At 43.8% G+C, this 144,179-nt stretch overlaps 1 protein-coding gene across 1 annotated transcript; it reads left to right on the top strand.

Moving 5' to 3' along the window:
* Positions 1-53,186: 53,186 nt before the first annotated feature.
* LOC123402128 lies at positions 53,187-55,940 on the top strand. Its single transcript, XM_045096009.1, has 7 exons — positions 53,187-53,544; positions 53,696-54,281; positions 54,422-54,550; positions 54,640-54,711; positions 54,816-54,881; positions 55,388-55,426; positions 55,529-55,940. Exons 1-7 carry the CDS (start codon positions 53,237-53,239, stop codon positions 55,709-55,711), a joined length of 1,383 nt encoding a protein of 460 aa, XP_044951944.1. The 5' UTR covers positions 53,187-53,236; the 3' UTR covers positions 55,712-55,940.
* The last annotated feature ends 88,239 nt before the right edge of the window (positions 55,941-144,179 follow it).

The following is a 144,179-nucleotide window of genomic DNA, read 5'->3' as shown; positions in this document are numbered from 1 at the left end:
CATATGTTGTTATTAGTTATCAAAACCACCTTAGGGAGCAATTTTGCTTTCACATTGTTGGTTAGTTTGGTTGCTGCCTCCACAACTCGACAACTTCTGAATCCTATATATACCTAAGCGATTTATCCTCACTATCATATTTATCTTAACATGCAACCTGTCCACATCATCATGTAGGTCCATCGTGTAAAAACTCTCTTCCACTAACTATTCATGCACATGCTCCCATTAGCTCTTCATGCGCATGCAACCGATCACAAATAACCATTAACTTTTTTTCCTATACCCTCTGAAGTAAGTACGCCATTCTAGGTTTCTTTTGCTATCTGTTTATGTCTTAACGTCATACGAACCACTCCAAATGTTCTACGCGAGCTCCCATCCAACCATTTGATTATACTTCACATGTTGTTAATGTGATGTATTTCGAAATCCCAAACACCCATATTTTCTCATTTCCATTCTCTTGTGCTTCATGTCCATTTTTTTCTTCAAAAAGTCATAGAATTGTGCTAGATGTCTTCATTCCCTTGAAACCCGATCTTCCAAGCAACCTTTTTAATGACGGAACTAAGCTTCACCTAATGATGAAGCATCCATTCTCGGGCACAAGACACCAAAAATAAAAAGAATTATAGCTACCTGGGTATATTACACTGAATTGGTGTAGTGCACTACACACACTTGATCCGGTGAGAAGCATGATTTACTCAAAAGTGGGCCTCATGAATTGCAAGCAACTTTTTTATATAGAAAATCAATTTATGAGATAACTCACATTTTATTTTTCTATGCGACAATCTTTTTAACGAATGCACATCCACATTTCCTATCATTTCTATAGGTTTAGCGAAGGGTAGCGGTGTCTCCACTATCTCTACTCAACGTTGTTATCGTCACATATCGCCTCGCCCATATATTGTCAAGTTAATAAATTAACAAAACAAATATCATACTCATTTTTGGATTTTCACAAAAATTAGATGTTTACTCTAAACAATATTTCTTTAAAAAATTATCATCAAATTATACTATGTTTGATAAGTTTTCTCATTTTCTAAAACATCAAATTATTTGTTAACAGTTCCTTCAGCAATGCGCGGGGTATCATCTAGTTAATTACAAAATTGAGAAATCTGTAAGAAAGTGTTTACATGAAATATATTTAAATACTTAATGCTTTACACGGCATGGGAAGGCCAGCGTGCTAGTTTTCTTGTTGGAAATGGGCATACTGCAAACGAGTGCATATTTTTTGCTCGTGGGCTCCTTGGAGAGCATAGAAAAATAGAAAAAATATATTTTAGAAAATCAAGTTCTTTTCTATGAAAACTTATACATGGTCACTAAATTTTGTATTTTTTAATCAAATAATATGGTTATTTATAAGTTGAACAAAAAGAAACAAATTTCCAACGAAATACAAGCCCATTGAGATATAGATATATTTGTTTTTGTGTAGCCATGTATAAAAATATATTGTTGTGAAATTTCATAAATCCGTAGTATGCATGCACATTTTTCTGCATTTTAAGCTGCCTGAATTTGAATTCTCAAAAAATGAAATAAAAAATAAATAAAATGATTATGTGCATCATATGAATATGATGTAGCGGCCGGGGTTTAGTGTTCCTTTTTATTTCAACCGTACATATAGCCATACATACAGAATTTCAGATTCCAAGTTATTCCAACCTACTACCTCTCAGGCAAGAGATGCCTTATCCTCAGCTAATTAAAGCAGACAACATGTTATGCTGTTTGCATGTTCCTCCCTTTTCAGCTGGCCCGCTGTTGATTTTGAATTTGTTTTCAGATTGCAGGCCCCAGCCTTTCCTCCGATTCATCACACACCTTAGGTGATTGGAAGAGTCAGTAAGCAATGGATTGCAGCCCTGAAAGGCTAAAACCTCGCCTCAGCCCACTACCGACGCCACCACCGTCACCCACCAACCCTACGACGAGCTCTTTCCAATCCAAGGCTCCAATGCTCGCCGAGCAAGAGAGAACAGGGAAAGAAGCAAGACAAGGTGGTGCAGTGAAGTAGGGAACTAACAAGAGAAGAACGGTATGCCAGCGAGCCACACTGACCCACTCGAGTGAAAACAAGACTAGAGATGTAGCAAAGTGACTGCTGCTTACCGTTGTCTGAGAATATTCCTCTTCGACCGGAGCTGTTTGTACAGTATAAAGTGAACAAAAGGCCAGCTGAGATTGGCATTCGTCGAACTCTAGAGTGACGTGATAATGACGTCTCCAAGTTGAGCGTCGCTCCTTTTACCTAACTTGCATGGTACGTGTAGATCTCGCCGCTCACAAAGGCGTGTCTTGTATTCTTTCTCATGAGTCGTTGTGGAGAGCACATGAAATGGCTTCGGTCCTTAATTAGCAGAAACATAGAGCGAAGGGTTACTTAGCAAAAATAATAATTCATGAATACGCTAGATGCATATCATTTTATTGATAGGTGAGGAGAAAAATACAAGGTTGTTAGTCATGGCGCATGGAATTGCCATGACCGTGATCGAGCAGAGGAAGAGTGGATGCTCAGCCCCGAGATACATATGGGGAGCACCTTCAACAACAGACCTAAAATATGGCTTTCTAAATCCATTTTAGATAGAGGAGAGAGAAGTTTTTGGAAACCAATATTATTTCCTCTTTTAAAACATACATAAAATCTGATACAATATTTTTAGAATGACATCACACATAAAGATCCCCCACGATACCGTGTGATGGGTGGCGGTGTTGGCCGTGAATCTGGCGTCTCAGTCAGTTCCGTTGCAGCGTGTCTTCGATCGGCCGGCGACACATGATGTGACCTGTGTCAGGGCGGCTAGAGGCTCTCTACCAGCATTTTGGCAGCGTCGTATGTCTACACGGCAAGGCTTCGTCATGATCCAGTCAGCAACGAGATCGGATTGCAGCGGCTTCCAGTGAAAATGGTGCTAACTGTTGGGGAACGTTGCATGGGAAACAAAAAAATTTCTACGCACAGAAAGACCTATCATGGTGATGATTATCTACGAGAGGGAGATCGGATCCACATACCCTTGTAGATCTCTAAGAGGGAAGCGTTAAGAAACACGGTTGATGTAGTGGAACGTCTTCGCGATCCAAATCGCCGAAGTCCCACGACCCGTCCCGATCTAGCGCCGAAAGGGCGGTACCTCCGCGTTCATCACACGTACAACTCGATGACGATCTCCGCCTTCTTGATCCAGCAAGAGAGACGAAGAGGTAGCTGAATTCTCCGGCAGCACGACGGCTTGGCGGTGATGATGGTGGAGCTACTCCGGCAGGGCTTCGCCGTGCCGTACGATCTAGCTACGAGGTGTCAAAAGTAGTGGAGGGAGAGAGGGCTGCACAAAGGCTTGAGTTGCAAAAACCCTAAAATCCTCCACTATATATAGGAGGAACCAAGGGGTTGTTGGCTTGCCTCGTACGCCAAGGAGGAGCTTCGGCCGAGGCAAGGAGGGAGGAATCCTCCTCCAATTCGGTTTGATGGAGGACTCATTCCTATCTTATCCACCTCCTTTTTTTTATTATTTCTTTGGCCGAAATAGCCTTATTAGGCTGGCCTCACCAGCCCACTAAGGGCTGGTGCGCCACCCATGGGCCTATTTGGTTCTCTCCCGGGCGGGTGGCCCCTCCCGGTAAAATGCCGGAACCCATTTGTCACCCCGGTACTTTACGAGTAATGCCCGAAATCTTTTCAAAAGCCAAATGCAACAATCCTATATATCAATCTTCGTTTCCGTACCATTCCGGAGACACTCGTGAGGTCCGGGATCTCATCCGGGACTCCGAACAACATTCGGTTACCAACAACAATAATTCAACTATACCGAAAACGTTACCGAACCTGAAGTGTGCAGACCCTGCGGGTTTGAGAACTATGTAGACATGACCGAGACACTCTCCATTCAATATCCAATAGCGGGACCTGGACGTCCATATTGGATCCTACATATTGTAGGAAGATCTTATCGGTTGAACCTCTATGTCAAGGATTCACAAAATCACATGTATCATTCCCTTTGTCCTTCGGTATGTTACTTGCCCAAGATTTGATCGTCGGTATCGCCATACCTATTTCAATCTCGTTACCGACAAGTCTCTTTACTCGTTTCGTAATACAAGATCCCGTGGCTAACTCTTTAGTCACATTGCTTGCAAGGCTTGTTTGTGATGTCGTATTACCGAGTGGGCCGTGAGATACCTCTCCATCACGCGCAGTGACAAATCCCAGCCTTGGTCCATGCTAACTCAACAGACACCTTCGGAGATGCCTGTAGAGTACCTTTATAGTCACCCAGTAACGTTGCGACGTTTGATACACGGAAGGCATTCCTCTGGTGTTATTGAGGTACATGATCTCATGGTCATAGGAATTTATACTTGACATGCAGAAAACAATAGCAACAAAATGACACGATCATATGCTACGTTTATAATTTGGGTCTTATCCATCACGTCATTCTCATAATCATGTGATCCAGTCTTCAAGCGACAACACTTGTCTATGGCTAGGAAACCTTAACCATCCTTGACCAACAAGCTAGTCAACTAGAGGCTCACTAGGGACATTGTTTTGTCTATATATCCACACATGCATTTATGTTTCCATTCAATACAATTATAGCATGGATAATAAGAGATTATCTTGAAACAGGAAATATAATAATAACTATTTTATTATTGCCTCTAGGGCATATTTCCAACACTAACATTGGTCATGGCGGATGATGATGGCATCTCCGACATCGGTTCCTTGTTGAGACATCGTCGTTGCATGCTGTGTTTCCACTATCGGGTTGTTCCAAGGGAAACCTCTAGATCTAAGTCTTCCGGATCGGACAATGACAACATCTTTGGTGTTCTGCTCCCCTCCTGGGTGCATTGTTTGGGAGCAGCTGCTGGCTGGAGGGGTAAAGAGGTGGAGCATTGTTGCATCTTCAGCATTGAAGACTACGGGTCTCGGCGGTATGGCACAGTGGGGGTCTCAGTGTTGGACATGTGTTGATGGCATGCAGGAGTTTAGCGTGTCTGGGGTCATGGTGGCATTGACGAGATTATGGTATGGCAGGGTCAATGCATTGATCACTCATGAAAATGAGACGACAAGAGATGGTGGCGAAGGAGTATAGAGTGTGCGCATGTGGTGCATGTTGTGGGTTTGCTAGACTAGTCTGTGCTCCTTACTATACGGTGCATGACTTGGTGTGGCCACCGGATTACTTGGTCTCTGTTGCCACGAGGCCGGGGCACATTAGAAAGCTTGTAAGGATGGGGACACTGTTCTCCAGGAAGGTGGCTTTCGATTGATTCATGTATTTTTAAGTCTTTATTAAGTAATATAATAAATATGGATGTGTGGATTGCTCGTTGTAAAGCTAGGGTGTTATCCTCTTTTTGAACAAAATCTAACATAAAGATCGGATGCTGGAGAGGCCCGAACCAGGTGGGACAACAACGAAATTGATGGGCGATGACTGGAGTGTGAGGCGCGATGGCGGTGCTCGAGCGTTGCGAATGGATGCACGAAGCTCGAGGAACGATGATGTTGGGTAGTTGGGAGGCACATCAAATGACAAGGTGGCCGAATCCATGCACATGATTGCGATAGAGCTTGATGATATGAAGTGACACCAAGCTAGAGTAATGACAACAAGGAGATTGGGACAGGTGGCAAGGGCGGGGCAGAGCAGTGACCGACGTTCGGAATCAGCCGGCGTGACAACATTTGAACTCCACTGAGTTGTGGTCGGGGTTGGCACCATGTTTTTGGATTTTTGGTAGTCCTTCACACTCTGAAATAACAAGATAACTGAGGAAGAGCCGAACGCAGAGACTTACTTGTGGGGAGCTGTTTGGCTCCTATGGGCTTGACGTGGCCCTCCCCATGCAGGTGACCACATAGTGATGACCCACAAGTATGGGGGATCAATCGTAGTCCTTTCGATAAGTAAGAGTGTTGAACCCAACAAGGACCAGAAGGAAACGAAGATTAGTTTTAACCAAGGTATTCTCTGCAAGTGATGTAAGTAACACTGATAGATAGTTTTGTAGCAACATAATTTGTAATAGGTAACAAGTAACAATAGTACCAAATCTGTAGCAAGGTAGCCCAATCTTTTTTGTAGAAAAGGACATGCCTGAAAGTACTCTTATATTAAGCAAGCGCTACCAAGGACACATGGGAATTTCTGTCTAGTCATATTCATCATGCTGAGTTGATTCACGTTCGCTACTTTGATAATATGATATGTGGGTGGATCGGTGCTAAGGTGCTATTCTTACTTGAACAAACAACCAACTTATGATTACCCTCTCTCACAAGCGTCCACAACTATGAAATAAGAATTAAGATAAATCTAACCATAGCATTAAATGCGTGGATCCAAATCAGCCCCTCATGAAGCAACACATAAACTGGAGTTTAAACTTCTGTTACTCTCGCAACCCATCATCTACCTATTAATCCACAATGACTTCCCTTAGGCCCATAACATGGTGAAGTGTCATGTAGTCGATGTTCACATGACACCACTAAGAGAAGTAACAACATACATATCATGAAAATATCAAACGTATACCAACTTTACATGATTACTTATAACAAGACTTCTCTGATGTCCTGAGGACCAATAGTAACTACTCACATCTCATCAACATATATGATTAGATGTGTAATAATATTAATTAAGGATCTAAACATAATATCTCCCACGAAGCAATCCAACAAGCATCAACTACAAGATGTAATCAACACAACTAGTAACGAACAGGTACCAATCTGAAATTTTGAGACAATCATTGAATACAAGAGATGAACTAGGGTTGGAGATGAGATGGTGCTGGTGAACATGTTGATGAAGATTGGACCTCCCACGAAGGAGGAAGCGTTGGTGCTAACAATGGCTTCGATTTCCCCTTCCGAAGGGGAATTCCCCCGGCAGAATCTCTGTACCGGAGAGCACAAGGGCATATGCCCAAGTTTCCGCCTTGAGACAGCGGTCCTTCATCTCGAAAGGTTGCTTATGATTTTTTCTAGGTCAAGACACACCATATAGCAGAAGAGGGGTGTCATTGGGCCTACACAGGTGCCCACAAGCCATTAGTGTACGCCCACGGGGGGTGGGGGTGGGGGAGGGGGGGGGGTGGTGCGCGTGTCCTGTTGGCTTGTGGCCAGCAGTTGCCCCCCTCTTGTATATTTTTGGCCTAATATTTGTTAAATATCCCAGAAAATTCTCCGTGAAGTTTCAGGTCATTTGGAGTTTGTTGATTTATCTGGCCTTTTCTCAGTTTTCCGGTCCAGAATTCTAGTTTCCAGATATTTCCCTCCTTGTTATGTACCTTGCATATTCAGAGAGAAAGGGCAGAAGAATTATACGATAATAGGAAATAATGGACATGGATAACACAAATATCTATAATGAATCATGATACAAAATGGACGTATCACGTACCTAGGTGATCCGCCTCATCTCGAATTCAATGGTTTAAGGTATCATACACCGGGGTTGGATCATCAAATGGAGCCCAACAGAAGGCCTACCATGATGCCCATGAGGCCCAATGACAGAAGGGAGCCCTAATGACAGTGTCTTGGACTAGGGGATACTCACCATCTCGTCTTCCGACCAGTGGGTCTGACTGAGGACCCCATGGCAGTTCACTAATGGGCCACTTCGGGTAGCCCATGACATATACGGGGAAGATTAAACAAGACTTGATGATCAAGACAATGAATCCTCTCCATCGACGTAGCCAACTAGTACTATTGTTATCCTAGGCCTCCGATGCATTATATAAGCCGAGGCCAAGCTAGTAGATAGAGGATTATATAAATCAACACAACATTACTCATCTCAAGGTAGATCAACTCTGTACTTGATACTTCATCATCAATATAAACAGAGCAGGACATAGGGTTTTACCTCCATCAAGAGGACCAGAAACTGGGTAAACATCGTCTCCCATGTTTCTGTTACCATACATCCGAGATCTACAGCTCAGTACCCCCTACTCCAAGATCTGTCGGTTTTCACACCAACACTAGCGCTTTCATTGAGAGTTTCACTGTGATATTGACGGAAGGATTGATGGCTTGTTTGCAGATTGGCAACAATTTTTTTCTGGACAATGAATTCATGTTCTTCGTCGTGTCTCCTCGAGCGTCACTTTGCCGATTGCTTCGGTAGAGTTGTGCAGAATTGAATCTACAACAACCCTGTAAAATTTCATCGTGTTCCGATGAAGGAATCTTCCGCAATCTTCGATATAGACGAGCTTTGTCAACTATGGATGGGATTCTAGATGAGTTTAGGGCGAGGGGTCCTGTGTCCATCTCGGACATCATTTGGAAAATTCCAAAATTCTACTGTTCATCTGCTCCCGAATTCCTATATCGATCACCGCTCCAAATTTGAGCTTGATCCGACCGTCCAAACTACGGAAACGTCCAATGAGCAGAGCATATTTTGGATCTATTTTTTGAGCCAAAATGAATCTGGCCTTAGTTCATGTTTTCATGAATGGTTTGTCGGATGTCCTTTTTGGAGACAATGTTCTTATCACCTCAGTGAGCCGACCAAGAGTTTGGCATCGCAAGGGCCAAATAATCATCAAGAGATCCTCGTTTCCCCATGGGTTGCACGGGTCGAGCGCATTGTTGCTTCATCTATCCAGCATTGACTGCTCACAAATTCTTACCTGCATCGGCATCACTGTGTCGTTGCTTCTTCAAGACGACGTCCATCAGCCGATCTTCTTCGACACGTCGGGTGTCATAGGTGCTCTAGTGTCACCTTATCACCTGCTTCGTCACTTTGGCTAGACCGCGGGCCTCACCATCTCTTCATCAACCTGCTACGGGGACTTCAACGTCACCAACCGACCAACTTCGTCACCTCTGTTGGACCAGGGCTTCGCCTCTCCACATCGACCGTGTTGTGTTGCCAATTCATCAAACCAAGCTCCACACTCGGTGACCTCTGAACCAGCTTGGGGGATGGGACCTCGGCCCGCCTCAGGCTCGGCACACATCATCAACCCAGAGCACATTAACCAGCTAAGTTGGTTTTATGCTAAACCCTTTTCAATTTTTAATTTATTTGTGGTTCAACCAAGCATTATATTTTTGTTAAGAAAAAAAGTTGTTTGTTAAAAACATAGCTTGTTAAAAAATTGTTTGTTAAAAACACTTCCTTTTCCCATGCTATCTGGGACTCTTAAATTTATATGAGACGTTTTATAATATACGTTTTTTCTTCTTGGTCGTTGCAAAGTATTTTTCTACCACTCCTACCTCGACCCGAGTGTGTGTGGTTAATAGCCTAGTTTCTCTCTAAAGACACTTGAATTTAGTTCGCTAAACTGGCCTGAGAAGCATTCCCCCTTTGGGATAGGAGGTTGAAGCCGAAGGCTGACCCGCTTGGAGCCTTGAGACCAATTTTTGGATTGGCACCAAGAAACTTGACTTAGTTCAGACGTAAAGTTTTTGCTAAAAGTTTTTCGGTTTTGGAGAGCCTATGACACATTTAACCTATTTTTATATTTTTATTTCAGGAGGCGGGGCATCCTCTGGTTCGAGGTGTTCTGCGTGGTTGTTCTGCTTGAAAAATCTTTTCCGACCCGCAGTTGGACATCTTTCCTGCAGATCTACACTTCGGCATTGTCAAAACATACACAAGAGTTGAACAAGTTCTTGAGGAGATCTTCCCAACCTAAGTATCGGGGATACTGGCTATACATCTCGGTTGAACAATAGATGTTCCCCTAATCAAACTCGTATCATCTCCTTCAGAAGTTTTCTAAACCGATATAATCTATAACACCTTGGATGCAACCTAGCGTTGGAGCTCGGATGCAAGAAGACACCGCCACAAGTGGAACACTTCAAACCCGGGGTGTGGCATAAAACAAGAAGGCATTAGTAAAATCCAAGAAATAAAAGGGGCTCCTCAGATGCCGTACGTATGAACTCTTTGGATACACCTCGTCTATCCTCACGATCAGTGATGGGAAGATTTTTTGAACCAATTTTCAAGACCGACGAGCAAAGATGAAGAACTGTTCGGAAGACCGGTTCATGGGGCCGGGAATAGGGGGTACTCACCACGTCGTCTCCCGACTAGTGGGTCGGGCCGAGGACCCCCATGGTGGTTCACTAATGGGCCACTTCTGGCAGCCCATGCCATATACGAGGAAGGTTCCAAAAAACTTGGTTAGAACACAACTCACGATGTCGAGGTAGATCAACTCTGTACTCGATAATTCATCATCAATATAAAAAGAGTAAGACATAGGTTTTGCCCCCATCAGGAGGACCTGAACCTGGGTAAACATCATCTTCCATGTTCCTGTTACTATCCTTCCGAGATCCATAGCTCGGACCCCCCTACCCCAAGGTTTGCTGATTTTCACACCAACACCTAAGAAGAAGATAGCCACTTGATAACCATCTTGCCTCCCACGCAAAGGGCGGCAACATAGATCACATTCTTGCTCCTATAAAACCATAGCTTCCACTATGTATATAAGGGAGGTTACACGCGTCTCATCCCCATCTATTCTCCGATATACAAACTCTCGGTAGCAATCTCATACAACATTGTAACCCCTCGCATGAAGTATCCCTCCACCATTAATAACAAGCAAGCATGATGTAGTGTATTACTCTTCTGAGGCCAGCACCTTGGTAAAATCCCCATGTGACTTTTGATCCAAGACTTCTCCATATGCTTGCTTAGTATGGACTTAGTAGTTATATCGATCTTGGACAATGAGAGTAGCGACTACAAGCTAATCTCTGATAAACCACATGTTTAGTTTTTAATGGTAGTATTTCACCCAAATTTATTTATAAGACAAAAGTGGATCCAACGAATATATATAAGCCTTAGTAGTTGAGTTGTCAATTCAATCACACCTGGAAATCACTTATTTGCAGCAATTTATTAGTAGGAAAGTAATATGATAGTAGTGATAGAAATAGCAATGGTAACAATACAGTAACATACTGGTGCAATGACATCCTATATAAACGGGTTTTAACCATTTTCCGCGACACATTTTTAAATAGTCGCCTTGCGTGTGTGGGTGATAGAGGGTCCATCCCGCATGACATGGAAAAATTATTGGCAATGGTGACTAGTGAACACAAATGTTTGGAAAAACTAAACGTATGGGATGTCCGCATTCATCACAAATCAGAGTTATTCGTCAACCGTTTGAGATATGTCATATTTCCCATACAACCCATCTTTGCTACTCGTGTGAGATCACATTACTATCGCACGTGCTATTCTATGGTGCACCATTTATGATGTGAGTCACATCAAAAGTAGGTTTTAATTATAAAGTGTATATGATAAGGAGACTATCACACACATTTTGTTCTACCGCGTTGATTCCTTTATACCAAGATTTGCAAACACTCAAACTATCATACGCGTGTCGGATGCATAGGACGTCAGAAACAGTTAAACATTATAAAACATGTATGATAAGTTGAATATCACAATCATTTAGGTCAATTTAACTGTTTTTGATATTGTCTAACGTCACAACAGTTTTCAGACGGCAATTGTTCACATTGTCGCACACAATTTATCTCTCGAAAACATGGGGAACCATGAGGTACATCACATACGTTCTGCTTTAAAAATCGTGTGTGGTTATGACCTACAAAGCATATTTTTCGGCCAATTTGATCGCTGCAATTTAAAATTCTACATAATTTGAATTTGAAAGTAGGCTATAAAATTTTTCATATCCATCTTATATAGGCATAGGTTCAATAACGAATGCATTATTCCATTCACATGTACATATGTTCAAGAATTACATCTAGAAATAATAATTACACGAGGATGAAATAAAGAATTATGAACCACAGTTGCATACTTGAATTAAATACAGTAAAGAAAGAGACGAAAGACATTCTCGTAGATGTACAAGGTGAAGCAGAATGCCCATATTGTGTCCTCCTCCATGTAGAATGCACTCACGAATCTAGGACACACCCTTGTGATGGAAGACCGTCGATCCTTCTCTCTTTTGATGAGGATGTGTTGGTAGCCATCACGGCATGGTAGATATAGTTTAACCTTTGCACGTCCACCAATCATGTAGTTTGAGAGGTTATCTTGAGTAAACTTCTTTGGGAACCACTACAAACAAAAAGATTCAAACATTGTAAATTTGTAAGATAACAACTCATTATGGATAGGAAAAAAGAAGGCTATAGAGTTCTTAGTTACCATCCTGCAGTTCACTATTTTCTTGGATAAGGTGTAAAAAAGTAGTTTCATTGCGATATTTTGTTCCATTTTTTAGCAATATTTATTATTTTCCTCACTTGATGCTGGTTCATGAATATCACATTGCCCTATACGCAAAAAAGGGTCGACGCACGAATCTTTACCAGTGGCATATGTACCACCAAGCAACAAGTTAGTATTATAATGACGTAGTATAGTATAGTATTCCTTGTCCCATTATAATGACGTAGTATAGTATAGAATTGCACAATGACGTAGTATAGTATTCCTTGTCCCAGTATATAAGATCTCATTACATCCAAAATACTCATACATTTGATGTATTGACATCTTATACTATGGGATGGATGGAGTATATATAGGCCTTGTGATGAAACTAACCTTGAGGGAAAACAACAAACCATTCCCATTATTGTCCTAGGTATTTACATAGAAAGGCATCTTAAGTACGACAGGCTAAACATCAACCAAATATATGCATGGTAAACAACACGATCACAAAATGATAGCTTCAATGTGTAGGTTCAAGCACACTAGCTGAGCAAATAAGAAGTGGAGAGGTGTGTTAATCGCAATCGGCTTAACATTTAACAACAACAAAATATAGTCATTCACACTAGTATTGTGCATGTTAAACACACTAGTTATTGTTACATAAAAATGGAAAGGCATATGCCCAATACAATAGACTTAACACCAACCAAACATAGTCATTCATAGTGGTATCTGCCGGTGCACTAAAGACCGGTGTCCCTAGTGCCCCAGACTTGTGCACGGGTGCAAAGAGCCCCTGATGTCAGGGCGTGGAGGAATCCACACAAGATGCACCCCCAAGATTACCAAGGCCCCGGCAAGCCTAACTTGCCAGGAAGATATCCAAGGCCACTCCCGTTTAGTGGGTGTGATGAACTCACTAGGCACAAGAGCTCGGCGAGCCTCCCTCGCCGGGAAGACAACCGAAGCCCCCGACAAGCTTCCTTGCCGGGACGAAGACCCAAGGCCCCGGCAAGCACCCTTGCCAGGATGACGTGGCTAGGCACTAGAGGGCGAGCACCCTCGCCACAGTGCCACCGCCCCCGAGTTCCAGCGCATTCCGCATGCGCCAGCGGGGCCTCCAGGTGTCGAAACACCCGGACACATGTCTTCACCAACACTTGGGTGACAAGGACAAGCCGTGCATTTTATACACGTGACAGCGGTAGATGGATAAACACCGCTCTAGATTCACTGTAACATTTCATGAACCTACCATCGAGCACTGTAGGTGACCCCTATGCCTATAAAAGGAGGCCCTTAGCTCTTTCACAAGGGGTTAGACTATTTGGAGATTGGCAAAGAAGACGGTTATCATCACTGTAACGAACAACAAAAATGTTTAATACGATCAGGCAAGCAAGACGTAGGATTTTACGTGTAAGCGCCCCGAACCTGGGTAAAAAGGCTTGTCGGGTGTTGATTGTTAGATCTTCTCTTGACGTTGTCTTTCCCCGCCCTACGATCACAAGGGTATCACGTTGATCCCCATAGGTGTCGACCTAGCATCACCGACATCTTCGGCGCGCCAGGTAGGGGGCGTGAGAGAGACGCGTGAATTAGAGCAAACTCAACACCGGCTCCATTGAAGTTTGGGCGCTATTTCGTGTTCCCCCGGAAACGGGGTACCGCGGTGGGCGCCCTATTCTGCTACGGCTTCCCAAGGCCTGCGCGAGTGCGTTGCTACACGCGCGCGCGGGGCAGGGAGGCGGATGCTCCAAGAACAGCGTCATCAGGCCGATGCGTCGCTTGGGGGCCAACGGGTAGCTGTCGAGGGTGCGCCTGGGTGCTTCACACAGGCCCCGGTGCATTCTCCGGCGGACGCACCTCCGCGGAGTGATGCATAGTCGTTGAGGATGTGCCACATGGTCCTGAAGCCTCAGCGCGCACTCCAGTGCGAGTGTTGCGCCCCCGAGAGCGTCACATCATCGGCCAAAGACTCGCTCGGGGGCTCCGCAAGCACAACCTAGCAAGAGAGAAGCAAAGGGGTTACACCCTGGCTGGCTCTTTCTCCAAGCGATGGTCACGGACCGTTGGCAAGAAGTCCTTGCCGGAGAAAAGACCGCCAGGAGCGGTGATCTCCTGCTTGCCGAGGGCTCCGACGCCCCGACAAAAGATTCAAGTGCATCGCAAGCAGGGCGCGGACAGATAAGTTTTTAAGTTTGAGATTCAGATATGAAGTAGATAGGTCCTTTTCTTTTTCCCTTCAAAAGTTTCCAATCTTTGTGTGAGGAGTTTGCGCGTACTGGGACCTTCCCAAAGTTCGGTGCACCTTGTCTTTGTTTCAAACTCGTTCAAACGACCTGAATGGCCAAAGAGCGCCTTCAAACAGTTGCGAACCTGATGAACAGAGCAAGCGGCTAGGTAGCACCCGATTTCGTCTCAAGATGCCCTTGGCGATTTCCATGGTTGCACCGAACGGGGCAAGAAGCCTTGCCGGTAGTCGTCGGCAAGCTCCCAGATTATGCAAAAACGAATCATACAAAGAACGGAATCGAAAAAGGGAAAAACAGTCTTTTTCATTCATATGAATACGATACATTTTGGCTTCACTTATGAAGCGTGGTTATCCTAACCTAAAGACCATATCTTTTGACGAGGACCGACCTGCACGAAGAAGTGAAGCTCAAGAAGACAAAAAGGCGGGCTATCCCCCAGCGCAACCTAGGCTGGTCCCTCTTGGACCAGCATTGCACAATCGAGAACTGTGCCGAGGGACAGTGCAGCAGAAGAAGGTGAAGGGGCCGGGTCCAATGCTCGCGCTGCCTCAAAGAAAAGGTGTCGATGCAGGGCCCTGCAGAGAGGGGGAGAGGTGTGAGCAGGCGCCGACGGTGAGGCCACCGGTCAGTCGGAGTTCGGGGGATCGTACTCCTACTTGACTCCCCGGGCTCCCGACCTGCTAAGAGCGCCATCGCTGCCGCCATCGCCCTCGTCACCACCGCTCGAAGCAGAGCTCCCAATGCCGCTCGAACGACCTTCGCAGTAGTCAAGAAGCACACGTGGGCCCCCCTAAAGAAGCTAGCCCCGGGGAGGACGGAGGCATTGGAGTTGCGCTCCGCCTCCCCCGACATCGACCTCCACGGTGACCTCGGCCCCTCGCCCTTCCTCCACCACGGGCGTTCGGGTCGTCTTCCGCCGCGGCACCCCAGAAGCCACAGCATGATACAAACAGGATCCCCTCGCCGCCATCACGGCCGACGGTGGCCGACCCCGTCCCCTAACCATGGTTAGGGGCAAGTGCCGCCAGAAGACAGAAGAAGATTCTGAAGGCCAAGATCAAGGACTTGGTGGATCCAGGAGGAGTTGGGTGAGCAAAACCCCTCGCAAACCCTCCAAATTTATAGGACGGGGCGCAGAGGCTAGCCTCCCTTACTCCAGAAGCCACCACCCTCTACGACCAATCACTCGAGCTCATGGGCAAACAAAGAACCGCCCTCATGCGCCAATGCATGCACGGGCAGACCCAGCCACTACTGCGCCTTTCAAGGCATCGCCTGCCACCTGTGCATCCACGACTACGCATGCCACGGGCGTGGCAGAGGCGTTTTAGGAGACGGAGAGGCCACTCCGCGCACGACCTCCCATTCGCGCATCCGATGCGCGCCGTGGGGAAACGCAACCGCCAGAAGATCTAGCCACGAAGGCCCGTGCACCTCTTTGGGCCTGGCCCAACAACGCTCCTTTTTATTGTCTTGTTGATATCTTAACCTTCCTTTTTATTGTCTTGTTGATTCTAGCAACTTAGAACATATATAAGTTATTGGGATTTAGTATAAACAGGCAGGGTGGGACTATTATAGAATCTAAAATTATAGCACATGCAGAGGGAACATTATAACAACAAAACAACACCAAATAAAAAAAGTAATGTTGCGAATTTATGATATCTATATCTTTTATTTTGGTTGTGTGTAATATAATTTTCAGTATTGGCACATACAATATATGATAGTATAACAAAGATCCATGTGATATATGATTTCCAAATAAAGATTATTTCCACATAATACTTATGATTATTTTTCTTCATAGAAACACTTACTAATGTAGACCCCAAAAAATGACATTAATGCACATATATTACTTAACATATGCATGTTTTAAGTACTCTTTTATAAGTACTTTAAAAGTGTACATAAATATATTGACCATTTATTAAAGATTAATATACATACCAATAGTACAGTTTTATAAGATATCGCATATATATATACATATATATAAACTACAAAATGTGTAATTAGTGAACATTTATCACTAAAAATATCAGTTGTCTTTATAATTTTCATGTACATCTTGTCTTTTTTCAAGAAAAAGGACGAGGCTAGCACGGTTGCACATCTGTTTAATGCAAGTAGTTGAACTAGTTGATTTAATAAAAATAATTTATTAAATTTTACTATATATAGAAGTAGTTTATTTTTAGTAAGAACTACTTTATTTTATTTATTTATAGTAAGTGCTTAGTAGTTGAACTAGTTGATTTAATAAAACTACTTTATTTTACTATATATAGAAGTAGTTTCTTTTTAGCAAGAAAATTAATAGAACTAGTTTATTTTTTTAGTTCATTTTACGGTGCCTAGCCCGCATCCTCGTCGTCGACTCGGCGGAGGACACCTTCTTGATCAGAGGGGCTATGTCCGAGACTGGGCTCCGCCCGGCTGGTATTGGGAGGTGCTACCTTTCGGGGGGCGTAGATTGGTGAGGAGCCAGCCCGTTGTTGAGCCGATCCTTGTTTGGTGGCGGTCGCGTGGGTCAGTGACGGTGCTGAGGCTTCCGGACACCGCGGAGGTGATACGTCACCGTGTCAGCGAGGAGGACTAGCACATCCGTCGCTACATGGTTGCGTTGGAGGGCAGGTTCGACAATACCTCACAGGTTCTTCAGGGATCTCACTGGAGCTATGATCCTATGATGGTTCCTTCTCTTTGGGTGTCCACCGCCCGCGACGATACCCGTCGGGCGCTACGGTTCTAGCAGTATTAGTGATGCTATATGTATGATAGTATTCGAGGAGTATTAGTGATAATATTCGACAATGTACGGACACAAGAGATGATGTAGTTTTGCTTATAATTGAATGCATGCTAATTTGAATACTACTTTATTTTACGATTTGGTTTTGTTTATTGGTCCTACCTAATACTGATGATCATGTGCTAAGAACAATTATGTAGGGTTGGTTCGATGACTATGAGGATGATGATCGTATGACTTGTTATTAATAACGTGTAGAAGTTGTAAGATGATGATTAATTAGTAGGACTTGTTATTATATATGATGATGCATGATGCGAGCATGAAGAGTTATTATATATCAGCGGGTGAAATGAACATGGATTGGATTATTGAAGTGAAGGCAACATGCATGTGGTGCATGTCGAAAGTAGTACAATGGTTTCAACAACTTATTTAAACTTTGAAGGGGAAAAAGGGCACATATACATATTTCACCAAACCTACAAATATCATCCTTTTGTTGGTGTTAATATAATGCATAAAACAGTAGTTAGTTTCTCACTTTTTCTTGCTAAATTGTGCTAAGTTTTGTCGATCGGAATATATAGATGTTCAGTTCTTTCGGTATATATAGTGTGTCACGATTATATTGTTGTTTACACACATTTACCACATTAAAACAGGAAATGTCTGATGATGGATATTGGGAGTGTGAATATTGCGGCGACTCTCGGGGTATGTGCGACATGCCTCACCTGCGAGACGATAGGTTCTTCAGTATGAAGCTTGACGAGAACGGCGTTATGTGCCTCCCTTTCCATGCAAGAATATATGTGTTGGAGAGGCTCGGTTTCGAAGACCACGAAAGAATTGAGACGAGGAGCGCTAAGCTGAGGACTATACATGGTCACACATTTGTTATCCAAGTATTTAATTCAGTTTTTCAAACAGAATTTGGGTGCCCAAAGTGGGAAGATCTTTGCAAGGCATATGGATTTCAAAAGGGAATGGAAATCACCTTCGATCTTTGTCCTGAAGATAATATGCCAGACAACATCGACATTTGGGTGGTTGTCGATGATATGCTTCCTATTTTACCTCCATGTGAGTTTCTCAACCATATTTGTCAAGTAATTTGCATTTATAAAGAAATAGTTGGTGTAGTCAACCTGTTTTCCTCTCGCAATTTACATGTCATGTGGTGTTCATCGTTTATTAAAACTTTGGCCACACTTTGCAGGTTCCTAGTTATTGGGCCATAGTTATAATTGTCTCATGTTACATGTTGTACAAACAACAACAACAACCCAAATTTTCCTTTGAATGATCATAGCATATGTGGTCGTTTTGAATGGTTTATATGATGCCCACATTGTGTGGAACTGTTTAGAGCTCAAGGTGTACTATTACAAAATTGAATTTGATGTTTTAACAAGTTATACTGATATCTTGTGGACAATTACAAAATTTCTAAGTATTTTTGAAACATTAAATTATTAAAAAATTTGGGTGGTTGTCGATGATATGCTTCCTGTTTTACCTCCATGTAAAGTAATTTACATTTATATTTAGAAATAGTTGGTGTTCATCCATATACTAAATTTGTTAAATTATAGTTTACAGCTTATTTTGTTGCTTTGACTGAATTACGGAAATTAATTGACACGACACACTACACGTATGGATCACATCTAACTTGGGAGGAGAAGGATGATCTTCTCCACTTTCTTGTTGCTGGTGTTCTGGCTTCTAGGAATACCTTCCCGTATCATTTTGGAATTGGCCAAAATTATTCATTTTACATGCCACTAGTGCATAGGTTGAGTCGAGATGACATTCGCCGAAATGTCTTGGTAAGAGTTTCCTAATTAAGTACGCTCCACTATTGCATAAATGGTGTTGATTACATTGCTTACTAGGTTATTATTATGTTCTTCAACAGAAACTGCCACATGATGTAGTGCCTCCGTTAATAGACCCAGAAGGTCAAATGAGAATTAGAAGCCCGCTGAGGGCCGAGTTCTATGCTCCATACTTGATTAACTTCAAATCAAGATAAAAAAGACTCCAAATTAAAGCATGGAGAGAAATAAAGAAGGTTCGCAAGCCACAAGCTGGAGACCGTTGGATCTCTGTGATTGATCATGGAGCCATAGGTCTTATTCTGTTTCATGACATTATATCTAATAGCAAGGACTAGGTCTTATGAGAGACAAGTGATTCTAGTTTATATTATTACTTGACATGATCGATTAATTAGGATGCATGATACATATGATGACTATATATATTATGATGTTTCTCCATTTTATTTTATGTGTACCATATGATAACTTGGTATATGATTAAGTTGATGATGAGTTGTTAGATGATCGATTAGAATACTATTGCCATTCGACGGAAATGATATGAAATGATATAGTGTAAAAAAGATGCATATATGTGCATGTAACTCGTGTCTACATTTTGTAAATATGTTCGACAAAGCACGACGGATGACCAAGCACGGAGATATATAAGAGATGGAACTTTTCTAAGTCATGTTAACGTTAGGCATAGCAGTAGCAGTAGCGTTTGGTAAACCAAGCACGGAGATATATAAGAGAGGACACTTTTCAATCTAAGTCGTGTTAACGTTAGGCATAGAAGTAGAGTTGGTAAACCAAGCACAGAGATATATAAGAGAGGACACATTTCTCTATTAGCTAGCTAATAACAACCTAAATTAACCCCTAAACCAATCCCTTTCAAAAAAAACCTCAGCTCCAGCCAGGTGCTGACGCGTGGATGCCTTTTGGTCCCGGTTGGTGTCACTAACCGGGACTAAAGGCCCCCCTCCATGGCCTGGCCGCAGCGGCCACGTGGAGGCCCATGTGTCCCGGTTCGTGTAAGAACCGGGACTAAAGGCCAAGGGCATTAGTAACGACCTTCTTGTCCCGGTTCCAAAACCGGGACAGAAGGCCCTTACTAACCGGGACAAAAGGCCCTTTTTCTACTAGTGCATGCGAGGAAAGGAAAGAAGTTATGATTCCCTCAGAAGTTGGGATGAGACTCCGGACTATAAAAATAAAATAAAAGAGGCCAAAGAGCCCATGATACGTCTCAAACGTATCTATAATTTTTTATGGTTTCACGCTGTTATCTTGTCTTCTCTGGTTGTTTTATGTACCTTTTATATCTTTTTTGGGACTAAATTATTAATTCAGTGCCAAGTGCCAGTTCCTGTTTTTTCCGTCTTTTTGACTCTTTTCAGATCTGATTTTGGAACGGAGTCCAAACAGAAGAAAAACCCCAAAATGATTTTTTCCCGAACGGAAGAAGACCAGGGGGCCTTTGGGCCAGGCCAGGTGGGCCCCAGGGAGCCCACAAGCCCCCACTCCGCCACCAGGGGGGAGGCGCCGGTGGGCAGGCTTGTGGCCTCCCTGGCCGCCCCCTGACCTAGGTCTTTGGCCTATAAATTCCCAAATATTCTTCAAAAAATCGGGGGAGCCTCGAAAATACTTTTCCGCCGCCGCAAGCTTCCGTTTCCGCGAGATCTCATCTGGAGACCCTTCCCGGTGCCCTGACGGAGGGGACTTTGGAGTTGGGGGGATTCTTCATCATCATCATCGCCCCTCCAATGACTCGTGAGTAGTTCACTTCAGACCTACGGGTTTGTAGTTAGTAGCTAGATGGCTTCTTCTCTCTCTTGGATCTTCAATAAAAAGTTCTCCATGATCTTCATGGAGATCTATCCGATGTAATCTTCTTTGGCGGTGTGTTTGTCGAGATCCGATGAATTCTGGATTTGTGATCAGATTATCTATGATATATATTTGAATCTTTGCTGATTTCTTATATGCATGATTTGATATCCTTGTAAGTCACTCCGAGTCTTGGGTTTTGTTTGGCCAACTAGATCTATGATTCTTGCAATGGGAGAAGTGCTTGGTTTTGGGTTCTACCATGTGGTGACCTTACCCAGTGATAGTAGGGGCAGCAATGCACACATCAAGTAGTTGCCATCAAGGGTAAAAAGATGGGGTTTTATCATTGGTTTGAGATTATACCTCTACATCACGTCATCTTGCTTAAGGTGTTACTCTCTTCTTATGGACTTAATACACTAGCTGCATGTTGTATAGCGGTCGACGTGTGGAGTAATAGTAGTAGATGCAGAAAGTATCGGTCTACTTGTTTCGGACGTGATGCCTATAGAAATAATAATTGCATAGCTATCGTCATGACTTTGCGCGGTTATATCAATTGCTCGACAGTAATTTGTTCACCCACCGTCTACTTGCTTTCATGAGAGAAGCCACTAGTAAACACTACTGCCCCTGGGTCTATTCACATCCATCGTTTACACCTCCGCTTTTACTTTGCTTTGTTACTTTGTTGCTTTCAGTTGTCACTTGGCAAACAATCTATAAGGGATTGACAACCCCTTCATAGCGTTGGGAGCAAGTTTTTGTGTTTGTGCAGGATCTTGAGATACTCCTCCACTGGATTGATACCTTGGTTCTCAAACTGAGGGAACTACTTACCACCGCTACGCTACATCACCCTTTCCACTTCGAGGGAACACCAACGCAAGGCTCCAAGGCCACGGGGGTAATCCTTTGCATACTTGCCTAGGAAGTCCCTTAAGGCGTAGCCGTAGCTGAAGGATTCCTAGTGCCGTCAACATACCTATTTCTGGAGCCGTTGGAAGGTATTTTGTTGTAGTAGCAGAAGTATTTCTGGCGCCGTTGCCGAGAAGGAGAAATCAAGATCTATACAAGTAGGTCTCACAAACTCTTCTCTTGCATTTACTTTTGTTGCCAGTTGCCTCTCGTTTTCCTCTCCCCCACTTCACATTTTCCGTTTTCATTCGCCTTTCGCCTTCGCCGTTTTCTTTTGCCTTTGCCGGTTTTCTTGCTTGCTTGTGTGCTTGTTTGTTTGTTGAAGACATCATGTCTGAAAACACCAAACTTTGCGACTTCTCGAGCACTAATAATAATGATTTTATTAGTACTCCGATTGCTCCCGCCACTAGTGCGGAATCATATGAAGTCAACGCAGCTTTGATGAATCTTGTTATGAAAGAGCAATTCTCTGGCCTTCCTAGTGAAGATGCCGCATCCCATCTTAATACCTTCATTAAGCTTTGTGATATGGAAAAGAAAATAGATGTGGATAATGATGTGATTAAGTTGAAACTTTTTCCTTTCTCGTTGCGAGATCGCGCAAAAACTTGGTTTTCTTCTTTGCCTAAAAATAGTATCGATTCTTGGGATAAGTGCAAAGATGCTTACATATCCAAGTATTTTCCGCCGGCTAAGATCATCTCCTTACGTAACGATATCATGAATTTCAAGCAACTTGATCATGAACACGTTGCACAATCTTGGGAGAGGATGAAGCTTATGATTAGAAATTGTCCCTGCTCATGGCTCGTGTTTGTGGATGATTATACAAATCTTTTACGTTGGCTTGAATTTCACTTCTCGCAATATCTTGGACTCCGCCTCAGGTGGAACGTTCATGGAAATCACGTTAGGAGACGCTACAAAACTCCTAGACAATATCATGACCAACTACTCTCAGTGGCACACTGAAAGGTCGCCTGCTAGCAAAAAGGTGCACGCTATAGAAGAGATTAACTCGCTTAGTGCTAAGATGGACGAGTTGATGAATTTGGTTGCTAGTAGAAACGCTACCGTAGATCCTAATGACATGCCACTATCTTCTTTGATTGAGAGTAGCAACGCTAGTATGGACGTGAATTTTGTTGGTACGAACAATTTTGGCAACAACAATGCTTTTAGAGGAAACTATGTTCCTAGGCCTTTTCCTAGTAACTCCTCTAACAATTATGGCAATTCCTACGGCAACACTTATGGAAATCACAACAAATTACCCTCTGATTTAGAGAGTAATATCAAAGAGTTCATCAACTCTCAAAAGATTTTCAATGCGTCCATAGAGGAAAAACTACTCAAAATAGACGATTTGGCTAAGAGCGTTGATAGGATGACTTGTGATATTGATGCTTTGAAAGTTAGATGCGCTCCTCCCAAGGTCAACTTGAATGAAACTTTGAAAGCTATGCGCATCTCCATGAATGAGAGCAAAGAAAGAACCACCCAAATTCACGCTAGACATGAATGGTTTAAAAGGGTGCGTTCTAGTGATGCAAATCACGAAGATCTTAAGGTGCTTGGTGTGTCTCCTCTTGAATCTTTGTTTTCGCGTGTCAAACCTACTTATGGAGGGGCTGGATATGAATCCACTTTGGTTGAAAAACGCCCCAATGATTCGGAGTCCACCTATCTTGATGATAAAGGTGTGGAGAGTGGAGTAAAAGAAGTCAAAATGTTGGGTCGTAATGAAACTCCCACTTTGGATTTCAAGGAATTCAATTATGATAATTGCTCCTTGTTTGAATGCATTTCTTTGATGCAATCCATTGCAAACTCTACGCATGCTTATAGCCAAAGTAAAGCCTTTACCGCGCATATCGTAGATGCTATGATGAAATATCTTCAAGAGAAGCTTGAACTAGAAGTCTCTATACCTAGAAAACTTCATGATGAGTGGGAACCTACTATCAAAATCAAGATGAAAAACTATGAGTGCAATGCTTTTTAGTGATTTGGGTGCTAGTGTTTCCGCGATTCCAAAGTCTTTATGTGATATTGTTGGTTTTCATGAGATTGAAGAGTGTTCTCTTAATTTGGATCTTGCGGATTCTACTGTCAAGAAACCCATGGGGAGGATCGATGATGTTCTTATTTTTGCAAATAAGAACTATGTACCCGTGGATTTCATTGTACTTGACATAGATTGCAATCCTTCATGTCCCATTATTCTTGGTAGACCTTTCCTAAGGACTATTGGTGCTATCATCGATATGAAGGAAGGGAATATTAGATTTCAATTTCCTTTAAAGAAGGGCATGGAGCACTTTCCTAGAAAGAAAATAAGATTGCCTTATGAATCTATGATGAGGGCTACCTATGGTTTGAGCACCAAAGATGACTATACGTGATTCCATCACTTTCGCCTAGCTAAGGTCGTTAAACAAAAGCGCTTGTTGGGAGGCAACCCAACGAATCTATCCTTTTTCTTTCTGTTTTTTGTTTTCCACACTTTCATAATTCTGTTATGATTGTGTTTTTTGTGTTTCTTTTTGCGTTTGTGCCAAGCAAAATCGTTATGATTAGTCTTGGGGATGATCGTTTGGTCATGCTGTAAAAGACAGAAACTTTCTGCTCACGAAAAGAATTTTCGTTTTTTTTCTGTAAGAGATTTTGAGTTGATTCTTTTTGCTGCTGATTGATAATAAAAATTTTCAGACTTTCGTAATGTTTCAGAATTATGGAAGTACCAGAGGTATACGAAATATACAGATTTCTACAGACTGGTCTGCTGTTAACAGATTCTGTTTTTTATTGTGTTGGTTGTTTATTTTGATGAAACTATGGATAGTATAGGCGGGTATTACCCATGGAAGATTGAAATTACAGTAAGCCAACATCAGCACAAGTAGAATTTAAGTTTGCTACAGTACCTAAGGAAGTGGTGGTTTGCTTTCTTGTACTAATGTTATCACGAGTTTCTGTTTAAGTTTCGTGTTGTGAAGTTTTCAAGTTTTGGGTAAAGTTCTTATGGACAAAGAGATAAAGAGTGGCAAGAGCTCAAGCTTGGTGATGCCCAAGGCACCCCCAAGATATTCTAGGATGCCATAAAAGCCTATGCTTGGGGATGCCCCGGGAAGGCATCCCCTCTCTCGTCTTCAATCCATCGGTAACGTTACTTGGGGCTATATTTTTATTCACCACACCTTATGTGTTTTTGCTTGGAGCGTCTTGTATCATAGGAGTCTTTTATTTTTTTTGTTTCACAATCATCCTTGCTGCACACCTAGAGAGATAGACATGCACTCATCGTGATTTTGTCGAGCTTCACTTATATCTTTTGGTAGACAATTCAGCTCACATGTGCTTCACTTATATCTTTTGAGCTAGATACTTTTGCTCTTTGTGCTTCACTTATATCTTTTAGAGCACAGCGGTGCCTGGCTTGGTAGTTGATCTATGCTTTGAAAGTAGTCTCAAAAGGGGTAGTTATCCAAAGGGATACGAAAACTTCCACCTTCATGTGCATTGAATAGTTAGAGAAGTTTGATTCATCTCAATTAGTTTTGAGTTGTGGTTATGGTAATATTGAAGTCATGCTAGTAAGGTGTTGTGGATCTAGAAATACTTGTGTTGAAGTTACTGATTCCCGTAGCATGAACGTATGGTGAACCGCTATGTGATGAAATCTGAGCATGATTAGTATATTGATTGTCATCCTTTGCATGGCGGTCGGGATCGCGCGATGGTTTATACCTACCAACCCTTCCCCTAGGAGTATGCGTTGAATGCTTTGTTTCGATTACTAATAAAACTTTTGGAACAAGTATATGAGTTCTTCATGACTAATGTTGAGTCCATGGTTTATATGCACTTTCAACTTCCACCCTCACTATATTCTTAGTGTCGTGCAACTTTCGCCGGTGCACAAAACCCACCATTAGCCTCCCTCAAAACAGCCACCATACCTACCTACTATGGCTTTTTCAAAGTCATTCCGAGATATATTGCCATGCAACTTCCACCATGACATGTGCCACCACATCTACATTGCCATTGCATGATCTAAAGATAGCTAGCATGATGTTTCCATTAATGTCTATGCCATGCTAGATCATTGCCACGGTACACTATCGAAAGCATTCCATATAGAGTCATAGTTGCTCTAAGTTTTGAGTTGAAAGTGTGATGATCATCATTAATGGAGCATTGTCCCATGTGAGGAAATAAAAGAGGCCAAAGAAGCCCAAAAAAACAGGACAAAGAGCCCACCAAAATAAAAAAAACTGAGAGAAAAAGAGAGAAGGGGCAATGCTACCACTTTTTCCACACTTGTGCATATTAAGCACCATGATCTTCATGATTGAGAGTCTCTCGTTTTGTCACCACCATATAGCTAGTGGGAAATTTTTATTATATAACTTGGCTTGTATATTCCAATGATAGGCTTCCTCAAAACTGCCTTACGTCTTCGTGAGCAAGCAAGTTGGATGCACACCCACTAGTTTTCTTTAGGAGCTTTCACATATTCTTAGCTCTAGTGCATCATTTGTATGGCAATCCCTACTCATTCACATTGATATGTATTGATGAGCATCTCCACAGCTCATTGATATGCCTAGTTAATCTGACTATCTTCTCCTTTTTGTCTTGCAACCTCCACTACATTCCACACCATCTATAGTGCTATAACCATGGCTCACGCTCATGTATTGCCTGAGAGTTGAAAATGTTTGAGAAAGTAAAAGTGTGAAACAATTACTTGGCCAATACCGGGGTTGTGCATGATTTAAATTCGTTGTGCAATGATGATAGAGCATAGCCAGACTATATGCTTTTGTAGGGATAACTTTCTTTTGGCCTTGTTATTTTGAAAGTTCATGATTACTTTGCTAGTTTGCTTGAATTATTACTGTTTCCACGTCAATAGAAAACTATTGTTTTGAATCTAATGAATCTGAACATTCACGTCACATAAGAGGAATTACAAAGGACACCTATGCTAGGTAGCATGAAAGCATCAAAAAATTCATTCTTATCACTTCCCTACTCGAGGACGAGCAGGAGTTAAGCTTGGGGATGCTTGGTACGTCTCAAACGTATCTATAAATTTTGATGGTTTCACGCTGTTATCTTATCTTTTTTGGTTGTTTTATGTACCTTTTATATCTTTTTTGGGACTAACTTATTAATTCAGTGCCAAGTGCCAGTTACTATTTTTCCGTGTTTTTGACTCTTTTCAGATCTGATTTTGGAATGGAGTCCAAACGGAAGAAAAACCCCGAAATGATTTTTGCCCGAACGGAAGAAGACCAGGGGGCCTTTGGGCCACGCGAGGTGGGCTCCAGGGAGCCCACAAGCCCCCACTCCGCCACGAGGGGTTGGCGGCGGTGGGCAGGCTTGTGGCTTCCCTGGCCGCCCCCTCACCAAGGTCTTTGGCCTATAAATTCCCAAATATTCCGCAAAAAATCGGGGGAGCCTCGAAAATACTTTTCCGCCTCCGCAAGCTTCCGTTTCCGCGAGATCTCATTTGGAGACCCTTCCCGGCGCCCTGTCGGAGGGGACTTTGGAGTTGGAGCGCTTCTTCATCATCATCATCGCCCCTCCAATGACTCGTGAGTAGTTCACTTCAGACCTATGGGTCCGTAGTTAGTAGCTAGATGGCTTCTTCTCTCTCTTGGATCTTCAATACAAAGTTCTCTATGATCTTCATGGAGATCTATCCGATGTAATCTTCTTTGGCGGTGTGTTTGTCGAGATCCGATGAATTGTGGATTTTTGATCAGATTATCTATGATATATATTTGAGTCTTTGCTGATTTCTTATATGCATGATTTGATATCCTTGTAAGTATATTCGAGTCTTGGGTTTTGTTTGGCCAACTAGATCTATGATTCTTGCAATGGGAGAAGTGCTTGGTTTTGGGTTCTACCATGTGGCGACCTTTCCCAGTGATAGTAGGGCAGCAAGGCACACATCAAGTAGTTGCCCTCCAGGGTAAAAAGATGGGGTTTTTATCATTGGTTTGAGATTATCCCTCTACATCATGTCATCTCGCTTAAGGCGTTACTCTTTTCTTATGGACTTAATACACTAGATGCATGCTGGATAGCGGTCGACGTGTGGAGTAATAGTAGTAGATGCAGAAAGTATCGGTCTACTTGTTTCGGAAGTGATGCCTATAGAAATAATCATTGCATAGATATCGTCACGACTTTGCGCGGTTCTATCAATTGCTCGACAGTAATTTGTTCACCCATCGTCTACTTGCTTTCATGAGAGAAGCCACTAGTAAACACTACGGCCCCCGGGTCTATTCACATCCATCGTTTACACCTCCGCTTTTACTTTGCTTTGTTACTTTGTTGCTTTCAGTTCTCACTTGGCAAACAATCTATAAGGGATTGACAACCCCTTCATAGCGTTGCGAGCAAGTTTTTGTGTTTGTGCAGGATCTTGAGATACTCCTCCACTGGATTGATACCTTGGTTTTCGAACTGAGGGAAGTACTTACCACCGCTACGCTACATCACCCTTTCCGCTTCGAGGGAACACCAACGCAAGGCTCCAAGGCCACGGGGGAAATCCTTTGCATACTTGCCTAGGAAGTCCCTTAAGGCGTAGCCGCAGCTGAAGGATTCCTGGTGCCATCAACATACCTATTTCTGGTGCCGTTGGAAGGTATTTTGTTGCAGTAGCAACCCACAAAAAAAAGAAATTGAAAAAAAAGAGGCCAAAGAGCCCAAAAAAAGAGAGAAAAAGAGAGAAGGGACAATGCTACTATCCTTTACCACACTTGTGCTTCAAAGTAGCACCATGATCTTCATGATAGAGAGTCTTATATACTATCACTTTCATATACTAGTGGGAATTTCATTATAAAACTTGGCTTGTATATTCCAATGATGGGCTTCCTCAAATTGCCCTAGGTCTTCGTGAGCAAGCAAGTTGGATGCACACCCACTTAGTTTCTTTTTGAGCTTTCATACACTTATAGCTCTAGTGCATCCGTTGCATGGCAATCCCTACTCACTCACATTGATATCTATTGATGGGCTTCTCCATAGCCCGTTGATACGCCTAGTTGATGTGACCATCTCCTCCTTTTTGCCTCACAACCTCCACCATATTCTATTCCACCTATAGTGCTATGTCCATGGCTCACGCTCATGTATTGCGTGAGAGTTGAAAAGGTTTGAGAAAGTAAAAGTGTGAAAACAATTGCTTGACTAAGACTGGGCTTGTTCATGATTTAAATACGTTTTGTGGGGAAGATGGAGCATAGCCAGACTATATGATATTGTAGGGATAACTTTCTTTGGCCATGTTATTTTGAGAAGACATGATTGCTTTGTTAGTATGCTTGAAGTATTATTGTTATCATGTCAATATTAAACTTTTTGCTTTGAATCATATGGATCTGAATATTCATGTTACAATATATGTTAGGTAGCATTCCACATCAAAAATTCTGTTTTTATCATTTACCTGCTCGGTGATACGTTTCCAATGTATCTATAATTTTGATCGTTCCATGCTATTATATTATTAACGTTGGATGTTCTATATGCATGAATATGCTATTTTATATTATTTTTGGGACTAACCTATTGACCTAGAGCCCAGTGCCAGTTCCTGTTTTTTCCTTGTTTTTGACCTTTTTCAGATAGGAATATCAAACGGAGTCCAAACGGAATAAAACTTTCGCCGTGATTTTTTATGGAAAATATCAAAAATACCAGAAGAAATAGATACCAGAGGGGAGACCCGAGGCAACCATGAGCCAAGGAGGCGCGCCCACCCCCCTGGGCGCGCCTGGGGGGCTCGTGACTCCCTCGTGGGTCCCCCTGTCTTATAAATACAGAAACCTCCAGAAATAAACTCAGATCGGGAGTTCCGCCGCCGCAAGCCTCTATAGGCACCAAAAGCCAATCGGGAGCCCATTCCGGCACCCTGCCGGAGGGGGAATCCATTTCCGGTGGCCATCTTCATCATCCCGGTGATCTCCATGACAAGGAGGGAGTAGTTCTCCCTCGGGGCTGAGGGTATGTAGCAGTAGCTATGTGTTTGATCTCTCTCTCTCTCTCTCTCATGTTCTTAAGATGTCTTGATCTCGATGTACCGCGGGCTTTGCTACTATAGTTGGATCTTATGATGTTCTTCCCCCTCTCCCTTCTTGTAATGAATTGAGTTTCCCCTTTGAAGTTATCTTATCGGATTGCGTGTTTAAAAACACTTGATGTATGTCTTGCACGTGTCTATCTGTGGTGACAATGGGATATTCATGTGAGTACTTGATGTATGTTTTGGTGATCAACTTGCTGGTTTTGTGACATCGGGAACCTATTCATATGGGTTGGCACACATTTTGACTGTCCGATAGAAACTTTGGGGCACTCTTTGAAGTTCTATGTGTTGGTTGAATAGATGATTCTGAGATTGTGTGATGCATATCATGTAATCATGCCCACGGATACTTGAGGTGACAATGGAGTATCTAGGTGGCATTAGGGTCTTGGTTGATGTGTGTCTTAAGGTGTTATTCTAGTACAAACTCTAGGATAGATTGAACGGAAAGAATAGCTTCGTGTTATTTTACTACGGACTCTTGAATAGATCGATCAGAAAGAATAACTTTGTGGTGGTTTCGTACCCGACAATAATCTTTTCGTTTGTTCTCCGCTATTAGTGACTTTGGAGTGACTCTTTGTTGCACGTTGAGGGCTAGTTATATGATCCAATTATGTTATCATTGTTGAGAGAACTTCCACTAGTGAAAGTATGAACCCTAGGCCTTGGTTCCACGCATTGCAATACCGTTCGTGATCACTTTTATTATTCATTACCTTGCTGTTTTTATATTTTCAGATTAGAAAAACTTATATCTATTATCCATATTGCACTTGTATCACCATCTCTTCGCCGAACTAGTGCACCTATACAACTTACCATTGTATTGGATGTGTTGGGGATACAAGAGACTCTTTGTTATTTGGTTGCAGGGTTGCTTGAGAGAGACCATCTTCATCCTACACCTCCCGCGGATTGATAAACCTTAGGTCACCCACTTGAGGAAAAATTGCTATTGTCCTACAAACCTCTGCACTGGGAGGCCCAACAACGTCTACAAGGAGAAGGTTGCGTAGTAGACATCAACTACGAGGAGAAAAAGTAGGTGGGGACCATACATCTAATGGGATATTATGGTGTGATGTCCCGTTGAGAGGAGAGAGAAGAGAGGGGGACCATGCATGTGCAGAGAGAGAAAGAAGAGAGGAGGACGAAACACAGGCTTTTGATTGGTCAAGTGGATTTCCTGACTCCGATATAGCTCCATCATCACTAGTGTAGAACGGGGCTTTAGTCCCCAATTGGGAATGGACTTTAGTCCCGGGTTGCCAACCGGGACTAAAGAGGGAGACTAAAGGGGCCGACCTTTAGTCCCGATTGGCCACACCCCGGGACTAAAGGCCCTCCACGTGTCCTCGGATGTGTGGCATGGGTTGGAGTACCTTTACTCCCAATTGGTGTCACCAACCTGGACTAAATATTTTGTGTGTTTTTTGTTGGGGTTTAGGGTTTATATTTTATTTTTCCTTTTCATTTTTTGTTTTCCATTCATATTTTTTCGTTTCAAACATATTTTACACTACTACATACTGTACATGTTTACGCATATATAATATAATTTCTCCTGCAACCATACATATATATATACACACAATTTGGTATATATATAATTTCTCCTATATTATTTGGAGATCATTACATGTAACGGTATTCTCCGCTTCTAGGTGTGACCTCATTAAGGAAGAATCCCGCAGTTTCCTCTTGAGTTGCTCGTATGCGGTTCTCTAGTAGGAGCCTCTTCCGCATTTCATCAATTTTTAAAAAGGAGATCAATATAAATATATTAGTTATATATATATATATATATATATTAGATCATCATGATTTTTTTGAATGGTGTTTACATACCTCACATTGTTGTTTATTAAAGCGCTGGCATTCGATCGACATGCGAATGTTCTCGCAAATTTAGTATGCACATAAATTAGTCCCCTGTTGATTACTCATGCACTTTGCAAGAATAGAATCCACTCGGATAGAAATCAAGCAAGATAATGGTATTGAAATAGGAATTAAAGAGATGTGCGGACCTAGCTAGTACTACTTATTTAATTACCTTGACCACTTTCCAACACAGCTCCGGTTGCCATTCATCCCTAACCTATTTGATGAAAAGTTTCCAAACCCTACCCGGCAAAGAAAATGAATAAAGGAGTTATTAATTACTCGATATCAGGAAATGAACGAAAGAGGCCGATATAGCTAGTTCGATAATGATTGAAATTTCCCACGGAGCATTTTAATTACACTAGTGTGATCTTCAGGATTTTTATTTAGTGAGTCTTTGACTTCTAGAATTATAGTATCAACTCTAATGTTTAGAATGCATTCAATAATCAAAAACTGAATCATAGTATAGTCATTCGCCTGCGTGGTTCGATCTGAGGGGCTAGGTATGATGGTGAGGAGGATTAAATTTTACTTATACATCTCGAATAAACCAGCTAATGGAACAATATATAATATCACTAATACATATTGAATAATCTAGTTAATGCAACAATAATATCACGTAATATCAATAATAGATCTCGCCCAATCAAACTAATCACCCAACAAAGAGTTGACGCTGTACTGCGCGGGGGGCGAACACCCAAAGAGAAGGTACCATCACACCATCATAGCTCGGGTCAGATCCCTGAAGAAATTGCCACGTAATGAAGAACCATGTAGCGACGAGCGTGCTCGTCCTCCTCCTTGACTTGGTGATGTACCACCTCCTCGAGGTACGGCTCCCTCTACACCGATAGTGGCCCACGTGGCTGCCACCAAAAAGCTTCGGGTCAACGACGAGACCCCGATTCCTCACCAAGCTGCGCGCCCCGAAAGATAGCACCTCCCTGTGCCATCCCGTCGGATCCCAGTCCCACACATGGCGCCTCCCAAACTGGTTATCACCGCCGAGTCGACCCTGAGGATGCGGGCCGGGCATCTTCGTCGAGAACAAATTCCTATGAAAATAAATTCCTATGCGAGAATTTTCATTTTATTATGCTACTCATATTTAATAAACTATGCGAGAACAAATTCCTACGAAATCAAATTCCTATGTCGGGCATCGTCCTAGATATGGTGCATTGCGGTGGGTGTCGGTGACTCCTCACTAGCAATCATCGGCGACTCCTCACCGGCCATCGTCGGGGACTCCTCGAGCGATTGTCAACAAAACTTTTTATTGATACATTGCACATTACAAAATTTCTTTCGTGTTTGTAATAGAATTTTTAAATGTGGGAAAATAGAAGTTACAAAATTTCATTTGTGTTTGTAATGTAAATTAAAATTTTCATTCATGTTTGTAATGTTACAAAATTACAAAACATTCATGTTCGAGGGCGGCTGGTCGAGGGGCAGCTGAAGAAGACGCCGGCATTGACCTCCATGAAGGCCGGGCTAGGGCTCGACCGGCGCGGGAGATGCGGTGGCCGGCGGTGAGTGGCAGAGGCGGATGCGGGGCCGATGGGGGCAGAGGTAGGGAACGAGTAGGGCCTTACTTGCATTGCGGAAGAGAAGAGCGGCGAGGCTCAGAGGAGACCGGCAAGCGATGAGCGACATCGGGGAGGATTTGGGAAGCATGGCAGCGTCGAAGTGCTCGTTCTCCCGGGTGGCAACGGGCACCGGGAGAACGCGGGCTTATGTAGACAAAGACCTTTAGTCCCGGTTGGTATCTCGAGCCGGGACTAAAGGTCTACCTTTTTGGCGGCCCAAATTCCATACGGGAAGGTAGACCTTTAACAACCGGGACTAAAGGGTTCTTTTCTTTTTTTATTTGTTTTTCTAAACATAATAATTTTTGTTTTTATATTTTGAATAACTTCTAGAATATTTAGTATTTTCGAGTGAATCTTTTTTTCTTTAGGACACAAATATTATAAACTTTGAGTTACTACGAGTAGTTTTTAAATTGGAATAGTTTAAATTAGACTTCTTTGAAATTTGTGTGAATCACTAGTTTGTGAATAACTTTAGTTTAAAAATAGATTTTTGAATGATTCTTTTTCCCTTCTGTTTAATATTAGTGTGTTGTATTACTATGTTTAATTTGGGAATTTGTAGGATATTTAAAATAGGTGTTCTATCATTATTTTTTAAAATATTGGGCAAATCCAGCCAAAATCTGTTCTATTCATTTCAAGTATTTGAAATATTTCTATAAGGAATATTCTCAAATAATTCTAGGAAAATTCTCGCAAGTCACACATGGTATATATGGTGACCTTGCCAAGTTTCATATCAATCCAAATTGATTTGATTCACCAAAATATTCCTAAACCATCTATGTCCAGGTCCAAACTTGTACACGTTTACATTGCCAAGTTTCTCCAATTATTATCAAACATTGTGGACACGTTCTAATACCATGATAATGCATCCACACCTACTTGTGCATCAAGGAGAACAGATCCACTAGTCCAAATCCCACCAAACCTTTTTCTACTGATTTCTAGAATTGATAAATTTTGCATTGTCAAGTTTCCTCAATTGGTCCCAAACTTTTTAGGCATGATCTAATCCTCAAATAATGCCACCACACCAAGTGGTGAACTAGGGGGAATGATTTGCATAACAAGATCTAGGAAAATCTATTTCTGCCCATTTCTAGGGTTTATAGAGTTTACATTGGCAACTTTCAAAATATAATCCCAAAATAGGCGATCAACCTCATTTCCATCTACCCCTTGATCCTGTTAAACCTCAAGGCAAGAAGAACCGTTTTACTTTCCCAAAACAGCATCAAACACCTTCTAACGATTTAGTAGAAAACCTGTTTTAAACCCTTTTATTATTCCCCTTGATCTCAAAATTTTAACAGACCTCATCCTATTTACCTTGCATCTCTAGTAAACTTTGCTTTCCATAACTCAATTATTGCTGGGTGAAACCCCTCCCTTACCATCCGTGGATAACAAGCGCAGCTTTTTGTGGCTCCTAAATGGCCCTTGATCCATTGTAAAATGTATACCAATTTGAAAAATAAACCAAATGCATAGCAATATAGTATAATTTTGAAAAGAAGTTCCATAATTAATTTTCCCTTATTAATTAAATGTTTCAAAGGACAAAATGCCTAGCTCTTACAAAGATTCTGACATAAAAATGGGTAGCAAAGTGAAACTTTTGCTTGCTTGTGTTAGGGTATGTCCGGAAAATCACTAGAGAGAAAGTGATGACGGTGAAGCCGGTCACATCCCAGAGTGGGATCTTGGGTATAATAATTTTTCTGATGATTGCGCCGTAACCATGGAGAATCTTCATCATTTAACAGGATGCTTGGGTCAGTGTTCACTTTGAAGGGAGGAATTTCATCAAGCTTATTATAATCTTCTGACATGTTTGCCTTGTCCTCCACTCCCACGATGTTTCTTTGCCTTGAACGAACTATGTGGCGCTTTGGCTCATGGTGTGATGTATTCTCTTACTTATATTTTCTTTTTCTCAGTTTGATAAACATGTCCTTCACACAAAAAAAACTAGAGCCACATCATTGGCTAGTACGAAGGGTTCGTTTGTGTACCCAAGATTGTTGAGATCCACAGTTGTCATTCCGTACAGTGGGTCTACCTTTACCATGCCTCATGTCAGATTGACCCATTTGCACTGAAACAGAGGGACCTTAAAAGAACTTCTATAGTCAAGTTCCCTACCTCCTCTATGTAACCATAATATGTGGCCTTTTTCCCATTGTTGTATGTTGTGTCAAAGCATACATCACTATTTTGGTTGGTGCTCTTTTTATCTTGGGCGATCGTGTAAAATATATTCCCATTTATCTCAGACCCTTGGTAACTCAATATAGTCGAAGATGGTGACTTGGGAAACACGTATAATCATCTTCAACAATGGTTTTATTCATGAGATGTGTTTGCAAACAACCGCTAAAGTCGTCATGTGTGTATGTTTAATCCAGGGGTCAGACTTCTCCGGGTTCTTGGAACATACAATATCCATGTGTTCCTCGATATACGGAGCCACCAAGGTGGAATTTTGTAGAACTCTACAGTGTGCTTTTGTGAAATAATGTTTGTCCATACATATTACAACTTTCTTTCTTAGTGTGCCTTTTCCATTCAATCTTACCTCATGCCGCAATTCAGGAACACCAATCGGGTGAAGGTCAGGAATAAAGTCAACACAAAACACAATAACCTCCTCTATTCCACAACCCATGGATATGCTTCCTTCTGGCCTAGCACGGTTATGAACATATTTCTTTAAGACTCGCATGAACCTCTCAAAGGGGAACATATTGTGTATAAATACAGGACCCAGAATGGTAATCTCTTCGACTAGGTGAACTAAGACATGCCTCGTAATATTGAAGAAGGATGGTGGGATCACCTACTCAAAATTAACAAGACATTGGACCAAATCATTATGTAACCTTGGTAGGATTTCTGGATCGAATACCTTCTAAGAAATTGCATTAAGGAATGCACATGGCTTTACAATGAGTGGTCAAACATTTTTCGATAGAAGCCCCTCAATGCAACCAGAAGTAATTGCGTCATAATCATGTGGCAGTCATGAGACTTTAGGTTTTGAACTTGTTTACTCTACCATATTTATTATTCCGTTTATATTCGGCGAGAGACCACACATGACCTTCATACTGCTCAGGCATTCAAAGAATATTTCCCTCTCTTCTTTGGTAAGAGCATAGCTGGTAGAACATTGATACTTCTTTGGATGCATGCCGTCTTTTTTGTTGAGACGTCGCTAGTCCTCCCGTGCCTCCGATGTATCTTTTGTCTTCCCATACACGCCCAAGAAGCCTAGTAGGTTCACGCAAAGATTAGTTCGTCACGTGCATCAAATCGATTGCATTGCGGACCTCTAGGACGTTCCAATAGGGTAGCTCCCAAAATATATATTTATTCTTCCACATGGGTGTGTGTCCATTAGTGTCATTCAGAACAGATTGTATGCCAGGACCCTTTCCAAAGATTACATTTAAATGCTTGATCGTATCAAATATATCATCACCAGTATGGTGGCCAGGCTTCTTCCGGTGATCTGCCTCAACTTTGAAATGCTTGCCTTTCTTTCTTAAGAAATGCCTCATCGGAAGAAATCGATGATATCTCGGGTACATATTATTATTACATTTATCCAAATATATAATATCAGTCTCATCTAAACAGTGTGTGCATGCATTGTATCCCTTGTTTGTCTGTCCTAGAAGGTTACTAAGAGCAGACCAATCATTTATGGTTACAAACAAAAATGCTCGTAGGTCAAATTCCTCCTGTTTGTGCTCATCCCACACATGTACACCTTTTTTAACCCACAACTATAAAAGTTCTTCAACCAATGGCCTTAGGTACATATCAATGTCATTGCGGGGTTTCTTAGGGCCTTGGGTGAGCACTAGCATCCTAATGAACTTTCGCTTCATGCACAACCAAGGAGGAAGGTTATAGATAGATAGATTCACAGGTCAGGTGCTATGACTGTAGCTCTGCCCCCCAAAAGGATTCGCCATCTGTACTTAGAGCAAACCATAGGTTCTTTGCGTTAACTACAAAGTTCGGGAATTCTATCTCGATTTTACTCCATTGCGACCCATCAATGGGTACTCTCAACTTCGTGTCTTTCTTTTGGTCTTCTTTGTGACATGACAACAACTTGGCATGCTCTTTGTTTTGGAACAAACATTTCAATCATGGTATTATAGGAGCGAACCACATCACCTTGGCAGGAACCCTTTTCCCGGGGCACTCGCCCTCAACATTACCAGGGTCATCGCGGCTGATCTTATAGCGCAATGCACCGCATACCAGGCATGCATTCAAATTCTCAAACTCCTCGATGCGGTATATGATGCAATCATTAGGGCATGCATGTATCTTCTACACCACTAATCCTAGAGGACAGACAGCCATCTTTTCTTCGTACGTACTGGCGGGAAATTCGTTATCCTTTGGAAGCATCTTCTTTATTATTTTCAGCGATGTTTCAAATCCCTTATGAGATATACCATTCTCTGCCGTCCATTGCAGCAATTCCAGTATGATGCCCAGCTTTTTGTTGTCCTCTTCGCAATTTGATTACAACAATTTTTTGTGATGCACTAACATGCGCTCGAATTTCAACCTCTCCTTTTCACTTTCGCATTTTCTGTGTGCATCAACAATGGCCCGACCAAGATCATCAGTGGGCTCATCTGGTGCCTCTTGATCTTCAACTTCCCTCGTTGCAGTATCACATTATTCAAGAAATAAAGGCTAGTTGTCATCATCATCTTATTTTTCATTGTCTTTAATCATAACCCCTCTTTCTCCATGCTTGGTCCAACAATTATAGCCGGAGATGAAACAAGACTAAAGCAGGTGGCTGTGAAGGATTTTTGAGGTAGAGTAATCCTTACCATTCTTACAAATACCACATGGGCAACACATAAAACCATTCCGCTTGTTTGCCTCAGCCACACGTATAAAATTATGTAGGCCACTAATGAACTCGACACAGCGTCGATCATCGTACATACATTATCGGCTCATCTTCATTACACAACATCGAAGTGACCAAATTAATACAAGTTCATCACATCAAAACCAAAGTAGAGTAGTGACCAAATGTTATTACTGCAAAAAAAAATATATAAATTTCATACATATATATTTCTCATAAAACAACATACAACTATCTGAAGCATTTAAATGCAACAATAAATGTTATCAAAATTGCAACTAAGGTAATAATTGATCAAACAACATAAGGATAACAAGCCTCTTTATTAATGGCATATTTTCTAATCTTTCTAATCTTCAAGCGCATAGCATCCATCTTGATCTTGTGACCATCGAAGACATCGGCAACATACAACTCCAATTTCATCTTCTCTTCTTTAATTCTTTTCATTTTTTCTTTCAGACAATCGTTTTATTTTTCATCTAAATTTAACTTCTCGACAAGAAGGTCGGTTGCAATTTATGGTTCACGTACCTCCTAGATAAAAATATTTATATCAACTTGATGGGCATAATTTTCATAAACACGAAATTAAACAAATAGTTATAAAAGATAGTTTACCACATCCAAATCATAAACCGGACGGGGGCCAATGGGGACGGATATCAAAACCATAGCATTATATATATAACACAAAATCATATAAGTAACTATCTAAATCATACAAATTAGATATTTTTTTACAAAAAGGATAAGAACAAGAAGCTCACCAAGGTGGTACCGGCGACAGGACGGCGCGGGCGAGCGACGGCGGTGAGGACGGGGACGAGAAGGCACTTAGTAAACCACACCTACACATGTGCAAACTAGGAAGTTAATTTGAGCTCGAATTGCATATAAATCAAATAAAACTCTCACATAAATTACTCCCAAACAAAAACCCACAAATCACTATACTTATAGAGCATGAAACGAGCTAAACTAGCAATGAGAGATGAAAGGATGAAGGTACTAACCTTTTAAAACACATGGTTAGATGGGGTGCCTTCAATCTTGACAAATTTTGGCAAAAATGGAGGATGAACTCGAGCTTGGGGAAGGAAACAGAAAGGAGAGAAAGCTTGGACTCGGGCAGGAAGAAGCATTGATTTATATAGGGAAGACTTTAGTCCCGATTTTTATTACCAACCAGGACTAATGGTCTATATTTAGTCCCGGTTGTTGATACCAACCGGTACGAAAGAGGCTCGCACGGGTCCTAGCCTGCCCCAACCCCTTTAATACCGGTTGGTATCATCAACCAGGACTAAATGTCCCATTTCAATCGGGACTAAAGTCGACCATGCCCCCGTCCGCTCCTAGCCGTTGGAACCAGGACTAATGCTCACATTAGTCCATGCCCCAAACCCAACCGGGACTAAAGGACCGGACGAAAGGTTTGTTTTCCAATAGTGCATGTTTGTCTCCACTTAGCCGGAAAACGAACGTTCAGACCACTTCACAGACCGATGACGGACCATATTGAATTGCAAAAGTGAACAATAGTGTTTGGTCCGACATATACCTGAGTTTTGCGGGTCTTCCTTGGAGAAGCCCTAAGAACACTGCACGAGTAGAATATTACCTTGAGTGAAAGGGCCCGAATATGTATAATTCCTTACACATACTCTCACTTGACCGTATGGTAAATATGATTACCTTTACATTCCTACCTCTTAGTATTGTCAAGATTATATCACCGACACGCGGTTTGAATGTGTTGGCACATACTCCTATATGTTAACTCGTAGTTGTGAGCATCCACTAGTGGGGACAGGGCCTATTGCCCCATCCCGTAAGGGGCTTTAGTCCCGGTTCACCAACCGGGACTAAAGGGGCGGGACTAAAGGCCTAACCTTTAGACCCGGCCATGTTACAAGCCGGGACTAAAGGTGCTCCACGTGGGCGCCTCGTAGCGCCCCACGGGCAGGACCTTTAGTCCCGGTTCGTTACACGGGCCGGGACTAAAGATTTTCAGATTTTGCTGGTTTTTGGGTTTTTTTTGAATGAAATTATTTTTGGGTTTTAGGGTTTTAGGGTTTAGGTGTTCGGGAGATTAACATGATGCCTCGTTTGGTTTTCGGGAATAATTTTCATGTAATTTAAATAGAAATAAATATGTGTATATATATAAGATTAACTTATCTTACAAGCGAGCATATATATACAATTATATGCAGATCTGAATTATCGGGACTAGAGCCCGTCTATTCGATTACATGGACGAACATCAATAATGGCCCCTAGCTACACTAAATCGTCCTTTGTCATCTATAGCTTCTGTCCTCAGAAATCCCGCAAGCTCCTCTGCAACAGCAATCGCGCGTTGCTCTGGTAGGACCTTCGTCCTCATGGCCGTGTGCTATATAAGAAGCGGAGATGAATATGAATATCAATCATGATAACAAAGAATGACGGGTAAAAATAGAGGTGTGAATGTTCATTGCTTACGTCGAGTCTGTGATCCTTGAGCTCAGAGGTAAACGTGCGAATGGTCTCGCAAACATAGTATCCGCATAGATGCGTTCCCCGTGGCTGCTGGTCGCACTTTACGAGAATAGAATATATATAATCAAAATAATAATCTAGCATCATAAATGTATTGAAAATTAATAGAAGTATATCATACTACTACTTACCTGAGCCGCTCTAAAGGTCAGCTTCTCAGGAAAGTTACCGGGAGTCACGCACTTGAACCGCTTCCAAACCCTTCCCGACAAGGATAATGATTTGCTAAGTTTTTCATTAATTTATATATTATAAAATCATCGAAAGAGACCGGTAGAGCGCAAGAATGATTAAAATTACCCTTGGAGCATGTCCTGCAGGCTTTGGAACTGTTCCAAGGGTCTCGATAATGGGTCGAAGGCATCAATTCTTCCCTTATCAATTTGAATGTCCAATAGAATCCAATGGAAGCTGCACATGTATGTATATATATATATATATATATATATATATATGTGTGTGTGTGTGTGTGTGTGTGTGTGTGTGTGTGTGTGTGTGTGTGTGTGTCAGTAACTTATCAATTACACTTATAAGTGAATGGACACAATAGAGTAAAGACCCTCACTTGAAGTTGTATGGAAACAATATGTGGTCACAGAAATTTTGATCTGTTAGAAACCTTAGAAGGTTTTCCTCCGTCTCCATGGGATAATTAGTTAGCGTCGCTATATGTATTTTATCCGGGTCAATAAACCCAATATATATGATGCTCTTAATTTTACAATCCAGAATCTTCATTCTGCATAATAGAGTACAAGTTATATATAGACAATGAATTGAAATAACTAAACAAGTTATATGTAGACAACGAATTGAAAAACTTACAGACAATAGCAACTCATAAGCGATTTGTCGAGGGCGTCGGCATTGTACATCTGGAAGAGTTCATCAAAGTCGATATGGATTTCTTCGGGGCGGCCGTAGTACTCCCGTGGCACACTCAGCACGATCATCGTTCTCCCCTTCTTTGATTCACTTAAGTACCATGTATGCAAGTAACGCATATTTGTTGGGAGATCATCTTTGCTGACCAAAGGCTCACCCATGACAAACTTTGGCTTAGGGGCTACCACAGCCTTGGGTATCTTGTCGTCTTGGGAAGACAGCAATTCTTCAACCGAGATACCACATTGAGCCACCAACTCCTTTGTTGTTTCTAAAGCTAGCCCCTGCACCGGAGGGGGAACATTCTCGGTTAACACCTTGAGGGGTGGGATCGACTGTTTGGCCTGTTGTCCAAGCTGAGGAACGTCTGATTTTTTCTTGCGTAGTTGAACTGCTCTTTTTCACTTCCTTTTGCAATGTGCGTGTATAGTCATCAGGCTTATGGTGTAAATCATAAGGTCTGATAGGAATATTAGCAGACGTACCTTTGGGAGGGGCGACAGTTTGCGCTTTGGGGTGCTCTGTGGCTTAGGAATCGTCTGCGGAGCGTTCTTGGTGGCACGCTCCCGCTTAGTATCTGGAGCGGGCGGCGGCGGAGACGGACGACCCAAGTCCCGCGGCGGTGATCGAGATCTTCACTTTTTCACTTCCTTCTGCAATGTGCGTGTATAGTCATCAGGCTTATGGTATAAGTCATACTGTGATGGAAGGGTCGTGAAGTATTTTGCAAATGCTATTTGCTTCTAGGTGTATTCCGGGCGGGGCTTGGGTTCCTTCTTTTTCATCTGCGCATCATGATGTTCCTTTGCTATCCTGGCATTTTCCTCGGGGGTACGATCATAAGGTCCGATAGGAAGATTAGCATGACGTACCTTTGGAAGGGGCGACCGTTTGCGCTTTGGGGTGCTCTGTGGCTTAGGAATCGTCGGCGGAGCGTTCTTGGTGGCACGCTCCCGCTTTGTATCCGTGGCAGGCTCAGGCTTTGTATCCGGAGCGGGCGGCGGCGTTGCGTTCTTGGTGGCACGCTCCTGCTTTGTATCCGTGGAAGGCTCAGGCTTTGTATCCGGAGCGGGCGGCGGTGGAGCGTTCTTGGTGGCACGCTCCCGCTTTGTATCCGTGGCAGGCTCAGGCTTTGTATCCGGAGCGGGCGGCGGCGTTGCGTTCTTGGTGGCACGTTCCCGCTTTGTATCCGTGGCAGGCTCAGGATTTGTATCCGGAGCGGGCAGCGGCGGAGCATTCTTGGTGGCACGCTCCCGCTTTGTATCCGTGGCAGGCTCAGGGTTTGTATCCGGAGCGGACAGCAACAGAGTGTTCTTGGTTGCACGCTCTCGCTTTGTATCCGTGGCAGGCTCAGGGTTTGTTTTCGGAGCGGGCAGCGGCGGAGCGTTCTTGGTGGCACGCTCTCGCTTTGTATCCGTGGCAGGCTCAGGGTTTGTATCCGGAGCGGGCAGCGGCGGAGACGAACGACCCAAGTCCGGCGGCGGTGATCGAGATGGACTCGTGTTGTGCTGGCCGACGTCATGTGGAGGGCTTGGAGGTAATTGAGGTGTAGGTGACCTGCGACGACTCGGAGGCGGTGTTGTCCTTGGGGCCGAGCCTGGAAGCTTGATGTAGTTCTTGTCCCATAGGATGACTCCACCCAGTACTTCTCCGAGTGTCCTCTCATCTTCGGTTCCAGCTATGTCGAGCTCCATATCATTAAACCCCGTCATGATTTCATCCACCCCGACTTTAGCAAAGCCAGCTGGAATCTCACGGCCATGCCAGCGTGCATTAGGGCCAGAAGGTAAAGCTTGTCCGACGGCCACCTTCATGGATATGTTCTTGAATTTGTGATGAAGTTCACATGATGTTGAATCCTTGATTCCATCCACGGGGTAGCCGGGACCGCCCTCTATCATTCTTCGTTCATCGGCGGGCGGGGCCTCAGATTCAGCCACGCTGCTTTTCCGCTTAGATGGGGCGCTGGTAATATCAAGTGCAGGATCTTCCTAGCGCGGTACTCCTCTAAGCTCATCAATCTGCTTCTGTTGCTCGTTAATCCTGGCAAGAAACTGGTTGAACTTGTCATTCTCCTCATCCTGCTGCCGCTTCTTTGCTCTCTCTCGGCTTCTGTAAGTGTCTTGGTCTCTGGCAAACCCAAGCCACCACGAGTAAGATGGACCGAAGCCTCGCGTTCGTCCTCCATGTTCGTCATTGCCGAGGACCAGTGTGAGCAAATCTTTATCTCTATCTGCAGTGAACTTTCTTTGTCCCTCCATAATTTCTTTCACTATCCTTTTCCAATTCTCCCTGGGCATCCTAAGATTGTCATTGCAGATGAGGTCCCCTGTTTTTTCGTCGTACGACCCACCATGCGCAAGGAACCAATTTCTTGCTCTCAATTCCCACTCATCACGGAGTGGTTCAGGTACGATGCCTTTATCTATCAGATCTTGCTCTTTCTTTTCCCACTTTGGGATGGCAGTCACATAGCCCCCTGGCCCCAGCTTGTGGTGATATTTCTTCTTGTCGGCATTTATCTTGTTCTTTTCTCATAATGCCTGGGCATCTTCTGACTCCTTGTACTCTTGAAATTCATTCCAGTGATTCGCCTGCTTGGCTAGATACCCCTCGAATACTGGCACTTTCTTTGTCTTCAGATAGTTTTTCCATAGCTTCTTCTTCTAGCTACGGAACAGTTCGGCCATCTTCTTTAGAGTCCACTGCTTGACTTTGGCCCTCAGTTTGTCTGCGGCGTCTTCATTCTCACATTCTGGCAGGTTGAAATGTGACATGAGATCATTCCAAAGATTATCTTTGTACCTTTCGGCGACATAGTCACTATCGGCTGCCCCTTTGCGCTTGTTCCACTCCCGAACGTTGATCGGGACGTGATCCCTAACGAGAACTCCGCATTGCTTCTTGAATGTGTCAGCAGCATTCTTAGGAAGCTTGGGTTCACCCGTAGGCATTATCACCTCAAAGGTGTAATGCGTCCGTGCATCCAACTTTCTAGTCGGGCCCCGTTTCGTAGATTTTCTTGATGTGGAGGCCTAAGAGGGAGAAACATTTGTCAAATGAATGTATATGTATACAATATAGAGCTATCTCCAATATTTTTCACATATTACAAGTGATTGTCGAACTTCATATGTATACCTCGCCGGACTTTATTATTTCTTCACCGGCTTCTCCACTGGCTTCTCCATCAGTGGAGCTATCACCTTCTCCATCATTGGACCTATCTCCTGCCCCATCGGCTTCATCTTCGTGTCGCTCGACCTCCATTCCATATCCGGAGTCGTTTAGATATGACGTCGGAGATTCAGCTGGTTCAACGTCGGGGCCGTCTTTGATTATATCTTCGAGAAGTTCTTCCTCTTCGAGGTTCCTGATATGTGGATCCATAGTTCTGCAAAAAACGGACATTTGATTAACTAATAAACTAACAAACTATATAAGAGGGGTTGGCAACTTCGAAGGCTCGTTTTATATAGGAGGACCTTTAGTCTCGGGTCTTGGCTAGAACCTAAACTCTAAAATACCAGCCGGGCGGAGCCCAGTCCCGGACACTTAAGCATATACAATAGCAAAATTAAACTAGTTCTATTAATTTTATTGCTAAAAATAAACTATTAACACTTAAGCATATACAATAGAAAAATTAAACTATTAACACTTAAGCATATACAATAGCAAAATTAAGCAATAATCTAAGAAACACTATTAACACTTAAGCATATACACTATACAATAGCAAAATAATCTAAGAAACACTATTAACACTTAATTTTCTTCTCCTTTTTCTTCCTTTCTTCTCCTTTTTCTTCTTTTCTTCTCTTTTTTCTTCCTTTCTTCTCCTTTTTCTTCCTTTCTTCTCCTTTTTCATCTTTGCTTGTGCTGGCCGGAGTGTTGGGGAGGAGGGGGCGTGGGGCTTACCGGCCGGAGGTGTCGACGGCGTGCGGCGAGGAGGACGGCGGCGCGCGGCGAGGAGGACGGGGCGGCGCGCAGCAAGGAGGGCGGCGCACGGCGAGCAGGACGGCGGCGGCGAGCAAGATGACGGCGACGGCGAGGAGGACGGCAGGCGGCGGCGAGCAGGACGGCGGGCAGCCTGACGGCGTCGTCGAGTTCGTCGCTTGCTGCGCCGGGCAGGAGAACGAGAGGAAGAAGAAGAGAAATGGACGATTTGGGTTCGAAATTTTCTAACTCCCGCTTATACAGGTGGATCTTTAGTCCCGGTCCGTGGCTCGATCCGGGACTAAAGACCCTTTAGTCCCGGTTGGAGCCACGAACCGGGACTAAAGGCCCTTTTTCGGCTGACCAGAAGGCGGGAAGCAGGGGCCTTTAGTCCCGGGGCGTGGCTCGAACCGGGACTAAAGACACCCGTTTAGTCCCGGGTGGAGCCACGACCCGGGACTAAAGGCCCTTTTTTGGCTGACCAGAAGGCGGGAAGCAGGGGCCTTTAGTCCCGGGGCGTGGAAAGAACCGGGACTAAAGTTTTGCCTATATAAACCCTCACCCCTGCCCACCATATCCCCTGTTTTTTGGTTGTTGAAGTGTGACCATGCCATGCTCTTGCCACTCTAGTTCATGCACATGACATGTTCGATGAAATGCCCGAGCCACTCTACTTAAGCTTTCTCCTCTCCAAGCTCGACCTCCAAGCTCCATTTTCCTTAATATTTTTCTAGGTTTGGCGTGCACCAACTGCGAGCGCCACCGTGGTGAGCCTCTTGTTCTTATCTTCTTTTTAAAATTAAAAAAATCTTACTTGTATGATTTACATGCATACTTGTATAAATTACTCACTTTCATTATTTTTTGTTATTATATAGTGCGATGGTTTTGGTATCTGCCTCCGTCGGCCCTCGTCCTGTCTATGATTCGGATGTGGTATATATTATCTTTTATAACTATTTGTTTTATTTAGTGTTTATGAAAATTATGACATATATTTTTTTAATCTAGGAGGTATGTGAACCGGAAATTCCAACCCACATAAAAATTCTTGTCGAGAAGTTAAATTTGGTTGAAAAAGAAAACAAATACTTGAAGAAAAAATTGAAAATAATTGAGGATAAGAATATGGAACTGGAGTTGCATGTCGCCGATGTCATCGATGATCGCAAGATGAAGATCGATGCGATGCGGTTGAAGATGGATGCAATGCGCTTGAAGATGGATGAAATGCGCTTGAAGATTAGGAATATTAGAAAATATGCCATTGATAAAGAGGCTTGGTATCATTATGTTGTTGGGTCAATTGTTACCTTAGTTGCGATTTTGATCGCGTTTGTTGTTGCATTTAAATGTTTTACATAGTTGTATGTTGTTTTATGAGAGAACTTTATGTATTTATTTTTTGCACTAATAACATTTGACCACTACTGTTCTTTGGCTTTAATGTGATGATGAACTTGTATTAATTTGGTCATATGTTCTGCAATGGTTTTTTGATATATTTGATTTCATAATAGAGATGAATCGCCAATGATAATATTTAATTTCATAATATGGTTTTTTGAACTCCATACTTTTTGACTTCATTTGGTATATTTCGTGGATTTACTTTTTTTTTGAGCTAGTTGACCCTGAAATTGAAAAGCACTACAAATGAACTCTGAAAATGTTGAAAGTTGGCATGCTATCATCATTTCACCCACATAGCATGTGTTAAAAAGTTGAGAGGGCTATGACGAAAACTGGATGCACTTCGTGTACAAAACGGACAATCTCTCTCGAAGTATCAGGGTTTCGAACGAGAACTCATCTCTTACAAAGGGATTTCATTTTTGTGAACTTATTTGAACTCCATACCTTTTGTGTGTTCAAAATGGACCATTCAAAGGCACAACACAAAATTTCAACAATTTCTGACTTCATTTGGTATATTTCGTGGATTTACTTATTTGTTTTGAGCTAGTTGACCCTGAAATTGAAAAGCACTACAAATGAACTCTGAAAATGTTGAAAGTTGGCATGCTATCATCATTTCACCCACATAGCATGTGCTAAAAAGTTGCGAGGGCTACGACAAAAACTGGATGCACTTCGTGTACAAAACGGACAATCTCTCTCGAAGTATCAGGGTTTCGAACGAGAACTCATCTCTTACAAAGGGATTTCATTTTTGTGAACTTATTTTAACTCCATACTTTTTGTGTGTTCAAAATGGACCACTCCAAGGCACAACACAAAATTTCAACAATTTCTGACTTCATTTGGTATATTTCGTGGATTTACTTATTTGTTTTGAGCTAGTTGACCCTGAAATTGAAAAGCACTACAAATGAACTCTGAAAATGTTGAGAGTTGGCATGCTATCATCATTTCACCCACATAGCATGTGCTAAAAAGTTTAGAGGGCTACGACAAAAACTGGATGCACTTTGTGTACAAAACGGACAATCTCTCTCGAAGTATTAGGGTTTCGAACGAGAACTCATCTCTTACATGGATAATATGAAAATGAAAAGTGTTTGAAATTTACTACGTTCCATACATGCATTACATAAAAGGTTTAATACATTATTACATTATTGCACCAATATTCCTATCTATTATTTCTGTTTTCTTCTGGGTCGTAGCCATGGAGAATCTTCATCATTCAGTAGGATGCTTTGGTCAGTTTTCACTTTGAAGGGCGGAATTTCATGAAACTTATTATAATCTTCTGACATGTCTGTCTTGTCATCTACTCCCACGATGTTTCTTTTCCTTGAAAGAACTATGTGGCATTTTGGCTCATCGGATGATATCTTCTTTTGCTGATTTCTTTTTCTCGTTAATGTAGACATGTCCTTCACATAGAAAACCTGAGCGACATCATTGGCTAGGACAAATGGTTCGTCCATGTACGCAAGATTGTTAAGATCCACTGTTGTCATGCCGTACTTTTTGTCTACAACTAACCCGCCTCCTGTCAGCTTCACCCATTTGCACCGAAATAAAGGGATCATAAAAGTAGGTCCATAGTCAAGTTCCCATATCTCCTCTATGTACCATTAATATATTTCCAAACAGTGCCCATTCTCGTCTGATGCATCAAAGCAGACACCACTATTTTGGTTGGTGCTCTTTTTATCTTGGGCAACCGTGTAAAATGTATTCCCATTTATCTCATACCCTTGGAAAGTACTTATAGTCGAAGATGGTGGCCTGGCCAAACAGTACAGCTCATCTCCAACGGTGTCGTCATTCATGAGATGTGTCTGCAACCAACTGCCGAAAGTATTCTCGTGTTCCCCTTTAATCCAAGAGTCGGCCTTCCCCGGGTTTTCGGAGCGTAGAATATTCTTGTGTCTCACGATATACGGAGCCACCACGGTGGAATTGTGTAGAACTGTGTAGTGTGCTTGAGAGAAAGAATGCCCGTCCATACATACTTTTGCTTTCCTTCCTCGTGTGCCTTTTCCTGTCAGCCTACCCTCATACCGAGATTCAGGAACACCAATCGGCTTAAGGTCAGGAAGAAAGTCCACACAAAACTCAATGACCTCCTCTGTTCCATAGCCCTTGAGATGCTTCCTTCTGGCCTAGCACGGTTACGAACATATTTCTTTAAGACTCCCATGAACCTATCGAAGGGGAACATATTGTGTAGAAACACAGGACCGAGAATTCTAATCTCTTCGACTAGGTAAACTAGGAGGTGTGTCATTATATTGAAGAAGGATGGCGGGAACAACAACTCAAAGCTGACCAGACATTGGACCACATCAATCTGTAACCCTGATAGACTTTCTCGATCGATTACCTTCTGAGAAATTGCATTGAGGAATGCACATACCTTCACAATTGCCAGGCGAACATTTTTCGGTAGAATTTCCCTCAATGTAACCGGAAGCAATTGCGTCATAAGCACGTGGAAGTCATGAGACTTTAGGTTTTGGAATTTTTTGTCTTTCATATTTACGATTCCCTTTATATTCGACGAGAAGCCAGTCGGGACCTTGATACTGAAAAGGACTTCAAAGAAGATTTCCTTCTCTTCATTAGTCAGAGCGTAGCTGGCACGCCCTTGAAACTGCCCTGGATGCATGCCATCTCTTCCTTTATGACGTTCCTGGTCCTCCCATGCTTCCGGTGTATCTTTTGACTTCCCATACAAGCCCAGGAAGCCTAGAATATTCACGCAGAGATTCTTCGTCAGGTGCATCACGTCGATTGCCGAGCGGACCTCATGGACTTCCTAGTAGGGTAGCTCCCAAAATATAGATTTCTTCTTCCATATGGGTACGCGCTTATCAGGGCCGTTAGGAACAGGTTGGCTGCCAGGACCCTTTCCAAAGATTACTTTTATATCTTTGACCATATCAAATACTTCAGCACCAGTACGGATGACAGGCTTCCCCCGGGGTTCTGCCTTGCCATTGAAATGCTTGCCTTTTTTCCTTAAGGGATGCTTGGGCGGAAGAAAACAACGATTGTACGAATACACATTCTTCCTACAGTTGTCGATATATATACTTTCTGTCTGATCCAAACAGTGCGTGCATGCATTGTATCCCTTGTTTGACTGTCCTGAAATGTTACTAAGAGCAGGCCAATCATTGATGGTTACGAAAAGCAACGCTCGAAGGTCAAATTCCTCTTGTTTGTGCTCGTCCCACACACGTACACCTGGTTCGGCCCATAGCTGTAAAAGTTCATCAACTAATGGCCTTAGGTACACATCAATATCATTGCCGGGTTGCTTTGGACCTTGTATAAGAACTGGCATCATAATGAACTTCCGCTTCATGCACAACCAAGGAGGAAGGTTGTAGATACATAGAGTAACAGGCCAGGTGCTGTGACTGCAACTCTGCTCCCCAAAAGGATTCATGCCATCTGTACTCAGACCTAACCATAAGTTCCTTGCGTCAGCTGCAAATCTCGGGAACTCTCTCTCGTTTTTCTCCATTGCCGACCATCAGCAGTGTGCCTCAACTTATCGTCTTTCATACGATCTTCCATGTGCCATCGCAACAACTTCGCATGATCTTTATTTCTGAACAGACGTTCCAACCGTGGTATTATAGGAGCATACCACATCACCTTTGCAGGAACCCTCTTCCTTGGTGGCTCGCCCTCAATATCACCAGGGTCATCTTTTCTGATCTTATACCGCAATGCAGTGCATACCGGGCATTTATCCATATTCTCGTACTTCTCACCGCGGTAGAGGATGCAGTCATTAGGGCATGCATGTATCTTCTGCACGTCTAATCCTAGAGGGCAGACAAGCTTCTTTGCTTCGTACGTGCTGGCGGGCAATTCGTTCTTTCTTGGAAGCATCTTCTTCATCAGTACCAGCAACTTTTCGAATGACGAGTCAGTCACACCGGTCTCTGCCTTCCACTTCAGCAATTCCAGTGTGCTACCCAGCTTCTTCTGGCCATCTTCACAAGTTGGGTACAACAATTTGTTGTGGTCCTGTAACATCTGCTCGAACTGCAACCTCTCCTTTTCTGTGTCGCAACCTCGCCGTGCATCAGAAATGACCCGGCCAAGATCATCAGCGGGCTCATCTGGTTCCCGTTCTTCATCCTGATCTTCTTCTTCATTGTCTTCCATTGCGGTATCAGCATACTCAGGGAACATAGATCGGTAGTTGTCATCATCGTTCTCTTCTACTTCATCGTCGTCTTCCATCATAACCCCTCTTTCTCCGTGCTTGATTCAAACATTATAGCCCGACATAAAACCGGACTGAAGCAGGTGGCTCTGAATGACTCTTGAGGAAGTGTAATCCTTCTCATTCCGACATTCAACACATGGACAAAACATATAGCCACCACCATGCTTGTTCGCATCGGCTGCATCTCGAAAAGAATGCACACCTTCTCTGTAAGCGGTTGTGCGTCGATCACCGTACATCCATGGATGGCTCATCTCTGCGTTATACGACAGTATATCAAATACAATCACGATCCTAAAAATTAGTACCGCACGGTCTAAACGAGGAAATATAGTTTCTAACCTTTTAGAATAAGTAGAAATAAAGAGGAAGAGCTTTAAGCGTGGCTCGGGCATCTCATATCGTAGTTGTGTTCGGTGAACTGAAGCGGCATCGCTCTAACACACATTTCAACAAACACCTCTAGTGCATCAAAAAAGTGGAGAGCAAGCACCCACCCACAATCCTTCATCCAAGAAAAATGCAACGAAGAGGGGAGAGGGGGGTTGTGCTATATATAGGCAGAGGACTTTAGTCCCGGTTTGAGACACAAACCGGGACTAAAGGTGGCGCACATGCGGGCTGCCCACCGCGTAGCCCTTTAGTCCCGGCTTGGGACACGAACCGGGACTAAAGGCTCCTTACGGGCCGGGACTAAAGCCTCGAGGGAGGATATGAGAATTGGGGCGACGTGACCGGGCCTTTAGTCCCGGCCCAGAGGCAGGCCGGGACTAAAGAATCCAAGCCAAAGGCCCGTTTTCTACTAGTGATCATGTAACTAGTTTCGTCGTGGTGTGATCCCTAGGATTGTATCCGGAATGAACTTTGTAGTGACGTTCATTAATCAATGACATGTCAACATTCTCTCCAAATATAAGAAACAATCAGTTCTTTTCCTTTTGGATGAGTGGACGGGTGGGAACGGAGTACAATTTGTAGCACATCTCTATTTCTTTTGTCTTATGCTTTTAGTATATATCGATAGATAAATTTTGCAATGGATAATTTACCTACGGCTTCCCTAAAAAGGCATCTTTTCCATAAATAAACGAATTTGAATTAGCCTACGAGCACTTATATGGTTGGTGAGACGATAAAGTGAGAAACCTCTAGGCTCTAGCGAGTTTTTAATTGAAATGCAGCCCCTGATATACTGGTAGGTACTTCACCTTTTTGAAGAAGCTAAACTGCAAGAAACTTCAAAGTACTGTAGGATAATGTAATGCCTAGCTACACGTAGCTAGCCCTTGCTTCACCAAGATTTCAATAAACAGTTCTTAAAAGGCGCGGAATCATACTAGCTGTCTGTTTGATGACAGTCTTCTTACTGAAACTTTTAGAGCATGGCTGCTCCGATCCGCATGCATATAGTATGTAGTACTCCCTCCGCTTTTAAATAATGTTTTTAAGGATTTTACTAAATGACTAGATGTGGAGCAACGTGAATAAACTTACAGTTTAAAATATGTTTATACACATCTGTATGTAATCCTCTAATGATTTTAAACAAACTTACATTTAGAAACGAGGGAGTATATTTAAGAGAAAGAAAAGAGACAAAATTCTCAATGATGTCTTCCCGCATGCTTTCGTCATGGCAACGTATGCATATCCTCCTCAAAAACCTCGCCGGAAGAGCTTCCAAGCGCCTGCGGCTACAAATAGGCCCCCACAGCAACTTTGGTCCTCTCCACTTTGTCCACTGCGCCTTGTTCGATCCACGCATGCTATGCATCTGCACGCAGGCGAGGTGCACCTCCAGTATTTCATGCCCCGCCAGCAGCAGGACGCAACCGACCTTCCGGACTTGGCTGCCAGCACATCCTCCGCAGCTTCGCCGGCGGCCATCATGTGGGAGTATCACCAGGCGCATGCGGCCTTGCAGCCTTCCCCCTCCTGGAGCCCGTACACCGGGCCGTCCACGGCGGCTCTCCTCGACGGCTCGACCTTCGCCGCTGACTCGGTGGCAGGCGCGGACGACATGAGGCTGCCGGTCGGCGAGCACGTCCACGGCCACGCTTGGAGCCACAACGAACTGTGAGTACCTAAATTACATGCATGCCCTAAGTCCTAAGAAATCCCGATAAGTCGATTGAATGCTTCTTTATCGAAAAAAAAGTCGATTGAATGCTTGATATGGATTGTGGATCCATGGTCATCCCAAGTTAAATATGTTTTCTGTTTTCAGAAGCAATGACAATACCGGCTACAGGGAGAACTTCCTGGACCTGCTCGCGTCGAAGAACGTGACACAGGAGATGTTCGAGGACGTCCCGGCCGGCCGCTATGCTACAGCACCAGCCGCCCTGGCGGCCCGGTTCGAGGCAGGCTCTGACGTTTCTCCGATCAAGTACGAGGTTGCTGCCTCGCCGTTGTTCATGGGGAGCGGTTCTAATGCTGCGCTCGAGGCCCAGGGGATGAACATGATAAGCTGCATACCATACGCCGAGGACCACCACCATCCGAGGAAGGAAGGCGTCAACCACCAGCATCAAGAACATGGGAACCCCATGGCCTCCTTTCTGCAGCAAATAAGTACTCGTCCTAGTGCCGCCATGCACGCTAGCCTGGATTATTCAGGCTTGGGCGCACTTGACAAGATTTGCCAAGAGGACCGACCAATGGAGGCTGCCGGTCCTTTTAGCTTGAGGAGTCTACCGGATTTCGGCTCTCTCGGTGGCTACAAACCAGCCAAGGAATCGACGTTGGCGCCACCGTACATGAGATCCGCCGACAGATCTGGCAGCAGCAGGCAAGAGCAAGAGATCGTGCCCGTAAGTATGCTTTGCACATCCATTGCATTCGATACAATGGCTTGCCAATGAAACAATTACTACACTAACTAGTGGCAGCTGTTCATGTGCAATATGTAAATTGGTTAATGGATTTGGATTGTGGCATGTCGTTCATTCAGGCAAGGAGTAGTAGCAGCGGCAGTGGACAGCCGGCAACGACTGATCGTAAGAAGCGAACATCCGAGGAAAGGCGGGAAAGCACTGTCAAGAAGTCCAAGCAAGAGGCATCCACGGCATCACCACCTAAGGTAGTAACAGAAAAAAGGAAGTTAATTATTTGAACGCAAACCATTCAATTAGCATCTTTGAGAGGGGCTCATTGGGCTACCGAATGCAGCAACCAGTTCCTAAGGTGAAGCTCGGGGAGAAGATCACAGCACTGCAGCAAATCGTTTCGCCGTTTGGGAAGGTAGGTACACACATACACAAGTTTTTTTTTCACATGGCACCACTTCTGAAACTACTAACATTCTAGTCTAACTAACTCTCCGCGTCAACTGCGCATATGAGCAGACAGACACGGCATCTGTGCTGTTTGAAACGATCAAGTATATCAAGTTTCTGCACGAGCAAGTACAGGTAAATAAACCATTGCAGAATCCTCTCATTCTTTCAAAAATCCCTCCATGCATGCATAATATGCTCTCTGTGTATAATTTGACCTAGCCACAAAAGCTTCCGGAAAAGCATAAGATTCCTGCACCCCCACCCCGACATTCCTAGTAAAAAGAAAGTGTAGTCCAGACGATAAACGTATACGCACACACGAAACACGGCCCGTGGCCTGGTATCCTCCCGAGATGCAATGAATCATCGTCGCAATGACTGTTTAGCTGGTTCCACTTCACATATGATATTGACTTGTTGCGCTTCCCTTTATCTCGGTGGACTTCCTAGTCATGCATAAATATACCCGAGAGACCACATAAAGAATGTCTCAACTTGTCCTGTCTCACACACCACCAGAAACATGAGATAAGGACAGTGCACGCACACACACATGTCGCCATCCCATCATAGAGAGAGTAGTGCACCTTTCTGAGTCGAGCTATGCTGATTAGCCTGCTTTGTTACTCTGTGCGCAGCTGCTGAGCGAGCCGTACACGAACGCGAGCAGGAACAAGGTACAAACAAATGCTGCAAAATCCATTCTTTTGCAAAATACAATCCCAATAATATACGAGGACGTAACTAACCATCGTCTGTACCGGCCGTCGCTGTTTCAGGGTAACTGCAACAACCTTCTTCCTTGGGGAGATCGTGCGGAGGCGAGCAAGGGGGAGGGCGAGCATGACCTGAGGGAGAGAGGGCTTTGCTTGGTGCCTGTCTCGTGGACTCCTGAGGTGTACCGGGACGGTAACGCGATGGACTACTGGACGCCGGCGTACAGGGGTTGCCTGTACAGGTGATGGGGCCTGCCTAGCCTAACTGACTGCGCTGCATGCAAAATCCTTATCAGTAGCTCTGCGCCGTGCCAGCCCGGAGCTTGATCGTTCCAAGTTATGTAGGATGTGCTACTACGCCAGCTGATGATCGGCCTGCTTGTGGTGCCTGTATTGCTTAGGTTATAATTCGTTCGCTTTGCGCTTCTAATTAAGTTTGTTCATCTATAACGAGTAACAACTTCTCAATTACAGACATGGTATGAGTTGCTGACATTTGTAGTTACTTAGAGCATCTCCAACACGCGCTTGGCCCGACGCCTAAAAAACTGATTTACAGCGTGCCTATCCTCAGATTTGGCGCGATGCACAACGCTGGCTCCTGTGCAGCTCCAGCAGCGCGCTAAAATGCAGCGCGCGCTAACAGCCGACGCCTCACATTTCTTGCAATTTAGACACAAAATAAATTCCACGTAATCACAAAACAAAGACATGGCATATAATATAAATCACAAACATCATTCAACTAAAAGTTTAAAATAAATAGTACAATTTATTGTTACAATTCAAACAAATAGTATCATGAAATACAACTAATAGTTCAACAATACAACAATACAACAAATAGTACAACGCACAAATCATGATGCTCTTTGACGGTCATTCCAAGCCCACCACTCCTCAATGAGATCATTCCTGAGTTCATTCTGTGATGCTGGACGTTGAATGGCATGATAGGAGGAAACGAAACGGGCCACTCTTTCAGCCCTCCGCCGCACTCGCACGGGATTTATCAAAAGCTCATAGTTAGAGTAGTCTGCATCTTGGCCCGCTCATTCTGCAGGCACCAAGCTGCAGTGGGCGGCAGGGCGCTGCTTGTCGAAGGACTGCCGCGCGCGATGGGCGGCGCTGACAAGAGAGAGAGGGAGGAAGCCGCGGCCGCGCGGGGAGAGACCGGGGAAGCGCCGGAACGTTTGCCGGAAAAACGGGGTGGCGAGGGCGGCGAGGGTGGCGCGGCTGGATGGGTAGGTGGAGTTTCGCGCGAGCGCTCGAGAGTTCAGCGCGCGGGAGCGGGCGCAGCAAATAAGCGGCGCGCGATGGCGTTTTCTCCCACGCGCTGAATTACATATGCCGCGTGCGCGGTTTTTGCGCGTCCGTTGGAGTGCCCGGAACGGTAGCACGCGCTAAAATGACTAATTTTTCAGCGCGGCGCGTATATAACGCGGTTGTTGGAGATGCTCTTAACCAATATAGTAATATTGCCCCCGACGTAAAATCATCGGTAGGTAGTACTTCATCCGTTCCTAAATATAAGTAGTTTTAGAGGTTTTTAATAGAAGACTACATACGAATGTATATAGACATACTTTAGATTATAGATTCATTAATTTTGTTCTGTATGTAGTCCTCTAGTGAAATATCTAAAAAGACTTATAATTAGGAACAGAGGGAATATGTTGCATGGTTTGCTGACTAAAAAAAGCGATACAGGGTAGATCTTGTTACCTTAGTATGAAGTGTCAAATGGAAACAAACACAATGAACACACACCCGGCTTCTACATTGTTAGGATGCACATAGCTAATATCAACACATACACACACAAAAATCACACCCGAACCTAGCAAAGTCAACAAGACCGAAGCTACGCCATGGTGGTGTAGAAAAATCTCTGAAGCAACTAATAGTGATCAATAATATATAGCAACAACCATATCTATATCAACCATCTCTTGACATCATTGGTACAACGAGAAAAACAAAATTCTACACGATGTCTTCAAAAAGGGAACAAAGTTGAAGCGTCATCGTTGCTAGATCCAACCATCGAAAGCCTCCCACGCCGCCCCCGCGAGGAAATGGGGAGGTACCTTAGATCTCCGCTGCCAGTCACCTCCTCCTGCCTCCCCCTCCCCCATTGTTGTCCAAGGGCGCGGACGGGCGAACCCAACCAGACAGGCGGCGGCGAGGCGTCTTTTTCCCCTCGTGCGACGGGGCGGCGCGGGCCGGCCTCCTCGGGCCTAGCAGCGGCACAGGGCACCGCTGTTGGAATTATGCCCTAGAGGCAATAATAATATAGTTATTATTATAATTCATGTATCAAGATAATCGTTTATTATCCATGCTATAATTTTATTGAATGAAGACTTATATACATGTGTGGATACATAGACAAAACACTGTCCCTAGCAAGCCTCTAGTTGGCTAGCCAGTTGATCAAAGATAGTCAGTGACTTCTGATTATAAACAAGGTGTTGTTGCTTGATAACTGGATCACGTCATTAGGAGAATCACGTGATGGACTAGACCCAAACTAATGGACGTAGCATGTTGATCGTGTCATTTTGTTGCTACTGTTTTCTGCGTGTCAAGTATTTGTTCCTATGACCATGAGATCATATAACTCACTGACACCGGAGGAATACTTTGTGTGTATCAAACGTCGCAACGTAACTGGGTGACTATAAAGATGCTCTACAGGTATCTCCGAAGGTGTTCGTTGAGTTAGTATGGATCTAGACTGGGATTTGTCACTCCGTGTGACGGAGAGGTATCTCGGGGCCCACTCGGTAATACAACATCACACACAAGCCTTGCAAGCAATGTGACTTAGTGTAAGTTGCGGGATCTTGTATTACGGAACGAGTAAAGAGACTTGCCGGTAAACGAGATTGAAATAGGTTTGCGGATACTGACGATCGAATCTCGGGCAAGTAACATACCGAAGGACAAAGGGAATGACATACGGGATTATATGAATCCTTGGCACTGAGGTTCAAACGATAAGATCTTCGTAGAATATGTAGGATCCAATATGGGCATCCAGGTCCCGCTATTGGATATTGACCGAGGAGTCTCTCGGGTCATGTCTACATAGTTCTCGAACCCGCAGGGTCTGCACACTTAAGGTTCGACGTTGTTTTATGCGTATTTGAGTTATGTGGTTGGTTACCGAATGTTGTTCGGAGTCCCGGATGAGATCACGGACGTCACGAGGTTTTCGGGATTGGTCCGAAAACGAAGATTGATATATAGGATGACCTCATTTGATTACCGGAAGGTTTTCGGAGTTACCGGGAATGTACCGGGAATGACGAATGGGTTTCGGGAGTTCACCGGGGGGGGGGGGGGGGGGCAACACACCCCGGGGAAGCCCATAGGCCTTGGGGGTGGCGCACCAGCCCTTAGTGGGCTGGTGGGACAGCCCAAGAAGGCCCTATGCGCCATAGGAAGAAAATCAAAGAGAAAAAAAAAAAAGAGGAGGTGGGAAAAGGGGGAAGGACTCCTCCTTCCAAACCTAGTTGGACTCGGTTTGGAAGGGGAGGGTTGCCCCCCTTGGCTCGGCCGAAGCCCTTGAGGGTCCTTGGACCCCAAGGCAAGGCTCCCCCTCTTCCCCCTATATATACGGAGGTTTTAGGGCTGATTTGAGACTATTTTTCCACGGCAGCCCGACCACATACCTCCACGGTTTTTTCTCTAGATCGCGTTTCTGCGGAGCTCGGGCGGAGCCCTGCTGAGATAAGATCGCCACCAACCTTCGGAGCGCCGTCACGCTGCCAGAGAACTCTTCTACCTCTCCGTCTCTCTTGCTGGATCAAGAAGGCCGAGATCATCGTCGAGCTATACGTGTGCTGAACGCGGAGGTGTCGTCCGTTCGGCACTAGATCGTGGGACTGATCGCGGGACGGTTCGCGGGGCGGATCGAGGAACGTGAGGACGTTCCACTACATCAACCGCGTTCACTAACGCTTCTGCTGTACGGTCTACAAGGGTACGTAGATCACACATCCCCTCTCGTAGATGGACATCACCATGAGAGGTCTTCGTGCGCGTAGGAAAATTTTTGTTTCCCATGCGACGTTCCCCAACAACCGCAACGTGGCGGCTCGGTGGCGTGGGGTGCCTGCTTGGATGATGCGGTGGCGTGGAGGACTTCTTGGCAGTCGCGACCCGGGGCGGCGTCCCTGGATGGCGGTGGCAAGTGAAGCTCGGGCCTCTCGTTCCGACATGGCATGGTGATGTCCCTGTCCAAGGCGGATTTCCGCTGACGATCTGTTGACTTTTGCTCCAGATTAGATCGGATCAGCATCGGTGACGAGCGCATGGGATTCCTCTTGGCGGCTCTCGCGGTTTGGCGAGGTGGGGTGGCGGCCCTCCTCCCACGCCTGAGTGGTGACACACACATGAAGTGGCCGGTGTGCCAAGGATCCCATGTTGGCAGTGCGGTTGTGGTTGGTCGCTGGATCTGGGTGGACAGATCTGGGGCTTTGAAGGCGGTCTAGACGGTGCACAAGTTGTCGGTTGGATGCTTGCTACTGAAACAAAAGACCTTTCCCGGCAACGGCGCCAGAAATCCTTCTACTGCTGGCTGTGCCTATAGGGATTTCCTTGGAAAATATGCAAAGGATTCCCCTGCGGCCTTGGATCCTTGCGTTGGTGTTCCCTTGAAGAGGAAAGGGTGATGTAGCACAGCGGCGGTAAGTATTTCCCTTAGTTTGACAACCAAGGTATCAATCCAGTAGGAGGATCGCGTCAAGTCACAAGTACCTTCACAAACACAAAGAGCTTGCACCTAACACTGTGAAGGGGTTGTCAATCCCTTATAGATTGTTTGCAAAGTGAGAACTGAAAGCAAAAAGTAAACAAAGCAAAGTAAAAGTGAAAGCTGAGATGATAGTTGTGAATAGACCCAGGGGCCGTAGTGTTCACTAGTGGCTTCTCTCATGAAAGCAAGTAGACGGTGGGTGAACGAATTACTGTCGAGCAACTGATACAACCGCGGAAAGTCATGACGTTATCTAAGGCAATGATCATATCTATAGGCATCACGTCCAAAACAAGTAGACCGATACTTTCTGCATCTACTACTATTACACCACACATCGACCGCTATCCAACATGCATCTAGTGTATTGAGTTCATAAGAACAGAGTAACGCCTTAAGTAAGATGACATGATGTAGATGGACAATCTCAAATCTATGATGAAAGCCCATCTTGTTACCCTTGATGGCATCAACACGATGCGTGCCTTGCTGCCCCTTCTGTCACTAGGAAAGGTCACCGCACGGTATGAACCCAAAACCAAGCACTTCTCCCATTGCAAGAATCATAGATCTAGTTGGCCAAACAAAACCCAAGACTCGGAGAGACTTACAAGGATATCAAATCATGCATATATGAAAGCTGCAAAGACTCAAATATAATTCATAGGTAATCTGATCACAAATCCACAATTCATCGGATCTCGACAAACACACTGCCAAATAGGATTATATCGGATAGATCTCCATGAAGATCATGGAGAACTTTGTATTGAAGATCCAAGAGAGAGAAGAAGCCATCTAGCTACTAACTACGGACCCGTAGGTCTGAAGTGGACTACTCACGAGTCATCGGAGAGGCAATGATGTTGATGTAGAAGCCCTCCAGCTCCAAACTCCCCTCTGGCAGGGCACCGGGAAGGGTCTCCAGATCAGATCTCGCGGAAACGGAAGCTTGCGGTGGCGGAAAAGTGGTTTCATGGACGCCCTGATTTTTTCTGGGATTTTAGGGAATATGTAGGCCAAAGAGCTAGGGCAGGGGAGCGCGAGTGAGGCCACAAGCCTGGTGGCTGCGGGCCCCCCTGGCGGCAGCGACAGGACTTGTGGGCTCCCTGTGGGCCTCCTGCCTTGGCCCTCAAGTCCCTCGATCTTCTTCCGTTCTGGAAAAATTCATTTTGGGGATTTTATTCCGTTTGGACTCCGTTCCAAAATCAGATCTGAAAAGAGTCAAAAACACAGAAAAAACAGGAACTGGCACTTGGTACTGAATTAATAAGTTAGTCCCAAAAAACATATAAAAGGTATATAAAACATCCAAAGTTGACAAGATAACAGCATGAAACCAGAAAAAATTATAGATATGTTTGAGACGTATCAATGCTCATGGGATAGATCCGGGTCAAAACCTGATCTCCAATCGATGGCCGGAGGCAGTGATGGTGATGCCCTCAACGCCGTTTCCTTTTTGAGGGCATCATCAAGGTGAAGCTCCCAACTCCTTCGCTACGTACGAGGGGAACCCACGATCAGTCGATCGGATGATGGCGGCGCACTTGTGTTGTTCCCTCCTTGGGGGTGTCATTCCTGGAGGTGTGCTTTTGCTTGAGGGACGAGTGGGCGGTTCCAGCGGTGGAGCGGCACTGGATGTGATGCATCCACGATGTGGAGTCTTGACGGAGTGGAGTGGCACGAACTTGGCGATGGATGTGTGATGATGGGTGCCCGTTGGCTGGAACCATGGGGGCATTGATGACAGGCCTCACAAGGTTGATGCTTGAGTACCTGCTCTGAATATCGGTCATTGGAAGATGGCGGCGATGACCTATGAGTGCGTCGGACCGGTTTGCATCCCAAACCTAGTATTTAGCTTGGTTTGGGCATCCGCTTTTAGTTGTTAGGCATTTGTGTGTTGTCCGTTTGGTATTAGGCTCGGGCTATTGGCACCTCTTCATGAAGTGGATATGAATATCGGTAGATGTTGCTAAGATGGTGACTTCACACTTCCTAATGTACTACTTTGTAAGGAATTTGTGAATAATTAATAAAATGGTTGCATGCATCTTCCAGATGAAGATGTCGGGGGTCATCCTCCTTTCCAGAAAACCCACGAAAAGCCATATCTCAGGTACCACCCAGAAGAAATAGTCCGAGAAAATTCAAGCAGTGCCTCAAATAAGGTAATGACGTAGGAAATATCGCCATTGCTAGATATAACTAATAAGGTTCAAACCTTGGGTTTTCACCCTAGAGCTCGAGACCGATACTTGAGAACCACCACCAAATCGAAGTCATCCAGTGTTGTCAACACCACTCTCCATAATCCCAGCATCTACATGCATAGCACGGTCTTGATGTAATATGCCACACACGTGAACACCATGCTTGCACAAGCTAGTCAAACGACGACAAGAACTGGTTGCCACCAATAGCTTGATAATCCCCAAGTGCAAGGAATCATCATAGCACTTTCCAAGGATGGAAGTGATAAGTATGGAGTGCCATACCCACAAGGAAATAAATATAAGATCAATATTCTCTCAAGTCCTATATGTCACCGATATGAATCTACGTACACCAAGCGTTCGCTTCTATCTAGTAGCTAGTGAGAAGTAAAATTGTGTTCTGGGTATATAAGGATAGCTTTGCATTATATTGGACAACAAAAATATGAAAATAGTTGCCAACTAAATAAATTTAGAATATATTACAAATAGAGAGTATGAAGAAATGATGGTATGGTGTGTGGAATCATCCTAGGCAATTGATAACAAGATCAATGATCATTCTTGTAATTTTATATGAGCGAGAGGCATGAGCTAACATAATTTTCGTACTTGGATCATAAGAACTTAAGAGTGGACCTCTAGCAAGAATCCGCAACTACTAGAAATCATTAAGGTAAACCCAACCATAGCATTAAACATCACGCCCACTTTACTCTCATATGCAACAATCCTCTTACTCGGGTGTAAGCTTTTGTCACTCTAGGCACCCACTATAAGCGAATCGTCAATGTATTGCAACACCCTAAGAGAGAATCCCTCATGTGTGTGCAACATGAGGGCACCATAGTACAACACCAAAATAAAACATACACTCAAGCCAATCAACATAACAATCAACCCAAAGTACAACGTATATCTAATCAAACATCATAGAATGGAAACACATCATTGAATAATAATGCGTGTCATAAACACCATGTTCAAGTAGGGAATTACAGCAGGGTGTGGGAGAGTGGACCACTAGAAAGAGATGAGGAAGGTTATGAAGACAGTGATGTTTATAAACACAATCACCGCGACGATGGTTCCCGTGGCAACACTTCGGTGCCACCGGAGAGAGGGGTAGAGATTGTCCTCCCTTAGGATTCCTCCTCCATGGCCTATCCCGACATGGGGAGAGGTTTTCCCCTATGGTCCTAGGCCTTCATGGCTCTGGGAGAGGTGAGAGCCCTTCGAGGTTGGATCTCTCTCTCCGTTTCTCTCCTGTTTTTGCTATTGTTTTCTCTCAAGATTGTTTTTTCGTCGATACAAAGAGTTGCAGCGTAGAGTATCTCCTAATTTCTGATGGTTTCTCTATTTATAGGATTTTTTGGCGTTAGAATCATGCAAAGAGGAGTTACGAGGAGCCAACAAGCTATCAGGGCCCTTTGACCCCCCCCCCCCCGGCGCGCCCTATAGGCTTGTGGCCAATAGGGGGGACCCTCCGGTGATTCTTCGCTCAACTGTTGCTCATATGTTCAAGAAAAAAATGACCAAAAAGTTTCGCGCAATTCCGAGAACTTTTATTTTCTTCAAACAAAAGTGACACCACGGCAATTATGTTGAAAATAGCGTCAATCCGGGTTAGTTCTAATTAAATCATATGAAGTGCATCAAAGCCATGTGAAAGTACTATAAACATAGGTGAATATGGCATGAATAATTCATAAATTGTGTGTACTTTGGAGATGTATCATCATCCCCAAGCTTAATTCCTGCTCGTCCTCGAGTAGGTAAATGATTGAACAAATAATTTATGAAGTGTGAATGCTAGAATAGTATATAAGTTTGATGAATGTTACTTCTAATCAGTTTTTCTAGCATCATAAAACAACAACTCTTTTCTCATAGAACTTCTTATTATCAAGTAACAAGTTATTCACATGTTAATTTATAGACCATACACTTCTTTGAAAACTAGCACACTTTGTTTTCAGTCATCAAACAATTATAATTCATCTTATTATCACGAAGGGTATATGCAATAGCTTTGATTTAGCAACTCCACATACTCAACTATCATTTAGTCTTCTATAATAGCTGACAGTCAAGGCATATTTGTAGGACAAGAAATTTCAATCAAACACATATGAAGATAGGGGCTTAATGTTCCGACTCCCAACTTATTTAAATCAAGGATAATGTCAAAAACAATGAATCATGATCACTTATATCCAAGTGGATATATGTGCATGGATCTTTTCCCCACCATGATGCTTGCCTACTAAAGAATTAATAGATTGGAGTAGGGATGAACATTATTGACTCTTGCATAAAAGTAAATACATAAAGTAAAAGATAGGCCCTTCGTGGAGGGAAGCAAAAGTTTTCATGTGCTTTTTATTTTTGGATGTGCAATCTCTTAATGAAAAGGAACATCACTTTACATTTCACCTTGTGATGACAAACTTTATTATGTAGTCCGTCGCTTTTATTTCTTACAAAATTATTTTCCCTTCCATTAAAAGATCATACATATTTAGGAGCAATTTTTATTGCCTTTTCCACCGATGACAACTTACATGAAGGATCTTATTCAATCCATAGGTATGTATGGGCTCTCATGGCAAGAAACTAGGTTTAAGGGTTATGGTTGCACAAGTAGTATCTCTACTTAGTGCGAATTTTTTGGCTAACAAAGGATCTAAAGCGAGCACCACACGTTAGAGGATCCATGACAATATAACTTCTATGTGAATATAAGCAAACATAACCATTGTTTTGTCTTCCTTGTCCAACGTCAACTACTTGATCAAGTTTGAAAATAAATAATGGGGGCTCACAATCATAGAAGATGTCCAAGATAGTATATTTATATGTGAAATCTCTCCTCCTTCAATATTATTTCATGAATTATTAAAGCGAACAATGCTATGTTTGCTAACCTCCAATAAATTTTATTGCTTATACTCTTAGTATGTGAAGTCACTACTCCCCATGGGACAAGCATATGAAGCATATATAATTTCACGTTTTATGACATTCAATCCATTTCAAAAATTTCTCTTAGGATATAATTTAAGCACAAGAGTGATCATCAAACTACTCTCAAAATGATATAACTAGAGTTCATAGAGCATTTATCAATGAATATAGAGAGATCAATATCCAAGCTCAAAATATACATGTGAAGCACACGAAGCATTCTATAAGCCATACTCAAAAGATTTAAGTGAAACACATGAAGCACTCTATAAATCAACCAAGGTTATCTCTGTGATGCCCTCGGCTTAATCGTACGCTAATCATACACGCAAATGCGTACGATCAAACCCAAGGACTCACGGGGAGATATCACAACACAACTCTAGACACAAATAAAATAACATCAGCTTCATATTACAAGCCAGGGGCCTCGAGGGCTAGAATACGAAAGCTCGATAAACACACGAGTCAGCGGAAGCAACAATATCTGAGTACGGACATAAAACATGGGGTGCCTTAGAGAAGGCTAGAACAAAAGATACAACGATCGAACGAGGCGAGGCCTCCTGCCTGGGAACCTCCTAACTACTCCTGATCATCAGCGGCCTCCACGTAGTAGTAGGCACCGTCGGGGTAGCAGTCGTCGGCGGCGGGGACCTCCATCTCCTGGGCTTCATCATCTGGTCGCAGCAAACGGATCAAGGGAACAAGGGGGGAGCAAAGCAGCGGTGAGTACTCATCCAAAGTACTCGCAAGTCTTACATCAGAACTATTCTAATTATGCACCAGTATCAAAGAAGGGGGTTATATGTGGACTGACTGCAGCAATGCGAGAATAGAGAGAGAAGGCCTAGTCCTATCGAAGACTAGCATCTTCAGGGTCTTGCAGCAATAGACGAGAGTAGAACAGGGGTAACACATTAATAGTCATATTGTTGCAGCAATATTAAAGTGAGGTCACGCCTAAAGATCCTCCCTCGACTCCCTGCGAGGAAGCAATCCCGAGGCAAACTAATTCCAGTTAAGTAACAATTGTAGTTGTATAAGATCGGGGCACAACTCCAAGTCGTCCTGTAACCGTGGACACGGCTATCCGAATAGTTAATTTTCATCCCTGCAGGGGTGCACCACATGTCCCGTCACGCTCGATAACACTCTGGCCGGACATACTTTTCTGGGTCCTGCCCGGCCTCGGAATATCGACACGTCGCAGCCCCACCTAAGACTAATCAGAGAGGCCAGCCCGCCGGTCTAAATCCTAAGCACAAAGGGTTCATGGGCCCAGTTCCCCTTCACACTCCTGCACGTGGCGTGGGCGGCCGACGTCAGTCCTAGCATCCCTTAATCACAAGCGCGATGCATCTCGGGGCCACTCGGGCGCGGGCCGCTACATTGCTGGCATCTGAAAAGCTTCGGCTGATACCGCAACGCCGAGTACCCATAATTCTTCCCGCGTAGCCGGTTAGTGCGAAAAGGTCTCCGACCAACCCAGATCAAATACCCAAATCCATTAGCATTTTAATTAGGCCAGCAACACAGTTTCACGGGAATCCACCCGTCTTACAACTAATCACCAATGATCCCAGTAACATGGTCGAGTAACTGTGTGGTCGTAACATCGGGGGGAATCCGAGGTATCACCCTCGTTGGATCCCGAACGATGTACCCGTCAAGGTGGGCTTAGAGGAATCACCCTCGGGGGTCCCACACTCGCGGGGTTGCACGACAGAGGCGTCATCGGGAATGGTGAAAGAGGAATCACCCTCGATAACCATGACCGACTAGCTATACTACAGAGATATCATCAGGAGTACTTAGCGAGGTGTCACCCTCGGTACCCGATAGTATCTCTGTAGCGTCGTACAACGAAGGGGGGGTGAATGTGCTGTGTCGGGTCTGGCTCGTCGATCAAAGATCGAGATTTGAAAACAAGCGGGGCAACTGAGCTACGGGGTCAGAGGGGATGACTTCTCCACCTATACTAAGCATATTAAAAGTACAGGACTGAAAGTAGCAGTTCATAAAAAACAGGCTATGCATCAGATATAGGAGCTAACTACAATAGTAGCAAAATACTAATGCAAGCAGTAGAAAGAAAGACATAGGCGATATAGGAATGATCAAGGGGAATTTGCTTGCCTTGCTGCTCTGCGGCAAAGGACTGATCGGCAGGGTCGTAGATGTACCCGGCAGCAGCGTCAGTCTCGGGGTCTACCGGTAAGAAGAGGGGGAAGAAACAGTAAATAATAGCACCGATGCAACACGAAGCATGACATGGTAAGATGCAGGCTAGACATGAACTAACGCAGCAACATCCGTCATAGACGGGTCGGAAGAATATCTGACGATATTTTCCGGGTCTCGGGCTACTACCGGTTATACTGGAAACGATGGAAAAGTTCCATGTTTGCTATGCTAGGGACGCGTGACAGACGAATGGGCCGTGTATCCGGGTTCGTCTCGTTTTGCTGATCAACTTTCATGTTGAAAATATTTTGATCTGACTTACGGATTTATTCAATATTAATTTTCAAAGTTTTATTAATTATTTAGGAATTAAAATCAGATTCAAGTGATTTAATAAAATCCCATTATGACATCATCGCAGTGTCATGCTGACATCAACATTTGACCGGTCAACTGACCGGCGGGTCCTGAACGTCATAGGCACAAGTTTTTATTAAGATTAATTATTTATTAATCAGATTAATTCAACGAGGGACCCACGTGTCATACTCTAATTATGTTAATTAATTATTTTAACTAATATATCTATTTATTTATTTATTTAAGAAAAACATTATTTTTATAATTTATATTAACTCTCGCGTGGGGCCTCCCTGTCATAGACAGCGGGTGCATTGGCCCCACCGGTAAGTGACCTAAGGCTATTTTCTCATCTTTTTATTATTAGATACCTAACCGTGCAAATACCATATTCCTCTAAATATCCATATACGCAAATACATACATCACATCTCATACATACATACGCATTTAATACATCATTTGTTTTTATTCATTTTTCTTTCAAAACTCACATCTCTCTCTCTGCTAACAGAGAGACAGAGAACTCACTTTGCTCCAACTCCACCTAGAAGAACCTAAACTTCAAACCTTCCTACCGGAGTCTACCGTCGACGGATCGAGGCCCCGTTTGTCGGAACGGAACCGGGACGGCGAGGAGATCGACATGGTGGGAGGAGCCCGAGGAGGGGCTCACCGACGGTGACGAGACGGCCCGGTGAAGCCGGAGTTCGCACGAAGGTGACGGTGGAGACGGCGTGGTGGCGGACGAGGCGGTGACGGTGACGGTGACGGCGCGGTTCCGGCAAGGAGGAGGCGTAGGGGAGGCCCGGTGAGGGAGGGGCTCGCCGGCGTGGTGAAGTGGCCGAGGGAGGCCGGTCTCCCTGCCCGGTCCCTCCTGGACCGAGCGGGAGGAGGGGGGGCGCGACGGGGAGGGGGTGCCCCCTCGGTGAGGAGAGGCGGGGGGGGTCGCCGGCGTGGTGAAGCCGTGGGGCAGGGGCGCCGGCCGAGGGAGGGGAGGCGCGCCGGCCGAGGTGGAGCGGATCTGAGAGGGGGAGGCGAGAGGGGCTCGGTGGAGGGAGGAGGCCGGCGGGGGAGCTCGCCGGCGGGAGGCAGGGGAGGCCGCCGGCCGAGGTGGGATCTGGGCCGACGGGAAGAGAGGGCTGGAGGAGGAGGCGACGTGGGAGGGAGTTGGGGGCTCGGCAGGGGAGGGGCGGTCTGGCGTGGGATGAGGGGAACCGAGAGGGAGGGGTGGGGCTCCTGTCGGTGGGGTGGGGTGGTCACGGGAGAGTGGGGGGTGGCTGGCGGCGGCGCTCAGGGGGGGGAGGGAGCTGGCGTGGGGGGTGGCTGCTCGCCGGGGGGGCTAGGGTTTGGCCGGTTGGGCCGGTGGGTGGCCGGCTAGGCCTTGAGCCCAGTTGGGCCAGGGGTGGGGTTGCTTTTTTTTTAATTTGTTTTCTTTTTCCCTTTTTATTATTTCTTTCTTTCAGTTTTCTTTTCTTTCTTTTATCATTATTATTTCTTTAATACTTTCCTGTTTATTTTATTATTTGATTTTTCTTTTTAAATACTTTCTTTTATTACACTTTCTTTTAATTTTTTATACATACTTTTAATTCTTTCTTTCGTATACATATCCTTTTAATATTTGTAATGAACTTATGAAGTACTCTTCGTTTGTCTTCAAATTTTGAATCCGGACAAAACTCGAATCAACGCGGGTCTGAGATGGGAATCCGATGACGTGGCATCATTAGCGGTTGATCACTGTAGCTTAATTACAATAATCACTGTAGCAAAAGTCGAGGATGTCACAATTCTCCCCTACTAACAAGAATTCTCGTCCCGAGAATTAAGAGGTAGAGGGAAAGAGCCCGGGGTATTCATCACGAAGATGATCCTCGCGTTCCCAAGTGGTTTCATCTTCAGAGTGATTTGACCACTGCACCTTAAGGAACTTGGTGACCTTGCGACGAGTCTTACGTTCAGCTTGGTCGAGAATGCGGACTGGATGCTCTTTATAAGAGAGGTCCTGTTGTAGCTCAAGCATATCGTGATCCACTGCTCGAATAGGGTCCTTGAAGCAGCGACGGAGCTGAGAAACATGGAAGACATCGTGAACCTGGGAAAGGTTCGCCGGCAGTTCCAATTGATAAGCCACTCTTCCACGCCTTTCGAGAACAGTGAAGGGACCAATATAACGAGGAGCTAACTTGCCCTTGATTCCGAAACGGTGTGCACCTCTCATTGGTGTGACACGGAGATAAGCCTTTTCGCCAGGTTGATAGATCATATCTTGATGATGACGGTCATACTGACTCTTCTGACGGACTGAGCAGCCTTCAGATTCTCATGAATAATGCGGACTTGATGTTCGGCATGTTGAATAATATCCGGACCGAAGAGTGACCGTTCCCCAGTTTCTGACCAATTCAGAGGAGTTCGACACCTTCGCCCATACAATACTTCGAAAGGGGCCATCTTCAGACTAGCTTGATAGCTATTGTTGTAAGAGAACTCGGCATACGGGAGAGATTCCTCCCATTTCTTACCGAAATAAATGACACAAGCTCGAAGCATGTCCTCGAGAATTTGGTTGACTCGTTCAACTTGTCCCTGGGATTGAGGATGAAATGCAGTGCTGAAGGACAGATAAGTCCCCATAGCCTTCTGAAAACTTTCCCAGAATTTTGAAGTGAACAAGCTGCCACGGTCCGAACTGATTACCAACGGAATACCGTGAAGTGAAACAACTCTTGACATATAAAGATCTGCCAGCTGACTAGCATTAATCGTTTCTTTGACGGCCAGGAAATGTGCAACTTTGGACAGTCGATCAATGACGACAAGAATAGCATCATTACCCTTCTGAGATCTGGGAAAACCAGTGACAAAGTCCATTTCAACATGGTCCCATTTCCACTCGGGAATAGAGATAGGCTGCAGAGTTCCAGCAGGCTTTTGGTGTTCTGCTTTGATACACCGGCATATATCACATTCTGCCACATAGCGTGCAATGTCTTGTTTCATATTGGGCCACCAGAATCTTCGCCGGATGTCTTGGTACATCTTGGTACTACCCGGGTGAATAGACAATGGTGTGTCATGAGCTTCTTCCATCACCTTCCCAGTCATCCTGAGATTTTCCTTCTTATTTGGGACGAATAGGCGACCCTTGAAATACAAGGCGCCACCTTCATCAATAGTGAAAAAGGAGGGTTTACCCTTTGCAATATAGCTCTTAATCCTGTCGACATCATCGTCAAAGTCTTGTATATTATTTATGGAGCTCACAAGATCTGGTTCAACCACTAGGTTACTGAGGGATCCCTGATTAACAACACGAAGGTTCACCTTTTGATACTCTTCAGGAGGGGGAACAAGGTAACCCTGAGGAACAATGTGGAGGTTCAGCTTACGGAATTCCTCTTGCAGACGATCGTGAACCTGATGAACTTGGAGGTGGTTGCAGTATGACTTCCGACTTAAGGCATCAGCCATTACGTTAGCCTTGCCAGGGGTATATGATATACTACAGTCAAAATCTGCTATACGCTCCATCCATCTTTGTTGACGCAGGTTCAGCTCCGGTTGAGTGAACAAGTACTTCAGACTTTGATGGTCGGTGTAGATTTCACAGCGATTACCGACAAGGTATTGTCGCCATTCCTTCAATGCATGAATGACTGCGGCAAGCTCGAGATCATGAACTGGGTAGTTCTCTTCATGAGCACTCAGTTGACGTGAAGCATAAGCGATCACCTTGCGATCCTGCATTAGGACACAACCTATTCCTTGACGAGAAGCATCACAGTATATGACGAAATCCCTTTTCGTATCTGGAGGAGCAAGTACTGGAGCGAACGTCAGTTTGTCCTTGAGCGCTTGGAAACTTTCCTGACATTTATCAGTCCATTCATACTTAACACCTTTGGGAAGCAGGTTGGTTAAGGGCTTCGCAATCTTGGAGAAGTTCTCGACGAATCGACGGCAATAGCTGGCGAGTCCGAGAAAACTTCTGACTTGCTTGACATTCTTCGGGGGAGTCCAGTCAAGAATAGCTTGAATTCGTTCGGGGTTGACCGCAAGACCATCTTTGGAAATCACATGACCAAGGTAAGTCACTTCGTCTAGCCAAAACTCACATTTGGAATACTTCGCATAGAGTTTATGCTCCCGAAGCTTATCCAGTACAAGACGAAGATGTTCAGCATGCTCTTCTTTGTTCTTCGAAAACACCAGAATATCATCCAGATCTACCACGACAAATTTGTCGAGGTAGTCCATGAATATATAATTCATCAATCGAGAGAAGGTTGCCGGTGCATTGGTTAAGCCGAAGGACATGACGGTGTACTCATATGATCCATATCGAGTAACAAAGGCGGCTTTGGAATATCCTCCTTGCGAACACGGATCTGGTGGTATCCCAATGTCAAGTCGAGCTTAGAGAAAACGGTGGAACCAGCAAGTTGATCATACAAATCAGTTATCCGAGGGAGAGGATATTTGTTTTGAATAGTGGCCTGGTTGATAGGACGATAGTCTTGAACCAATCGATTTGTCCCATCGTTCTTCTTAACAAAGAGAGAAGGTGCTCCCCAAGCAGAGGAACTCGGACGGATGAAACCCGGACGGAGCGAGTTGTCAATTTCTTGCTTAAGTTCAAGGAGTTCATGTGGTGGCATTTTATAAGGACGCTTGGCAATAGGAGTGGTACCGGGTACCAAGTCAATGACAAACTCGACAGCTCGAGCAGGGGGAATCCCCGGAAGTTCCTCTGGAAAGACATCTTGGAATTCTCGGACCACTGGTATGTTTTCAATCCCTTCAAGAGGCGACGCATTTAATGCATTCAAAGCATAGAGCCGTGCCTCAGCATTACGGACGAGATGAGCATGGTAGCTTACTAGTTCATCTGAAGGGTGTAGGAGGTGGACGGTTTTGGTGGCACAAACGATCAATGCCGTATGAGCTTTCAACCAGTCCATCCCCAATATGAGATCAATGTTGGATGACTTTAGTAGGATGGGGTTGGCAAGGAATTCTAATCCTTCAATTTCAACTGGAACATGGGGGCAAACCACAGAGGTTCGGCATTCGCCCCCAGGGGTGTTTACCACTATCGGGATGTTCATCTCTTCGCTCCTAATGTCATGCATGTATGCAAAATTTTCCGACATAAAGGAATGCGATGCTCCTGTATCAAACAATATGAAGCAGGTACTGAGTTAACGAGAAGTGTACCCATCACGGTAGCAGGCTGGTCTTGAGCTTGACCCATATCAATGTTGTTGGCCTGACCACGAACATAAGCAGGCTTAGTGTTGAAGTTGCGGTTCTGGTTGTTGCCACGACCAGTTGCGGGAAGTGCCACCTGATTCTGATTCTGCCTGCAGTCTCTAGCACGGTGACCTGGAGGGCCACACTTGAAGCACAGCCCGTCCTCAGGACGGGAAGGAGGAACTCGAGGCGGTGGAGCTGGAAGCCTCGGCTGCCTAGGTGGTGAAGGAGGCAGGCGAGGTGCAGCATAGGACGGCCTCGGAGTAGGAGCAGGTGCATGGTACATGTTGTTGGGAATCCAGATCTTCCGCTTCTGTGCAGATGAGCCCGAAGATGAGCCCATGTCACGGTTGCGCTTGCTGCTATCTTTGTATTCCTGCAGACCAGTCTCAACCTGAATAGCCTTGTTCACGAGGGTGGCGAAATCAGCATAGTCCTGAACGAGGAGTGTCAGCTTGATATCAGGGTGGAGGCCTTCACGGAACTTCTCCTGCCTGCATGCATCAGTCGCAATGTCTTCTTCAGCATAGCGAGATAATTCCAGAAATTCCCGCTGATAAGCATCCACAGTCTTATTGCCCTGGACCAAGTTGCGGAACTCACGCTTCTTCCGGTCCATGATTCCCTGGGGAATGTATCGAGCACGGAAAGCAGCCTTGAACTCTGCCCAAGTGATGATAGTCCCATCGGGCTGAGAGAGCCTGTGACTGTCCCACCATTGAGTAGCGGGACCCTTCAGAAAGTAGGCGGCAAAGTTGACATAGCTCGCCAGGGGCACATTGGCAGACTCTAGCTCATAGGAAATGTCACGGAGCCAGTCATCAGCATCTAGAGGCTGAGTTGAGCTGCGGTAGATCGCAGGGTTGAGACGGCAGAAGTCTTGCAGTGTCACGCCTTGTGGTTGGTTCATGTTCGGCCTTTGGAACTGATCCATGAGCCCTTGCATAAACTGGCGGTTCAGCTCAAACTGTTGGATCATCCCCGCCATATACTCAGGAGGCGGGGGTGGTGCATCGTTGGCAGGGCCACGCGGGCGGCCAACTGGTCTAACCATCCTGTTAAATATTTAGGAGGGGTAGTTTAGCTTAAAGTAATTGAAAGGCATCGCACGCATTCATGACGTAATCAAGCATAATGAAAGGGAAATGCGATAGATACTCCATAGTAGTTGAGTTCGACATACAGACCCATACATAAGTTCGATTACAGACTAACGATTAAAAACTCGAAATTTGGCGATAGCCCGGACGCATTTGACGATACCCTGGACTCACTAGGCGGCGCGCAGGCACGCGGTGGAAGAGTACCACAACGAGATGTAGCGATAAGGCTACATCAACGTCGGAGAGGACGATCGAATCCTGGTAGCTGGCGGTGATAGAAGGTAGGGACAGGACCCTGTGTCCCGTTGTGACTCTGGTGAGGGTACCGCATCCAGTCGAGCAGCTGAGGTCCAAGTGCAGGGGTTCTACCCCCAACATCAGTCCACTCGAGAGCTGATGGTAGCTCTGTCCTGCTCGGCTCGCGGATGCGCATAGGTGGAACCCTCGGACAGTGTGATGGCTGCAGCTCTGTTAACGCGTCGTAAAGACAAGCGCGCGTAGCATACAACTCCACAGTCAGAGCTCGGAAAGCACGATCCATTGCCTCAGTGTACTGCACCAGAATCCGCGAGTCGTAGCGACGCGTCACGTAGGGGGCGCAGACAGCGACGTAGGAACGGTCGCTGCGCTCCCGAACGTCAGAAGCGTAGGAAGTGAGATCAGACCCAGTCTCATCCCTAGCAGGAGCATGCGGGATGTATCTGAAAGGGCTCTCCTCCAGGTGAGGGTACGCTCCACGGAGACGGGTGATGGCGATGTAGGCCGCATCATGGACGGCCATCTCGACCGACACTCCAATACCACAGAACACGTGGCGCTCGAGGGTCTCGCCGCCCCTCTGGTCGAAGATGCGAACCTCAGCCTGGTACTGGTACTGGTTGTACTCATGGAAATCCTCGAACACAGTGTACTCGGGGTACCAGCGATATCCCAGCCTGGTCAGGAGATCGACCAAAATGGCCGGGAACCCAGTCGCCTCGGTGGCCTGTGTCAGGCACACGTGCTATCTTGCGGGACGCATCTGAAAATAAGATTGACGGATGTCAATGACAGTGTGTGTAATACATATTCAGGAGAAAAAGAGTAGATAGTCCAGCGCTCCGGATCGATGTGATTCGAGAACCTAATGTTAGAGTTAGTAAAATCTTTGACCCGAAAGAGAAGAGAAAGTAGAGCCCAGAGTATAGGAAAGGAGTAAAAGATACTAATACCACCCAATTGAGATGTGGGCCCCTAAGCCACAACATCAGTGTTAGTAAAGTTTTTCAAACACTAGACTCAACTTCGGCCAAGGAGTTGGAAAGGGGGCTACCTACAGGCAGTTGGCTCTGATACCAACTTGTGACGCCCTCGGCTAAATCGTACGCTAATCATACACGCAAATGCATACGATCAAACCCAAGGACTCACGGGGAGATATCACAACACAACTCTAGACACAAATAAAATAACATCAGCTTTATATTACAAGCCAGGGGCCTCGAGGGCTAGAATACGAAAGCTCGATAAACACACGAGTCAGCGGAAGCAACAATATCTGAGTATGGACATAAAACATGGGGTGCCTTAGAGAAGGCTAGCACAAAAGATACAACGATCGAAGGAGGCGAGGCCTCCTGCCTAGGAACCTCCTAACTACTCCTGATCATCAGCGGCCTCCACGTAGTAGTAGGCACCGTCGGGGTAGCAGTCGTCGGCGGCGGGGACCTCCATCTCTTGGGCTTCATCATCTGGTCGCAGCAAATGGATCAAGGGAACAAGGGGGGAGCAAAGCAGCGGTGAGTACTCATCCAAAGTACTCGCAAGTCTTACATCAGAACTATTCTAATTATGCACCAGTATCAAAGAAGGGGGTTATATGTGGACTGACTGCAGCAATGCGATAATAGAGAGAGAAGGCCTAGTCCTATCGAAGACTAGCATCTTCAGGGTCTTGCAGCAATAGACGAGAGTAGAACAGGGGTAACACATTCATAGTCATATTGTTGCAGCAATATTAAAGTGAGGTCACGCCTAAAGATCCTCCCTCGACTCCCTGCGAGGAAGCAATCCCGAGGCAAACTAATTCCAGTTAAGTAACAATTGTAGTTGTATAAGATCGGGGCACAACTCCAAGTCGTCCTGTAACCATGGACACGGCTATCCGAATAGTTAATTTCCATCCCTGCAGGGGTGCACCACATGTCCCGTCACGCTCGATAACACTCTGGCCGGACATACTTTTCTGGGTCCTGCCCGGCCTCGGAATATCGACACGTCGCAGCCCCACCTAAGACTAATCAGAGAGGCCAGCCCGCCGGTCTAAATGCTAAGCACAAAGGGTTCATGGGCCCAGTTCCCCTTCACGCTCCTGCACGTGGCGTGGGCGGCCGACGTCAGTCCTAGCATCCCTTAATCACAAGCGCGATGCATCTCGGGGCCATTCGGGCGCGCGCCGCTACATTGCTGGCATCTGAAATGCTTCGGTTGATACCGCGACGCCGAGTACCCATAATTCTTCCCGCGTAGCCGGTTAGTGCAAAAAGGTCTCCGACCAACCCAGATCAAATACCCAAATCCATTAGCATTTTAATTAGGCCAGCAACATAGTTTCACGGGAATCCACCCGTCTTACAACTAATCACCAATGATCCTAGTAACATGGTCGAGTAACTGTGTGGTCGTAACATCGGGGGGAATCCGAGGTATCACCCTCGTTGGATCCCGAACGATGTACCCGTCAAGGTGGGCTTAGAGGAATCACCCTCGGGGGTCCCACACTCGCGGGGTTGCACGACAGAGGCGTCATCGGGAATGGTGAAAGAGGAATCACCCTCGATAACCACGACCGACTAGCTATACTACAGAGATATCATCAAGAGTACTTAGCGAGGTGTCACCCTCGGTACCCGATAGTATCTCTGTAGCGTCGTACAACGAAGGGGGGTGAATGTGCTGTGTCGGGTCTGGCTCGTCGATCAAAGATCGAGATTTGAAAACAAGCGGGGCAACTGAGCTACGGAGTGAGAGGGGATGACTGCTCCACCTATACTAAGCATATTAAAAGTACAGGACTGAAAGTAGCAGTTCATCAAAAACAGGCTATCCATCAGATATAGGAGCTAACTACAATAGTAGCAAAATACTAATGCAAGCAGTAGAAAGAAAGACATAGGCGATATAGGAATGATCAAGGGGAATTTGCTTGCCTTGCTGCTCTGCGGCAAAGGACTGATCGGCAGGGTCGTAGATGTACCCGGCAGCAGCGTCAGTCTCGGGGTCTACCGGTAAGAAGAGGGGGAAGAAACAGTAAATAATAGCACCGATGCAACACGAAGCATGACATGGTAAGATGCAGGCTAGACATGAACTAACGCAGCAACATCCGTCATAGACGGGTCGGAAGAATATCTGACGATATTTTCCGGGTCTCGGGCTACTACCGGTTATACTGGAAACGATGGAAAAGTTCCATGTTTGCTATGCTAGGGACGCGTGACAGACGAACGGGCCGTGTATCCGGGTTCGTCTCGTTTTGCTGATCAACTTTCATGTTGAAAATATTTTGATCTGACTTACAGATTTATTCAATATTAATTTTCAAAGTTTTATTAATTATTTAGGAATTAAAATCAGATTTAAATGATTTAATAAAATCCCATTATGACATCATCGCGGTGTCATGCTGACATCAACATTTGACCGGTCAACTGACCGGCGGGTCCCGAACGTCATAGGCACAAGTTTTTATTAAGATTAATTATTTATTAATCAGATTAATTCAACGAGGGACCCACGTGTCATACTCTAATTATGTTAATTAATTATTTTAACTAATATATCTATTTATTTATTTATTTAAGAAAAACATTATTTTTATAATTTATATTAACTCTCGCGTGGGGCCTCCCTGTCATAGACAGCGGGTGCATTGGCCCCACCGGTAAGTGACCTAAGGCTATTTTCTCATCTTTTTATTATTAGATACCTAACCGTGCAAATACCGTATTCCTCTAAATATACATATACGCAAATACATACATCACATCTCATACATACATACATACATACATACATACATACGCATTTAATACATCATTTGTTTTTATTCATTTTTCTTTCAAAACTCACATCTCTCTCTCTGCTAACAGAGAGACAGAGAACTCACTTTGCTCCAACTCCAACTAGAAGAACCTAAACTTCAAACCTTCCTACCGGAGTCTACCGTCGACGGATGGAGGCCCCGTTTGTCGGAACGGAACCGGGACGACGAGGAGATCGACATGGTGGGAGGAGCCCGAGGAGGGGCTCACCGACGGTGACGAGACGGCCCGGTGAAGCCGGAGTTCGCACGAAGGTGACGGTGGAGACGGCGTGGTGGCGGATGAGGCGGTGACGGTGACGGTGACGGCGCGGTTCCGGCAAGGAGGAGGCGTAGGGGAGGCCCGGTGAGGGAGGGGCTCGCCGGCGTGGTGAAGGGGCCGAGGGAGGCCGGTCTCCCTGCCCGGTCCCTCCTGGACCGAGCGGGAGGAGGGGGGGCACGACGGGGAGGGGGGGGCCCCCTCGGTGAGGAGAGGCAGGGGGGTCGCCGGCGTGGTGAAGCCGTGGGGCAGGGGCGCCGGCCGAGGGAGGGGAGGCGCGCCGGACGAGGTGGAGCGGATCTGAGAGGGGGAGGCGAGAGGGGCTCGGTGGAGGGAGGAGGCCGGCGAGGGATCTCGCCGGCGGGAGGCAGGGGAGGCCGCCGGCCGAGGTGGGATCTGGGGCGACGGGAAGAGAGGGCTGGAGGAGGAGGCGACGTGGGAGGGAGTTGGGGGCTCGGCAGGGGAGGGGCGGTCTGGCGTGGGATGAGGGGAACCAAGAGGGAGGGGTGGGGCTCCTGTCGGTGGGGTGGGGTGGTCACGGGAGAGTGGGGGGGTGGGGCCCCCCCACGAGGGGGGTGGCTGGCGGCGGCGCTCAGGGGGGGGGGAGGGAGCTGGCGTGAGGGGTGGCTGCTCACGAGGGGGGCTAGGGTTTGGCCGGTTGGGCCGGTGGGTGGCCGGCTGGGCCTTGAGCCCAGTTGGGCCAGGGGGTGGGGTTGCTTTTTTTTTTTTAATTTGTTTTCTTTTTCCCTTTTTATTATTTCTTTCTTTCAGTTTTCTTTTCTTTCTTTTATCATTATTATTTCTTTAATACTTTCCTATTTATTTTATTATTTGACTTTTCTTTTTAAATACTTTCTTTTATTACACTTTCTTTTAATTTTTTATACATACTTTTAATTCTTTCTTTCGTATACATATCCTTTTAATATTTGTAATGAACTTATAAAGTACTCTTCGTTTGTCTTCAAATTTTGAATCCGGACAAAACTCGAATCAACGCGGGTCTGAGATGGGAATCCGATGACATGGCATCATTAGCGGTTGATCACTGTAGCTAAATTACAATAATCACTGTAGCAAAAGTCGAGGATGTCACAATCTCATACCAGCATGGTGCATAAAATATAAGGGAATAATAAACACAAAATATGTTCCATGAATAGCACATGTGAATGAATGAAAACTAACCAATAATTGTTGATGAAGAGAGGTAGGTTGCGTTGCGTCCCCAAGCGTAGATGCTTGATAATTCTTGTAATATTTACTTGGGGGACTTGGACATCCCCAAGCTTGAGTTTTTGTACCCCGTTCAATCCTCTGATATCCCAGTTTCACCTAAGTCTCAAAAGCTTCATCCACACAAAACTTGAAAAGAACTCGTGAGATAGGTTAGTACACATAATAATAAATCAACAATTCATGTACTGCCAAGACAAGTTGCCTAATAATTTTCAAACATTAGGTGATGTATACTATCATTTTCACAATTGATATCTGCCAAGATAAGCCATGAAAACTTTAGGATAAGTAGATAACAAACTATGACAACAATCTGACCGAACAGAACAGTCTATAGTAATAAATTTAAAAATTGTACTTATGTATGTGCTAAAATTTGGAAAAATTAATACAAACTAAATAATTTATATGGCAGTACTGTGTAAAAATTTTAGAAACTTCCGACATTTGAGTGAAACCACATAATTTAAATACTACAGCAAAAGTTTATGTTTTATACAACAATCCTCACACATGCAATGGAAGCATTCTAATGGAAACTCTTGGAACTTATTATTGAAAAACGTGATTATGAATACCATCTAACAGAGAATAACAAAATAAAATGATGCTTCAAGCAAAACACATATTATGTGAAGAATAAAAATATAGCTCCAAGTAAGGTATATCGATAGTACTAAAGACGAAAGTGGGGATGCGTGATAACCCACAAGTATAGGGGATCGCAACAGTTTTAGAGGGTAGAGTATTCAACCCAAATTTGTTGATTCGACACAAGGGGAAGCCAAAGAATATTCTCAAGTATTAGCAGTTGAGTTGTCAATTGAACCACACCTGAAAGATTTAGTATCTGCAGCAAAGTATCAGTAGCAAAGTAGTGTGATAGCAACAGTAGCAACGGTAACAGTAGCAATAGTAGAGTAAAAGTAGCAGCAGTGACAGCAGTAGCGGCAAAGTAACGTAGCAAGGACCAGTAGGAAAACCTTGTAGGCATTGGATCGGTGATGGATGATTATGCCGGATGTTATTCATCATGCAAGAGTTATAACACGGAGAGATATGTAACTAGCTCCAGTTCGTCAATGTAATGTAGGCATGTATTTCGTATGTACTCATACGTGCTTAGGGAAAAGAACTTGCATGACATCTATTGTCCATCCCTCCCATGGCAGCGGGGTCCTTGTGGAAACTACGGGATATTAAGGTTCTCATTTTAATAAAGAACCGGACCAATGCATTAACACTTAGTGAATACATGAACTCCTCATACTATGGTCATCTCCGGGAGTGGTTCCGGCTATTGTCACTCCGGGGTTGCCGGGTCATAACACATAGTAGGTGACTACAACTTGCAAGATAGGATCAAGAACACACATATATTGGCGACAACATAATAGGTTCAGTTCTGAAATCATGGCACTCGGGCCCTAGTGACAAGCATTAAGCATGGCAAAGTAGTAGCAACATCAATCTCAGAACATAGTGGATACTAGGGATCAATCCTCGTCAAAACTAACTCAATTACATCATAGATCTCATCCAACCATCACCGTCCAGCAAGCCTACGATGAGATTACTCATGAACGGTGAAGAGCATCATGGAATTGGTGATGAAGGAAGGTTGGTGATGACGATGATCTCCCCTCTCCGGAGCCTAGAACGGACTCCAGATCTGCCCTCAAGAGGAAGAACAGGAGGTGGCGGTGCCTCCGTATCGTAAAATGCGATGAACCCTTCTCCTTGATTTTTTTCCGAACGGAAGGGACTAAATAGAGCTGGATTTGGAGGCGGTGGAGTAACGTGGGCCCCACAAGCCTGCCAGGTGCGGCGAGGGAGGGGGCCGCGCCTGGTGGGCTTATGGGCTCTTAGCTCCACCCCTCCGGTTGATTCTTGCGCCAGTATTTTTTATATATTCCACAAAAAATCCCCGTAAATTTCCAGGTCATTCCGAGAACTTTTATTTCTGCGCAAAAACAACACCATGGCAATTCTGCTAAAAATAGCGTTAGTCCGGGTTAGTTCCATTCAAATCATGCAAATTAGAGTCCAAACCAAGGGCAAAAGAGTTCGGAAAAGTAGATACGACGGAGACGTATCAACTCCCCCAAGCTTAAAACCTTGCTTGTCCTCAAGCAATTCAGTTGACAAACTGAAAGAGACAAAAGAAAAACTTTTACGAACTCTGTTTGATCTTGTTGTTGCAACTATGTCTAACTCATAACCAGAATTTTAGCAAGATAACAAGCTAACCACATAAGCGAATGACATCTAGGTCTCACGACAAACTCATATCAATGGCATAATCAACTAGCGAGCAAACAATAATAATATTCAAAGGTCAACACTTCAATCAAAACAATCATGAAGCAGTACGAACAAATGGTATCTCGCTAGCTCTTTCTGAGACCGCAAAACATAAATGCAAAGCACCTTCAAAGACCAAGGGCTGACTAAACATTGTAATTCATGGCAAAGAAGATCTAGTCACGATCATACTCAATAACAGTTAAAAGCAAAGCATAAAAATGACAGAGGTGCTCTCTAATTGGTGCTTCTATAAGAAGAGGATGACTCAACACGAACATAAATAGATAGGCCCTTCGCAGAGGGAAGTATTGATTTGCAGAGGTGCCAGAGCTCAAGCTTTGAAAACAGAGATAATAATTTTGGGTGGCATGCTTTCTTTGTCAAAGCAATGGCCAAGAGTTTTCACCATCTTCCACGCTACACATGCTATAGGCGGTTCCCAAACAGAAAAGTAAAGTTTTGACTCCCCCACCACCGATCATTCACACTCCACGACTAGCCGAATACTCGGGTGCCGGCCATACCAACAACAATCCAGGGGGAGTTTTGTTTGCAATTATCTTTTCGATTTGAGCATGGAACTGGGCATTTCAATTACCAACCCCTTTCTCGTGAGTGATAGTGAATAAACACATATCGAGGATAACACGCCTAGCATGGAAGATACTGATAGCCCCCTGTCACCACGCGAGCGGTTCGGGCATGCAAAACAGATTACTTCTTGAAGATTTAGAGAGTGGCACATGCAAATTTACTTGGAACGGCAGGTAGATACCGCATATAGGTAGGTATGGTGGACTCATATGGAACAACTTTGGGTTTATGGAAGTGGATGCACAAGAAGTATTCCCGCTTAGTACAAGTGAAGGCTAGCAAAAGACTGGGAAGTGACCAACTAGAGAGCGACAACAGTCATCAAAATGCATTGAGATTAACCAACACTGAGTGCAAGCATAAGTAGGACATAAATCACCATGAACATGAATATCATAGAGGCTATGTTGATTTTGTTTCAACTACATGCGTGAACATGCGCCAAGTCAAGCCACTTGAATCATTCAAAGGAGGATACCATCCTATCATACTACATCATAGTCATCTCAAAATTCATGTTAGCATCCAAGACAAACCATTATAAGCTCCTAGCTAATTAAGCATGGCATCAGAAACTATGATCTCTAAGTTGTCATTGCAAACATGTTTCTCTCACAACGCTGAGCTAGTCATATTTACAAAAACAAAATAGATCGAGTTCATACCCGCTTTTCCAGGCTCAGTTACTTCATCATATATCGTCATTATTGCCTTTCACTTGCACGATTGAATGATGTGAACAATAATAAGAGTGCTCATGCATTGGACTAAGCTGGAATCTGCAAGCAAACACAAAGGAGAAGACAAAGTAATATGGCTCTTTGATAGATAAACAGATATGCATGCGAGAGCCACTAAACATTGTAACCATGGTCTTCTACCTTGACCCAAAGAAAAAGAAAACTATTTACACGGGAAAACTCCCAACAAGCAAAAGAAGAACAAGAAATCTTTTTGGGTTTTCTCAAACTAGACAAACACACGAGAAGAAAGCGAGAAAAAGAAATAAACTAGCATGGATGATATAGTGGCAAACCGTGAACACCGACTAACATAGTGAAAGCATAAGCAAGAATATAAAGTCGGTGAGAAACACGTACTCCCCCAAGCTTAGGCTCTTGGCCTAAGGTGGCTATTACCAAGGAGGGAAATAACCAGGTTCGGGGTACTCCGGAGTGTACTTAGGGTGCCACTGCTGTGTGAGCTCCTCTGGCTCCCACTGATAAACTAGTGTCTGGTACTCGACTGGTAGCTCGGGCACGGGCGCCTGTGGTTGGTCTATGCCCCAATATGCGTAGATGTCCGAGGGCATAATAATGTACCTGTCTGTATGAAGACTGAACAAAGAAGGAGCAGGCAAGGTAATAGTCTCACGAGAACCCTGACTAAATACCAGGTTATAAATCATCCTTCTGTTTATATCTCTATCAAGAAAGTCATGGCGAACCATGCTATCATAATCTAGATATCTCTTGGGAAGAAGAATCTCTTCTTCCTCGTCCAGTCTAATAGGTATCTCAAAATGTCTACCAAGACGAGTAGCATAGATATCTCCATAGACAACGCCTCTAGAACGGTTCGTGTTCAACCGTTGAGCTACTATAGCGCCCAAGCTTAAGTTTTATCATTATAAAGGGCTTCGCGCAAAACCGCAAGATCTGGAGAGCTAAGGGCCCCAGCCTTCCCACGGCTAATCAAACATTTTCCCACGAATAATGAGAAGTACCGAAGCACGGGAAAATGTATGCTAGAAGCTCTAGCGCAAGACACTCCTCTCTCTCCTCTCCTACAGCAATAGTATCGATGAAAGCTTCCAAGTCCCGTGGACAAGGTTCATGAATATCCCCAATATAAGGTAATCTGCAAACATTGCAAAAATCCTGAAGTGACATGCGCTGGGGGATATCATATAACTTGAACTCAACCATAGGAGGATTCTTCCGTGGATAGAAGTTAAAGCTTTGCACGAAAATATTAGTGAGGAGGAGGTATTGAGGACACTTATCTTCAACGTAGGTGGTAAGGCCTGCGTTCTCCCCAATATTAAGTGGTTGGCCACTCGCACGGTCGAACTTCTGCAACTCTGGGGATCGGATACTTGGGTTTCTTCTTCTCATTCCCATCATCCTTGGGGTCACGGCTTGAAGAGCCTCTTAAGAACCTCCTCATCTTTTCCTTTTTCTATCTCTGAAAATTTCTAAAAATTTTAGTGACTCAAAGGAAAAGTGAACAAGGCTCAACAAAACTCATAGCAACTACTCCGATAAGTGCCTAGAGGCCATATCACGCATCAAAACTACTTGAGACCAGCTAAAATTAGCATGCAAAGCTCAAGAACAGGGTCACCAAGGCAGCAAAAATACGTGATGTATAAGGCACTAGAGCAAAAATTGTTGGAGAACGTCGCCTGGGAAACAAAAAATTTCCTACGCGCACGAAGACCTATCATGGTGATGTCCATCTACGAGAGGGGATTTCCGATCTACGTACCCTTGTAGATCGCACAGCAGGAAGTGTTAAGAAACACGGTTGATGTAGTGGAACGTCCTCACGTCCCTCGATCCGCCTCGCGAACCGTCCCACAAACCGTCCCACGATCCGTCCCACGATCCGCTCCGATCTAGTGCCGAACGGACGGCACCTCCGCGTTTAGCACACGTACAGCTCGACGATGATCTCGGCCTTCTTGATCCAGCAAGAGAGACGGAGAGGTACATGAGTTCTCCGGCAGCGTGACGGCGCTCCGGAGGTTGGTGGTGATCTTATCTCAGCAGGGCTCCACCCGAGCTCCGTAGAGATAACATCTAGAGGAAAAACCGTGGAGGTATGTCGTCGGGCTGCCGTGGCAAAGTTGTCTCAAATCAGCCCTAATACCTCAGTATATATAGGAGGGAGGGGGAGGGCCTTGACTTGAGGCTCAAGGGAGCCCCAAGGGGTCGGCCGAACCAAGGGGGGAAGTCCTCCCTTCCAATCCTAGTCCAAGTAGGATTGGAAGGTGGAGTCCTTCTCCACTTTCCCACTTCCCCTTTTTTTCTTTCTCTTTGATTTTTCCTATCTCCTGCGCATAGGGCCTCTTGGGCTGTCCCACCAGTCCACTAAGGGATGGTGAGGCACCCCTAAGGACTATGGGATTCCCCCGGGTGGGTTGCCCCCCCCCCCCCCCGATGAACATCCTGAACCCATTCGTCACTCCCGGTACATTCCCGGTAATGTCCGAAAACTTTCCGGTAATCAAATGAGGTCATCCTATATATCAATCTTCGTTTCTGGACCATTCCGAAAAGCCTCGTGACATCCGTGGTCTCATCTGGGACTCCGAACAACATTCGGTAACCAACCATAAAACTCAAATACGCATAAAACATCGTCGAACCTTAAGTGTGCAGAACCTGCGGGTTCGGGAACTATGCAGAAATGACCCGAGAGACTCCTCGGTCAATATCCAATAGCGGGACCTGGATGCCCATATTGGATCCTATATATTCTCCGAAGATCTTATCGGTTGAACCTCAGTGCCAAGGATTCATATAATCCCGTATGTCATTCCCTTTGTCCTTTGGTATGTTACTTGCCCGAGATTCGATCGTCGGTATCCGCATACCTATTTCAATCTCGTTTAACGGCAAGTCTCTTTACTCGTTCCATAATACAAGATCCCGTGACTTACACTAAGTCACATTGCTTGCAAGGCTTGTGTGTGATGTCGTATTACCGAGTGGGCCCCGAGATACCTCGCCGTCACACGGAGTGACAAATCCCAGTCTTGATCCATACTAACTCAACAGACACCTTCGGAGATACCTGTAGAGCATCTTTATAGTCACCCAGTTACGTTCTGACGTTTGATACACACAAAGCATTCCTCCGTTGCCAGTGAGTTATATGATCTCATGGTCATAGGTATAAATACTTGACACGCAGAAAACAGTAGCAACAAAATGACACGATCAACATGCTACGTCTATTAGTTTGGGTCTAGTCCATCACATGATTCACCCAATGACGTGATCCAGTTATCAAGCAACAACACCTTGTACATACTCAGAAGACCCTAACTATCCTTGATCAACTGGCTAGCCAACTAGAGGCTTGCTAAGGACAGTGTTTTGTCTATGTATCCACACATGTATCTAAGTCTTCATTCAATACAATTGTAGCATGGATAATAAACAATTATCATGAACAAAGAAATATAATAATAACTGATTTATTATTGCCTCTAGGGCATATTTCCAACAAAAACTAATTGGACCAATGGAGGAGTCACATACCAAGGAGCAATTTCCCCAAAACAGCTTGGTGAATGGTGCTTTGCACAAGGAGATCGAAAATCGCAGCAAGAAGAGCAAGAACACGGGTTTGAGCTGCGAAACAAATTTTGCTGGAGGTAGGAGAAGCAGATGGGAGCTAGAATGAGTGGAGGGGGTGCACGTGGGCCCCACAAGCCTGGTAGGCGCGGCCAGGGGGTGCCCGCGCCTCCAGGGCTTGTGGCCCACTGGTGCAGCCCCCTGACTAGCTCTATGTCTCAGTATTTTTCAAATATTCCAGAAAAAATCATACTTGATTTTCACGGCATTCGGAGAACTTTTATTTTCGGGGTACTTTTCTACGGGACGTAAAAACAGAAAGCAGGGAAAACTAAACTAAATCTATCAATTTTCTTCTAAGCAACCGAAGCTGAAAGCTTGGAACACAGGTTTGTGACTCCTCGATTCATCCATCCCATGGTCATCGAAAGAAATCCGCCAATGAGTTTGATCAAGTCTCCTTGACAAACTTTTTCGAATCGCAAAAGGAAATGGAGAATTTTCGAATAGTCACTAGGTTACCTCAATAGGGATGTGGATATCCCCAACAAGCAAATCATACTTCATCTTGACAGGAGGTATAGGGCATTCAAAGCTCCCAATAAGAATCGATGAAGTTTTTTTTATAGCATTCATGAAGTGTACTTGATATTGTTTCTTCCGAAAGTGCACCGTATGCTCATTACCGTTGACATGGAAAGTGACATTGCCTTTGTTGCAATCAATAACAGCCCCTGCGGTGTTTTAAAAGGGTCTTCCAAGGATGACCGCCATGGCATCATCCTCGGGAATATCCAGGATAACAAAGTCCGTTAAGATAGTGACGTTAGCACCACAACATGCACATCCTCACAAATGCCGATAGGGAAGGCAGTTGATTTGTCGGCCATTTGCAGAGAGATTTTAGTGGGTGTCAACTTATCCAGTTCAAGTCTACGATAAAGAGAGAGAGGCATAAGACTAACACCGGCTCCAAAGTCGCATAAAGGAGTTCTAACGTAGTTTCCTTTAATGGAGAAAGGTATAGTGGGCACTCCAGGATCACCTAGTTTCTTAGGAGTTCCACCCTTGAAGGTATAATTAGCGAGCATGGTGGAAATCTCAACCTCAGGTATCCTCCTCTTATTAGTCAGAATATCTTTCATGTACTTAGCATTCGGAGACATTTTGAGCATATCTGTCAAACGCATTTGCAGAAAGACAGGTCTAATCATTTCAACAGATCGCTCAAAATCCTCATCATCCTTTTTCTTGGATGGTTTAGGAGGAAAGGGCATGGGTTTCTGAACCCATGGTTCCCTTTCTTTTCCATGCTTCCTAGCAGCAAAGTCGTTCTTATCGTATCTCTTATTCTTAGGTTGTGGGTTATCAAGATCAACAGGTTCAATCTCCACATCCTTATCATTGCTAGGTTGAGCATCAACATGAACATCACTATTGATATTATCATTAGGCTCATGTTCATCACCAGATTGTGTTTCAGCATCAGAAACAGAGACGTCGTTTGGATTCTCAGGTCTAACAACATCAGGGTTGCTAGCGTGCAAGTTCCTATCATCTTTCTTCTTCTTCCTAGGATGACTAGGTGCATCAGTGCTAACTCCTTGAGAATCTTGTTCAATTCTCTTAGGATGACCCTCAGGATACAAAGGTTCCTGAGTCATTCTACCGCCTCTAGTGACGACTCTGATAGAATTGTCATTCAACTCATTGAGCATGTCATTTTGAGCCTTAAGTATGTGTTCTACCTGAGTAGTAACCATAGAGGCATGTTTACTCAGGAGCTTAAGATCATTGACGTTTCTGTCCACACAAGCACTTAAATGACTAAGCATACGAGCATTCTGTTCCAATTGTCTGCTAACATAATCATTGAAACTTTGTTGTTTGGAAACAAAGTTATCAAATTCATCTAGGCATAAGCTAGCAGGTTTATCAAAAGGAATATCACTCTCATTGAATCTACGATATCGGGTTATGAAGACCATGGATCGGGTCATCAAGACCATGGATCTCTTCGATAGGTGGTAGATTTTTGACATCTTCAGATTTAATGCCTTTCTCTTTCATAGATTTCTTAGCTTCTTGCATATCTTCAGGACTGAGGAATAGAATTCCTCTTTTCTTCGGAGTTGGCTGAGGAGGTGGTTCGGGAATAGTCCAAGCATTCTCATTGCACCAGATGTTATTCAACAGGATCTCAGCTTGTTCTACATTCGTTCCCTAAAAACACAACCAGCACAACTATCTACGCGGTCTCTAGAAGCATCGGTTAGTGCATTATAGAAGATATCAAGTATTTCATTCTTCTCAAGAGGGTGATCAGGCAAAGCATTCAGTAGCTGAAAGAGCCTCCCCCAAGCTTGTGGGAGACTCTCTTCTTCAACTTGCGCAAAGTTGTATATTTCCTGCAAGGCAGCTTGCTTCTTATGGGCAGGGAAAAATTTCTCGGAGAAGTACTAAATCATATCCTGGGGGCTACGCACACAACCAGGAGCCAGAGAAGTGAACCAAGTCTTAGCATCATCCTTTAGCGAGAAAGGAAACAACTTAAGGATATAGTAGTGGCGGATCTTTTCCTCACTCGTGAACAGGGTGGCTATATCATGCAGTTTGGTAAGATGGGCTACAACCATTTCAGACTCATATCCGTGAAAAGGATCAGATTCGACCAAAGTGATTAACTCAGGGTCCACAGAGAATTCATAATCCTTATCGGTCACAAAGATAGGCGAAGTAGCAAACTTCGGGTCGTATTTCATCCTAGCTATCAAAGATTTTTCTTTCCACTTGCGCAGTAATTTCTCAACATCATAGCTATCCTTACAAGCAATAAAGTCCTCAGCTATATCTCCCTCCATAACATAACCCTCAGGCATATCAGGCAATTCATATCTAGGAGAGCTAGTTCTAATAGGCAAAATAGCAGGTTCTACTTCAATAATCTGAGCAGTTTCAGAAGTATCATCACATCTAGCAGCAACTCTGGCAATTTGTGCATCAAGGAATGCACCTAGTGACAAAGCAGTATCAAGCATAGCATCATCATAAGCATCATGGGCAGCAGAAGTAGCATCATCAAGCACAGGCGACACATCAAAATTTCTAGCAGGAGGTGGTGTCGCAAACTTACTCATAACTGAAGGTGAATCAAGCGCAGAGCTAGATGACAGTTCCTTACCTGTCCTCGTAGTTCAGGGCAAGACGTTAGTTCTTGGATCTTTCGGATTCCTCATAGTGACCAGCAGACTTAAATCCCAAGTGACTCAGAGAATATAGCTACGCTTCCCCGGCAACGGCGCCAGAAAAAGGTCTTGATAACCCACAAGTATAGGGGATCGCAACAGTTTTCAAGGGTAGAGTATTCAACCCAAATTTGTTGATTCGACACAAGGGGAAGCCAAAGAATATTCTCAAGTATTAGCAGTTGAGTTGTCAATTCAACCACACGTGAAAGATTTAGTATCTGCAGCAAAGTATCAATAGCAAAGTAGTGTGATAGCAATAGTAGCAACGGTAACAATAGCAACAACAGAGTAACAGTAGCAGGAGTGACAGTAGTAGCGGCAAAGTAACGTAGCAAGGACCAGCATGAAAAATTCGTAGGCATTGGATCAGTGATGGATGATTATGCCAGATGTTATTCATCATGTAAGAGTTATAACACGGAGAGATATGTAACTAGCTCCAGTTCGTCAATGTAATGTAGGCATGTATTCCGTATGTAGTCATACGTGCTTAGGGAAAAGAACTTGCATGACATCTATTGTCCATCCCTCCCGTGGCAGCGGGGTCCTAATGGAAACTACGGGATATTAAGGTTCTCCTTTTAATAAAGAACCGGACCAACACATTAACACTTAGTGAATACATGAACTCCTCATACTATGGTCATCTCCGGGAGTGATTCCGACTATTGTCACTCCAGGGTTGCCGGGTCATAACACATAGTAGGTGACTACAACTTGCAAGATAGGATCAAGAACACAAATATATTGGCGACAACATAATAGGTTCAGATCTGAAATCATGGCACTCGGGCCCTAGTGACAAGCATTAAGCATGGAAAAGTAGTAGCAACATCAATCTCAGAACATAGTGGATACTAGGGATCAATCCCCGTCAAAACTAACTCGATTAGAGGATAGATCTCATCCAACCCATCACCGTCCAGCAAGCCTACGATGAGATTACTCACGAACGGTGAAGAGCATCATAGAATTGGCGATGAAGGAAGGTTGGTGATGACGATGGCGACGATCTCCCCTCTCCGGAGCCCAGAACGGACTCCAGATCTGCCCTCCACAGGAAGAACATGAGGAGGCGGCGCCTCCGTATCGTAAAACGCGATGAACTCTTCTCCTTGATTTTTTTCCGGACGAAAGGGACTAAATAGAGCTGTATTTGGAGGCGGTGGAGCAACGTGGGCCCCACAAGCCTGCCAGGAACGACCAGGGGGGCCCGCGCCTGGTAGGCTTGTGGGCTCTCAGCTCCACCCCTCCGGTTGATTCTTGCGCCACTATTTTTTATATATTCCACAAGAAATCCTGTAAATTTCCAGGTCAATCCGAGAACTTTTATTTCTGCGCAAAAACAACACCATGGCAATTCTGCTGAAAACAACGTTAGTCCGGGTTAGTTCCATTCAAATCATGCAAATTAGAGTCCAAAACAAGGGCAAAAGAGTTTGGAAAAGTAGATACGACGATGACGTATCAATGCCTCTCAGGGCATCCCCAAGCTTAGACGCTTGAGTCTTCCTTGTATATTACCTTGGGGGTGCCTTGTGAATCTCCAAACTTAGGGTCTTGACACTACTTATTATCCTCATATCAATATCTCACCCAAAACATGAGAACTTCAATCACACAAAACTTAACAGAAACCTCATGAGATTCCTTAGTATAATAGGTGAATCATAAACTTTAGGTACTGTTATAAATTGATTAATATTTAATTATTGCATAAGGCACTTCATTCTAACTTCTTCATGACTTATACCACCCGATATAATCCATAGCATCATCAAAACAAGCAAACTATGCAAGCCAAAAATAGAATGTGTCTAAAACAGAACAGTCTCTAATGATCGGCACAAACACCATACTTGTGAAACTCAAACAATTCTAAAAAATTGAGAAAACCTAGGGAATTTTTATACCAACACTTCATAAAACATTCAGATAAAAAACACGTTCCAATAAAACCAGACAAATTCTGCACTAGACGCAAAAGTTTCTGTTTTTGCACAGGATCAAATATATTATCATTCAAATTATCCCAAAGGCTTTACGTGGCACATTATTGAAATAAAATACACAAAACATGATTACTACAGTCTTTAATCATTTGAACACACAAAAACAGAAATTACAAGTGTTTGGTTGTCTCCCAACAATCGCTTTTATTTAAAGCCTTTTAGCTAGGCATGATAATATCACTGATGCCCACATATGCATAATAGTTGAAACATGCAAAAGAACATCATGAATATTATGAAAATCACATTATTTTTATGGTACACTGGTAAATATAAGGGAATAATTATTTTATGAGAAACATCCTTGAAAAATTCTACATCGTTTCCATGAGCATGAAAAAAATCTGAAGGTCGACCCTCACTTCTTTAATACATAACTTTCCAATCACTTCTCTTTTCACGGGCAAGTAAAAAATTGTGTTTCAAAATTTTCAATTTTTTATTTCACCCACAACTAAAGAAATAAAATAATAAAACAAAAAAAATAAAAACAAAATCTACTTAGTGATTAAAGCAAACAACCATACATGGAAATATTAACCCCACGCTATTGCTCCCGGCAACTTCGTGAGAAAAGAGATTGATAATCCCCAACTGCAAGAAATCATCGTAGCACTTTCCAAATAAGGAAGTGATATGTATGGATGTTGAACCCACAAGGAGCTAAAGGTAAAGTCAATATTTTATCATGTATTATCTGTTTCTGATACGACTCTACGTACACGAGCGTTTGCTTCTATCTAGTAATGAGAAATAAAACTACATTGTGGGTATAAAGAGGATAGTTTTGCATCATATTGGAGAAAAAATATGAAAATAGTCACTGCCGAAGTAAATTTATAATATATTAAAATATATTACAAATAGAGAGTGTGATACAATGATGGTATAGTATGTGGAATCATCCTATAGAGAGTTGATAACAAGATCGGTAATCATTCTTGCAATTTTATATGAGGGAGAAACATGACCTAACATACTTTCCGTACTTTGATCATATGAAATTATGGTTGTAGCTCCAGCAAGCATCTGTAAATACTAGAAATGATTAAGGTAAACCCACCAATAGCATTGAACATCAAGTCCCCTTTACTCCCATACGCAGAAATCCCCTTCGTCGGGTGTAAGCTTCTGTCACTCTAGCCACCCACTGCAAGTGAATCATGAATGTATTGCAATACCCTATAGAGAGAATTCCTCACATGTGTGTGGCACGGAGGGCACCGTAGGCAGAACCAAAATAAAACATACACTCAAACCAATCAAGATCATTAATCAACCCAAAGGACAACATAAATCTAATCAAACATAATAGGATGGCAACACATCATTGCATAGTAATATGTGGCATGAAACACCATGTTCAAGTAGGGTATCATAGTGGGATGCGGGAGAGTGGACTTCTGAAAAGAGATGAGGAAGGTGATGAAGACGGTGATGTTGATGAAGACGATCATCATGGCGGTGGTTCCCCCAACGGGACTCCGGTACCATCGGGAGAGAGAGGGAGAGAGTCTTCCCCCTTATGCTTCCTCCTCCATGGCCTCTCCCTAGATGGGGAGAGGTTCTCCCCTCTGTTCATTGGCTTCCATGGCTCCCGGAGTGGTGAGAGTCCCTCCGAGATTGGATCTCTCTATCTATGTTTCTCTCCTATTTTCGCTATTGTTTTCTCTCGAGATTGGTTTTTCGTCGATACAAAAGAGTTGCGGTGGCGAGGCAGAGAGTATCTTCTAATTTAGAATGGTTTATCTATGTATAGGATTTTTTGGTGTTGGAATCGCGCAAAGAGGATTTACATGGGCCCACAAGCTATCAGGGCCCTTTGGCCCACCTAGGCGTGCCCCGTTAGCTTGTGGCCAACAGGAGGGCCCCTCTGGTGCTTCTTTGCTCCAATGTTGCTTATATGTTCCAGAAAAAATCACCAAAAATTTTTGGGAAATTCAAAGAGCGTTCATTTTCTTCATAGAAAAATGACACCACGATAATTCTACTAAAAACAACGTTAGTCCGGGTTAGTTCTAATTAAATAATAAAAAGTGAATCAAAGCCCGATAAAAGTATTGTATACGTAGGTGAATATGGCATGAATACTTCATAAATTATCGATACGTTGTAAACGTACCACAACTACAAACAACACATGTTGTCTTTTCATTTTTCAATGGAAATTGAAGGAGGAAGGTCATCAACACTGCCAAATGCCGATTCGAGACGCTCTCGCAGTTCCGCAACATCCACCTGTTGGGGAACATTTCATGGGAAACAAAAAAAAATCCTACGCACACGCAAGACCTTTCCATGGAGATCCATAGCAATGAGAGACAAAGTGTGTCTACGTATCCTTGTAGACTGTTAAACGAAAGCGTTTAAAACATGGTTGATGTAGTTGTACGTCTTGACGATACAATCGGGATTCATCCCGATCATGCGCCAAACGAACGGCACCTCTGTGTTCAGCACACATGCAACTCGATGACGTCTCCACCTCCTTGATACAATGAGCGAGGGCGGAGTAGTAGATGGGTTCTCCGGCAACACGATGGTGTGGTGTAGGTGGTGGTAGATCTAGTCTAGCACGGCTTCGCCAAGAACTACCAGAATGAGGACGAACGAGCAACATGAGGGAGGCTATCCCTCTTTGCTCTCGTCTATATATAGGGGTAAGGGGATGTGGGGACCCCTTAGGGTTTCCCTAAGGGGTGGGGATGGCGCCCGTAGGGGCTGCCTTGGCACCCAAAGCAAGGGGTGGCGGCCATTCCTAGGTTTTCAACACACCCTAAGCACATGGGCCTCGGGTGGGGGTGGTTCCCAGCCCACAAGGGGCTCGTGTGCCTCCTCTCTCGTCCCAAGAGGCCCTTCAGGGCATGTGGATCTCCCTGGTGGACCCGTGGAACCCCTTCCGACATCCCCGACAAATACCGATAAAACTTGGTACTATTTCAGAACCCAAATACCAACTTCCCATATATGAATATTTACCTCTCGACCATTCGAGATGTCCTCGTCATGTCCGGTATGTCATCCGAGACACCGAACAATATTCGGTCACCAACATACATAACCCAATAATACTACATCGTCATCGAACATTAAATGTGCGGACCCCTACGAGTTAGAGAATCATGTAGACATGACTCAGACACCTCTCGGGTCAATAAACAATAATGGGACCTAGATGCCCTTATTGGTTCCTACATATTCCATGACGATCTTCATCGGTGGAACCACGATGCCAAGGATTCAATCAGTCCCGTATGCAGTTTGCTTTGTCTATTGGTATATTATTTTCCCAAGATTCGATCGTGGGTATATTATACCTAGTTCAATCTCATTACCATCAAGTACATTTAGTCTTTCCTTAATACAAGATACCGTGACTAAATACTTAGTCACATTTCTTGCAAGCTTGTTGTGATGTTGTTAGAGCATATATCTCCATATGTGGTTTTGGGAATTGATGACAATTCCTATGGACTAATGGTTGCCTTAAGTTATATTTATAGGATTTGTCCATAGGCACTTCTTGAAGTCCATCTGTTGGGTTCAAGGAGTTTATATGATGACCAAGATGGTATTCAAGGTATTATCCAAAGAATGGTCATAGAGACACTAGGTTGATCAAGATCTCAGACAAAGAGTAAATCAAGATGATCAACACACAAAGCGTATAAGATGTACCGAGAGGGATCAAGTGATCCCATGGTATGGTAAGCATTGTCCATTACATGTTTGTGTACTAACCCATGGTCTTTGTGAGAGTCCTATGTGGGGGTTAGGTGTGCTTCCATGGGCTTGCGTCAAAAGGGAGATCTCATACAACCCATGAAGGATGACGTCAAGTGGCGATCGTCATCAAGATTGTGGTGTGGAAGTTCAAGTGGATCAGCACGAATATATCATTGAAACTATTGTTAATGATCATGTGTTGATAAGGACAAGCTCATGTGCTAACAAGGACAAGATCAAGATAAGCATTCCTGAGCACTACATGCTTGATTCTTGTGGATCTTCACATGGTGGACAAATGACGATGAATACATAAGCTAGGCTTTCCACATTGTGTATGGGAGAGCTACTTGAAGACCTCATCATGTCTTGCTTTCAACTTGAGCCAAGAAGGAACAACAAAATCAAGCTCAAGTGATAGGGATAACTCAAAGGTATCAGTTCCTTTGACGTTAGTTGTGCGGAGTGATGATCAGCGAATAAAAGTATACACTCAAGTATGGATCATCAGTACGCCTTTTATGATTCTTGAGTCTTTAGGGATCCCGCACTATTAAGAGGGGATCACAGGTTTTGCGATGAACTTGCTCAAACTACATCTCCACTGTTCTGCTCAGACCACATCTCCACTGCTCTGCTGTTATCTGAAAACAGAACCAGTGCCTCGGACATCCGGCTTCCTCCGGACGCTAGAAGGCCGGACAACCGACTACTTCGGAAATCCGGAATCATATACCAAAGAAATCAGAGCCATATAACTCGGACTTCCGGCTCCCTCCAGACGTCCGAGGCCCGGATATCCGACCAGCTTCGGAATTCCGGAACTATGCACCAGAGAAACTTGAGCCATATAACTCGGACTTCCGTCTCCCTCCGGACGTCCGAGGGCCGGTCAAGGGTCGGACGACCGTCGGGCTTCGGAAATCCGGAGCCCTGCACCAGAAGTACGTGAGCTCTATAACTCGGATTTCCGGCTCCCTACGGACATCCGAGAGCCGGACGTCCGTCCCCTTTCGGAAATCCGGAACCTTCCACCAGAAGAAGTTGAGTCGAATAACTTGGATTTCCGGTCCTCTCCGGACGTCCGGTCGCTGTTCAATTCACAATATTTTTAGTGATATCTACAAGCCTCGGACGACCGACCCCTCGTGGATGCCCGACTCCTCGCGGACGCCCGGACTTTCGGAAACTGTCGGACGTCCGTACCCTGTGTGACTTAAAGTGTCCCCAACGGCTGTTTTTCTCTCCCCACTATAAATTACCCCCTCCCACTTCGTGAGAGGACAGCCCAACACAGCCTTATCCTCATAAGAACACAATTCTACCTCACACACATTTGCTGACACCAAATCTTAGATCCCAAGAGCATTTGTGAGCCCCTTTGAGAGTTGTTCCAATCAAAAGATAGATCGTCTCCCTCTCCTCCTCTCAACCCAATCTATTTGAGATTTGAGCAAGTTTTGAGCATTCCCCGTGATCTTGTTACTCTTGGAGGTTGGAGACTCCTAGGCGGTAGGAGTTCTTCGGAGAGGAATCAATCCGTGTGATTACCCCCCGGAAATGTTTGTGAGGGTTTGGAAGCCACCTCAAAGGCTTACCACTAGTGGTTGAGAAATGCCTTCATGGTGTTATCTCAAAGGGAGAATAGGGTGAGCCTTCGTGGCGTTGGTGTGCCTTCGTGGTAACATCCACCTCTCTAACGGTGACTAGCTTCCCTCCAAGGAAGTGAACATCGGGATACATCTTCGTCTCAGTGACCTTGGTTATCCTTAACCCTAACTCCTTGCTTGTGGTTTACTTGTGTTACTTGAGCATACATACATTGCATATTGTTTGTGCTCATTATATTGTGTTGGCTATTTCTTGTACAAGATTAATCATTCAAGCATACCTTCTATATCCACACGTTCATACTTGCAGCTTTTGATATATCGTGTGATATAGGGTGATCTAGTATCTTGTGTTGTTCACCTACTTGTCGTGTGATATAGCTCAAGTAAGTTTGTGTAACTTACTTGTGCTTGTTAGTAACTGTATTGTGTCCATCTTGGTAGATCGTGTTGTTGATACACGTTGCAGTGCCTAGTGCATTTAGGATTTGTGCTTGACAAGTACACTCTTAGTTTATTTCCGCATTAGTTTCAAGCCAAATCCGAAGAAGTTTTTAAGTAGCCTATTCACCCCCCTCTAGGCGTCATCGAGGCCTTTTCAATTGGTATCGGAGCTAGGTCTCTCTTTAATTAGGTTTCACGACCTAGAGAGTATCGCTGTCGACTATTGGATTAGTGCACAATGGCATCTTTGACTTTGATGGCACAAATTATACCCTATGGAGAATTCGTATGCTTCATCACTTTTGGGCCATGGGCCCAAATACTTTACGAATTGTTCTTGTAGGGATTGCCGACAAAAAGGATGATGCATCTTCATCTACTAATGAGATGTATCTTGATTGTGAGGCTTTTCTTGCCATTCATCGAACCATAAGTCCTGAAGTGTTCAAGTCTATCTCGACTTGCAAGTCAGCTCATGAAGTTTGGACTAAACTTGAAGATATATATGGTGGGTCCAATATTGATGAAGATGGTATTACGATGAAGGAGCTGGTGCATGAGCTCTTCACTCTTTTCGATCTTAAAGAGTCCACCACTACTTCCATATCCGATTGCTCGCACACCTCAGCATCTTCAATCTCACAAGGTAATGACATTGTGAGTGAAGAAATATATGTTGATGAAAATGTCATAGCCTCTATGGACCCGAGCATATCTAGCACCACACATAGTGTAAATTATTGTGCTCATAGGTCATTCATTTCACCTAAAGATCCCTCGACAAAAGTCTGTGGTGATATGCCTGCTTCCTCGTGTCCTCTTGATCAAAATATCTTGTTTCTCCCTAGTTGCTCTATGACTAATCATTTATGGGAAATCAAGAAATATGAAGTACTTTTGACTAATGAAGAATCTGATTCACCAAAAGAATCATCATCAACTCCTCGAGTTCACATGTGCCTCATGGCAAGAGGTAATAATGAGGTATCATCTTCCCTGTGCAATAACGATGATATTTGCGATGAGGATGATGATGATGTTGATTTGACCAAAAATATATGTGTGATCAGTAAAATTCTTCATAAAGCTAAAAATAACGCTCTTCAAAGATTCCAAGATGTTCTTGCTTACTTTGAAAATTGTAATGATTCACTTAATCATGAACAAGCTAAAAGTGAACAACTTGAACATGAACTTGAGAAGAGTCATCAAGCATGTAGAGACTTAAGATCTTCAAAAGGAGAGATTGAAGTTGCTCATGATAAATTTAAAAAATAATTTGAGGTCCTTCTCCTTGAATGCAATAATCTCAAGGGAGAGCTCATCAAAACCTCTAAGATCTATGAGGAGCTTCAATCTAATCATGAGAATTCTCTATTTGCTACTTACTCCTCTCATATTGTTGATGATACTTGTACATCTAACTCTACCTCATTTGAAGTATCAACATTGAAGGAGAATATTGAGCTACGTGCTCAACTTGATTTACTAACTAGCAATTATGGGAAGTTGGAAGAAAACCATGTAATGCTCACAAGCTCTCATGCTGATCTTCTAACATCCTATAATGTGCAAAAGTTAGCTCATGAGGCTATCATCACCAAGGTAACATCAAATGAGCCTCATGTGGACAATGGCACTACTTCTAGTCAAAGTACTATATTTCCATGTGCTAGTCCTCGTAATTCGTTTACTCATAATATTGCTACCTCGTGTGATGAATTACATTCCTTGCCTTGTTGCTCTAACATTGAAGCTTACACTTCCTCTAGTACTTGCATTGATACTAACGGTGCAGAGGAAATCGAAGAGCTCAAGGCCCAAGTAACTTCTTTGAAGAAAGACTTGGAACAATGTCATGAAGGGATGTCCACACTCAACAACGTCCTATGTGAGAAAACATCTCCGAATGACAAAAATAATGTTGGGTTAAACTCAAACAAGAACAAGAGGGGCCTAGAACAAGTCAAGAATTCGGCCAAAATCATTTGCTTCAAGTGCAAAGTTAAAGGGCACCATGTTAGATCTTGCCCTCTGAAGACGAAGTCTCAAAGTCACAAGCAACAAGGGAAGCAGCCACAAACTCAATCACATATTCAACTACAAGTTGAAGGAAGGCCTCTTCCCAATAAGACCCAAACCAACACTCCCCGAGGTGAGAAATCAACTGGGAAGAAAGCAAAGGGTAGATGTTGCTACTTATGTCGTGAGAAGGGTCATGTCGCTTCGTCTTGCACAAGAGGTAACTTATCCAACCCAATCACTATTGATGATATCTATTCCCTTGGGAAGGATAAGGTTGGCAATTTGTTTGCCAAGTTTTTTGGTACTCAAAATGGTGTCAAGAAAAGAACCATTTGGGTTGCCAAGCCTATTGTGATTAACCTCTTAGGACCCAACGTAGTTGGGGACCAACAAGTTCAAACTTGATCAATAGGTGACTATGAAGGACATTAGAGACTTGGATACATAATGAAGAATTAAGGGGTCTTCATCATTCATATTATCTCAAGCCAAGTCATTTGGATTATCGAGTTTCTATCTTATATCCAATGTGCCTCCTTACGGTAACTTATACTTCATCTGTTTACATTGTTAGGTGCTTGCCCCTTTGCATGTTGTGGTTTTGTACCTTGCATGCGTTTGTATATGTTGTGCTTCCAACTTGCTTATCTTGAGTAATTGAGTATGTGTATGTTGGTTTGCATATCATGTACATGTGAGTCTTGTATTAAGCCTTTTTGCGTCTTGTTTGTATTTTTGTTGGCTCTTGCGAGAGATTAATGGATTATCCCATTGTGGGGGAGTGATGTGCTTTGCACACCTCACAATCCTATAAATGTGTATACATGGGGAATACCACTTAGTTTTGATATTTCAAGATTATCTAGTTTCTATGTGGTATGTCTTACTCATGAGAAATTCAAATTCTATATGGTCCATTAAGTATCTCTTGTTGGTTTTAATTTGCCACTTGTTAATATTGATGGTTTATCACATTATGGGGGAGTAATATGCTATGTGCATATTACAAAACTAGAAAATGTTTACATTTGAGGTGTTGCCACTTAGTGTTGATATTTTAAATTATCTTGTTCCTAGGTGGCATGTTAGCTCTACAAGTGTCATTTGCTTGCGTTTTATGGGTAAAGATGATCTTGGATATATTTGCGATTTACCAATGAGTATCACTTCCAAAATACTTCTTGTCCTTGACAAATGGTATTCCCATCAGGTGATAGGAATTGCTAATCGTCTTTACATTGGATTTTGTGTTTCGTTTGTCTTCCTTGCCTCTTATGGATCTATTTGAACATGCCTAGTGTTTTTATAGATATAGAGAATGTGATGATCCCATCGTCTGCATTTTGTATTTAAATGCAAATTCTATATAATGCACGTCCCTAGGGGGAGCTATCCTATTTTCTTTAGAACACTCTCTTTATTCACCCATCATAAAATCTTTTGATCCCCATCAAGTGTGTGTTGATGGGAGGCAAGTCTTGCTCTTTATGATGCTTTGTGCCATCATCAAAATTTGTCGAGGGCTTGGTTTGTTGGAACCCAACTCTCTTTTGTAAATTAGATACCTCGTGTTTGTTTTCCTTCAATTGGTTTCTTGTTGCCTTCTATTTGGCATGTGTCAATGGATATCTCATTTCTTGAGGTATCTTTTAATTGATATCCTTCAAGTGATATTTCTTTTTGTTTTAGGATCTTATTATCACTTGATACCTTGTCTTTTGGTGACTTATCAACGTCGTGTTGAGTTGATTCTTGAGAGTCTTGAGCAGGCGTATCTAGATACTATATACAACTTCTTTTGCTTGCTTTCCTTCTTTGACCCAATATATAGGGGAAACTCCTCCTTGTCATAAATTGGCTAAAGTGTGCATGAAATTCAAATTCATATCTATATGCACATATGTATGTGGAGTTTGTCCTATGTATTGCTGGTTTTCTAACTCTTTGGTCCCAATGAGTTTGGGCACCATTTCGTTTGTTTTGTTGTTCCAGGAACAACTGGAGATGCATTGGATGCTCGGCTCACCTATAAGGAAGATGTTGAGACCATGTGATTATTGGAGCCAAGTTAGGATGATAAAAGAACAACTATCTACTACATCAATCCAATGTTGTCTCGGTAACAAGTATCCACTTCATGCATTCTTTTATTGCGAAGGACCCAACCCGTCTTTTCTTTTCTAGGTTGCATCATGGCATGAATCTCTTGATTCGTTCTTGTAGTACTTGTTTGCTTTCTCAAAGCATCCGAACGATGATGTATTACTACTAGTTGGGATGTCTTTGATGTTCGTTTGTTGGAAGTTCATATTGTACAATAAGAAAATATTAGGCCATGTGCTATGCTTCCAAGCAAAAGATCTCATTGATATATTTATGACTTTCTTTTTGGATATCTAGTTTTTTCCTTCTTGTAACCATTTCGTGTGTACATCCTTCTTTGTGGATATATATCATCATGATTGTCTTCTGTTTAGAATCTTTTACACATGAGAGAAGTTACATATCTAATTAATATCCTCTTTTCTTTCACGATCATCATTGCATTTCCTTTTTCAGCTTTTGGTGGCTTCGTGAAAGGTTTTATTTTGAGTGCGTATCTTATTTTCCTACATCTTGATGCACTCTTTGGCCGTGAAGATTATTTTTTCCTCATGCTTGTCATGATGAGGGTTTTGCCATTTCAATTAGTATCTCTCCTCTTGACAAGGTTCTTACTTTCTATCTTCACAATGAGTTGTCACAAGCGTTGGTTCTTATTTTGTTTATTAGTAAGCTTGTGAACCCATTTTCTAGTATGTGTGTGTGGGAATGATATGTCTTGCACTTTGTATCTCATTTCATCAAGACTATGTTGATGAGTAATACTCATCCTTATGTTAGTCTTCTCAAGTGCTTTGCCATGACTCACACACATTACTTTGGTTGAGCCTATTCTTAAGCTGCTTCTTTTACATGTTGCTCAACCATTTGTTTTGTGCAATTGATATGCTTATTGTCTCATCTATCTTCTTGCACTCGTTGTGTGTTTTTATTAATTGTGGGGGAGCAACGACCATATTTCGTGCACCTGTATCAAATACAACAACCTCGTATTTGTGCACAAATCATGGGGAGCTTCTCTAGTTTTTGATAAAACACTCTATTGCCTTTATCATAATATCTTTTATTCATGTGGTTCGAAGGATCATATGATTGTTTGTTCCATCTGGAATCTTTTGATTGCTTGCCTCTATTTTTTATGTCTTTGTGGCATACGATCCTTTTATTTGCAATCTTTGGGTCCTCAATATACTTTGTTTTCCTCCAACTACTCATCATTGTATTTGTATATTTCTCTGCACTCATTTGCTGAGAAGTACACACCTTTTGGAGGACCGCCTACTATATTCGCTTTCTAAACTTTTTGTCCATTTTGGCAATCGATGCCAATGGGGGAGAAGTTTAGAGAGTTTACTTTGGATATGTTTAGAGGGTTTTGCTTTTATTGCGTAAGCATTTACATCTTCACGCATGCATTATTACCTTGTATGTGTGCGCTTGGTTATGCTCATTTCCTTATATAAACTCTCTTGAAGTGGTTGTCTTCAATTACCAAAATGGGGGAGATTGTTAGAGCATATATCTCCATATGTGATTTTGGTAATTGATGACAATTCCTATGGACTAATGGTTGCCTTAAGTTATATTTATAGGATTTGTCCATAGGCACTTCTTGAAGTCCATCTGTTGGGTTCAAGGAGTTTATATGATGACCAAGATGGTATTCAAGGTATTATCCAAAGAATGGTCATAGAGACACTAGGTTGATCAAGATCTCAGACAAAGAGTAAATCAAGATGATCAACACACAAAGCGTATAAGATGTACCGAGAGGGATCAAGTGATCCCATGGTATGGTAAGCATTGTCCATTACGTGTTTGTGTACTAACCCATGGTCTTTGTGAGAGTCCTATGTGGGGGTTAGGTGTGCTTCCATGGGCTTGCGTCAAAAGGGAGATCTCATACAACCCATGAAGGATGACGTCAAGTGGCGATCGTCATCAAGATTGTGGTGTGCAAGTTCAAGTGGAACAACACGAATATATCATTGAAATTATTGTTAATGATCATGTGTTGATAAGGACAAGCTCATGTGCTAACAAGGACAAGATCAAGATAAGCATTCCTGAGCACTACATGCTTGATTCTTGTGGATGTTCACATGGTGGACAAATGAAGATGAATACATAAGCTAGGCTTTCCACATTGTGTATGGGAGAGCTACTTGAAGACCTCATCATGTCTTGCTTTCAACTTGAGCCAAGAAGGAACAACAACATCAAGCTCAAGTGAAAGGGCTAACTCAAAGGTATCAGTTCCTTTGACGTTAGTTGTGCGGAGTGATGATCAGCCAATAAAAGTATACACTCAAGTATGGATCATCAGTACCCCTTTTATGATTCTTGAGTCTTTGGGATCCCGCACGATTAAGAGGGGATCACAGGTTTTGCGATGAACTTGCTCAAAGTACATCTCCACTGTTCTCCTCAGACCACATCTCCACTGCTATGCTGTTATCTGAAAACAGAACCAGTGCCTCAGACATCCGGCTTCCTCCGGACGCCAGAGGGCCGGACGACCGACTGCTTCGGAAATCCGGAATCGTATACCAGAGAAATCAGGGACATATAACTCAGACTTCCGGCTCCCTCCGGACGTCCGAGGCCCGGATATCCGACCAGCTTCGGAATTCCGGAACTATGCACCAGAGAAACTTGAGCCATATAACTCGGACTTCCGGCTCCCTCCGGACGTCCGAGGGCCGGTCAAGGGTCAGACGACCGACAGGCTTCGGAAATCCGGAGCCCTGCACCAGAAGTACGTGAGCTCTATAACTTGGATTTCCAGCTCCCTCCGGACGTCCGAGGGCCGGACGTCCGTCCCCTTTCGGAAATCCGGAACCTCCCACCAGAAGAAGTTGAGTCGAATAACTCGGATTTCCGGTCCTCTCAGGACGTCCGGTCGCTGTTCAATTCAGAGTATTTTTAGTGATATCTACAAGCCTCGGACGACCGACCCCTCGCGGACGCCCGGACTTTCGGAAACTGTCGGACGTTTGGACCCTGTGTGACTTAAAGTGTCCCCAACGGCTGTTTTTCTCTCCCCACTATAAATACCCCCCTCCCACTTCGTGAGAGGGCAGCCCAACACAGCCTTATCCTCATAAGAACACACTTCTACCTCACACACATTTTCTCACACCAAATCTTAGATCCCAAGAGCATTTGTGAGCCCCTTTGAGAGTTGTTCCAATCAAAAGATAATTCGTCTCCCTCTCCTCCTCTCAACCCAATCTATTTGAGATTTGAGCAAGTTTTGAGCATTCCCCGTGATCTTGTTACTCTTGTAGGTTGGAGACTCCTAGGCGGTAGGAGTTCTTCGGAGAGGAATCAATCCGTGTGATTACCCCCCGGAAAAGTTTGTGAGGGTTTGGAAGCCACCTCAAAGCCTTACCACTAGTGGTTGAGAAATGCCTTCGTGGTGTTATCTCAAAGGGAGAATAGGGTGAGCCTTCGTGGCATTGGTGTGCCTTCGTGGTAACATCCACCTCTCTAACGGTGGCTAGCTTCCCTCCAAGGAAGTGAACATCGGGATACATCTTCGTCTCAGTGACCTTGGTTATCCTTAACCCTAACTCCTTGCTTGTGGTTTACTTGTGTTACTTGAGCATACATACATTGCATATTGTTTGTGCTCATTATATTGTGTTGGCTATTTCATGTACAAGATTAATCATTCAAGCATACCTTCTATATCCACACGTTCATACTTGCAGCTTTTGATATATCGTGTGATATAGGGTGATCTAGTATCTTGTGTTGTTCACCTACTTGTCGTGTGATATAGCTCAAGTAAGTTTGTGTAACTTACTTGTGCTTGTTAGTAACTGTATTGTGTCCATCTTGGTAGATCGTGTTGTTGATACACGTTGCAGTGCCTAGTGCATTTAGGATTTGTGCTTGACAAGTACAGTCTTAGTTTATTTCCGCATTAGTTTCAAGCCAAATCCGAAGAAGTTTTTAAATAGCCTATTCACCCCCCTCTAGGCATCATCGAGGTCTTTTCACATGCTCTATTACCAAAAGAGCCCAGAGGTACCTCTTCGTCATACGGAGTAACGAATCCCAGTCTCGTTCCATGCCAACCAAACACACACCCTCGGAGATACGTGTAGAGTACCTTTATGATCATCCAGTTACAAAGTGATATTTGATACACACAAGGCATTCCTCCAGTGTCAGGGAGTTGCATGTTATCATGGTCTTAGGAACAGATACTTGACATGAAGAAAGCAGTTCCAACAAACTAAGTTATACGATCAAATGCTATGCTTACAGCGGGGTCTTTCCCATCACATTATTCTCCAAATAATGTGATCTTGTTATCAAATAACAACTCATGTCTATGGTTAGGAAATCTTGACCATCTTTGATCAATGAGCTAGTTTGGTAGAGGCTCACTAGGGACATAGTGTTGTTTATGTATACACACATGTATCTAAGTTTCGAGAAAATACAATTGTAGAATGGATAATAGAAGTTTATCATGAACATGGAAATATGATTATAACCAATTTATTATTGCCTCTAGGGAATATTTCTAACAGTCTCCCACTTGCACTAGAATCAATAATCTAGTTCACACCGCCATGTAATTCACAACCAGTGAGTTCTCGTGTTTGATCAGATTTTGCTTGTGAGAGGGGCTTTAGTCAACAGGTCAGCAACATTCAAATTTGAATGTACTTTGCAAATCCTTATGTCATACTCTAGACTCTGCTATCACGCTCCACTTGGAGCTATTCCAAATGAGTGATCCACTATACGTATCGGGTTTTCTACTCAGAATCATCCTGATTGGTGGCAAAGCTTGCATTGACGTAACCCTTTACGACTAACTCTTTATCACCTCCATGACGGAGAAACATTTGCTCGGTCCTCTTTAGGTAGTTAAGGATAATTTTGACCACGGTCGAGTGATCCACTCCTAGATCACTCTTGTACCCCCTTGCCAGACTCACGGCAAGGAAAAAATCAGATCTGGTACACATCGTGGCATACGAAATAGAGCCTATAGCTTAGGCATCGGGGACGATCTTTGTCCTTTCTCTTTATTCTATCATTGTCGAGCTTTGAGTCTTACTCAACTTCACACCTAACAATACAAGGGGAACTCCTTCTTTGACTCATCTATTTTGAACTCCTTCATATCTTCTCAAGGTGTGTGCTCTTTGTAATTCTTATCAGGCATCTTGATCTATCTCTATAGATATTGATGCCGAACATGTAAGCAGCTTTACCCAGGTCTTCCTTTGAAAAACTCCTTTCAAATAACCATTTATGCTTTTCAGAAATTCTACATCATTTCTAGTCAACAATATGTTATCCACATATACTTATCAAAAATGCTATAGAGCTCCCATTCACTTTATTGTAAATACAAGTTTCTTCATAAACTTTGTATAAACACAAAAGATTTGATCATCTCATCAAAGTATATATCCTAACTCCGAGATGCTTGCACTGGTCCATAGCGGGATTGATGCATCTTGCATGTCTTTTAGAATCCCTAGAATTGACAATACCTTCCGGTTGTATCACATAAAACCTTTCCTTAAGGAAATTGTAAAGGGAACGATGTTTTAACATCCATGTGCGAGATTTCATAATCGATAACTGCAACAACTCCTAACATAATCCCAACAGAGTTTCGCATCGCTACGGCGAGAAAGTCTCATCGTAGGCAACTCCTAGAACTTGTCAGAAACCTCTTTGCGACAAGTCTAACTTTATAAATGTTGACATTACTATTAATGTATGTCTTATTCTTAAATATCAATTTGTACTTCATGGACTGCCAGTCGTCGGGCAACTCTTCCAAAGTCCATACTTTGTTATCATACATGGATCATATCTTGTATTACATGGCCTCTAGCCATTTGTCAGAAACCGGGCCCATCATCGCTTCCCAATAGTACGCAGGCTCATCATTATCTAACATCATGACTTCCAAGATAGTATTACCATACCACCCAGGGGCAGGACGTGTCCTTGTCGACCTATGAGGTTTGGTAGTGAATTGATTTGAAGTTTCATGATCATCATCATTAGCTTCCTCTTCAATTGGTGTAGGTGTTAGAGATACATATTTCTGTGTCGTGCTAATCTCTAATTGAAGTGATAGTTCAATAACATCATCACGTTCTACCATCCTCCCACTCAATTCATTTGAGAGAAACTCCTTCTCTAGAAAGGATCCATTCTTGGAAACAAAGATCTTGCTTTCAGAACTGAGATAGAAGGTGTACAAAATTGTTTCCTGAGACTATCCTATGAAGATGCACTTCTCCGCTTTGGGTTCGAGCTTATCAAGTTGAAGCCTTTGGACATAAGCGTCGCAATCCCAAACTTTGAGAAACGACAGCTTAGTTTTCTTGCCAAACCACAATTCATATGGTGTCATCTCAATGGACTTATATGGTGACCTATTTAAAGTGAATGCAGTTGTCTCTAATGCATACCCCCAAAATGATAGTGGCAATTCGATAAGAGACACCATAGAATGCACAATATTTGATAAAGTATGATTACAATGTTCATACATACCATTACGTTATGGTGTTCCAGATGGCGTGAGTTGTGAAATGATTCCACACTCTCCTAAGTGGTTGCCAAACTCATAACACAAATATTCAGCACCGCGATCAGATCACAGAAATTTTATCTTGTTACGATGATTTTCAACTTCACTCATAAACTGTTTGAACGTTTCAAAGTTTGATACTTGTGTTTCATTAATTAAACATACCTATATCTACTTAAGTCATGAGTGAAGGTAAGAACATAATGATATCAACCACGCGCCTAAACACTCATTAGACCGCATACATCAGTCTGTATTATTTCCAATAATAAACTTGCCCGCTCCATTGTGCCGGAAAATGGGGTTGTAGTCATCTTGGACAAGAGGCATGGCTCACACGTATCAAGTTACTCAAAATTGAGTGATTTCAAAAGTCCATCAGCATGGAGTTTATTTATGTGCTTGACACCAATATGACCTAAGCAGCACTGCCACAAGTAAGTGGTACTATCATTATTAACTTGCATCTTTTAGCATCAATGTTATGAACATGTGTATCACTACGGTCGAGTTTCAACAAGAATAAACCATTCGCATTGGGTGCATGGGCCTAAAAGATATTACTCATATAAATAGAACAACCATTATTGTGTGATTTAAATGAATAACCATTTCACAATAAACAAGATCTAGATATAATTTCCATGCACAACACACGCACCAAATAACAATTATCTAGATTTAAAACTAACCCCGAAGGTAATCGAAGAATGAGCGTCCAAACAGCGATCAAATCAACCTTGGAGACACTTCCAACGTGCATCGTCATCTCGTTGTTAGCATGTCTCGTTTATTCCACAGATCCAGTTCTGAGTTACCAATATCAACAACTGAACTGGTCTCAAATACCCACGGGATACTACGAGCACTAGTGAGGTACACATCAATAACATGTATATCAAATATACCTTTGTTGATGTTTCCAGCCTTCTTATATGCCAAGTATCTGGGATAGTTCTACTTTAGTGACCATTCCCCTTACAGTAGAAGCACTCAGTCTTAGGTTTGGTTCCAGCCTTGGGTTTCTTCACTCGAGCAGCAACTGTCTTTCTGTTGTTGAAGTTTCCCTTCTTTCCCTTGCCCTTCTTGAAACTAGTGGTCTTATAACCATCAATACTTGATGCGCCTTCTTGATTTCTACATCGGCGGAATAAAACATCGTGAATAGGTTATGGATCATGTTCTGCATCCCTTGTAAGTTATAGTTCATCATGAAGCTCTAGTAGCTTGGTGGTAGTGACTGGAGAACTCTGTCAATCACTGTCTTATGTGGAAGATTAACTCCCACTTTGATGCAATTAATTGTAGCACCCAAACATTCTGAGCACATGCTCACTGATTGAGCTATTCTCCTTGATCTTGTAGGCAAGAACATGTTAGAGGTCTCATACCTCCCAACGGCATGATCCTGAAATACAAATTTCAGCTCTTCGAACATCTCATATGCTCTATGGTGCTCAAAATGTCTTTGGGAGCCCCAGTTCTAATCCGTAAATCATGGTGCACTGAACTATCGAGTAGTCATCAGAACATTCCTGCCAGACATTCACAACATCCACATACCACACTTGAGGGGGTGGCGCACCGAGCGGTCACTACTCGAATCAGAGATTTTGCCATCTGCTGCTTCTTTGTTGTCTGTTGACTGATGGCAAAGAGGGTCTGTGCCATCAGCTACCAAAAACCACACGGCAAAGAGCAGGCTGATGGCAAAGATACTATTTGCCATCAGCCAGCTCGAAGCCGTCAGCTGGCAGGCGGCAAAGAGCATTCACGCAGACTGCAAAGAGCATGGGAGGCCCACCCCGCACCCCCTCTCTCCTCCTAACGGCCTCTCTCTTTGCCGTCTGCTTTTCTCCTCTGTGCTGTCGAGGGGCAGACGACAAAGAAGATGCGCCCTAACGGTCGTCTCCCCCCACCCCCACACACCTCTCTCCCCTAAAAGTCGTCGCGCCCCACCCCACACCCCTCCCTCTCACCCCCGAAACCACCACCGCGCCCTCCTCCTCCCTGCACCGCCGCGCCCTCCTCCTCCCTACGCCACCACCGCGCCCTCCTCCTCCCTGCGCCCGCTCCTCCACCACGCCCCCTCCTCCTCCCCGGGACCTCCTCCTTCACCACCGCCGCCGGAGCTCGCCCTTTCTCCACCACCGCCCCTCCGCCACCACCGCCCTCTCCTCCACCGCCTTGCCCTCCTCCACATGACCCCCTCCTTCACTACCACGCCGCCCCTCCTCCACCACTACCGGCCCCTTCCTCCCATCGCAGCGCCTCCTCCCTGCGCCCCCTCCTCCTCTACGACCGTCCTCCTTGCGCCATCCTCATAGCCCGGCTGCCCCCTCCAGTGAATCTTGTTTTTTTTCCTTTTTTCATTTAATTTGTTAATTAGGTTAATTAGATTAGTTGTTAATTACCTACTATTAGTTAGGTTAGTTACGTTAGTTAGGTTAGTTAGTGGTTACCTACTCGTAGTTAGGTTAGTTATGTTAGTTGTTAGTTGTTAGTGGTAATTAGGTTAGTTGTAAGTGGTATTACCTACTGTTAATTATGTTAGTTAGGTTAGTTGTTAATTACCTACTTTGTGTTAGGTTAGTAGTTGCCCGTGTAGAGCCCTCCGGCCGCCGCCTATGCTTCCACTAGCCACAATGTTAGGAAACGTCGGTGAGCTTGTCACGCACCTGCCATGGCTACGATACCATCGAGCTCACAGGCTGCAACAATGATGGTACTGCAACCACCCCCATGAGGTCGGTGCAGAAACATTACTGATGGGACCACCCCCTTGAGGCACCGGTTATATTCCACTGCAACACCGAGGATACAACAACAGCTCGGCGAGTCTCCACAGAAGAATTGAGTGGATGAGCGTTGTTGCATGAGATGAGGCAAAGGAGGTTGAACATTCCCACGCCGGCCACCATCTCATGTATACCCACAAGAACACCGATGGATATCGAAGGTTCAATGGTGGGTGGCTTGCAGTAGACCATGGTGCGGACACCAAAACAGATAGGAACAGTAGTTGTCGCACCGACACGACATCTCGACGACACCCCTGACACCCGACACGATGCCCCGAAAGCCCGACACGACGCCCCGACACGACATCTCGACGACACCCCGGCATGAAATATTTTTTTATGGAACCCTAGATGACATATTTATAGGTCATATATTTGTGTTAGGTCGTATATTTTTTGATTTTATTAATGAACACAAAATATTTGTGTTGATCGGGTGGATTTACATGTGACATTTGTCTCGCCGCTGTGAGGTCTGTTGTCCGAAGACGTCCGTTCTACTAGCTCCGCCCCTGCATTCGTGGGTGAGTACAAATGTCATCTCCTCCTCGCCCCTTCATTTGATGTGGTTCGGTCTTCGGATGAAACTTGCTATATATATGTAATTAAATTAATTTATCAATATGCGTGACCAGTATGCATCTCCCGTTCTAAAGGGTTACAATTATAAATATGCATGCATTTGCATATATTTATAACCGTGATTCTTCTGAATTGTCCAACGTTGTCCATGGACAGCCCGAGTATGTGTAGATTGGGTTCGTTTTCCCATATGCTTTGTTCTGGATCCGATCCATAATTTCGTCAGTGCCTCCCTGTTGTTCTCCGCATACACATCCTCTCTGTTTATTGCGAAGACGTGTATCAGGAGAACAGCGAGGAGGTGCTGCCGAAATTTTACGTTGGATCCGGAGCAGAGCATGGGAAAACGAACCCAATCTACACATACTCGGGTTGGATTAGGACCTATCTTTACCTATTAGCGGGTAGGTTGCATGGACGTAATAAAATGGCGAACTTGATTAACTGATGAATATATATGTTGAATTATATATAAATATATTTCTTGTGTGTTTAGTAGCTAGGCAAGATGAGTGATCGTGCGTCGATGTACACCGGTCACCCTAGTCAGAAAGAGATGACGAAATAATGGTTTCTAAAAACCAAGGAGTTTGTGAAAGCCGCATTTGCAAATGGCGAGGAAACAAACTAGTGCCCTTTTCTTGTATGCGACAACTATAAAAAGAGGACACATGTTGTAATGATTAAAAACCTGCAGAGGAGGGGTTTTAAGCCTAATTATACGGTTTGGACATTTCATGGTGAGTCTATAGAACGCACCAGAGCTGAGGTGGTTCGTCGTCGCACCGACAAGCATGGTACCGGCATCAAAGACATGGTGCAAGACTTTGATGATGCTCGGGATTCAGAAGACGAGATGGAGGAATCTGCAAAGGCCTTCTATGAAATGTTGGAGTCTTCAAAACGTCCTCTCCACAAGTGCACTGAGCTTTGTTAGCTGGATGCCATTGCACAAGTAATGGCTCTGAAGGATTAGTTCAACTTGGCAAGAGAATGCTACGATGCGATGATGGCACTATTTGGACGCTTTCTACCCAAAGGCCATGTCATGCCTGCAAATATGTACCAGTCGGACAAAATACTTCGTGTACTTAAGATGCCCTATGAGAAGATAGATGCATGTGAGAAAGGATGTGTCTTATTTAGGAAGGAGTATGCACACTTGGACTATTGTCCCAAATGCGAGTCTTGCAGGTATCTTGTGGTAGACAACGGTATGGGTGAGAAGAGGCAGACCAAAATCGCAGTTAGTGTTCTTTGGTATATGCCAATCATACCAAGGCTTCAACGTCTTTTCATGGTCGAAGAGACAGCCAGACACATGACATGCCACAAAATGGCAAAAGAACCGAACTAGATGCGGATGGGAATAAGATGGCGGTACACACATCGGATGGGGAAGCGTGGAAACATTTCGATGCATTGCATTAGGATAAAGCGGCAAATCCAAGGAATCCTCGAGTCTGCATCGCCACGGATGGTTTTAATCCCTTCGGCATGACGGCAACCCAATACAGTAGTTGGCCTATATTTGTCATTCCACTCAATCTCCCCCCCCGGCAGATTATGCAAAGAAAGAACATATTTCTGACGTTGATAATTCCAGGGCCCAATTATCCGGGGAAGAATATGAATTTGTACATGTAGACGCTTAAGGATGAATTGCAAGAAGCTTGGGATAATGGGGTCAACACATACGATGCCGCTAGAAAATAAAAAATTCAAGATGCATGTGCGGTACATGTACTCTATGCATGACTCGCCACAGTATGCGCTATTCTCTGGATGGTGTGTGCATGCAAGGTTCCCGTGCCCCACATGCAAGGCAGCTCTTCAGTTTCATTGGTTTGACTTGCATAGACAGTTCCTGGATCCCGACCATCAGTTTAGAAAAAGACAAGAAGAACTTTACCAAAGGTAAAGTTGTCAAAAACTTAGCACCACCTGTGTTGATAGGCCAACAGATCCTGGATCAGTTAAACGCCCTCGAGCCTGATCTAGAGCATCTAGGGTATTTCAAGGGGTATAATTGAAAACACGCCTGGACTCACAAGCCATTCTTGTGGGATCTGCCTTACTTCAAAGACCTCCTTCTTCCATGCAATATCAACATGATGGACACTATTAAGAATATCGGAGAGGCTATTTTTGGTACATTGTTCGACACAGATGGGAAGACAAGGGATAATACTAAGGCTAGAGTCGACCAAGAGACACTATGTCACAGACCGGTACAAAACATGCGAGAAGGCAAAGGAAAGAAAAAGTGGTCGAAGCCTAAGGCCTGGTTAAATCTTGGAAATCCAGCTATGAAGGAAATTATCTTGTGGGTCAAAATGCACTTGATGTTCCCGATGGGTATGCAGCGAATCTGAAGAGGGGAGCGAGTCTTGAAAAATTAAAAATCTTTGATCTCAGGAGTCGTGATTGGCACATATGGCTTGAGCGGGTAATGTCGGTGATGTTACGTGGCTTTATTCCCGAGGATGAATGGCTAGTACTAGCAGAGCTGAGCTATTCCTTCCATGTTCTTTGTGCGAAAGAATGGTCACCTGGCGTGGTAGATGACATGGAGGAGTTTGCACCGGAGTTGTTGTGCAAGTTAGAGAAGATTTTTCCGCCGGGCTTCTTTAATCCAATGCAGCAATTGATTTTACATCTACCGAGCAAGGCAAGATTGGGTGGGCCCGTGCAAAATCGTTGGTGCTATGAAACTGAGAGGATGCAGAAGACGCTTCGAGCTAAATGTAAAAATATGCGTAGAATTGAAGCATCGATGGCTGAGGCATTCATTACTGAGGAGGTGTCAAACTTTGTGACAGCACACTACGAAGCCAAAAATCATCATTTGCATAATCCGAAGCCTTGGTAGAATGATGCAGACCCTAAAAACGTGGATCCAACCTTAGCCTATTCAAAGGGAAGCTTGCACCAGTCGGTACTTCGAAACCAATAAAATTGGATGTCGAAGAATGGCGAAACATTTTGTTGTATATATTCAACAACCTAACATAAGTGCGGCCGTACATCAAGTATGTTCTCGACACATTTTTCCGTAACTTCTAATTCCTTTGAACTCCTCTTATTTCCGGATATTTCATACAGCCGATACGTCGCCAAATTATCGGATGGAGCGGTGATCCAAAATGATTCCGTCGAAGAGTATGAGCTTCTGGCAAAGCATGGAGGCGGCTATCCCGGTTTCATCTCTTGGTTCAAACAAACGAAAATTATCAATGATGGACCATTTCATTTCTTGGTCTAACTTTCGGCTAATGCAACAATCGTTTCGTATTAAACTTGTAGGCTAATTCAGAGTCTATGGACGCTGAATTGAGACAAGCCGCTAATGGTTTGACTATAAGGTCCGTTCATTTGAGAAATACAACTTCAACGAGTATCTCTTTCATACCTTTGGCAAAGAGCTATCTATGCCCGACCGAAAATCTACAAATTGTTGTGTGTCTGCTATCGACGAAGGTGGTATCGAGTATTATGGAAGAGTTGAAGCAATTTATGAACTTCAATTCTGTGGTGAAAATCCACCGAACGTCGTAGTCTTCAAATGTGATTGGTTCTAGCCGAAGGAGACCAGATGGACTCATGAACATATAGGACTAGTCGAAATCAATCCAAACACCCATTTAGATGTTTCCGATGTCTATATTACGGCTCAACACGCGACCCAAGTTCTCTATCTACTGTGGGCATGCCAAACTGATAAGAATCTGGAAGTTTGGTATGTTGTTTATGAAGTGCCGCCACGTGTTAGACCACCTCCCCCAAATGAACATGATTATGAACCTCACATTAACCCAGACACATATGATGGAGAATTCTTCCAAGAAACACGTCTTTCCAAGAAACTTTTCAAGAACCGTCATGCTTCACCCCAGAACATGGAAGTAGACAGCGACAATGAATCTGACTTCACCCCTGAGCCGGAACCAATAGAGCTGGAACTAGAAAGGCCTTGCACAACTTACCCGATTACAGAAAGGCCTTCCACAACTTCATGTCGTTGAACCCGATGAGCACGTCATTCATGAAGACATGCGTGATAGTGATGATGATGATGCATCTATTCATGATGATTAATAGTTTGTAAGATTCCCAACTTAAATTATATATGTACATATTATTATTCATGTCAGTTATTCAATTTTTTTATGTTGTACTAATTTCTTTTAATCATTATCATGGCAGGTTAGCAGGTGTTGAAAGATGGTGGGCGCAGGTCCAGATCGCTCGACGGGTTCTTCTTCGACGGCCCACACGAGGGGTGGTACTTCCATTCCACCCTATCTCTCCGTAGAGCCTTGGCAGACAGTCTGAGGACACCACCCGTGGGTGCTTCTTCATCAGCGGCATTGCCCACTCGGAGAGGTGCTGGTCAGGTAGGGAAGAAGAGGAAGGGTACATGGAGAAGTGGTGGTCGCGGAAGAGGTAGGCGGACTGTTGCACCGTCCTTGCCACCACCACCAGCTCATTCACCCGAGCACATGACTACTATGGTGGACCCGTTTGCGGACGAGGCTACGGGGACTCCAGTCCAGGAGCCTCGGGTGGACGGGCATTCGGCCCATGAGACTCCGGTCCAGGATCAGCCTCGGGTCGAGGTGCCTTCGGCCCACGAGACTCCGGTTCCTGAGGCTACGTCCCAGGAGACTCCTGCCACACACGCTTCAGCCGACATGGATATGTCCGGATGGGGTGCCTGGCCGGATCAGACCGAGGTACCGGATTGGACCGAGGGTCCGGGTGGTTGTTCTGTTCATGGTGGGGATGAGTCTACGGATACTGAGGGCGACGTGCAGGTGGACGGGGCCACCGTGTACAAGCATGGTAGTACACATCTCCCGGTCGCACCGGCTACCCGCGAACAGAGGCCGGTGATTAAGCCTGAAGGGGATAGGTAAGTACATTTACTCTTTTTTATCTTCTGCCTTCAAGTTTCTTCAAATATCTAATGTGTTGACCTTATCATACTGCAGGGGATGGAAACACCATGGTGGAGTCCGCAAGCCGAAGAGCGTCCTTGGTGTGCTTTGCCGGACAAATTTCCCAGGGTTTGTCACGTTGCCTGGTGAGGGTCAGGTTCCTACACTAGGATTTACCTGGGAGCACAACAGGCTGCGCAGGCCCCGCCGGAGGAGATTATAGATGGTGTCTTGAGCCACACAAGGGACGAGATGGTGATCAACAGCTTTTGGGTAAATTATCCTTTTACACAATCTAAAATTAACAATATAGCTAATTATTGTACTAATCGGTGTTGTCTCGTTTGATTGTAGACCTTCTATAGGTGTGAGGAGTGATATGAGGAGGAGGCAGCCAAGGTTATCGAGGCCGAGTGTAGGCGGTTATTACAGAACTTACGCCACGAGGCTCGGCCGCAGGCCATTCGAGACTATTACGCCACGCGTGGTATTAAGAAGCAGAAGAAGGAGTGCCGCGGAAAGTATCTGAAGAAGGAGCAGTACATGAAGGTAATTACCTATTCTTAAGGCCTTGCACGTAGTTTTCTTGATTTGATTCATAGGCGTAGTGCTCAAAATTCTTTCTAATAACTTATAGGTGCCCCCGAGATGGTGTGCGGATAAGATGGATTGTTGGTAGGCGTTGGTGGATGAGTGGTGCACACGCAACTGGCGAGCCGTCCGCGACAATGTGAAGGATCGGCGTAGCCAAATGATTGGTGTGCCACACCATCAAGGCAGCGCCAACTTACTTCAGTTCGGACGAAACTGGGTATGTGGTTTGCTTCATGATTCATGCAGTTCATTCTTCATGCTAGCTTGAGCCCCTTACTAATACTTTGTTCCTCTCTTTTAGGCACATTACAATAAGACGGAGATGCCAGAGTTGTACGACCTTTATGGCATGGCCCATACCGCCTCCTACAAGAAGGCGAAGGCATTGTCTGAGTCTGACCTGGATGATCCAAATAACTTCACCAACATCTCATCCCACCACAAGCTAGTGAAATACAGGGACACGGGGAAGTCTTTGAAAGGGGAGGACTTTAACCCGAGCCAGGAACCTTTGGATCCATAGCTGGTGATGATATCTGGTGGCAGGAGGCCCCATGGCTCGATAGCCATTGGAGATCGGATAATATGTTGTCCACTCACTATCTCGGAGATCAAGGCACGCCAGTCGAGCTCCTGTCCTGAGATAACGCCTCGTCCCCGGCCAATTGATCTTGCCATCGAGGTTAGTTGTACGGACTCAGAAAACTTTCATCCATTTCATTGTGTGTGTGGCCATCGATCATTACTATGGTAACTAGGAATGGTGTTACAGGTTGCTCTTCAGAAAGAGAGAGCGGCAAACCAGACTGCTCTTGAGAAAGAGAGATTAGCAAGCCAGGCTGCTCTTCAGGCTTCTCTTGTGGAGAGGGACCAGACCACGGCTCGGTTGATTGAGGAGGAGAGGGCCCGGAATGAGGCGGCTCACCTGGCCATGTACGAGCTTATTGTGGTAAGTTTCTTTTTTACATTAGCCAAATCATGTGTGTAATGTATGTTTCATTACTAACTAATACGACTGACTCTTCAAAACCGAATGTGCAGTCTATGTGCGATAAGACCGGTCAAGCCCCTCCGTCGATGCCCGTCTTCTCTCTGATTGGCACGGTTAGTTTCATTTCAATGGTCATTAAAACTAGTATTAACAATTGAGTGTCATCATGCTAACTGAGACATTGCAAAATATCTTTTCTGCAGAATAACTCCCGAGCGGCATCGCACGAGCCTTCTCCGGGGCAAACGTCTCCAAACGAAGCCGGCGCGAGCAACCCTGGTGTTTCTCCTCCTTAATGACCAATGTGGTAAGTTTTCTCCAAAATGACATAATAAGCTCCTACTTGATTTCTACTAGGAAAAATGGTTAGTGAAACCACTAGTTTCATAACTTAGCTAATTTAGCTCCAAAATGGTTAGTGAAACCACTAGTTTCATAACTTAGCTAATTTAGCTCCAAAATGACATAATAAGCTTAATTGAAATAGGAAAAATGAAAATAAGGAATAAGAAGAAGAAGAGAAGAAGAAGAGAAGAAGAAGGAGAAGAAGAAGGAGAAGGAGGAGAAGAAGGAGAAGGAGCGCTCCTTCTTCTCCTTCTTCTTCTTCTCTCCTCCTTCTTCTCCTTCTTCTTCTCCTTCTTCTTCTCTTCTTCTTTTTCTTTTTTCTCTCCTTCTTCTTCTTTTTCTTCTCCTTCTTCTCTTCTTGCTTCTTCTCTTTCTTCTTCAATTTAGCTTATTTTTTCCAACAAAGACATACTTAGCTAATTATCCTCCAAAATGACATAATTAGCTTACTTAGGTAAAAACATCATAAGAACCTTGGTTAGCTCATTAAAATGACTAATTAAGCTCCTAAAAGACATAATAAGCTCAAAATGGCATAAAACCTTGGTTAGCTCATTAATATTATATACTAAGCTTGTTTTTCTCTAGAATGACATAATTAGCTCATTTAGCTCCAAAAAGACATACTTAGCTAATTTAGCTCGAAGAAGAGGAGAAGAGGAGAAATTAAAAGAAGGCAGAAGAATAAGAAGATAAGAAGAAGAGAAGGAGAAAGAGAAGAAGAAGGAGGAGGAGAAGAAGAAGAGAAGAAGGAGAAGGAGGAGAAGGAGCCCTCCTTCTTCTCCTTCTTCTTCTTTTTCTTCTAATTCTTCCATTATTGCTTTTTCTCTTTCTTCTTCAATTTAGCCTATTTTCCTCAACAAAGACATACTTAGCTAATTATCCTCCAAAATAACATAATTAGATTAGTTAGGTGAAAATGTCATAAGAACCTTGGTTAGCTCATTAAAGTGACTAATTAAGCTCCTAAAAGACATAATAAGCTCAAAATGGCATAAGAACCTTGGTTAGCTCATTAATATTATATACTTAGCTTGTTTTCCTCTAGAATGACATAATTAGCCCATTTAACTCCAAAAAGACATAGTTAGCTAATTTAGCTCCAAGAATAGGAGAAGAGGAGAAATAAAAAGAAGGAATAAGAAGAAGAAGAGAAGGAGAAGGAGAATAAGAAGAAGGAGGAGGACAAGAAGAAGAGAAGAAGGAGAAGGAGGATAAGAAGTAGAAGGGGCCCTCCTTCTTATCCTTATTCTCCTTCTTCTTCTCTCCTCCTTCTTCTCCTTCGTCTTCTCCTTCTTCTTCTCTTCTTCTTTTCTTCTTCTTCTCCTCCTCCTACTCCTTCTTCTTCTTCTTCTTCTTTTTCTTCTCCTTCTTCTCTTCTTGCTTCTTCTCTTTCTTCTTCAATTGAGCTTATTTTCCCCCAACAAAGACATACTTAGCTAATTATCCTCCCAAATAACGTAATTAGATTTGTTATGTAAAAACATCATAAGAACCTTGGTTAGCTCAGTAAAATGACTAATTAACCTCCTAAAAGACATAATAGGCTCAAAATGGCATAAGAACCTTGGTTAGCTCATTAATATTTTATACTTAGCTTGTTTTCCTCTAGAATGACATAATTAGCCCATTTAGCTCCAAAAAGACATAGTTAGCTAATTTAGCTCCAAGAAGAGGAGAAGAGGAGAAATGAAAAGAAGGAAGAAGAAGAAGAATAAGAAGGGAAGAAGAAGAGAAGGAAAATGATAAGAAGAAGGAGGAGGAGGAGAAGAAGAAGAGAAGAAGGAGAAGTTGCCCTCCTTCTTCTCCTTCTTGTCCTTCTTGTTCTCTCCTCCTTCTTCTCCTTCTTCTTCTCTTCTTCTTTTCTTCTTCTTTTCTTCTTCTTCTCCTCCTCCTCCTCCTTCTTCTTATATTTCTTCTCCTTCTTCTCTTCTTGCTTCTCCTCTTTCTGTTGGGGAACGTATCATGGGAAACAAAAAATTTCCTACGCGCACGAAGACCTATCATGGTGATGTCTATCTACGAGAGGGGATTTCTGATATACGTACCCTTGAAGATCGCACAGCAGAAGCGTTAAGAAACGCGGTTGATGTAGTGGAACGTCCTCACATCCCTCGATCTGCCCCGCGAACCTTCCCACGAACCATCCCGCGATCCGTCCCACGATCCGCTCCGATCTAGTGCCGAACGGATGGCACCTCCGCGTTCAGCACACGTACAGCTCGACGATGATCTCAGCCTTCTTGATCCAGCAAGAGAGACGGAGAGGTAGATGAGTTCTCCGGCAGCGTGACGGCGCTCCGGAGGTTGGTGGTGATCTAATCTCAGTAGGGCTCCGCCCGAGCTCCGCAGAAACGCGATCTAGAGGAAAAACCGTGGAGGTATGTGGTCGGGCTGCCGTGGGAAAAGTTGTCTCAAATCAGCCCTAATAGCTCCATATATATAGGAGGAGGGCAGGGGAGTCTTTCCTTGAGGCTCAACGAGCACAAGGGCTGCGCCACCAAGGGGAGGAGGAGTCCTACTCCAATCCTAGTCCAACTAGGATTGGCAGGTGGAGTCCTTCTCTTCTTTCCCACCTTTCCTTTTTTTTCCCTTTGATTTTCTATCTATGGCGCATAGGGCCTTCTTGGGCTGTCCCACCAAACCACCAAGGGCTGGTGCGCCACTCCCAAGGCCTATGGGCTTCCCCGAGGTGGGCTGCCCCCCCCCCCCCCGGTGAACATCCAGAACCCATTCGTCATTCCCGGTACATTCCCGGTAACTCCGAAAACCTTTCGGTAATCAAATGAGGTCATCCTATATATCAATCTTCGTTTCCGGACCATTCCGAAAACCCTCGTGACGTCCTTGATCTCATCCGGGACTCCGAACAACATTCGGTAACCAACCATATAACTCAAATACGCATAAAACAACGTCGAACCTTAAGTGTGCAGACCCTGCGGGTTCGAGAACTATGTAGACATGACCCGAGTGACTCCTCGGTCAATATCCAATAGCGGGACCTGGATGCCCATATTGGATCCTACATATTCTATGAAGATCTTATCGTTTGAACCTTAGTGCCAAGGATTCATATAATCCCGTATGTCATTCCCTTTGTCCTTCGGTATGTTACTTGCCCAAGATTCGATCGTCAGTATCCGCATACATATTTCAATCTCGTTTACCGGCAAGTGTCTTTACTCGTTCCGTAATACAAGATCCTGCAACTTACAATAAGTCACATTGCTTGCAAGGCTTGTGTGTGATGTTGTATTACCGAGTGGGCCCCGAGATACCTCTCCGTCACACGGAGTGACAAATCCCAGTCTCGATCCATAGTAACTCAACGAACACCTTCGGAGATACTTGTAGAGCATCTTTATAGTCACCCAGTTACGTTGCGACGTTTGGTACACACAAAGCATTCCTCTGGTCTCAGTGAGTTATATGATCTCATGGTCATAGGAACAAATACTTGACACGCAGAAAACAGTAGCAACAAAATGACAAGATCAACATGCTACGTCTATTAGTTTGGGTCTAGTCCATCACATGATTCTCCTAATGATGTGATCCCATTATCAAGTGACAACACTTGCCTATGGTCAGGAAACCTTGACCATCTTTGATCAACGAGCTAGTCAACTAGAGGCTTACTAGGGACAGTGTTTTGTCTATGTATCCACACATGCACTGTGTTTCCAATCAATACAATTATAGCATGGATAATAAATGATTATCATGCACAAAGAAATATAATAATAACTAATTTATTATTGCCTCTAGGGCATATTTCCAACAGTCTCCCACTTGCAGTAGAGTCAATAATCTAGTTTACATCACCATGTGATTCCAACGAATCCAACACCCATATAGTTATGGGGTCTAATCACGTCTTGCTCGTGAGAGAGGTTTTAGTCAACGGTTCTAAAACTTTCAGATCCGTGTGTTCTTTACAAATCTTTATGTCATCGTATAGATGCTGCTACTATGTGCTATTCGGAAATACTCCAAATATCTACTCTACTATACGAATCCGTTTCACTACTCGTAGTTATCCGGATTAGTGTCAAAGCTTGCATCGACGTAACCCTTTACGACGAACTCTTTAACCATCTCCATAATCGAGAAAAATTCCTTAGTCTATCAGTTACTAAGAACAAATTTTGACCGCTGCTAGTGATTCAATCATGGATCACTCTCTCTACCTCTCAACAGACTTTGAGTCAAGGCACACATCAGGTGCGGTACCCAGCATGGCATACTTCAGATTCTACGGCCAAGGCATAGAAGACGACCTTCGTCTATTCTCTTTATTCTGCCGGGGTCGGGTTTTGAGTCTTACTCAAATTCACACCTTACAACACAACCAAGAACTCCTTCTTTGCTGATCTATTTTGAACTCCTTCAAAAACTTGTCAAGGCATGCATCTTGTTGAAACTTCCATTAAGCGCTCTCGATCTATCTCCATAGATCTTTGATGCTCAACGTTCAAGTAGCGCAATCGAGGTATTCCTTTGAAAAACTCCTTTCAAACAACCTTGTATGCTTTACAGAAATTCTACATTACTTCTGATCCACAATATGTCAACCACATATTCTTATCAGAAATTCTATAGTGCTCCACTCACTTCTTTGGAAATACAAGTTTCTCATAAACCTTGTACAAACCCAAAATCTTCGATCATCTCATCAAAGTGTATATTCCAACTCCGAGATGCTTGCACCAGTCCATTGAAGGATCGCTGGAGCTTGCATACTTGCTAGTATCTTTAGGATCGACAAAACCTCCTGGTTGTATCACATACAATGTTTGCTCAAGGAAACCGTCGAGGAAACAATGTTTTGACATCCTATGTGCAATATTTCATAAATAATGCAGCAACTACTAACATAATTCTAACAGAATTTTAGCATCGTTACGAGTGAGAAAGTCTCATCATAGTCAACTGTTTGATCTTGTCGGAAACATCTTTGCGACAAGTCAAGCTTTTCTTAATAGTGACTTATCACCATCATCGTCTGTCTTCCTTTTAAAGATCCATCTTTACTCAATAGTCCGATGACCATCAAGTAGTTCTTCCAAAGTCTACACTTTGTTTTCATACATGGATCCTCTCGCGGATTTCATGGCTTCTAGCCATTTGTCGGAATCCGGGCCCACCATTGCTTTCTCCATAACTCGTAGGTTCACTGTTGCTCAACAACATGACCTCCAAGACAGGGTTACCGTACCACTCTACAGTAGTACGCGACCTTGTCAACCTAAGAGGCTTGTAGTAACTTGATCCGATGCTCGATGATCACCATCATCAGCTTTCACTTCAATTGGTGTAGGCGCCACAGGAACAACTTCCTGCGCCCTGCTACACACTGGTTGAAGTGATGGTTCAATAACCTCATCAAGTTCTACCACCCTCCCACTCAATTCTTTCGAGAGAAACCTTTCCTCGAGAAAGAATCCGTTTCTAGAAACAAACACTTTGCTTTCGGATCTGAGATAGGAGATGTACCCAACTGTTTTGGATATCCTAAGAAGATGCATTTATCCGCTTTGGGTTCGAGCTTATCAGACTGAAACTTTTTCACATAAGTGTCGAAGCCCCAAACTTTCAAGAAACGACAGTTTAGATTTTCTCTAAACCTCAGTCTATACTGTGTCATCTCAACGGAAATACGCGGTGCCCTATTTGAAGTGAATGCGGTTGTCTCTAATGCATAACCCATAAACGATAGTGGTAATTCGATAAGAGACATCATAGCATGAACCATACCAAATAGTGTGTGGCTATGACGTTCAGACACATCATCACACTATGATGTTCCAGGTGGCATGAACTGCGAAACAATTTCCACATTGTCTTAACTGCGTACCAATACTCGTAACTCAGATATTCGTTTCTATGATCATATCGTAGACAGATTATCCTCTTGTTATGACGAACTTCACTCCGAAACAGAATTGAATTTTTCAATATTTCAGACTTGTGATTCATTAAGTAAATACTCTTGTATCTGCTCAAATTGTCATTGAAGTAAGAACATAATGATATCCACTGCATGCCTCAACACCCATAGGACTACATACATTAAAATGTATCACTTCCAACAAGTTACTATCTTGTTTCATCTCAATGAAAACAAGTCCTTGCTCATGTGGTATGATTTGCATGTCACTAGTGATTAAAAATCAAGTGAGTATAAAGATCCATCAGCATCGAGCCTCTCCATGAAATTTACACCAACATGACTCAAGCGGCAGTGCCACAAGTAAGTGGTACTATCATCATTACCTCGTATCTTTTGGCACCAATATCATGAACATGTGTAACACTATGATCGAGATTCAATAAACCATTGAAGGTGATTATTCAAGCAAATAGAGTAACCATTATTCTCTTTAAATGAATAATTGTATTGCAATAAACACGATCCAATCATGTTCATGCTTAACGCAAGCACCAAATAACAATTATTTAGGTTTAACACCAATCCCGATGGTAGAGGGAGTGTGCGAAGTTTGATCATATCAACCTTGGAAACACTTCCAACACGTATCGTCACCTCGCCTTTAACTAGTCTCCGTTTATGCCGTAGCTTTCATTTCGTGTTACTAATCAATTAGCAACCAAACCGGTATCCAATACCCTCGTGCTACTAGGAGTACTAGTAAAGTACACATCAATATCATGTATATCAAATATACTTCTTTCGACTTTTGCCAGCCTTCTTATCTACCAAGTATCTAGAGTTGCTCCGTCTCAGTGACCGTTCCCCTCATAATAGAAGCACTTAGTCCCGGGCTTGGGTTTAATCTGGGGTCTCTTCATTAGTGCAGCAACTGCTTTGTCGTTTCACGAAGTATCCCATCTAGCCCTTGACTTTATCGAAACTTCGTGGTTTTACTAACCATCAACTATTGATGCTCCTTCTTGATTTCTACTTTCGCAGTGTCAAACATCGCAAATCGCCCAAGGATCAGTGTATCTATCCTTGATATGTTATAGTTCATCACGAAGCTCTCACAGCTTGGTGGCAGTGACTTTGGAGAACCATCACTATCTTATCTAGAAGATCAACTCCCACTTGATTCAAGCGATTGTCATACTCAGATAATCTGAGCACACGCTCAATGATTGAGCTTTTCTCCTCTACTTCATGGACAAAGAATCTTGTCAGAGGTCTCATACCTCTTAACAAGGTCACAAGCATGAAATCACAATTTCATCTCTTTAGAACATCTCTTATGTTCCGTGACGTTTCAAAACATCTTTGGCGCCTTGCTTCTAAGCCATTAAGTATTTTGTACTGAACTATCGTGTAGTCATCAGAAACTTGTATGTCGGATGTTCACAACATCTACAGACGACGCTCGAGGTGCAGCACACCAAGTGGTGCATTAAGGACATAAGCCTTCTGCCAGCAACAAGGACAATCCTCGGCTTTACAGACTCAGTCTGCAAAGTTTGCTACTATCAACTTTCAACTAAATTTTCTCTAGGAACATATAAAAACAGTAGAGCTATAGCGCAAGCTACATCGTAATTCGCAAAGACCATTAGACTGTATTCATGACAATTAGTTCAATTAATCATATTATTTAAGAACTCCCACTCAAAAAGTACATCTCTCTAGTCATTTGAGTGGTACATGATCCAAATCGACTATCTCAAGTCCGATCATCACGTGAGTCGAGAATAGTTTCAGTGGTAAGCATCTCTATGCTAATCATATCAACTATAAGATTCATGCTCAACATTTCGGTCTCATGTGTTCCGAGGCCATGTATGCACATGCTAGGCTCGTCAAGCTTAACCCGAGTGTTCCGCGTGTGCAACTGTTTTGCACCCGTTGTATGTGAACGTTGAGTCTATCACACCCGATCATCACGTGGTGTCTCAAAACGAAGAACTGTCGCAACGGTACAGTCGGGGAGAACACAATTTCGTCTTGAAATTTTAGTGAGAGATCACCTCATAATGCTACCGTCGTTCTAAGCAAGATAAGGTGCATAAAGGATTAACATCACATGCAATTCATAAGTGACATGATATGGCCATCATCATGTGCTTCTTGATCTCCATCACCAAAGCACCGGCACGATCTTCTTGTCACCGGCGTCACACCATGATCTCCATCATCATGATCTCCATCAACGTGTCGTCATCGGGGTTGTCGTGCTACTCATGCTATTACTACTAAAGCTACGTCCTAGCAATATAGTAAACGCATCTGCAAGCAAAAACGTTAGTTTAAAGACAACCCTATGGCTCCTGCCAGTTGCCGTACCATCGAAGTGCAAGTCGATATTAAGTATTACAACATGATCATCTCATACATCCAATATATATCACATCACATTGTTGGCCATATCACATCACAAGCATACCCTGCAAAAACAAGTTAGACGTCCTCTAATTGTTGTTGCATGTTTTACGTGGTGACCAGGGTATCTAGTACGATCGCATCTTACTTACGCAAACACCACAACGGAGATATATGAATTGCTATTTAACCTCATCCAAGGACCTCCTCGGTCAAATCCGATTCAGCTAAAGTTGGAGAAACCAACACTCGCCGGTCATCTTTGAGCAACGGAGTTACTCGTAGCGATGAAACCAGTCTCTCGTAAGCGTACGAGTAATGTTGGTCCGAGCCACTTCGAGCCAACAATACCGTGGAATCAAGAAAAGACTAAGGAGGGCAGCAAAACGCACATCACCGCCCACAAAAACTTTTGTGTTCTACTCGAGAAGACATCTACGCATGAACCTAGCTCATGATGCCACTGTTGGGGAACGTAGCATGGGAACCAAAAAAATTCCTACGCGCACGAAGACCTATCATGGTGATGTCCATCTACGAGAGGGGATTTCCGATCTACGTACCCTTGTAGATCGCACAGCAGAAGCGTTAAGAAACGCGGTTAATGTAGTGAAACGTCCTCACGTCCCTCGATCCGCCCCGCGAACCGTCCCACGAACCGTCCCGCGATCCGTCCCACGATCCGATCCGATCTAGTGCCGAACGGACGGCACCTCCGCGTTCAGCACACGTACAGCTCGATGATGATCTCAGCCTTCTTGATCCAGCAAGAGAGACGGAGAGGTAGATGAGTTCTTCGACAGCGTGACGGTGCTCCGGAGGTTGGTGGCGATCTAATCTCAGCAGGGCTCCGCCCGAGCTCCGCAGAAACGCGATCTAGAGGAAAAACCGTGGAGGTACGTGGTCGGGCTGCCGTGGCAAAAGTTGTCTCAAATCAGCCCTAATAGCTCCATATATATAGGAGGAGGGGAGGGGAGTCTTGCCTTGAGTGCGCCACCAAGGGGAGGAGGAGTCCTCCTCCAATCCTAGTCCAACTAGGATTGGAAGGTGGAGTCCTTCTCTTCTTTCCCACCTTTCGTTTTTTTCTCTTTGACTTTCTATCTATGGCGCATAGGGCCTTCTTGGGCTGTCCCACCAGACCACCAAGGGCTGGTGCGCCACCCGCCAGGCCTATGGGCTTCCCCGGGCTGGGCTGCCCCCCCCGGTGAACATCCGGAACCCATTCGTCATTCCCGGTACATTCCCGGTATCTCCAAAACTTTTCGGTAATCAAATGAGGTCATCCTATATATCAATCTTCGTTTCCGGACCATTCCGGAAACCCTCGTGACGTCCGTGATCTCATCCGAGACTCCGAACAACATTCGGTAGCCAACCATATAATTCAAATACGCATAAAACAACGTCGAACCTTAATTGTGCAGACCCTGCGGGTTCGAGAACTATGTAGACATGACCCGAGTGACTCCTCGGTCAATATCCAATAGCGGGGCCTGGATGCCCATATTGGATCCTACATATTCTACGAAGATCTTATCGTTTGAACATCAGTGCCAAGGATTCATATAATCCCGTATGTCATTCCCTTTGTCCTTCGATATGTTACTTGCCCAAGATTTGATCGTCAGTATCCGCATACCTATTTCAATCTCGTTTACCGGCAAGTCTCTTTACTCGTTCCATAATACAAGATCCCGCAACTTACACTAAGTCACATTGCTTGCAAGGCTTGTGTGTGATGTTGTATTACCGAGTGGGCCCCGAGATACCTCTCCGTCACATGGAGTGACAAATCCCAGTCTCGATCCATACTAACTCAATGAACACCTTCGGAGATACCTGTAGAGCATCCTTATAGTCACCCAGTTACGTTGCGACGTTTGATACACACAAAGCATTACTCTGGTGTCAGTGAGTTATATGATCTCATGGTCATAGGAACAAATACTTGACACGCAGAAAACAGTAGCAACAAAATGACACGATCAACATGCTACGTCTATTAGTTTGGGTCTAGTCCATCACATGATTCTCCTAATGATGTGATCCTGTTATCAAGTGACAACACTTGCCTATGGTCAGGAAACCTTGACATCTTTGATCAACGAGCTAGTCAACTAGAGGCTTACTAGGGACAGTGTTTTGTCTATGTATCCACACATGCACTGTGTTTCCAATCAATACAATTATAGCATGGATAATAAACGATTATCATGAACAAAGAAATATAATAATAACTAATTTCTTATTGCCTCTAGGGCATATTTCCAACACTTTCTTCTTCAATTTAGCTTATTTTCCCCCAAAAAAGACAAATTTAGCTAATTATCCTCCAAAATGATATAATTAGCTTAGTTAGGTAAAAACATCATAAGAACCTTGGTTAGCTCAATTAAATGACTAATTAAGCTCCTAAAAACATAATAATCTCAAAATGGTATAAGAACCTTGGTTAGCTCATTACTATTATATACTTAGCTTGTTTTCCTCTAGAATGACTTAATTTGCCCATTTAGCTCCAAAAAGACATAGTTAGCTAATTTAGCTCCAACAAGAGGAGAACAGGAGAAATGAAAAGAAGGAAGAAGAAGAAGAAGAATAGAAGAAGAAGAGAAGGAGAAGGATAAGAAGAAGAAGGAGGAGGAGAAGAACAAGAGAAGAAGGAGAAGGAGGAGAAGAAGGAGAAGGAGCCCCCCTTCTTCCCGTTCTACTTCTCCTTCTTATTCTCTCCTCCTTCTTCTCCTTCTTCTTCTCCTTCTTCTTATCTTCTTCTTTTCTTCTTCTTTTATTCTTATTCTTCTACTCCTCCTCCTCCTTCTTCTTCTTCTTCTTCTTCTTTTTCTTATCCTTCTTCTCTTCTTGCTTCTTCTATTTCTTCTTCAATTTAGCTTATTTTCCCCAACAAATACATACTTAGCTAATTATCCTCCAAAATGACATAATTACCTTAGTTAGGTAAAAACATCAAAAGAACCTTGGTTAGCTCAATAAAATGACTAATTAAGCTCCTAAAATACATAATAAGCTCAAAATGGCATAAGAACCTTGGTTAGCTCATTAATATTATATACTTAGCTTGTTTTCCTCTAGAATGAAATAATTAGCCCATTTAGCTCCAAACAGACATAGTTAGCTAATTTAGCTCCAAGAAGAGGAGAAGAGGAGAATTGCAAAGAAGGAATAAGAAGAAGAAGAGGAGGAGGAGAAGGAGAAGGAGAAGAAGAAGGAGGAGGAGGATAAGAAGAGAAGGAGGAGAAGGAGGAGAAGAAGGAGAAGGAGCCCTGCTTCTTCTCCTTCTTCTTCTCCTTCTTCTTCTCTCCTCCTTCTTCTCCTTCTTCTTCTCCTTCTTCTCTTCTTCTTTTCTTCTTCTCCTCCTCCTCCTTCTCCTTCTCCTTCTCCTTCTCCTCCTCATCCTCCTCCTCCTTCTTCTTGTTTTTCTTCTCCTTCTTCTCTTCTTGCTTCTTCTCTTTCTTCTTCAATTTAGCTTATTTGTCATATATATGTTGTTGTTCTTCTTCTTCTGACTTTCTTATTCCCATTTTGCATATTGGATGTACTACATGCATTGAAACTGGCATTGATGGAGTGCTTTAGTTCTAGTTTTATTTGAGTTGATGAACAATGTGGAATTATATGTATATGTATATATGGCTGAAGTATATATGTGGAACTATATATATATGTATATATATGGATTAAACTTTGTGCTATGAATATGTGTTGTGACCTATATATGTGCTATGTATATCTGTATGTGATGTGACCTATATATTTGCTATGTATATATATATGTGCTATGAAATAAAAAAATAAAAATGTGACAATATGGGCTCTTTGCCGTCTGCGAGCTGATGGCAAAGGCCTTTGCCATCAGGCAGCAGACAGTAAAGGTGCCACGTGGCACCCAGTTGTGCAACTTGGGGCAGTAGAAGCTGGCCATATAGTCTTTTTGTCGTCCGCTGCCTTAGGTGGCTGACGACACAGCGGGAGGGAGGCTGACGACAAAGGGATGATTCCTGCACTAGCCCAACTCTGTGCTGGCCCATAGAAGCAAACGACAAAGAGAGGGAGGGAGACAGACGGCAAAGAGCCGACACGAGGCAGACATCACAGAGAGGGAGGGAGGCACATGGCACAGAGAGGGAGGGAGGCACACAGCACAGAGAGGGAGGTAGGCATATGGCAAAGCCTCCGTTAGCCCTGACAGAGGAATTGCCTATCGGCTGCCGTCTAAGCATGTGTGCCATTTGCTCGGAGCAAGAGACTGACGACAAAGACCTTTGTCGTCCGCTTCAGGAAGACTAACGGCAAAGAAGGTGATATGCCATCGAAAGTAGTCGTAGGAACATTGTCGACAGGAGGCAGACGACAAAGACCTTTGCCGTCGGTGGATCACCTCTTTGCCCTCCGTTATGGCGGACGGCAAAGAGTTTGATTCCTGTAGTGGGTGCATCATGAACGTAAGCCTTTTGTGTAGCTGTGAGTAAAATCCTCATATTAGGGACCCAATCCGCATAATATTAACCATCATCTTTCAACTTAGTATTCTCTAGGAATGCATTAAAATTCAAAGGAGCTACTGCGTAAGCCATTGATCTACAACATATTTTTCTTTTATAGTTTACTTGTTTGCTTGCTATACTTGTTAGTTTACTCATTTTGCTTGTTAATTTGCTTGCTTGGTCACCATGTCTAAATACAACACTAAGTTGTGTGACTTCTCAAATACTAATAATGTTGATTTTTCTATACCACCCACCACTAGTCCGAAGTTTTATGATATAAATGTTACATTGCTAAATCTTGTGATGAAAGAACAATTTTCGGTAAGTCCTAATGAGGATCATGGTTCTCATCTCAACATCTTTGTTAATTATGTGATATGCACAAGAAAAAGGATATGGATAATGATATTGTCAAATTAAAATTATTTCCTTTTTCACTACGAGATAAATCTAAATCTTGGTTTTCATCTTTACCATTTAACACTATTATACCAAAGAATAAATGTAAAGATGCTTTCATTACCAAGTATTTTCCTCCATCGAAGATCATCACCCTTAGAAATAAATTTATGAGTTTTAAACAACATGATCAAGAACCTATTTCACGGGCTGGGAGAGAATAAAATTGATGATTAGAAATTGTCCAACTCATGGTGTGAACTTATGGATGATTATAAAAAAAATCTATGTTGGGCTAAACTTTGTATCTAGAAATCATGTTGATTCTCTTGCAAGTGGTACCTTCATGGAGGTGACATTAGGGGTAGCCACCAAACTTGTGGACAACATCATGAAATATATTATCAATGGTATACCAAAAGAGCTCCAACTAGTAAGAAGGTAAATTATGTTGAGGGAATTGCTACCTTGAGTGATAAAGTGGATGCTCTTATGAATATGGTCGCTAGTAAACATGCTCAATTGATCCCAATGATATTCCTTTGTCTACCTTGATTTAACCAAATGATGATGCTATTGATGTGAATTTTATATCTCAAAATAATTTTAACAATAATGCTTATAGAGGTAATTTCAATGTTAGGTCGTATCCCGGTAATTCCTCTAATAGTTATGGCAACTCTTTTGGTAATTCTGTTGGGGAACGTTATGTGGGAAACAAAAAAATCCTACGCACATGCAAGATCTATCCAAGGAGATGCATAGCTATGAGAGGGGAAGTGTATCTACATACCCTTGTAGATTGCTAAGTAGAAGCGTATATAACGTGTTGATGTAGTCATACATCTTCACGATCCAATTGCGATCCGTCCCAATGTAGTGTCGAACAGACGACACCTACGGGTTCAGCACACATGTGGATCAATGACGTCTCCACCTCCTCTATCCAGCGAGGGAGGGTGCAGTAGTAGATGAGTTCTCCAGCAACATGATGGCACGGTGCAGACGGTGGTGGTGCTATTCCGGCAGGGCTATGTTGAGCGCTACCGAAATAGCAAACGGAGGAGAACACGGTCTAGGGAGAGAGAGGGGCGCCAAGGGCTTGGCGTGTGCTCTTAGGGATCCCCCTCTCCTCTATATACAAGTGCAAGGGCGTGGGGAACAGCCCCTCCAATCCCTTGGATGCAGCCAAGTGGGAGGAGGTGGAATCCTAGTCCTCCTCCTTCCCTTCCATACAAAGGTGGACTTTCCACCTTTCCCAACTACATGGGCCTTGAGGGACTTGTGCGCCTGGCCCAATAAGACCAGGGCGTATCCCCACACCGCATGCAGACACTTGGGACATTGTGGAAACCTTGGTGGACTTCTGGTATCCTACAGAAGTTTCTGAAACCTTTTAGGAGTTTCCTGGTACAATACTGGAAAATACCGAAACTTTTCCAGTAGCCAAAATATGACTTCCCATATATAAATCTTTACCTTGGGACCATTCTGAAGCTCCTCGTAACGTCCGAGATATCATTCCAGACTCTGAACAACATTCGGTCACCAACATACATAACTCAACAATACTATCTCATCATCAAACGTTAAGAGTGCGGACTCTGGGGGTTCGAGAACTATGCATACATCACCAAGACACCTCTACAGTTGATAACCGATAGTGGCACCTGGATGCCCATATTAGTTCCTACATATACCACAAATATCTCTAACGATCAAAACACAATGCCAAGGATTCAATCAATCCCGTATGCAGTTCCCTTTGTCTAGCGATATGTTACTTGCCAGAGATTCGATCGTCGGTATATCCATACCTAGTTCAATCTTGTTACCGGCAAGTATCTTTACTCGCTCCGTAATATAAGATCTTGTCACTAACTCCTTAGTCACATTGATTGCAAACTTCTTGTGATTTCGTATTACCGAGAGGGGCCAGAGATACCTCTGTGTCAAACAGAGTGACAAATACCAGTCGCGATCCATACCAACAACACACACCCTCGGAGATACCTGAAAAGTAACTTTATTATCAGCCAGTTATGAAGTGATGTTTGATACACACAAGGCATTTCTCCAATGTGAGGGAATTGCATGATCTCATGGTCTTACGAACAGACACACTTGACATAAAGAAAGAAGTAGCAATAAACTTAGCGTTACGATCGAATGTTATGCTTACGGTTGTGTCTTGTCCATCACATCATTCTCCTAATGATGTGAACCCGTTATCAAACGAAAAATCATGTCTATGGTTAGGAAACCTTAACCATCTTTGATCAACGAGCTAATCTATAGAGGCTCACTAGGGACACGATGTTGTCTATGTATCCACACATGTATCTGAGTTTCTGATCAATACAATTCTAGCATGGATAATAAATGATTATAATGAACAAGGAAATATGATAACAAATATTTTATTATTTCCAGTAAGGCATATTTCCAATAGTCCCCCACTTGTATTAGAGTCAATAATCTAATTCACACCATCATGTGATTCACACCCTACGAGTTCTAGGTTTCATCATGTCTTTCTTGTGAGAGAGGTTTTAGTCAAGGGGTCTACAACATTCAGATCCATGTGTACTTTTCAAATATCCATGTCATACTATAGATGCTGCTACCATGCTCCACTTGGAGCTATTCCAAATGACTGCTCCACTATACGAATCCGGTTTGCTACTCAGAGTCATCCAGATTGGTGTCAAAGTTTGCATCGATGTAACGCTTTACGATGAACTCTTTATCACCTCCATAATTGAGAAACATTTCCTTAGTCCTCCAGTTACTAAGATAATATTTACCACTGTGAAATGATCCAATCCTGGATCAAACTTGTACACCTTTCCAGACTCATGGCAAGGCACACACCAGTTGCGGTACACAACATGGCATACTATAGAGCCTATGGTTAAAGCATAGGGGACGAGTTTCTTCTTTTCGCTTTCTTCTACCATGGGCAAGCTTTCAGTCTTACTCAAATTCACACCTTACAAAATCTGGTCCATTTTGAACTCCTTCAAAATCTGGCCAATGTATGTATTCATTGATTTTTTTTATCAAGCATCCTGATCTATCTCTATAGACCTTGATTCCCAATATTTAAGTAGATTTATCGAGGTTTTCCTATGAAAAACTCCTTTCAAAGAACCCTTTCTGCTTTCTAGAAATTCTACATCATTTTTGATCAACAATATGTCATCCACATATACTTATCAGAAATTCTATAGTGCTCCCACTCACTTTATTGTAAATACAAGTTTCGTCATATAATTTCTACTAACTCTCAAAATAATATAAGTGAAGCATGATAGAAAATTTCTTTAAAATAACAGCATCACCGTTCTCAAAAAAGATATAACTAAAGCACTAGAGAAAATCGATGAATCTAAAAAAATTAAGTGAAGCATAAAGAGCGATTCTAACAAACAATAGCATAATTTGGCTCTCTCAAATATGTGTGTCCAGCAAGGTTTATTATGAAAAACTAACCAGAAAAGAAAGCAAAGACACATATAATACAAGACGCTCCAAGCATAACTCATGATATGTGACGAATAAAAATATAGCTACAAGTAAAACTACCGCTAGTTGTTAGAAGAAAGAGGGGACGCCATGTGGGGCATTCCCAAGCTTAGTTGCTTGGTGCTATTTGGATATTACCTTGGGGTGCCATGGGGCATCCCCAAGAGTAGGCTTTTGTCACTCCTTATTGCTTCATCCATCGTGATCTCACCCAAAACAAGAAAACTTCAATCACACAAAACTCAATAAAACTTTCATGAGATCCGTTAGTATAAGAAAATCAAACTTTACTTTAGGTATTGTTGAAAAACCAATCCAATTCTGTTTTTTAATTATACCAACTATATTCTAACTTTACCCACTATATTCTAACTTTACCATGTCCGCCCGAGCTCCGCAGAAACACGATCTAGAGGAAAAACTATGGAGGTATGTGGTCGGGCAGCCGTGAGAAAGTCGTCTCAAATCTGCCCTAAAAGCCCCATATATATAGGAGGAGGGAGGGGGACCTTGCCTAGGGGTCCAAGGGAACCCCAAGGGGTCGGCCGAGCCAGGGGGGAGGACTCTCCCCCCCCCCCCAAACCGAGTCCTACTTGGTTTGGTGGGAGGGAGTCCTTCCCCCTTCCCACCTTTCCCTTTTTTTTTCTTTGATATTTTCTTTCTTGGTGCATAGGGGATTGGTGGGCTGTCCCACCAGCCCACTAAGGGCTGGTGTGACCCCCCCAAATACCTATGGGCTTCCCCGGAGTGGATTGCCCCCTTCCGGTGAACTCCCGGAACCCATTCGTCATTCCCGGTACATTCCCGGTAACTCCGAAAACCTTCCGGTAATCAAATGAGGTCATCCTATATATCAATCTTCGTTTCCGGACCATTCCGGAAACCCTCGTGACGTCCGTGATCTCATCCGGGACTCCGAACAACATTCGGTAACCAACCATATAACTCAAATACGCATAAAACAACGTCAAACCTTAAGTGTGCAGACCCTGCGGGTTCGAGAACTATGTAGACATGACCCGAGAAACTCCTCGGTCAATATCCAACAGCGGGACCTGGATGCCCATATTGGATCCTACATATTCTACGAAGATCTTTTATCGTTTGAACCTCAGTGCCAAGGATTCGTATAATCCCGTATGTCATTCCCTTTGTCCTTCGGTATGTTACTTGCCCGAGATTCGATCGTCAGTATCCGCATACCTATTTCAATCTCGTTTACCGGCAAGTCTCTTTACTCGTTCCGTAATACAAGATCCCGCAACTTACACTAAGTTACATTGCTTGCAAGGCTTGTGTGTGATGTTGTATTACCGAGTGGGCCCCGAGATACCTCTCCGTCACACGGAGTGACAAATCCCAGTCTTGATCCATACTAACTCAACTAACACCTTCGGAGATACCTGTAGAGCATCTTTATAGTCACACAGTTACGTTGCGACGTTTGATACACACAAAGCATTCCTCCGGTGTCAGTGAGTTATATGATCTCATGGTCATAGGAATAAATACTTGACACGCAGAAAACAGTAGCAACAAAATGACACGATCAACATGCTACGTCTATTAGTTTGGGTCTAGTCCATCACGTGATTCTCCCAATGACGTGATCCAGTTATCAAGCAACAACACCTTGTTCATAATCAGAAGACACTGACTATCATTGATCAACTGGCTAGCCAACTAGAGGCATGCTAGGGACAGTGTTTTGTCTATGTATCCACACATGTAAATGAGTCTTCATTCAATACAATTATAGCATGGATAATAAACTATTATCTTGATACAGGAATTATAATAATAACTATACATTTATTATTGCCTCTAGGGCATAATTCCAACAGTCTCCCACTTGCACTAGAGTCAATATTCTAGCCCTCACATCACCATGTGAATTACATTGTAATAAATCTAACACCCATACAGTTCTGGTGTCGATCATGTTTTGGCCGTGGAAGAGGTTTAGTCAGCGGGTCTGCTACATTCAGATCCGTGTGCACTTTGCATATATTTACGTCCTCCTCCTCGACGTAGTCGCGGATGAGGTTGAAGCGTCGTTTGATGTGTCTGGTCTTCTTGTGAAACCTTGGTTCCTTTGCTAAGGCAATGGCACCAGTGTTGTCACAGAACAAGGTTATTGGATCCAGTGCACTTGGCACCACTCCAAGATCCGTCATGAACTGCTTCATCCAGACACCCTCCTTAGCCGCCTCCGAGGCAGCCATGTACTCCGCTTCACATGTAGAATCTGCTACGACGCTTTGCTTGGAACTGCACCAGCTTACTGCACCCCCATTAAGAATAAATACGTATCCGGTTTGCGACTTAGAATCGTCCGGATCTGTGTCAAAGCTTGCGTCGACGTAACCTTTTACGGCGAGCTCTTCGTCACCTCCATACACGAGAAACATCTCCTTAGTCCTTTTCAGGTACTTCAGGATATTCTTGACCGCTGTCCAGTGATCCACTCCTGGATTACTCTGGAACCTGCCTGCCATACTTATGGCCAGGCTAACATCCGGTCTAGTGCACAGCATCGCATACATGATAGAGCCTATGGCTGAAGCATAGGGGACGGAGCGCATATGCTCTCTATCTTCATCAGTTGCTGGGCATTGAGTCTTACTCAATCTCGTACCTTGTAACACTGGCAAGAACCCTTTCTTGGACTGTTCCATTTTGAACCTCTTCAAAACTTTATCAAGGTATGTGCTTTGTGAAAGTCCTATCAGGCGTTTTGATCTATCCCTATAGATCTTAATGCCTAGAATGTAAGCAGCTTCTCCTAGGTCCTTCATAGAGAAACTTTTACTCAAGTAACCTTTTATGCTCTCCAAAAGCTCTACGTTGTTTCCAATCAGTAATATGTCATCCACATATAATATTAGAAACGCCACAGAGCTCCCACTCACTTTCTTGTAAATACAAGATTCTCCAACCACTTGTATAAACCCAAATGCTTTGATCACCTCATTAAAGCGTTTGTTCCAACTCCGAGATGCTTGCACCAGTCCATAAATGGATCGCTGGAGTTTGCACACCTTGTCAGCATTTTCAGGATCGACAAAACCTTCGGGTTGCATCATATACAACTCTTCCTTAAGGAAACCGTTAAGGAACGCCGTTTTGACATCCATCTGCCAAATTTCATAATCGAAAAATGCAGCTATTGCTAACATGATTCTGACGGAATTAAGCATCGCTACGGGAGAGAAAGTCTCATCGTAGTCAATTCCTGGAACTTGTGAAAAACCCTTTGCCACAAGTCGAGCTTTATAAACGGTCACATTACCGTCAGCGTCCGTCTTCTTCTTAAAAATCCATTTGTTCTGAATAGCCTTGCGGCCCTCAGGTAGTATCTCCAAAGTCCATACTTTGTTCTCATACATGGATCCTATCTCGGATTTCATGGCTTCTAGCCATTTGTTGGAATCTGGGCCCACCATTGCTTCTTCATAATTTGCAGGTTCATTGTTGTCTAACAACATGATCGTCAAGACGGGATTACCGTACCACTCTGGAGCAGCGCGTGATCTCGTCGACCTGCGTGGTTCAACAGAAACTTGAACTGGAGTTTCATGATCATCATCATTAACTTCCTCCTCAACCGGCGTCGCAATCACAGGGGTTTCCCCTTGCCCTGCGCCACCATCCAGAGGGATGAGAGGTTCGACAACCTCGTCAAGTTCTATCTTCCTCCCACTCAATTCTCTCGAGAGAAACTCCTTCTCGAGAAAAGTTCCGTTCTTAGCAAAAAACACTTTGCCCTCGGATTTGAGATAGAAGGTGTACCCAACTGTCTCTTTTGGGTAGCCTATGAAGACGCACTTTTCCGCTTTGGGTTCCAGCTTTTCAGGCTGAAGCTTTTTGACATAAGCATCACATCCCCAAACTTTAAGAAACGACAACTTTGGCCTTTTGCCATACCACAGTTCGTATGGTGTCGTCTCAACGGATTTCGATGATGCCCTATTTAAAGTGAATGCAGCTGTTTCTAATGCATAACCCCAAAACGATAACGGCAAATCAGTAAGAGACATCATAGATCGCACCATTTCTAATAAAGTACGATTACGACGTTCGGACACACCATTACGCTGTGGTGTTCCAGGCGGTGTTAATTGCGAAACAATTCCACATTGTCTTAAGTGAGTACCAAACTCGAAACTCAGATACTCACCCCCACGATCAGACCGTAGGAACTTGATCTTCTTGTTACGATGATTTTCCACTTCACTCTGAAATTGCTTGAACTTTTCAAATGTTTCAGATTTGTGCTTCATCAAGTAGACATAACCATATCTACTTAAATCGTCAGTGAAGGTGAGAAAATAACGATATCCGCCGCGTGCCTCCACGCTCATCGGACCACACACATCGGTATGTATGATTTCCAACAAGTCACTTGCACGCTCCATTGTTCCGGAGAACGGAGTTTTAGTCATCTTGCCCATGAGGCATGGTTCGCACGTGTCAAGTGAATCAAAGTCAAGTGACTCCAAAAGTCCATCAGCATGGAGTTTCTTCATGCGCTTTACACCAATATGACCCAAGCGGCAGTGCCACAAAAATATGGCGCTATCATTGTTTACTCTAACTCTTTTGGTCTCAATGTTATGTATATGCGTATCGCTATCGAGATTCAATATGAACAATCCTCTCACATTCGGTGCATGACCATAAAAGATGTTACTCATAGAAATAGAACAACCATTATTCTCAGACTTAAAAGAGTAACCGTCTCGCAATAAACAAGATCCAGATATAATGTTCATGCTCAACGCAGGCACTAAATAACAATGATTTAAGTTCATCACTAATCCCGACGGTAGTTGAAGTGACACGGTGCTGACGGCGATTGCATCAACCTTGGAACCGTTTCCTACGCGCATCGTCACTTCGTCTTTTGCGAGCCTCCGTCTATTCTGCAGTTCCTGCTTCGAGATGCAAATGTGAGCAACAGAACCGGTATCGAATACCCAGGCACTACTACGAGAGCTGGTTAAGTAAACATCAATAACATGTATATCAAATATACCTGATTTTTCTTTGCCCGCCTTCTTATCTGCCAGATACTTGGGGCAATTGCGCTTTCAGTGACCCATACCCTTGCAATAGAAGCACTCTGTTTCAGGCTTAGGTCCAGCCTTGGGTTTCTTCGGCGGATTGGCAACAGGCTTGCCGCTCTTCTTCGAATTGCCCTTCTTGCCTTTGCCGTTTCTCTTGAAACTAGTGGTCTTGCTCACCATCAACACTTGATGTTCTTTACGGAGTTCAGACTCTGCGACTTTCAGCATCGCAAACAACTCGCCGGGAGACTTGTTCATCCCTTGCATGTTGTAGTTCAACACAAAGCTTTTATAGCTTGGCGGCGGTGATTGGAGGATTCTATCAGTGATAGCTTCTTGCGGGAGTTCAATCCCCAGTTCAGCTAGATGGTTTGAGTACCCAGACATTTTGAGCACATGTTCACTGACAGACGAGTTTTCCTCCATCTTGCAAGCATAGAATTTATCGGAGGTCTCATACCTCTCGATCCGGGCGTTCTTCTGAAAGATGAACTTCAACTCTTGGAACATCTCAAATGCTCCATGACGCTCAAAGCGACGTTGAAGTCCCGGTTCTAAGCCATACAAGACTGCACATTGAACTATTGAGTAGTCCTCCTTACGCGCTAACCAAGCGTTCTTAACATCCTGATCAGCCGTAGCGGGTGGTTCATCTCCTAGCGCAGCATTAAGGACATAATCCTTCTTTCCAGCTTGTAAGATTAGCTTAAGATTACGAGCCCAGTCTACAAAGTTGCTTCCATCATCTTTCAACTTAGCTTTCTCTAGGAACGTATTAAAATTGAGGATGACACTTGCGTGAGCCATGATCTACAACACAAATATATTCAAAGTGGACTTAGACTATGTTCAAGATAATTAGAGTTCAACTTAATCAAATTACATGCTAAACTCCCACTCAAAAAGTACATCTCTCTAGTCATTTGAGTGGTTCATGATCCACCTACACTATCCCAAGTCCGATCATCACGTGAGTCGGGAGTAGTTTCAGTGGTAAGCATCCCTATGCTAATCATATCATCTATATGATTCATGATCGACCTTTCGGTCTCATGTGTTCCGAGGCCATGTCTGCACATGCTAGGCTCGTCAAGCTTAACCCGAGTGTTCCGCGTGCGCAACTGTTTTGCACCCGTTGTATGTGAACGTTGAGTCTATCACACCCGATCATCACGTGGTGTCTCGAAACGACGAACTGTAGCAACGGTGCACAGTCGGGGAGAACACAATTTCGTCTTGAAATTTTAGCGAGAGATCACCTCATAATGCTACCGTCGTTCTAAGCAAAATAAGGTGCATAAAAGGATTAACATCACATGCAATTCATAAGTGACATGATATGGCCATCATCACGTGCTTCTTGATCTCCATCACCAAAGCATTGGCACGATCTTCTTGTCACCGGCGCCACACCATGATCTCCATCATCATGATCTCCATCAAGGTGTCGCCATCGGGGTTGTCGTGCTACTTATGCTATCACTACTAAAGCTAAATCCTAGCAAAATAGTAAACGCATCTGCAAGCACATATGTTAGTATAAAGACAACCCTATGGCTCCTGCCGGTTGCCGTACCATCGAAGTGCAAGTCGATATTTCTACTACAACATGATCATCTCATACATCCAATATATCACATCACATCATTGGCCATATCACATCACAATCATACCTTGCAAAAACAAGTTAGACGTCCTCTAATTTTGTTCTTGCATGTTTTACGTGGTGATCAAGGGTATCTAGTAGGATCGCATCTTACTTACGCAAACACCACAACGGAGATATATGAGTTGCTATTTAACCTCATCCAAGGACCTCCTCGGTCAAATCCGATTCAACTAAAGTTGGAGAAACCGTCACTTGCCAGTCATCTTTGAGCAAAGGGGGTTACTCGTAACGATGAAACCAGTCTCTCGTAAGCGTACGAGTAATGTCGGTCCAAGCCGCTTCAATCCAACAATACCGCGGAATCAAGAAAAGACTAAGGAGGGCAGCAAAACGCACATCACCGCCCACAAAACCTTTTGTGTTCTACTCGAGAAGACATCTACGCATGAACCTAGCTCATGATGCCACTGTTGGGGAACGTCGCATGGGAAACAAAAATTTTCCTACGCGCACGAAGACCTATCATGGTGATGTCCATCTACGAGAGGGGATGAGTGATCTACGTACCCTTGTAGATCGTACAGCAGAAGCGATTAGAGATTGCGGTTGATGTAGTGGAACGTCCTCACGTCCCTCGATCCGCCCCGCGAACAATCCCGCGATCAGTCCCACGATCTAGTAACGAACGGACGGCACCTCCGCGTTCAGCACACGTACAGCTCGACGATGATCTCGGCCTTTAAAGTTAGAATATAGTGGGTATAATTAAAAAACAGAATTGGATTGGTTTTTCAACAATACCTAAAGTAAAGTTTGATTTTCTTATACTAACGGATCTCATGAAAGTTTTATTGAGTTTTGTGTGATTGAAGTTTTCTTGTTTTGGGTGAGATCACGATGGATGAAGCAATAAGGAGTGACAAAAGCCTACTCTTGGGGATGCCCCATGGCACCCCAAGGTAATATCCAAATAGCACCAAGCAACTAAGCTTGGGAATGCCCCACATGGCGTCCCCTCTTTCTTCTAACAACTAGCGGTAGTTTTACTTGTAGCTATATTTTTATTCGTCACATATCATGAGTTATGCTTGGAGCGTCTTGTATTATATGTGTCTTTGCTTTCTTTGCAAAACGCGTACATAATTGTTGAGGAATGCTTTGTGTGTATCATTGTCGAACTGTACGTGTGCTGAACGCGGAGGTGCCGTCCGTTCGGTACTAGATCGTGGGACTGATCGCGGGATTGTTCGCGGGGCGGATCGAGGGACGTGAGGACGTTCCACTACATCAACCGCGATCTCTAATCGCTTCTGCTGTATGATCTACAAGGGTACGTAGATCACTCATCCCCTCTCGTAGATGGACATCACCATGATAGGTCTTCGTGCGCGTAGGAAAATTTTTGTTTCCCATGCGACGTTCCCCAACAGTGGCATCATGAGCTAGGTTCATGCGTAGATGTCTTCTCGAGTAGAACACAAAAGGTTTTGTGGGCGGTGATGTGCGTTTTGCTGCCCTCCTTAGTCTTTTCTTGATTCCGCGGTATTGTTGGATTGAAGCGGCTTGGACCGACATTACTCGTACGCTTATGAGAGACTGGTTTCATCGTTACGAGTAACCCCCTTTGCTCAAAGATGACTGG

The sequence above is a fragment of the Hordeum vulgare genome, chromosome 6H (assembly GCF_904849725.1).
Source record: "Hordeum vulgare subsp. vulgare chromosome 6H, MorexV3_pseudomolecules_assembly, whole genome shotgun sequence".
NCBI classification, from domain to species: Eukaryota; Viridiplantae; Streptophyta; class Magnoliopsida; order Poales; family Poaceae; genus Hordeum; species Hordeum vulgare.
This window is presented reverse-complemented; position numbering and strand designations above follow the sequence as displayed.

What these genes read in the sequence shown, in the direction of transcription:
- LOC123402128 (XM_045096009.1), top strand. Translation starts at nt 53,237, where the DNA reads ATGCATCTGCACGCAGGCGAGGTGCACCTCCAGTATTTCATGCCCCGC. An exon ending in GCTTGGAGCCACAACGAACT is followed by an intron (nt 53,545 to 53,695) that starts GTGAGTACCTAA and finishes TTCTGTTTTCAG; the next exon opens with AAGCAATGACAATACCGGCT. An exon ending in CCACGGCATCACCACCTAAG is followed by an intron (nt 54,551 to 54,639) that starts GTAGTAACAGAA and finishes TACCGAATGCAG; the next exon opens with CAACCAGTTCCTAAGGTGAA.